The sequence below is a fragment of the Ptychodera flava genome, assembly GCF_041260155.1.
Source record: "Ptychodera flava strain L36383 chromosome 23 unlocalized genomic scaffold, AS_Pfla_20210202 Scaffold_23__1_contigs__length_28996876_pilon, whole genome shotgun sequence".
Taxonomy (NCBI): domain Eukaryota; kingdom Metazoa; phylum Hemichordata; class Enteropneusta; family Ptychoderidae; genus Ptychodera; species Ptychodera flava.
Genome location: NW_027248277.1, coordinates 8,348,355 through 8,492,533, shown reverse-complemented (window position 1 = coordinate 8,492,533; position 144,179 = coordinate 8,348,355). Strand labels below are relative to the sequence as shown.

At 36.5% G+C, this 144,179-nt stretch overlaps 3 protein-coding genes across 4 annotated transcripts; 1 reads left to right on the top strand and 2 right to left on the bottom strand.

Annotated features, from left to right (window-relative positions):
• The first annotated feature begins 41,198 nt into the window (after positions 1–41,198).
• LOC139124165 (RNA-binding protein, mRNA-processing factor 2a-like) lies at positions 41,199–71,483 on the top strand. 2 transcript variants are annotated; one of them, XM_070690311.1, is made up of 10 exons: positions 41,199–41,310; positions 47,467–47,520; positions 49,516–49,578; positions 53,209–53,356; positions 57,270–57,324; positions 58,016–58,088; positions 62,307–62,494; positions 63,562–63,631; positions 65,710–65,817; positions 67,370–71,483. In XM_070690311.1, the coding sequence occupies exons 1-10, from the start codon at positions 41,263–41,265 to the stop codon at positions 67,418–67,420; spliced, it is 858 nt and encodes a 285-aa protein (XP_070546412.1). In that variant the 5' UTR covers positions 41,199–41,262; the 3' UTR covers positions 67,421–71,483. The 2 variants fall into 2 exon arrangements, with proteins under 2 accessions (XP_070546412.1, XP_070546411.1); XM_070690310.1 differs by having other exon boundaries at positions 58,016–58,124.
• An 8,732-nt stretch (positions 71,484–80,215) lies between these two features.
• Positions 80,216–84,165, bottom strand: LOC139124177 (tripartite motif-containing protein 2-like). The gene is made up of 2 exons (XM_070690318.1): positions 81,598–84,165; positions 80,216–81,525 (listed from the first exon to the last, which is right to left on the bottom strand). The coding sequence occupies exon 1, from the start codon at positions 83,945–83,947 to the stop codon at positions 81,818–81,820; it is 2,130 nt and encodes a 709-aa protein (XP_070546419.1). The 5' UTR covers positions 83,948–84,165; the 3' UTR covers positions 80,216–81,525; positions 81,598–81,817.
• Positions 84,166–85,226: 1,061 nt separating this feature from the next.
• Positions 85,227–141,393, bottom strand: LOC139124164 (ceramide synthase 1-like). The gene is made up of 7 exons (XM_070690309.1): positions 141,093–141,393; positions 125,650–125,809; positions 99,706–99,886; positions 98,869–99,030; positions 97,998–98,136; positions 96,905–97,011; positions 85,227–93,675 (listed from the first exon to the last, which is right to left on the bottom strand). Exons 1-7 carry the CDS (start codon positions 141,348–141,350, stop codon positions 93,609–93,611), a joined length of 1,074 nt encoding a protein of 357 aa, XP_070546410.1. The 5' UTR covers positions 141,351–141,393; the 3' UTR covers positions 85,227–93,608.
• Positions 141,394–144,179: the final 2,786 nt, after the last annotated feature.

Here is a 144,179-nt window from a genome sequence, read left to right as displayed (position 1 = left end):
TGAAAAAGATACCTTTACGATTATCATCAGGTTGTTTTCAGTGTCTTATTCTGATCATTTACTTCAAGGAATTGAAACCATTTCAAAGTAAATTTGCTTTTTGAAAACTCAGAATTGTATCAGTTGGCAGAAAATTATCGTAGAGGTGATACATTATGGAAAAATGTTTTTAGTTGTTGTTCAAAATATTGTAATTGTTGGGAATCAATGTGTAAAATTGGAGCCTGCATTTGTTTGGGGATGATAGAGTAATATTTCACACATGACAATGTTGGCTATCAAATTATAGTTTTTGTGTAAAATTTCTGTAAATGTCTACGCTATACAGAGTTTCCCTGCCCTGAAGGAAACTTACTATTTTAGACCACTTTGCTTCTATTATTCTCACATTTGATCATACATTTAGCTCCATTATTTCAGTGCAGTGTCATGTGAACATTTTTACAAAAAGTCTGGTATATACCTGTCTTTGTGACTGACTTGATCGAATCTAATAAAAATAGGAAGTTTGAATCTAAAATGGTTTGTAGTTATGTGTGTTAAGCAAAGAATGTACATTTTTGTACTTTTATGAAGGATTTTGAAATCTTATGCTCACGTTTTGAATGCAAGATCGACATTTAATGCAAAGTTTTGGCAAAAGGAACAATATATATCTAGTGCCTTATTAGTGACACATTAAGTTAAACAGTGGTATATCATTAAGAGAAAAGTTGCTGTTTGCTTGTTCCAGACCTTTGATGCTAAAATTTACATCACCTGACACGCTAGAATTTTATAAATGCATTTTCGTTAGTAACTAAATTATTGCACCCTTCTGTTGAATTTAATTTGACAAATGGTCTTTTCCTCTTTCCTTAAAAGGAAATAGATTGCTACTTTGTCACTCAGAATTCAGGATCCTGCCCAGATGCTTTGAAACAGTGTTGCCATTTGAAAAGCTGCCAGTCTGATTGGCAATTCACACCTGTCATGCATAATTAATATTGATGAGGATGAAAGATATCCGTAAACGTTTTCGCTAACTTGGAAACGTTGTCTAGTCGAATAATTCTATTAGGTTAAATGTTGGCCGAGCTGCCTTGTCTGGATGCTTTATTACCCACAGATGGGTTGTTATGAGGTTTTTTCGGCAAGGAATCTTTTTGTCTTTCCCCATTATATTAAACAGTCTTCCTGCCATTAGCATCGCTATCCTTGAGGAACAGGTATTTTGCCGTAAGGGACATGAATACTGCATTTTATTTCCTCCGAAAGAGTCTTTTTTTTGCCGCAATAGCCTGATTGTGTATTCAAAGTAAATTGTCAAGTTAAAATTGATCTTTTAATGCCATACTTTGTTTTTAAAGAAAATTTAAATAGGCAAGGAGGTGTAATTAAGAATTTCAAAAGGAATGATACTCTGTTAGAGTTAAATTTGGAACAAAGGGATGTTTTGCAGTATTTTGGTCATATTTGTTGCAAATATGTTACTGTTTATATATATATATATATATATATATATATATATATATATATATATATATATATATATATATATATATATATATATGTTACAATAGACAAGATGTCCAGCAGCACTTCATTTACACATTTACACAACATGCTAGTACTCTGCAGCATATCGTAGCCATCGAGTCTCACAGCACCATTTGTCAAAAGAAGTTAACCTGGGGAATCTAATCAAAGAACTAGCAAACTCATGAAAGCCTCAACGCATGTCCTCACTGTTACGACTTTCTTTGGAGATAATGAAATCTCCTTGTTCCATTTGTCGATGATTTGAAGACAGGAAATATCAGAGGTCTGTCGACGGTTGATTACTCAAGCTAAGAAGCAAATGACACAACGATGTAATCCAAAATTAACCGTAGGGCTAGATTTGAAAGAAATAAAGTCCCCTAGTCTTCTCTACCTCATGCTAAGTTTTGGATGACTTCATTTTATAACCGGAGAGAAGTGAGGAATGTTCTCCATCTTGCGTCTTTGAAGTCATTTACATTTCGGTCATGAAGTTTGAAGGGTCAGTTACAACAGACAATTAATGCAGTTTTACTTGAAAAGCAAAATTTTAGGCACTTTCAAATGTATGTACCATTACTGGAATTTGCATTGTTACCCTGATTTCGTTGCAGTTTTGAAAGAGGATTATTGAATTTCCTAGAGCAAATTTTAAGTTTTAGCAAAATTTTAAGATTCCTTCAGTACAAACCACCTTAATCTTATACCTGGATTAGCATTTCTATATGGTAGCCACTTAGCCGAGAGGTTTGCCGTTTGAAATCATCAAAATTACACTCAATTTGCACACAAAATGAAACTGAAAATATTCAGTGAGGAATTCTGCTGCATCTTAAACTTTACAACATTGATTTGATTTTTATAATTTTGACCTTTGACCGTTTGAACCACGCCTTTTCAGCCAATCACAAACATGCATGCAGAAATGTCAGAATGCTTGCGATTTTCCTCGCCCGTAAAGCTGCTACACGCAAACATCAAATATTCATGCTTGCGTGTTTACCATGATAAACGTAAAAAGAATGATGGAACGGTGCCATCAGGGATGCTGTATATGAAAAATTTACATGTGAAAGTGAATGATAAATGCAACATAATAAGATGGAGATTACATCCTGACATAAAAACAAAGCAGGATACACTTTGATGGATATTAATGAAATTCCGATTGTCGGCCTTTATCCTTCTAGTACTCTTATAATCATAAATTAATTATTACAACAATGCTTTATAATTTTCTCTTTCCCGTTCATTGAGATTAATGACAAGTACGGTAAACTTTTTACAATTTCCTCATTCATACAACTACCTGAACAGTATATCAGCCCACTTTTTCCCGCCAAAACCAATACTAGCAATATTTTCAGATTCTCACAACTTTTTTGTCAAATTGAGCTGTTGGACAATTGCAATATACTTTTTTCTTAACCCTTTGAGTGCTGTAATTTTGCCCGCCAAAATTTTAATGCAACATTTTACCTGCAATTCTTATGAATTTTTCTGTAATCTTTTGATAATTTTGGACCAAATGGACATAAAATTTCATAGGCCACAATTTTTCATCCAAATTTTGGCAAAAATCTAAAAAGGAATTGACTGGGATCCATTCTATAAAAGCGACAAAAACTGACTTCGGCACTCAAAGGGGTTAATCAAATATGGTGTACCGGTACATTGTTCCTGTAGTACCTCATAAGAGTTGGTCATTGAAGAGATTACAGAAATTAAGAAAATAAAAGAACATACACAGTATATGACTTGATTCACAGAGATTGTTTTCTTACCAAAATTCAGCTGTACCAACTTTTCTTCAGCTTTTGTGATATACTATAAAATTTTCAAAGGATGAACAAAAATGAAATAGCAAAAGTTTAGTAAAGTTCTCTTGGTTTTTCATGCCGAAAAAGTTTTTTACATCAACTTGAAAAATTTTTACATTCAAATCATTCCCTTTGCAAAAGGAAACCAAAACATTCAATGAATCTTGCAAATTTTGTTTCAAAATTTACGAGTAATACACAAAAGATAATTTGACAGACAAAAGATAATTTGACAGACGTACTTTGGCTGTGTTTTTTTAATCATGCAGTAATGTGCCCTGATGTCCCCTGTGTAGGTACGTCTTATCAGTGTTACTGAAAACTCACATTTCCACTCAGATTGGCCTGTTACTAAGCTTTTACCTAAAACCCACCCTGCTTACTTTTTAAGGCTTTATATCCAAGAAGCTAACAGGAAATGGGAAATGGCCACGCTGTCTACTCCATCAGCTCAGTCACCCTGACAACCGAGAATAAGATGCTGCAAGACTGCATCTCTTGTACATTTGTTGCCATGGCAATATGAGATTCTTCTAATCTTATAGACAGGCACCTGTCACTTCTAATCTGTGCCAAATTGTAAATTAGCCGATTCTTTTATGGTCAAAAAAGTCTTTAAAGTTGCTTGTAATATTTGTTTTTATTGTCCTTCCTGTATTTGTAACAAGTCTGTCAACACCAGCCAAATGCGGTAATGGATAAAAATCTTGATTAAACAGTTCAAACCCTGTCCGTCACTGTTTGTGTTTAACAACAGACAGTCAGCTCAATATCTTCCTGGTTTGAGAGATCGGGTGTCGCCGTGAATTTCCTTTGTATTTGCCATTTAGTACACATATGAATTTCCAGCAGTGATTGCTTACGTTTTTGAGAGCTAGTCCGCTCAAAGAAATTGATTAATCTAAACAGTGTATACCTTTCCTGTCAATGTAACGTAGTCTTACTTTCATGCCAGTCATTAAAAAGTTTTTCTGGACAGTGCTGAGTGACATTTCAAACAAATTGAAAAGAAATGAAAAGGAATTTGGTGATTCTTATACATTCTATAACTTATTTCATTTTATGCAGCTCTACAAGTCAGGTTGTAGTGATTAAGCATAGCGATTTGTACCGTAACCCATTCTGCACCAAATTTTATTACAACTGCACTATTTCTGTGACATGCAGACCATAAAAAGAGTAAAATTGAGGTGGTTGAAGGAATAGTTGGATGAAAAAAGTGAATTAAAGAGTCTGTGGTTTCATGTGAAATAATAAATCTATAGTTTCTTCCTGATGTTTAATTATCATATGTATAACTTCTGTTATAGGCATTCCCATAATAATAAAAAAAATTACAGAATATTTTCTCCCCCGGAGAATTAGCCAATTGTTGTGTAGTCATAAAATTAGCAGGTAATTGCAACTTTTTTGCCAAATTGCTTCCATTATGATGCCCATTGAAAGCTCTGATATTGTATTGTTTGCATAAACATGTGTTTGAAGGGTGCTAAAAATTGCTCATGGACTAATTATTCTTTTGAATTATTGTAGACGAAAATGGAATTTCCTTTGATGTAAATTTTAATGATTGGTGTCAGAGTTTAGGCACTTCACAGGTTCTGGTGAGCCTTAGAAAGTGGTGAAACATTGTAAGTCGAATCAGTGGTCTACAAAAATGAACAACTATTTGGAGGACATTTCTGTGTTGACTTGAACAATTGTGTATATAATGGTTTGACCTTACCTAGGGCGATATAAGTACGGTCACTCCAAAGGTTGAACTTTTAATCAGCATCTGTATTACTGGCATTTTCTGACATCTAGTTAACAAGATATTCCAGAAATGTTGAAATTTTTCTCACAATCATGTCTTTCATTGATGAGACATGGTTATACTTGCAAGACTGTATGTGATCTGAAACCAAACTAAACATGAGCATGTAGTTGTCGAAAAGAATGCAATAGACACAGATTTCTGCTGTACGAATAAATTGTGTCGGTGAAGTTTGTGCATTGTTAAGACGAACCGGCTGCCTACTTGCTAATCAGGCCAAATTCAAGACTTCTTATTGGATTAGAATTCCTTTAGCCAATGGGGCAGTCAAAACATGTGTCAAAACCGACAAGATCTTAGGCAAGCTGTGCCCAAGGCCGTTTGACAAATGAGAAAGGGTGGTCATTATTGCAGTAGTGCTACAGACTTAATCTCTCAAAGAAAGTTCTTAAGGAAATGATTTGAATGGAGCCTTGTTGAATGCATAAGTCCAGGTAGTGCCTTTTTATAGCGCAGGGTTTGTATTGAAGCCGGTTCTAAGTTGAAAGCGCGTGAAAAACACAAGCAGGGATTTTCAAGGATCCGTATACCTAGTACTTTGGAACTTCAACTCTAATGAATCTACCACTGCGTGATTGAAACTCCGCCATGCTATGTCTCTCACCTGGATTTTCGTCTTTGTGATTTATCAAAAGGAGAAAAGTTGTTGTTAGAGAGATATATGAGGAGGGGGGATTTGGTGAGAGGGTCTGTAAGGGGAGCCAGAAAAGTGTTTACATGCTTGTACATTAAGAGAACGCACAATACACTTCAGTAAGATACTGTCAAAATCGTCAGTGTCATGAGAAGATAATTTAGATTCAAGGAGATGGACAGAGAGAAACCAAGCAGAAGACGCTGATTGTATCTCAAGGCGTATCAAAGAGGACAAATGGGCCCGAGACGGGTCGTCTGTGATGCATTTTGAAAACATGTCTGTTTGAAGGAAGGAGACAAGATACTCGGTCTGGTGATGAATGGATTTGATAACCGCTTCACCTTCTAAAGAAAACTAAACAAACCGAAAAAACTTTGTGAAACGATGAATGCAGAGATATTCCGACTGAATAACCGTCCAAGTGAAATTCAGACTACAGAAGATGAACCACACCCGTTATTATTGTTGAAACTTGGAACCAATTAAACTGTAGAATCATGTCACCTTTATATGCTTTTTGTTGAAAAAAGTGCAGTAAAAAGCCAATTTGTTGCAGATATCCTTTTCAGTGTCCACATCTACCATGATAATGCCAGCTATTATTACTCAGTATATTGAGCTTGGTTTATAGCTGCCTATTGTTGTACGCAATCAGTGGTTACCATGGCTACAAAGCCTGATCACACTTTAAAAAACCAGATCACACCCCTAATTCCCAATAGACAGGTCCACACTCCCCTCTGATGACAACAGGTTTGGGCTAAACCATTTTGGTGAAAGGGTCTGATATTGAACCCAGAGCTGAATGATATCAGAGGGGGTTGCCCTGTCTCAGCTTCCACATGAAATATTCAAGATACATGTTGGCATTATTTTGAACTGGAAGTTAATTCACACAGCGCAGGGGTTGACCTTTGACCCCCACTTCACATGTCACCTGCCCCTGTCTAATTCCCAGTCAGCCGTAAGGGACTCCGTTCAGGTTAAACTGTGTTAATTGCAACTTCCTCCAAAGGTGAAAATGTTGGTCTTGTAGGAGTTGTGATTTTGGAGTATTTCCAGCAAAAATTTCTGCTTTCCGGAGCAAACAACCTGCTGGCCTACAAAATGCGATCACGTAACATTAGCATCCTGTTCAGTTACCACGACAATGAGGTGTTGCTATGGGCATGCAACTGTTGTGTGAATAATTGGTTCCTATGGCGATCAGAGTGCAGTGACATAGAAAATGTCTTTCTTATGACTTATCTGATTATTCAGAACGACTTGATGGCAGTGACTGTAAATCGATGAATTTTTCCAAAACTTAAAATGCTTTCATTGATTTTGCATATCATCAGGAATACACTGATGATAACATTGCTGTCTGTACGTAGTCTCCCACAACACTACTTTGGATAAAATTTTCGCCATTTTTGCTTTCAGAAATAAGTACAAAATTTGATCTCCTGCCTACTGTGTGCTGAATTCCAAGGTATTCTTGCCAGCACATTGATGCATTCTGCTCAATTTACCACTTTGTTGTTGTCAACAAAATGAATGTTTGTCCAGACTGAGGTTTAGTATCGACCATACATAACATTGATTGGACACCATACCGGTAGACATATAGAGATGATAGGAATAACATGTGAATTTGGCATGATTTTTGGAGTGCAGAACAAGAAATTATTCACTAACAGAACTAAATTATTGAAAAATGCACTAAAATTTACAAAAGATTTCAGAAATGTGTTAATTCGTTTGACATAGAAGTATGTTGAAGTCAGTGATTTAAGATTATGATAAACATTGTCCACGTCATTCAGCTGCTGAATTCAGCATGTATTTTATAGAATTAAAATGGTCCACTTGAAGAAACTACATGTATAGAGGGGGGCACAAGGCCGTAGGAAAGAGGAATTTCACCCAGGGCAGTGTTGGTGTCATGGCTTGAAATTCCAATTAAATTTTCCCGTTCACGTGCAGAGCTGCTGGCAAGAGCTTCCGTAAAATAAGTCCCACCAGATTCTCCCCTTCTGAATCAATCTGTGTCAACCGGAATTTTCATAGGAAAAGATTCCCAGAGGCCTGATCATGGATTCCTCCGACGAAAGTCCAGAGAAACTTTTGTACGGAGGATTTGTGTCAGATTATGGGAATGTTTTCAAACAGGTGGAAAGTGGTCTAGTAATCTTTTAAGCTCATTTGCGTGGAGTAAAGAATGTAGTATCTGTTATTTAATTGAAGCAATTGATCACCCTGAAGTTTTTCAAACACTTTCTAGAAACTCTAAACATGAACTCTTGAATCATCAGCACTTAAAAACCTTCTTAAAGTTATAAGTATACTCTTTTTCAAATGTGACAGGTTTATCTTTGATGTTTTTCTTTGTGTATTCTTGAACCATAATTGTTCATGGTGTCTAAGGCCAATAAATTTGCTTGGTGAGATGAGCAGGATGTTACTAGAATAACATTATGGACATATATCTTCAATATTTAATTTGCATAAAATTTGCATATTAGCCACCATCTTTCTTACCTTATTAAAAAAAAACCAGTGGCTAATTTGCATATAATTTGCATATTAACCACCATCTTTTTTACTTTAATAAAAAAGATGGCTACCGCCCAGTACCTAAATTTAGTTGCATTGACTATCAGTAACCAATGACAACAGTTTATGAAATTGCCTAAAAAAGTTGCCTGAGGCAGCCAAGTTTTGTACGTTGGATTCAAAACCATATAATGTAGTTGCCAGGCAACAAAATTTTCCAATGTTTTATTACACGTGCGCTATTAATAAGAGAGTATGTAGAGAAGCATGAAAGAGTATTGGTTATGAGAGTTTGCTGAATTCATTAATAACACTAGGATTCGAGGAAAGTTAAGAAAAAGAATATGCCCCTGTGTATGGCATTTAGGTCGATTAGTTTCCGATGATCAAACACTACCGCCTTTGCTTTGAACCGTTCTTCGGCATGTGTGCGCGACTCTGCCGTCTTTCACTACTTTGTAACATATGCCTGTACCGGTACTTGTTATCAGGTCTCTGTATGACAGCAATACTTTACTCCAGAAGTCAACGCAAGGGTTAGAGTTGCATACTCTCAGACAGAAATCATCTCCAGTGGTTGTGTTATTGCTTTTCCCCCAGCAGTTAAAGGCTTCGCTAATGGAACCAAGGTTTCACGCCGAGCAATCCTCATCGTCCAAGTCTATTTGCTTTGCTGCCCTGCCCTTTTATTAGTTCCTGCTCCGGCAATGCTCTCTGTTGGATCCTCTCTCCTTGCAGTCGTAAGATTAATCAAAGATTCACGCTGGTTTGCCTGAATAAAGCGATACTGAGCGAGTGAACTAGGAAATTATGCTGTTTTTGCCCATTAAGACTGTTTAATTAAAAAAATCCTATTCTTCCTTTTTGGTCAAATATGCATGTTGTCGATTATAATTTTTACTATAATCATACTTTCCTATGTATATAAAGACATTAATAGAATTTAGTTATAATTGCTGATTTTACAATGATTTCCAATATTTTTAAACTAGTAGTTTTGAGCCGACAAATTGTATACCTCTAATTGCAAATTCCGGAAAGTATTTTGGAAATTAAATTTACAAAACTTGTATTGTCATCAAACAGTCATGTTTTGACAGAGGAATTTTCATCTTTGGATGGTGCTTTGAGGATTGACAGACTTTCAACCAGGTTTAAAATCTTTCCCAACAATGTTTTTGTCCAAAACTATTGTTGTCCATTGTGATTGTTGACCTGTGCTTGGGGAATTCGGGACAAAAAGATTGAATTGTCTCTTTGATTGGCATGATTTGATGATGTAGACAATCATTGTGTGACAATTCATGATTCTGCCAATCATCTCATTTGTCATTGTAGCCATCACAGTGCCATGAGCAATGTTCAAGGAATTAAAAATTTTTTTAAAATTTTTAAATCATAAAAAATTTTAATGTTTGTTCTGCAGCATGAGACTTTGGACATTATTGCAAGAGTTAGAATGTGCGTCGGGACAGATATTTTGACTCAAATGTTTAAAATACTTTGCTGGTCTATCATAATATGTGCACTCATTGTGAGGTTTTAGTGTACCATGCCTAAAGTTTTCAACCATATTGTCTTTTTGAAAGTTAAAAACTTACATATTTCCCCATAGAGTTAACATGGGAGCTTGCAGTCACTTTAGATTTAAAATGTTTGTAATTTTGTACAGTAATACCAAAATTTCCATAGTGACTCTTAATTTGGTTGTAAAGGCTAGAGCGTCAGTTATAAATTTCAACAAAACTATTAAAATATAAAAGTAGTCAACATTCTCTGTGGAATAAAAAAAACTAGACATTTGGGCACAAAGGCATTGCAGAGTTATAGCCTGTTGAAACTTCTGAAAAACTGACCAAATAAGAAGAAGTTGGGGAGTCCTTAGTGTATTAACTATGGTAGAGGTCCCCTATCTTTTAATAAAATGTTTGAAAAGGGAAAGTCATTATTTGCTGTTTTTCAGGAAAGTTTGACAAGGCGGTGCTGGCATTCAGAGTGAGTGACTGCTATTGTAAATGCATTTTTAGATTTTTTTGTTTGTCAAAGAGGTGTCAAAAGTGAGATTAACCAAAAAAAACTGCTCTATGACTTCAAAAGAGGGGTGCAAATATGGCTTGTTTTCAACATTTTTGACAGAAGAACAGTTTTCCTACATAATTGTATACCAATTTAATCCAACTTGAAATGAAATATGGACATGGAATTTTTACAGCCTATTAACAAGGTTACAGATAAGATTTGTACGGCACAATTTTCCTGTATTTGAAATATTGAATTGAAAAATCACATTTTGAAATTTGAAAGAATTTTTAATAATTTTTTGATATATAAACCCATGTAAAATCATAAAAACAAATTTTATTTACAAATCCTGCCATACAAATCTTACAATAAATAGTGTCAACATATTTTTAACTAATTTGGTAATATTAATACTATGCAATTATTATTAAATTCAAATATGTAAAAAAAATATGAAAAATTAAATTTTAATATTTACTGGTGTCATATTTCAAAATCATGGCTGCAAATATACAATTTTTATATTCTTTGGAGAAGATATTAACTAGGGAGTTATCCTGAAAATTTGAACTAAATATCTTGATTCTAACACTTGAAACTTGACATTAACTCTGAGAAAAGAATTGGTGCAAAAATAGCCTTTCCAACCACCTAATTTGAATCTATAAGTCTCGGAGAGTTTTGAAGTTTTGGCAGTTTTAAAGCTTTTAAATTTTGAGACTTACATTACCTTAAATGTGTATCAAAAATCTTAAAATTTTCCTTGTATTTCATCAAAAAATGACAACTATTTCATTTAGCATCTGAGCGGGTTTAAGGCGACCACCCAGATGGTCGTTGTGGGTGAGTAACTAGGTATTCGGCTCGAGTAGGTAGAAGCAATAAGTGTATATGTTTTCTATCAGACTTCAGTAACCCAGTAGTCTAGTGGTTCTGAGTATATTTAAAGTTGATTAAAACCATAAACAAGAGACTTACTACTAGGCTTACCCACTGTGTGTCCTCAGCGTCATAAATTTTGCAATCTTCACGATACTCAGTATACCGGTACACCACGAATTCTCTTTCGTCCCCTTAATATAGTATCTTAATGCACACACAGTGTACAGTGTAGTCAAAACAAATACAATATTATCCTTCAGCACTCTTAATCATTGCAAAACATTGGGTTTCAAGGGCCTTGTAAAACGTAAATAGACAATTTAAATCTCTGTCAGTCACAACAGTGTTTATGCTAATAACAAAACAAACTGTATCATAGACAATTTTTTTTCTGTTGAAAATTGTAACTATGTTTCAGTGATAGGGAAAAAATATTTACAGCTGTCGTCATTCAATAAACTAGACAGTAAGTTGTACATAACGTCAATCTGTGATTACAAATTCTGATTGTTGCATTACCTTATACATGTATGTCGTATGTCGGTGTGTTTGGCGGTTATGGCTCGGTGCATGCTGCATTTCTCTTGGCGTTGCAGCCAGCATCCCAACACATCCGATGTACATGTAGGGCTAATTACTTAATGGCTAAACAAACTCAATGAGAATAAATAATTTGTCAAACAGCTCCTTACCTCACAAGCATTCAGAACAGGTTGTATTTTTGCTGCACGGAAATCGCGATAAAATTAACGAACCTTGTGTATCAAAAAAAGACATGGCATAAAAGTTGTGAAAGTCACATATCCCGCTGAAAGACATATGACGGACAGCTTCACCTCGGTGCCTAGCAAGCATCGATGCATGGCGGTTTAGGAATGCGCGTGGAGTGGAATATACACATTATTGACCTCGGGGTGAAGTACCGTGTAAACACCCATGTCAAAGGGTTTACATAGCTCTCAAGGACCTCATGTTTACTCGTCGAAATTATCGTATTTACCTTTTACTGATGACTCTATCTGACCTTATAACTTTATTTGCCACTAGGCGACTTCAATTTCAGAGTCAATAGCGTGTTTTGATTTCACCTCATCATAACGGCTGTAGTGTGGTTTAAGGTGGTTGGAAAGGCTAGAGCGTCAGTTATAAATTTCAACAAAACTATTAAAATATAAAAGTAGTCAACATTCTCTGTGGAATAAAAAAACTAGACATTTGGGCACAAAGGCATTGCAGAGTTATAGCCTGTTAAAACTTCTGAAAAACTGACCAAATAAGAAGTTGGGGAGTCCTTAGTGTATTAACTATGGTAGAGGTCCCCTAGCTGTTAGTAAAATGTTTGAAAAGGGAAAGTCATTATTTGCTGTTTTTCAGGAAAGTTTGACAAGGTGGTGCTGGCATTCAGAGTGAGTGACTACTATTGTAAATGCATTTTTAGATTCTTTGAGTGTCAAAGAGGTGTCAAAAGTGAGATTAACAAAAAAAACTGCTCTATGACTTCAAAAGAGGGGTGCAAATATGGCTTGTTTTCAACATTTTTGACAGAATAACAGTTTTCCTACATAATTGTATACCAATTTAATCCAACTTTGAAATGAGATATGGACATGGAATTTTTACAGCCTATTAACAAGGTTACAGATAAGATTTGTACGGCACAATTTTCCTGTATTTGAAGTACTTTTGAAAAATCACATTTTGAAATTTGAAAGAATTTTTAATAATTTTTTGATATATAAACCCATGTAAAATCATAAAAACAAATTTTATTTACAAATCCTGCCGTACAAATCTTACAATAAATAGTGTCAACATATTTATAACTAATTTGGTAATATTAATACTATCCAATTACTATTAAATTCAAATATGTAAAAAAAATATGAAAAATTAAATTTCAATATTTACTGGTGTCATATTTCAAAATCATGGCTGCAAATATACAATTTTTATATTCTTTGGAGATAATATTAACTAAGGGAGTTATCCTGAAAATTTGAACTAAATATCTTGATTCTAACACTTGAAACTTGACATTAACTCTGAGAAAAGAATTGGTGCAAAATGCCTTTCCAACCACCTTAATCTTTCTTAAATTTCCTGCTGTGCCGTTTGAAAATTTTCAGTCAAATCCTCTGTGAAATAAAAATCAGTCTGCCTTTGTATCCTTTTAATAGCGTATTTCTTAATCTGTTCACCCCCAATTTCGCTGTAAACAGGACCATAATCACCATTGATTACAGTGGGTTTGGACCAAACCATGTCGGTGAAAGGGTTAAAGAGGGGCAAGAATTATGAAAAGAGTTTTAATGTTTCTACTGTGAAAGGTAGATTGAAATTATTACCTGAAGATTTGTGTAAAATTAAAATACACACAATTTTGTAGTTTGCTCAGAAACCTCCAAAGGTCAGAATTTGGTGAGCAGTGGAATTATTGTAGTATAAATTACTAGTGCAAGTTGAGTAAACTATTTAAAAACCCAGATAAAACTAATCAATCCTACAGGTTGTCGTACAGCCAGGGTGGATGCACTTTTGCCAGTAACCGCTCACTTTCACCATTCATGGGTTTCCAAACAAACACAATTACGAAAAGGGATTTTCTGAACGACCATAGAAAACCTATCTATTCTAGTCACAATACAGCTTTCTACTCATAGTCTTGCGGTGTAATTCCTTCCTCATCTGACAATATAATTAGCAATTCAAATGAACAGATTTACCGGATTAGTCCGATTAGCGGCCTAACACTAGCACCGCTAAGTGAAGCTTTTACTAACAGAATATTTCTATCTCTAAATCTCACTGGTATGAAGTTAGAGTACAAAATTCACTCACTGCTGTAATGTCGTCTGCCAGCTCAGTTGTACCAGAAATCGCGAACTGTCGTCTGTGAATGTTCGTTTGAGAAATTTTCAAAAGATTTTGATTTCAGGTTTCTTGAATGGTGTAATGCAAAGAAACGTGATGAACAGTTATGAAAAATTGGATGATAACAGACAAAAAATTTGCAAGGAATAAAAAAATTAAAAGGAAAAGCAAAGAAAAGGCATTGCAGTTGCATTTCTCTTAACATTGACACACATGCATGATACATGTATCATTTATTAGTGTTCAGCGGTTAAGATTTTGTCCAAAATTAGCCACGTAAACCTTGTGTTGATTCACAAGTTTACAAAACTATTAAAAGACATATGAGACACATTTTTCAAAAAAATTACAAATATTTCACTTTCTTGTCAAGTTGTGGTATTTGTATCTTTTGTGATATGGGTGTTTTTGTTTTTTTCTCCAAAATCTCCTTGAATGAATGTGTTTATGCCAGTCCAGATTAAGTTACGAAAACATCCCTTTGTTTTGTACTACCAATGTCAGTTTCTGTTGCATAAGCAACTCCCAGACAGCTTTTGAAACATGTGAATTTTTAGGAACCAACAAAACCAGTCAGAGGGAATTTAAATGGAGGTTCCTGATTTGCATAACAATAGGGACTCAGGGTGAATAACCTTTCACTGCATGGCTTGTTGGAAATAACTGTGGAAGGCTTTCAAAAAGCCTTTTTTTCATGAACTGTGCTGCTTTTTGAAAACATTTTAACTGATATGCAATGACACGTAATAGTAGGTTGTCGATCAGACCTACAAAACAAGCTGTGGCTTGCTTCGCTGTGTACTTTATTCGCACATGGGAAGTGACTAGTGCAGGGAGAGGGCAAATCTGTCTTGGGGGTCTGCCACCAGAAATCCGATCTGACTGAGAAATTCTGAATTCAGGAAAATCTGTCATGGAAATTTAACTTAATGTGCCTTTGAAGATATTAGAAACAAGGATCAAATTGATGCCATATGCAACTGAGTTTGTAGCGTCATGCTGCATTTTCAAACCATCATTATAAATTTTGTCCTTTTTTTAACCGTTTTCTGGTCAGAAAACTGTCTTTTCTCAATTTCAATCCAATAAATTACTATTTAGAGTCCAATAAAAATGCTTGTTGTGTCAGAAAATTTCAATTGACAGTGGTTTATATAACGAGGTCACATATATGAAAGTTCAAAGGTCATTGACCCCATCATACAGTTTAATAACGTCATGTTTACAAGAAATTAATCAAGATTTCAACATACTGCATTTTCAAAGCAAACCATGTAAGTGCAGAAAAAGTAATTGCTTAAGCTGTTTATCAGAAATCTCTTGAGTTTTAATCATGTTTTTTTTGAAAGAGCCCATTGAAATTTGGTAGTCTAGCTGCCATGGTTTGCATATAATCCCACCCACAGAGCTTCTTGGTTTGGTTCACTTGTAATTGTTTTCTGTGACAACATAGACTGTTCCACTGGCAGTGTAGGGGTGTGAGGCTTTCTGGTGGCAATGCTGAGACTTAATTTTCTGACATTTTCAATGCCAAGTAAATGTATACTCTCTTCAGTACTTAATATCTGAAAATATTAATCATAACAAAATATGACTTATGTATAACAGAAGCTGTGAGGGATGATGATATGAAAGAAATTACGATAATTTTCTGTGTATGTGTCTACCCATTTATCTAGAAATGGTATTGCCCTCAGTGTTGGAGACAATAGAGTTGAACCAATGTTCACTGGTGTAAGGTATAACATCGCAACGACTGCATTTCATGTCTATTGATTTAACAGAGCTTGGATAACACTTAAATACACTATGGAGGACCCCCCCCCCGCCCCATTTTGACCCTTTCACCACCATGGTTGACCCAAGCCTATTGATATCAATAGTGTGTGTGGATCTGTTTACAGTGATGTAGGGGTGAACAGGTAGTATTCCAGTGCACTTGGCAAGAGAAGTTCACGAAATGTATGGGTTTGGTATAAATGTTTTTTTATGGCCCTGCAGCTTTATATCCAATCAGTGGCCAGTATTCAAGAATGATTGTCAAGCCTTTTGAGAGAGTCAACTTTATTGGTCCATTCCCTTGTTGTTGTGTAAACCTTGTCAAAATAGGACCTTTCAAAACGGAAATGAGACATCCTTGACATGATAATTATTATAATGGCCAGATATTTTATGGGACTTTCATTGGGCAGATATGACATTTTTTGGCCTGGTCAACTAGCGCAATTGATCTACGTCGTGCGAGGTTTCTGGTGTGAGACTAGCACAGATGTTTCATGTTCACACATATGGTGTTAATGTGTGGTGTAATGTTTCAAATACAGAGGTTTAATATTCCATGGGCAATGCAGGGCAAGGGAGACACCATTAGATTTTGGGGAGGGTAAAATGTAAGCAAAGATTTTTAAGATGAAATTGAAAATACAACCACCAAAACAGATTTTTGGCTCTCAACTTTGTGGAATATATTTATATGAATGTAATGTTAAACAAGAGGTAAATTGACCATCTTTGCTAGCAGTAACCTTTGTATTTAAAACAAGGGATACATTCACTTTGACACCCCCAAAGATTTAATGGTTCTAAATTTTTTTTACATGATGAATCATATATAGCTGTGCCAAAAGCTTTATAAAAACCATGATAAAAGTTAAAAAAAAATTCAGGACTTGCTCTTTATATAGTTAAATAGATAAAGTGTTGTTTTTTGTCAAAAGCACAACTTCTTCTATTACAATATTTTATTCAGACTGCAAAAAACAGCCCCTGGGGTTGACTGCTGTTTACCCTTTCACCCTTCCCCACCCCCCCTTTTCCCTGTGCACAGTTGATAATGACATATGATAACAATGGGTTTTGGGCTAAACCATTGTGGTGAAAGGGTTAGAAGCATTGTTTTCTGACAAGTACCACACTTCTCCTCGACGTGGCCATCTGCATAATGGAAGAACTTACAATAACTTTGACAAGACGCCAAAAACAATAAATTGGTGCAGTCCATTCATCTAAACCATTACCTTGTTCACACAGGAAAATTCACTAACATAATCAACCAAAATGTTCCCAGTTTATGACCGTGAATGATAATTTTTATCAGAAGGATAATTAAAAACACATCTGTGTGTTGTCACCAGCTGTTGTGCTCTCTCAAACCAGTTAAATAGCATTGAAATTTTAAAAGGCGATTTTTTGCCATGGCAATGAATGCAATTATCTGCAATTTATTAAGTGAGCTTAGTTCTGACCTGAATTTATGGTAAAAAGACATAATTTACTAGAGCAGCTCAAAAATCTTGATGGGAGTTATTAAATTCGTTGAGGCATCACTTCTCTCTACTGAGTTCAAGAAACACTGGACCGGGCAATGACAGTAAGCAATAACCGTTTGAACATGTAGTTATATAGACACATGTACTGATAGATTTGATATGTCGAAAATCGATTGCTTTAACTGTCTGTTCTTAAATTTGTTTTTCTTTTTGCACTGTATTTAAACAAAAAAATTAGCTGTAATATGATATGTGTCGCTTGTGAGCCGAAATGCTGTAGATAAGCAACCAACAGTTAACGAAAAAAAGCAAAGAATATTCGAATATGTAAATGCTGCCATCTTCACTGTCATATACTTGCCACATTCTTCTTGTCCATCATTCATTCATGGATTCACCCTGTCCTAAGTTTGTTTGTTTGTTATTTGTGAACTCAATTGTGAGTTTTACATCCAGTATAACGGACTCTGTCAGTTACGTGTGTTTGTTTGTTACAACTCAGTTCATGGAGTGCAAAAAGGAGCAGGCTAAGTTATCTTCAGCCTTTAGGCTTGCTATTTGTAAAGTCAAACGAGAGTTGTAACTTGCATAAAATAGATTGATCAAAGGCATATTTATGTTTGTTTGTCTTCAATTTCTTAACTTGAAGTGAAAGTCTTACCTCAAGTGGGAATGATTCTACCAACAAATTAGTTATGTGTTTGTTTTCATCCAACAATGCATATTATGATACATGAATTTCTCGCAATTTTCAAATCAACAACTTGCAATTTATCGCATTGGCATGACTTTCTTTGAATTGTCTTGGCATGTGAGACTGACTCATGGCAGAGGACGTTATTTTAATTAATGACAGGGGAATCTTTTTTCAAGAGCGAAAAAAAATATTATTTGCATCACGATTGGAACCATGGATGCAGAAGAGTGAAGCCATATACCTGTCGGCAAGGCAACCGTTTCATTAGGGAACGTCTGAGTCAATTAAATGCTGCCATAGGCAAACAGAGGATTGCTTAAGACTACCCAAAGTTCTGTAAATAGGCTTTTGCGATGGGTTAAATTAGATCTGTGAGTTGAGGTGCTTCAGTGCTTGATGTCTTCCAGGGGAGGGTTTGGTGGCGCGTTTCAAGCCAGTCAAGCCAAGAGTATCATCAGTATTGCAACAAATTATGGTCGTCTTATGTTTGGATTTTTTTCATCCCTCATAACATTTGTTGGTCTGTTCCTAACATTTTCATATCCTACAGTCACCCATCTCATGGTATTCAAATAGATTGATATATATATTATATATATATATATATATATATATATATATATATATATATATATATATATATATATATATATAAATATATATAAAACACAAATTATTTCAATTACAAAGTAATGCAAAATTAGGAAAATTAAGACTTTAGGACTAAATTGTGTTACAAGGTGCAGGCTTAGCTGTTCATCCTATTTCCCAGTGGACATGTCCATGCTCATTATCAATAACAATGGGTTTGGGCCATACTATTGTGGTGTTTGGGTGAAATTTCACTATGATGAGTACTTACAAAGATGTTTGTAATCACTCAGCTTCCATAATCTTATCACAGAGAGAGATATGAGGTGTGAGAAATGCAAAATAAAACAAAAACCCAACCAAACAAAACAAACAAACAAAAATCAAAACAAAACAACCACCAACAGTCTAGTAACCTTATTTTTCATAATAGATATATTTACAGAAATGTCTCATGTGATAGATATGAGTATCTTTTTACCAGTGGAAGTGAATACAATCAGAATGGCCACACAAAACTATTTTTGTGTTTCTCTAGATGATCACTTTCCTCAGCATTTGAAACTTTCCTATTTGAGAATTTAACTGTGATGATCCAATGGACAAAACAATATCTCATTCAAAAGTGATGTAAGTTTTCCCCATTTTTTCAACAGAAGACCCAAATATTTTAAACTTTGAGGTTTCTATAAAATTGCTCATATTGCTTTCTTGTGTAAGAGGGGTACACGATATTTGCGCATAAAGCCGGACCTTTTTTGTGGTGTCCGGTAAAATTTGCCTGAGGAAGAAATATCAAGATTTACAAATCTTAAAATCCTTCCTCTGCATCGATTACTTTATTCTTGTCTCTGTCTGGTTTCAACTTATATTCTAAGCTTAGTGCGCTTCAAGGCATTACATGCCCTCATTTTTGAATGAGAAGAAAAACCAATGCAAGTCTTTGTTTCTTTTGCTAATTAGAGCAACTTGTAGTTCTATTGCACATTGAAAACTCTTTTTGTTCGATTGAATGTCACTGTGTGTTTTGCCCAATACGGTTTGATTACCCTAAATTGTGCATAGCTTTAGCATTTCATTTGAATTGCATTTGGTGAATTTGGTTGAACTTGTGGTTCTGTTTCTCAATTCTTTCTTTTTTTACCAAATTGTGATGAAAATTTTAAAAATTTACTGCCAACACTTTTAGTCTTGCAAATATGAGAAAGGGGCTGGTCAAAAATCAAAAAAGGTTAATATGTTTACATTCATCATCTATAGTACAGGTAGGATTGTCTTGGGGCCAGATATTCTGACTGTCAAATTTTTACACTTCTAAACTGCTATACCACTTGTAGAGCTCATTTTAAAATTCTCAGAGAAACAACATTTCCTGCATCTAAGTTTTTCATAAATCATAAAAGAATTTAATTTTTTGCCATAGAGTTATTATTAACACAGGGATGGCAGCCATTTTGAATTTCAAATGTCTGTTAATTGAGGTAATTTATTTCTCTGGTTCTAACATTTGCATGGTGAACCGTGAGTTTTATTCATGATTTAGTAAGAGTGTGGTTGAAAGTTTCACTGAGGAAAGTTTGAGCAAAAGTTTAAGTCTTCCACTTTTGAGGCGTATATTAGCCTTATCACTGTGTACTTTCCGTGCAAAGCAAATTGACAATTTAATCGTGTGGTTTTGCGCATACGTGTCACAGACCATGGTTGGTGAAGATGTTATATACATTGACAGGCAGATGACAAATTGCAATATGAGACACTGTTATGTAGGTCATTTACCCCACACTCATCATGACCTGAGTTCAATTAGTCTAGAACATTCTCAAGGTCACTGCCCTTAATGACCTCACAACCTTGAATTCAATTAGTCATGTTTGGAATGTTCTGGAAAGTTGATTAGTTGTGTAAGAGAGATAATTTTAGAACAGTAATTAGCATGTCAATAAAAGTTCTAGATTGTTCTTATATGCCTTTATAAAAGGGACGTGCACAGCTTCCAGTCAGACTTTTGGGATCGTGTCTCTTGTGTGTTACTAAACTCCAGCAGTATCATTCTCAAGACTTTTCAAGACCTTCACTGCCAACGCTGGATTTATACTGTGGACTTTGTGCAGTTTCAAGCCTGCAAGCCAAAGGACTGTTCATTCATCCGACTGACTGTTACAACTCTGAGACTGGAGCTTTGCCGTCCCAGCTGAGATAAGTAGTCTGTACACTTTTAAAGCTTGTACTCTGTCCCTAACTTAGCAATTAGTTTTTTTTCGTAATAAATTTTGTTTAAACGTAAACTGCTGAGTTCACCCTTTTGTTCGTTTTCTCTGCACGTAACAAATTGGGGGCTCGTCCGGGATCGAATATTTTGAGCCGTTTGACAACATTTTGCCTACCTTTTCAAAACTACTGTATACTGTGAACTCAGCGAAATTCAATCATGGCGGAATTCAAGCCAGACGAATTTATGGATGACCTTGATCAGGACACATTTAATTCCCTCAGAAAAGACAACCTCATAGCACTGGCCAATTTCCTTAAAGTAGATGTCAAAAGATCTATGCGCAAGCGAGAAATACAGTTCAAGATTGCAAAACATTTAGTTAATTCTGGCCATTTTGAGGAGTCTGCCTTAAAAGATTATGAGCCTGAGTCTTCCTTAAAACTCAAAAAATTGAATTAGAAATACAGGCAGATTTCGAGCTAAAAAAATTGGCATTAGAAAAAGAAAAAGAATTACAAATGAAAGAAAAGAATTACAAATGGAAAAGGAGAGACAGGCATTAGAAAAAGAAAAAATACAAATGCAGTTAGAAATGGAAGAAAGACAGAAAGAGAGGGAATTGGAAATGAAAGAAAAAGAATTGCAAATGGAAGAAAGACAAAGGGAGAAAGAAAGAGAGGAAAAAGAAAAGGAAAGAGAATTAGCAGAACACCGACTGCAGTTAGAAATAAAACGTTTAGAGCTTGGACAGTCAGGAAAATTCTTCCCTTCAGACAAGTTTGACATCACTAAGCATTTCAGGTTAGTTCCCCCTTTCCAAGAAAAGGATGTTGATAAATATTTTCTCCATTTTGAGAAAATTGCTCAGAGTCTGAATTGGCCTAAGGAGTCCTGGTCTATGCTTTTGCAGAGTGCTTTGGTGGGTAAAGCCAGAGAAATTTACATTCAGTTGTCAGTAGAGCAGGCTTCAGATTATGATTCTGTGAAGGAATTAATTCTCAAGGGCTATGAGTTGGTGCCTGAAGCTTACCGTCAGAAATTTAGGGATTGTGAGAAGGTGAAGGATCAAACTTATGTTGAATTTGCTCGAACAAAAGAACAACTGTTTGATCGTTGGTGTTCTTCTGAAAAGGTCAGTCAGAATTATGACAAATTACGACAGCTTGTTTTGATTGAGGAATTTAAAAGGTGCATCCGGAGTGACATCAAGACGTTTATCAATGAACAAAAGGCAGATACATTGGAGGTTGCTGCACGTTTGGCCGATGATTATTCATTGACCCACAAATCTTCATTTCTCAGCAAACCATCCCAGTCCTTTTCATACAGAAACAATGCAGGTAAATTTAACTCCTCCTTTTCATCCAAGAATTTTTCAAAGGACAGTAGGAAATCAAATGACAACAGTTCACAAAATTCAAGTAACACTTCCACATCATCAGATCCCAAGTCTCAATCTCCTTCTGACAAAACGTTCGGTACACTTTCTTGTAATTATTGTAAGAAAGACGGCCATTTAATGTCAGAGTGTTTCAAGTTGAAAAGAAAACGTGAAGGTCAAAGTGGTCAAAGTGGATCTAAGCCCACCGGCTTTATTTCTTCATCAACTCAATTAGAGTCTAATAATGTGTGCAACACATTTTCTGAGGTTAAACCCCTCTCATCCCCAATTAATGAGGTCAAGGTCAATTCTTCTCAAGATAGCATTATGGGTATTTTCGAGCCATTTATTCATAATGGTTTTATATCACTTTCTAGTGATTTTTCTTCTGCTACCCCTGTCAAAATTTTAAGAGATACCGGGGCTTCCCAGTCTCTTTTGTTGGCAGATACCCTGCCGTTTTCTGAAAAGTCATTTCAGGTTCTAAAGTTCTTATTAAGGGGGTAGATTGTAATGACTACATTCCTGTTCCTCTCCATAATGTCTACTTGTCTTCGGACTTTGTTTCTGGACCTGTGACTTTAGGTATTAGGCCTTTTTTGCCTTTTGAAGGGATTCACCTTCTTCTTGGAAACGACCTTGCTGGGGACAAGGTCATTACTAATCCACTTGTGACTGATAATCCTAGTTTAGATCAGGATCCAGAGCCAATTGAACAAGAGATACCCGATTTATTTCCTTCATGTGCCATTACTCGAGCCATGTCAAAGAAAACTTCTGAGAATCAAAATACTCTCAAAATAATGTCACAGATGTTGACTTAAATGACACCTTTCTCAGTCAGGTGTTTGACACGGATCATTCCGTTATCCCTCGTGGATTTGAAACTTCCAGTAAAACTTCTGCTGACCAAAGTCAGACATTTTCTAGATCAAATCTCATTGCAGAACAACACAAAGACCCAGATATTTTGTCTTTGTTTGACAGGGTAGATGATGAAGGTAAAACTTCAGATAGCTCTGTTTCCTATTATACAAAATCTGGTATTCTCATGCGTAAATGGAGACCTCCAGATGTTTTGGTTGATGACGATTGGGCTATAAAACATCAAATTGTGGTTCCAAAGCCCTATCGTGCTGAAATATTGCGCCTGGCCCATGAAACTCCCTGGGCTGGTCACTTAGGAGTCAGGAAAACTTATCATAAAATTCTCAGTCACTTTTATTGGCCTAATCTCAGGCAGGATGTAGCACATTTCTGTAAAACTTGTCACACATGTCAAATGGTAGGAAAGCCAAATCAGACCATTCCAAAGGCCCCTTTACAGCCAATTCCTGCATTTCAAGAACCATTTAGTAGGATTCTAATAGACTGTGTTGGGCCCCTACCAAAAACAAGATCAGGAAATGAGTACATGTTGACAATTATGTGTACATCAACTCGGTTCCAGAAGCCATACCACTGAGAAATATAAAGACAAAGACTATAGTGAAAGCTTTAGTCAAATTTTTCACTTTATTTGGCCTCCCTAAATGTGTCCAGTCCGATCAAGGCTCCAACTTTATGTCTGGTATTTTTCAACAAGTAATGGATCAGCTAGGCATTAACAGTATAGGTCCTCCGCCTATCATCCAGAAAGTCAGGGTGCTCTTGAGCGATTTCATCAAACTTTGAAAAACATGATTAGGACCTACTGTTTTGACACTGAGAAGCAGTGGGATGAAGGAATTCATTTTTTGCTCTTTGCTGTTAGAGAGTCAATTCAAGAGTCTCTTGGTTTTAGCCCATTTGAGCTTGTATTTGGACATACAGTCCGTGGCCCACTTAAGCTCGTTAAAGAGAAATTCCTATCAGACGATGATGATTGTCTGAATATTTTGCAATATGTGTCAGATTTTCGTACAAAACTCTCTAAAGCATGTGAATTAGCCAGAGAAAATCTTGAGTCATCTCAGCAGTCAATGAAAACCAAATACGATAAAAACACCCCAAAACGGAAGTTTGAACCAGGTCAAAAAGTTCTTGTTCTACTTCCGGTTCCTGGCAAACCACTCCATGCTCGTTACTTTGGGCCATACCTAATTGATAAGAAATTGAGTGATTTAAATTACATCATAATAACACCTGACAGGCGAAAACAAAACAGCTATGTCACATAAATATGCTTAAGCCATATTTTGATAGGGATAATCCTACTATAACTCAGCCTGTCAGTGCAGTCAGTTCAAACCATTATGAAGATAGTGATACTGAAAACTGACTTGAGTGAAAATACTCTAAATTCAAAGCTGGGCTCGGTCAAGCTTCAGAACTCAGAAATCCTGGAGAAGCTGGAGTCTACAAAGTTGGCACACCTCCAGCCAGAACAACAACAACAGGTGAAAGAACTGCTCCATGAATATAAACACCTGTTTCAAGATGTTCCAACGAGGACAAACGTCATCTATCACGACGTTGATGTTGGGGACAGTAAGCCTGTAAAACAACATCCATACAGACTGAATCCAACAAAAGCGAAATATCTCCAGGAAGAAGTCAAATACCTGCTGGACAATGACTTTATTGAACCCAGTAAAAGTAACTGGAGTTCGCCGTGCATACTTGTTCCCAAATCAGATCACAGTTATCGTATGTGCACGGACTTTAGGAAGGTCAACACTTTAACAAAGACAGACACTTTCCCAATCCCGAGGATTGATGACTGCATCGACCGAGTGGGAAAAGCCAAGTATGTGACGAAATTTGACCTACTGAAGGGATTTTGGCAAGTCCCTCTGACGGATCGTGCTCGTGAAATATCCGCCTTTGTTACACCAGACGGATTGTTCCAGTACAAGGTGATGCCATTCGGAATGAAGAACTCTCCGGCAACGTTCCAACGGATGATCAACGACGTCATATCCGGGCTAGACGGGTGTGCAGCTTACGTTGACGACGTCGTCCTGTATAGTGACACCTGGGAGGAACACATCAAGCTCATGCGGAAGTTCTTTGAGAGACTGAGCAAAGCAATGTTGACTGTCAACCTTGCCAAATCTGAGTTTGGTTGGGCTAGGGTAACTTACCTCGGACATACTGTAGGACAGGGTGAGGTAAAACCTGTTGATGCCAAAATCAGTGCCATTTCAAGTTTTCCCATACCAACTGCAAACGACAACTGATGCGCTTTCTCGGTATGGCTGGTTACTACAGAAAATTCTGTCCAAATTTCTCCACAATTACTGAGCCTTTGACTAACTTACTTAAAAAGAAAGTAAAGTTTGTTTGGTCAGAGCAATGCCAACAGGCATTTGATACACTTAAAGCCATACTGCAAAGTGCCCCAGTGTTGTCTGCACCAGATTTCACTTTGCCATTCAAATTAGCTGTAGATGCTAGTGATACGGCTGCTGGTGCTGTTTTATTGCAAGAGGATAGTCATGGTGTAGATCATCCTGTTTGCTATTTTTCACGCAAATTTAACAAATCCAGAGAAACTACTCTACAATTGAAAAAGAGTGTTTATCTTTGATATTAGCTTTACAGCATTTTGAAGTTTATGTTACTTCTTCAAATCAGCCAATAGTGGTTTATATTGATCACAACCCTCTTGTTTTTCTGCAGAAATTTAAAGGCAAAAATCAGAGATTGCTAAGATGGAGTTTAATGTTACAGGAGTTTAATCTTGACATTAGACATATCAAAGGCAGAGACAATTTAATTGCAGACTGTCTCTCTCGTATTTAGAGTTTATTGTTGTTCACTTTCAAGAAATTTTATTGTTGTTCACTTTCAAGAAACTTTACTTTAGAGTAAAACAAAATTTGAGTACTTAAATCCTTTTCAAGATTACATTTGCAAAAGAAAGATTTTTCTTTGAAAAATTTCTTTTTTTTGAAGAGGGGGTGTGTTATGTAGGTCATTTCCCCCACACTCATCATGACCTGAGTTCAATTAGTCTAGAACATTCTCAAGGTCACTGCCCTTGATGACCTCACAACCTTGAATTCAATTAGTCATGTTTGGAATGTTCTGGAAAGTTGATTAGTTGTGTAAGGGAGATAATTTAGAACAGTAATTAGCATGTCAATAAAAGTTCTAGATTGTTCTTATATGCCTTTATAAAAGGGACGTGCACAGCTTCCAGTCAGACTTTTGGGATCGTGTCTCTTGTGTGTTACTAAACTCCAGCAGTAGTCATTCTCAAGACTTTTCAAGACCTTCACTGCCAACGCTGGATTTATACTGTGGACTTTGTGCAGTTTCAAGCCTGCAAGCCAAAGGACTGTTCATTCATCCGACTGACTGTTACAACTCTGAGACTGGAGCTTTGCCGTCCCAGCTGAGATAAGTAGTCTGTACACTTTTAAAGCTTGTACTCTGTCCCTAACTTAGCAATTAGTTTTGTTTTCGTAATAAATTTTGTTTAAACGGAAACTGCTGAGTTCACCCTTTTGTTCGTTTTCTCTGCACGTAACAACACCAAGTGATGTATGCAAATGATCTACATGATGAGGTCCCATTAGGTCATGCAAATACCAGGCAATCTTAACCTGATATGCATGGCTAGCAACTATTTGCTGTGCTACGTTGAAAAGAAATTTCTCAGATGCTGGAATATTTTGCGATGCACTAAGACAGCGTGAAAACGCTTATTGATGAATAAAAAAAGTTACAGTGGTGTTCCTGAAGTATTGAGGTATTGTTGCAATGTTGTCTCAATCCTATATGCCAGAAAAGGGCAATGTGTTATGTACATCACAAAATACTTTGTTGATTAAGAGAATTTAAAACAACTCTACTTTAACCCTTCGAGTGCTAGAGTCGATTTTTGTTGCCTTAATAAAATATAACACCAACAATTTCTTTCAGGTGTAGACAATTTTTTTCTGATTTTTCCAAAAATTTTGGTCAAAAAGTATAGCCCATGAAAATTCATGTCCATAAGTTCAAAATCATGGAAAAAATTACAGAAAAATTCATAAAAGGTGGTAAAATGTTGCCCTGATATTTTTTAGGAAAAAATTACAGTGTTCAAACGGTTAAACATTTCTTGTTCATCATTTGTAACTTCTGGCAGCAAAACCTGTTTGGCGTGCCGATAAAAGTGGGGATGAGTTTCAAGGGAACTAAATTTTGTTTTCTTGCGCAAATCTTCTTTTTCGCGCTAAATTTGTCTTGTTTAACGGTGACTTGTAATTTTTTGCCCCGCTGACATCTGTGTTAATCGCCAGGTTGATTTGGTCACTTTATCACCCTAAGATTAACAATAAACTCAGGAGGGATAAGTTTCCCAGACTCTTAGATTGCGAGTGAAATAGCAGGGTCTGCTTCCGTTGCCATGACAATGATAAAATACGACTCCCCTAATTTCCTGCCGATGGAGCAACATCGTTTGGTTGCCGCGGCAACTGTTAATGGGGATCAGCGTCTCAAATTGGGTTTGGGTTTTCATTTAGAGTCGTTAGTGGGGTTAGGGGGTGTGATTACTTCATCAGGCCAACTTGCTTTCCATGCTGTGCTGTTCACCTTTCCAGAGGACTGGAGTCTTTGCCGTTATTCTGCAGTCATTTGTACACCGTTGGTGTTCAATTTTCTCAAATCTTAGCACTAAGCCTTTATATCGACACAGAGATTGCCCCAGACTGCGTACGGAGAAGTGAATTGTAGGCTGTTACCTGAGAACCTATTCTGTGCATATCTTGACACAATGTGGGTTCAAATTTACTGAATGCCTACATTTGAGCATGTTTTCTATTGTTGGTGCAGCTCTTTAAAAAAGTTCAGTGTTTAAAGGACAAATTCCTCTGAGGTCAGGGTGTAATTTGCTAATTACATCAGCAATTCTAATTCATCAGAGACCTTTGAACTTGTCAAAAGCCATACATAAAAATCTGTTTGTTTCCCGGCAAATTTAAATGAAATTATGCAAATATGTGATTGATATTTTTACATGAGACTCTTCTTCAATTTCCTTGTCATTGAAATGCAAAAACACCAATGATGGAGTTGGCCTTTAAAAAATGTTGTTTAGTACAGTATATATTTTGAAATCAATACATGTGAGTACTTTTGTAATAAAAGAGAAAAATGCTTCTCTGAACATTGCTGTGTTTTCAATGTCACATCTGTAACGTTGGACTTCTTATCACGACGATTATGACTTCTTGAGATTTCCAACAAAGCTTACCGTATATGCTGGAAATCATCTGCCCAACATTACATATGCCACCTACTTTTTGTTTTTGACTTGCGGTTGTAAACCGTTCAAATAGCATTGAAACAGGAATGAAGGATCCTCTTGATTGTCTAAACTATGCCAAGTATCATGAGCTTTGTTTCATCAGAAATTCATTACATTTTCATCGAAAAAAGATATCTTCCTCAAGAAATATGACAACTACAAGTACATCAATCATTGTCTTCATTAGACGATTTAACCGCCATGGCAACTGACTCACTAACCCTTTCAACAGCGTTGCCTCGAATTTTTCCAGCGCTTCAGCTGGTTGCCGTGGCAACGAGTGAAGATGTCACTCCGGGGAGGAAATGTAATGATGTTTCCGACAGAGTGTGAAATCCCCAAATGGTGGCTAGAAGCCATAGCCAGTGCTGTCTCATTAATAGAATACACAACTGTAATACTGCTCAAATATTTTAATACTTTATATCATACACCAAAATGTCAACCCTTTTACTAGAGAAGATTTATTACATTCTGCGGCAATTTTGCGATGGAAGTCTAACATCTTTGTCAATTTTGACTCATTTGAAGATGCTACAGTTTACTGTGTAGATTTTCAATTACCAATAACAGCTGTTTTGTTGTACAATACCATGTTCAGCTCTACAGTAATTCCTCAGGGATGTTATCGAAGTTGTAAAATTACGTAATTTTTTAGGTGTTTCGTTCACGCGTCGCTTTACTTTCTATGATTTACAAATCATGACAGAATCACCAGGTATTGCAGTTCATTTGAAAAAGTACAAATTCAGTTTTCGGCACAACTTGCTGTATGAAGGATGTACACACAACTGGTATGGATATTAGCTTTCTAAAGAGCATACCTCTCCTTCAAAATATATTTTGGTACATTATACTACCCAGTTCTCATAAGACCCTCCTTAAACTATCCTTAGATGAAGCTTATGAAGATGAATAAGCCATCCTGAAATCCATCATCAAGAATCTTTATCATTTATTTATGATTCAAGAGTTTATATCTCCCTCTATAGACATTGTGGCATTGAAAAATGCAAATATCACATCAATCTTGAAATCGTTCCAAGGAAATTCATCAATAATTCACACATTAAAGGGAAGTCGTAATTTCATTGCGGCCATATTTTTGAAGATACAATTGAAATATTCAAATTTGAAAAGAGAGACTGTATTTTTCTGTGATAAACACTATGATTAATGTGTATACCTACAATGTTGATTTTCTTCCTATTTTATGATGAAATTTTAAGGTATCATGGTAATGTGTGGTACTTTTGAGACTATTAGCAACTGTGAGGTTGGTGTGTGTGTAGGTTGTTATGTTATTCTCAAAACATTTTGCACATATTGACTTAAGTTCACTTTGTAAAATACCGTATCAAGAAACAACTTGACATGTGCAGATCGAATGGCAATTTTGATATCTAAAGAAACAGTTAGATTTAAATGACCAGGTCAGTTTGTCTTTCAAGCCCTTCACACACTTGTATGAAGTCATTTAGTTTAATGGTGTGTTAGGACTGGCTTTACCAAGAAATTCAATTTTAAAGACTATTAAAAATGTCAGCATGCGGTATGTTGCAGTATTAGAAAGGGCATCAGGTGTTTTCTGCAGGTTTCTCTGACAAGAGGGAAATTCATGGCCCTCTGCTTGAAAATGTTTAAGGGATTTGGTTCTGTCCGGGGACTATATGTATGATAAATTATGCAAATTGAAGATATGCAAATTAAGATTTTTTCAAGGTATAAGCCTTTGAACGCCAAAGTCGATTTTTGTAACCCTTATAAAATATACCTAAGTCAATTTTTGTCAGATTTTTGCCAAAATTTTGATAAGAAAATGTGGCCAATGAAATGCTGTGTTTGTTTGGTCCAAAATTATGAGCAAAATTACAGAAAAGTTCATAAAAATTGGTAAAATGTTGCACTGAAATTCTTATGGAAAAAGATACGGCGCTCAAAGGGTTAAGGTTATAGCATTGATATATCATATAAAATCACATCCTTCTACAGATAGGAAGCCAATTGTATGACTTTACTCATTTGGCTACAGATAGTGGATTACATCAACTGTATGATGTTACATCAAAGACAGTAATCATGAAGTGGAACCCTACGATAAATACCTGTGTAAATCATAATCTCAAACCGCATTGTAGAAGGGTGGTATGTCATGATATTATTTGAAGGGGGATTTTTTTGAGATAGGGGGATGGAGCAATCATGCATCCTGGAGGAGAACATGGCTATCCGATTTGCACAAAGATGTGTTTGCTTTTGACAAAGTTCAACTGGTGTTATATACATGTATGTAGATAAAAAGTAGTGTCACATTTGCTTCTTGAGCTTTGGTGTAACTTTTTCAAAAACAACCCTTTCAGCGGTCTCTGCTTTCCTATGAAATAGCCAGTCTGCATGCATTAGTTACTCTCTGAAATCACGTTATCATATTACAAAAAAAGTTCACCTGGGGATAGACACTGTGACATTTCAAAAGTCCTCGCTTTTTCGCTTTCCTGATATTTCTTTTCAAAATGCCTGGTGAAAAACCTGATATCTGACGTCAAAACCACACAGAAAAGTTACACGTGCTGCTAGGCAAAAGAGATAAGGAGAAAAATACTTGGAAGATAGCATGCCTTGTAAAAATTACCCGTATGCAAATCAGCCGAAGCACAGGAAATGTGTTGTTCACAAAAGAAGCGAAATCGTTCCCTGGGGCTATTCTGTGCATCTACTTTTTTCCCTTGCAGTTCAGTTTTTGGACAGTGAAATTTTGTCATTTTCCTTAAAGTAGATGGAAAATGTATTAACCCTCAGAACTGTGCAAAAGTGTGTTATTAACTTTCTTATAATCACTGTCATTGTGCAATAAGGATGATTCTTGTTTTGAAAGGTTCAAATCAAGAAAAGGATAGTTAGCTAGGTTCTGCCATCTAGAATTTCTTTCAATGTAAACTGCTCTGAGGAACAAAGTAGTCATCATCAAGACTGTAAAGTCGGCCATATTGAATTTGTCCTTAGCTTGTTAGTGTACAAATGTCAGCCATCTTGAAATTGTCACTTGCTAATTAGTATGCACATAATTAATCAAAATGTACTGGTGACATCGTACTACAGGCTGCAAACCTTTTTCAGTTTGTCCAAGAAAAAATGGTCTTCCAGCCTATACTTTGTAAAACATTAAAATTATTTTAAAACAACAATGAACATTATATTCATTTGCAAACAATTTTTTTTCTTTTTTCTTCTGACCTTATAAAATCTGCAATTTTTTTATTTTACAACAATTTTAATGTCAATTTGGCTGAAATGTCGGAAAGGAACTGGAACTGAAAACATGATTGATGACTGTGACAAGTGAACGGAAACATTCTGTGACCATTGACCATGCAATGTCATTTTGAAGATATTTAAAAGACAGCGGAAGACGTCGCACAGCTTATACGTAATGGTTGGTCTCGTCTAGCTGAGCATTTAATATCCTGTCCGTGCATTATTTATCAAGTTGTTATGGTTATTTTACTATTTCATAGAACAATAACTTCAATCACTTTGTTTTAAAGCTCTTTAATGTGAGGTTTGTGGAGCTCCATCTGTCAGGTTTTCATTAAAGATTTAGACGCAAGTCATCAGTCTTAGTTAACTCATTCCTTGCTGTTTCCCATTCTCACCACACCTTGGAAATTTAGTGAGAATTTCACAAAACCACAATTTTCAAAAAGTCAGTAAAGAGGACATTTATAATTCTTCATGTTTGACAAAAATTGATGCTATAGTTAGTTGTCAAAAAATATTTGAAAATTTGTTTTGTTTAACACACATTTATTGAAATAGCCTTTCTGAAAAATGAATCCAATTTGCATGTTAAACATTTTTCAAAACATTGTTAAACACGCTCAGTTTACCCATCCACAAATCTACATCATCCTGCTCACTTGAATTTGCCTGTACACATTTATACATCATACTGCCTACCACGGTTTTCCTATGTTTCAAATTAATCCACCCCTTTGAAAACAAAGTGAATGCAGCCATGTCATGCGGTGAATGTGTTATAAGAAATGGGGAAACAGCAAGATAGGGGCCAATGCATATGTATTTCATACAGCGGCTCGGGAGGTAACAGCAGCGGTTAGACCCTTGGCATGGTAACAACCGTCGCAGGTCAGGTCCTGGGTCTTTTAAAACTACCCTCTGGTAACTTTGCCTACTTCTGTGCCTTGTATGTGGGCCTGACCATTGTTGAACAAAGGGAACAGCAATATGTTTGTGAATGCGTGATAGACCACAGCACAGTGGTTAAAACCAGTTCATGCTGACAACGTCATTAATCGGAAACTAGAGTATATTAAAAAAGTTCAATGCACTTCCTTCGGGTATTACATTATATTGCCTGTCTATGGTACAAATATTCAAAGTTATGCAAATTACATGTTCACAGGAGGATCAACGGCTTAACAAAGTCGTAGTCTCTTTTTTTCCTCAGTAAATAATAATCCTTGAAATGTGTCCTTCTCACCCCTATTTTGATGTGTTGCAGTCCAACTTTGCTGTTGAAAACTCTTAAGCTTTCACAAAATTTTGGTGGGCGAAGGGTGGAGCAATTCTTTAGGATCATTATTGTGCTGGCGATGAGATCAGTAAATTGTGAACCCAGGTCACATACACCGATGAACCGTTCATTTATACACATACGTGTAGGTGGACGCAGTGACTGTAAGTGTTCCATTTACGACTGTTATACTGTCCTGCCGTCAGCAAAGTTTCAAAGGTGCCCATCAAAGACGTTTTGTTTCTGTTCAACAAAAAACATGAAACTAGCATCCGCTTTACTAAAAGCATCCTTTCTGTTGACATTTTCCGCTTGCTTTATTCTAAATGAGTGTGTTGTGAATCGGTGTTTGAACAAAAAATTACTTTGCCCGGAAGGTCGCCTGATTGTACACAGGGTTATGTCGCTTCTTTGTTCATGGGTTACAGGTCCCATACAATGCTAAGTGTAGTACAGGGTGATCAATGGTTTCAGATATCTGATTTATAGGTCGGGATTATACTGCAAATCCTCTATCAAGGTGTAAATTGCTTCCCCACTTTTCACCAAATGGAATCAACCACACATGGGAAAACAAGTGGACAAAACCAATGCGCTGGAAAAACCCTGGTCAAAGAATGAGATAGGTGCTAGCCTGTTATGAAAGACGCCACAAAAAATACTAATGTGAAAAATTAAATGACTTTCGGTTCAAATCATTCACTTGCATTGTTCAGTGGGTTGGTCCAATCTTTCCATTTTGTTTCAGAAAAGGATCCCGCTTAAGATATTGGTCGCAATATCCTTCACTCAAAGACAAACAAAAGTTTTCAACTCAGTGATAGATTTTCTACACAGTCTCCAACCTGTCCAAAACAACACTTACTACAAAGAATTTTGTAGTGGTATAGAATTTATCCCTGCTAAATAATTATAGAAGGAAAGAATTATTATGAAATATGCTGGCACCATGAACACAACAAGATTGATAAAACTGACAGGTATTGGAATTGTCCAATTATAGCATTATTTATCTTTCCAGCAGTTTCCCAACAAAGACCTTTTGTAAAATTTTGTTTCTCCAAACCATATTTTGCATTAATTTAAACATCTCCTGGTTTGAAATCGATATCCTATTCTTTTAACTGGTGTAGTGCAATCATGGTAGATTAGACCAATCAGGGAGCACCTTTCATTTATTAAAATGCGGATAAAAACCAATGGAAACGCTTCTTTCATAGAGATTCTTTTTCCATGATCATGTTTTGATAATTAAATATTCTACTCAAGAAGTATGGAATTGTCTGAGCCAGTGAAGTGCATTTTCCTTCACTCCACAAAACAGAATTACTGATTCAGGAAAGAAGGTAAAGATGCATGAGTAATAAGACCTTTTCTTCACTACCTAACCTTTTTTTTGAACTATCAGAGTTAAGACTGACCTCAATTAAGCTGCCGGCATCTGTGACCTCAATTAGTAAGCGAACATCTGATGTAAAGACGCAGGTAGCCCACACATGCAATACCTATCCAACCGTTAAATGTACTCCACAATCACAATTTTGTCAAGTTTTCTCTGGATGGACAGGGTGGTCCGCTTCATGAGACATGTGGCGCTTACAGTCGATACTTTGAAAATCATGACCTTTTTCACCCCTGTTTGCATCAATACAATAGTCCAACCTCATCACTTGAAAAAAGTAGGGTTAAACTGTGGATTTACCAGTCATTAGAACATCCTTGGTGAAACCATTTTACTGTGAAAGGGTAAACAGTTGCAATCCAGGGTGAACTCTATGGACAATGTGTGTTGGTGAATGGGTAGATTTGTCCCATATAGCGATGGCATCCTTCAATAGACTTATTTCGAAACATAAGAATTTAAGGTGATTTACTAAAAGATTTAAAGGAACAATATACTATAGCTGTAACTTTTTGATAGTTTTTTGGTATTTTTGTCATGTTTTTCAACTTCAGTTTCTTCTTCTACTCCCCAAAGCATGCTGAGAAACACAGTATTCAGCTTGTCAACTCAGCCTGTACATGTGTAGACTGCATTGTTATTGTTGACAAGTGAATTTTGAACTGGATGAGAATTCAAAAATAAAGAATAACAATGCAATTCATGTGTAGAGGTAGTGTTAACAAGCTAACTCAGGAGTTGAACAAGAATTTGCAATTGACATGCAAAGCAAAAACTGCTAAAAATCATCATTATCTACCGGCCAGTCAAGTTATGAATATCTTTTTTGTTCTGCACCATCTCAAAAAGTTTGAGAAATTTTACAACCAAAACAACTACCAATTATGGGTATAATTTTGATATTTAATACATCCAAATTTAGATTGTTGATGGGCATTTGAACAGATTATTTATCCAATTAAATGAAACTTGTGAAATGTGATCTGAATGTTATTAAAATGGGTATGAGATCTATGAAATATGCTTTTGTAAAATTATGAGCAATACCACCATAATGTAGGGAAAGAGTTTACAATCAAGAGCTTTGAAAGAGTGATGAACTGATCAGACAAGGTCATTTGAAATGATCAGTGTGGTGCTTGATTCAATTCTATGGGTCAACAAACAAACTTTGCTCACATGTGCTGAAAAGTCAAGGGTCCACCTCATATAGGCATAAGAAAAACGGAGGTTTGAGGTACTTAATGACAATTGGCATTTAAGGGATGCCCACGCATGTCACCCTCACATATGTTTTGTTGTATATGTTCAAAGATTTGAACTTACCTTCCCATAGTAAAGCTCCAAATGAAGTATTTGGAAACCATAATAATCAAATTCAATGAAGATGGATGAAAAACTTGCTCTGCAAAGTGAAAAATATTTTTGATGGTACTGTATCCTTTTATGGCCCATAAGGTATACATCTAAAAGACCAAACGGGGAAGGCAATAATCGTTAAAGGGCAAACACTGCCTGTTGCCATGGCAATCCCTATATATCAATGTTTATCGGCGTATTCTTTAACGACAGTAAGAAAACTATCTGCCAACAGTTTGTGTCGATTAATTAAGGAGTGTAGCCTGTCTGACCTGCCATTCACAGTGATCACACATTTTATTGTGTAGTAAAATACACAAACATGGAAAACTTCGCACGGCACAATGAAACTTACTAAGGAGCAACACAGCCAAATCCATAATACTGCGTGTGAGGCGGATTTAAAACGAGCATGAAAAATTTATATTAGTTTGCGTATGGAATAGGTGTATGGTTTCAGCACAGAGGCATATGGTATCAGATTGGTTATATTGTTGAAGTATCAAAGGTGTACCCCCTTTCCAATTACCAGTCAATATGGCCGATCTGATTTGCATAGAGTGACTGACATATCGAAATTCAACAAAGGACATCAATCAGGGATTAGTTTCACTGATAGTAAATGTGATGCAAGCATGCATTGAAACTGTAAATGTCTGTAATTCTTCAAATCTCAGTGAAGCCTGGAATTTTCAAGGACATGACAACATTTGTCTGAATGACCAAACCGCATGTATTACACTCACTAAGAAGAGATCAAAATCACTGAAAGTTTGCGATCATAGAATATCGATATTGTAGGGGAATGTAGAAATGATACTTCAATTACGGTAGAATGCGCCTCGGGACAGATATTCAAATTCTCAAATTGTTATAATTCTTTTCTAATCCAGCAAATATTGGGCTCATTTTGAAGCTTTTGGAGTAAGAAAAATGTTCATTGTCGTTTTTAAAAATTGCAAATTTTATTTTTTCCCCTTAGAGTTAACACAGGGATGGTGGCCATTTTGAATTTAGAATATCAATAAATGTCAGGTAATTTGTTTCTCTAGCAAATGTTGCATGTCGATCGACCCTGAATTTTGTTGTTGATTTGGTAAGAGAATGGTTGAACGTTTCACTGAGGAAAGTTTGAGCAAAAGTTTATAAGTCTCTCACTTTTGAGGCCTGCACCACCTCATAACTATGTTTTGTTTCAAAATTAAACCAATCATCATTTTTGGATGGAATTAGTTTCTGTCATGATGATGCCGTGGAAGAATACATAAAAGAGTGTTTTTGTGTGTTGTTTGGTTTAAAAAGTAGTCCTCTGAATTTTAATGAAGACATACAAATTTGTGTTTAACATGCAACTGGCATGGACTTGTCACATTTGCAAAGTATCTTGGGAGCTTGAATCTCTCAGGTAAAAGTCTGCAGGATATCTTAAAACATTAAGTAAGTCTTAACCAGGTATATCCACAATTCCACAAGATAGTGCTTTTAGTGCCAGGCCTGACCAGCCGACCGTAAACAAAGCTGCAGGTTGCGTGACACACAGCAGGTCGCTGGACGTGTATCGGCATAGTTGGAACACCCTGTTACCGCTGTGCTAGAGTCAAAACAGTCCATTAGCCAAGTCTTGTCAACTGTATAAAGACGCAATGTAAAATAATGGCACACAGAGTTTGTGACCCTTCTGGTGTTGGGGTCAATAAACTGGACATGTATTTAACTACAATATTTCATGATAGTGAAAATGTGTTTTTATCTTCCATTTTGCTGACTCGTTTGCCACATGAGTAAAATATCCAAGCATTTTCATGTTTAAAATTTGCATATTTACATAAATTTGCATATATAATTTTGGCGTCAGGGTAACTGTCTTTTAAATGAAAATGTTGCATTTTGAGAATGTAATGGCCTGGGAAAAGTTTTAACAACATTCTTGCCACATGGATTAAATGAGACATCATAAATTTTTGTCAAGAACCATTATTTAGCAATTCATGAGGGCAATCCAACACTAATTCATCTATAATATCACAAATGGCACGTGTACACACAGCCTTCACAAAAAATCTGAGTCAGCCCTAATGTATTATTCATGAGGTGATCATGTGACAACCATGTGATTGATGGCAAAATAATGCAGGCAGATTATAGTTAATCTCTTCTCCACTGACCAGCAGATGGAATTACGCATCACATTTAATCATTTCCAAGGTAATTTTCCAAGTAATCTGTAAAAGATATATTTTGCGTGACTTCAAAGTATCCACTTACTTTTTCTTTTAACCGCATCCATGGAATATGATTAAAGTTGTATTCTGAGTATTTTCTCCGGGAAAAGTGAACAGATCAGATGAAAAGTGCCAATTTTGCTGCTCGGAAGATTTTATCTGTTGAAACTCACGCAATGAGTCAAGTGTTTGCCAATGGGTTTATGGAAAACATCAAAACAGTCCACTTTCTCCAAACGCAAGTAATATTACACCGATGCATGCCAACTGGCAATGAAAATACATTACAGCTTAGCCAATTTATATCTGCCACATCAATTTTACATATGTTGAAGAAAAAAGTTTTGACAACCAAATATCTGTGTAGTATAAATTGTTTCATTGAGGAACACATAGCTAAAAACACAATGTATATTTTGTTCAAGAAGTCAACCAAGTATGTCAAAAAAGGGAAAGAGAAAAGTAACTTCTGGACTGCAAGGCTGAATTTAATGGTTCTCTCACAGTTGGAACGAATTTACTTTGGACACAGGATGTGAAAGTTGCATAAATGTAATTGAGATTTAACATTTCCTGAAAGGGCTATCATGAAAAATACAGTCTTTCACATTTTGATCTTGTTCCAGATATATTTAAGATTCAAAACAGTTGACTTTTAGGCTCCAAGTTGAAATAACCTTATGTTTTAAGTATTAGTTCCATGTTTGAAGATTAATATTGGTGGAAGTTACCTCATTTATTGCAAGTTGGAGTAATTTCCCAACGCTTGGAAAAAAATGAAACTTAATTTGCCATGACAAATATTGCTGTTTTAGGTTAAAATGTATAAAAAATTAAATTAGTGTGCCAAGAAAATTTAACTGATTGGAAAAATATGAGAAAATTTGCACAGTATTACAAAATGATGACATCATTTCAACATCTGATTTGAAGTCGGGAGATTAAAGCGCCTCTTTGTAGCCATTGTTTTATTAATTTGAGCCCTTTCACCACCGTAAGCACAAAATGGTTCAACCTGTTCACCGAAAAATCAATGGCCTTAAACCAAACTTGGTCTTAAAAAGGAGCGAAGATTTGTGTTTATTGTTCCAAGGAAATGGACTATCATCCAAGAAGCAATCATAAAAAAGAAAGTTTAGCATTTTCTATTCTGTTGAGTAATCTTAAGATCTTTTTGAAACCAGGTGTTCATTTTAGGCATTGTGCAAAATGCTTTTAGGACCGCTCTGGTTTCAGAATCTTGCAAACACCTGCTGAACTCGCAGAGAGGTGTCAGAAAAGCCTTTCTGTTTGTGAAAGGAAAGACGACAGAATATCAAGAAAGTTTCCCAAAATGGGATCAAAACTATGACGGATGACGGGACTTCTTTTGTAAGGGTTAAAAATTGATTAGAATGTACAAAAAAGAGGTCATGCCCTTAATGATGATTTCTTCTGAATTTAAGAGAAAACAGAATTTTTTTCTAAAAATTCTTCAGGATGTTCATAAGTATAAATAAAGGAAATTTATCGGAAATGTTAGTCGGCATCACCCCACATTTGCAGCTGCAAAATTTCTTTTCAACCAGCTCTGTTTTATATCATTTCTTGCTAACTTTCTAAATGTCACATGATTTACTTAATGGGATTTCAGCTCAGTCACGTCTGCAGTCCCAGCTCCAGACACTGATATTAATATCTTCTATTGTTAAAATGTTCTTCCAGTACTGTGGCGGCAACTTCATACAAGTTTTAATACTGACCTTATCGTGTTATTAACTGCATATATCGTCCAAAGTATCTTATTAAATCTCACTCAAGTCTGTTGAAACACTCAGTATTTTGCCTGTACAGCCCCTGTTTTAAAGCCTCATTAACTTTAAATTATGACAGCTGTCTAGTGTTTATTGTTCCATGCTTCAAATCATCTTCAATTTGTGTGCAATTTAGTACGGCATGGTGAAATACTTGGTATTGAGTTTTTCCATGTGTCAATTAATGTCTTGGTCTGTGTGAAAATACCCTGTATTCTGCATGTCAAAACTGCCTGTAATATGTGACCTGTAGTAATTGTTATGGGTGATGAGAGAAATCTGCGTGTACTCAAAATTTCATTCTGACAGAAATTTTATCATACTTTTACATCCATATATATAGGATGGAAATTTATGGCTTGTCAGAAGACGGTCCCTCTATGAGATAGAGGGACCGTGGTCAGAAAAGAGAACTGTAATTTTAGTAAATAGCCATCTTAAGAAGATACCAACGGATTGTCAAGCGTTTCTGTTCCACTTCTGCTTTCAGTCACTCCAGAAACCTAGAAACCACTTGTGAACACATTTTAGTCGACATGTGTCACATTAGGTCTGTGTCACCGCTTTGTAATTGAATCAGCGGATTTAGCTTGCAGTGGCGTTCAACACACAAGAAAACTAAAAATAAAACATGGTTCATATCATTTTATAATAATTGCTGAAGCTTTGTACCGGTGTACCGGTAGTTTTAAAATCTCATTTCTGGAAATTGTAGAGTTGTATATCAGTACAATAAAACCTGTCAAAACTAAATACCGTTGGGACACTAGGACAGGTTTTCCGTTTAGAGAGGGTTCAGTTTTATAGAGCTATATTTAACATCATGTCTATGGGCACTGGTCTGAGATAACTGTTCTGTGTTGACAGTTTTCTGGTTCAGACAGGGTTCAGATAAGACAGGTTTTACTTTATTTATGAAGTATTGAAGATAATAGCAATAATTAAAAATCCAAATGGAAGGGGGTGAAAACTTAGCTTTTAGTTTTCGCTTTGCCATCAAACAAGTTTAGTTGGCGTCGCTCATCATCATGTAATGTTAGTTATGAGTCTTGGCCTTTGGTTCTGTGGATGTGTACTGTCTGTGCAGGTATAGGGCACAATTCATCGTTAGTGTGGAGAGTGTATACAAAATATGAAAGTGATCATATCTTGACAGACGCGATTATTGGGGGAAAGTATAATTGCAGTGTTCTTGTAAACGAAATCCCATACTTTTACATGCATTGAAACAACAGGCATGATCAACCACAAGTACAACATCAGTTTCGGTAAACACAAACAACATCAAAAACACCTGAGTTCGCTATGGCGAGTCAACTCACAGTTCTTGGCTATTATATTCCTACATCATGTGACACTACTCCACCAATGAAAGCGCTTGTTTACTTTGGATTTTCATCTTGAAACTTACAAGTTTTTCTCTTTCTTTTATTCTTTCACAGGTTCGGACACTGTTTGTTAGCGGGCTGCCTATGGACGCAAAGCCAAGGGAGCTCTACCTACTGTTCAGGGCATATAAGGTAAAACAGCACCTTACTTTTTACAATATTCTTCTGTGTTCAGTCTTCAGTCTAATGCATTTACCCAATAACCAATCCACTACTTATGCAAATTGTTTCCAAGGTAGCCAAATTGTATCAATAAAAATTGCTACATTTTACAAGAAAAGTAACAAAATATTGGACTCCAAAAACATCTGTATTATAGTCCTAATCTTTTCAACTTTTGCAACATTGTAAATGGTCTTATATGAATAATAATGAGAGTACCTTTTCAGCCAGCTTAAGTTGCAACAAGTTGGTCTAACTTTAAATTAAAATAGCTATAGTATTTACCCTCAGTTGTACTTACCCTCAGGTGTTTATAGTATTGTTCCTGCTAATTATCCCATCTGTCACCACCTGATTGAAAACTTAGTAGCTAATAGTGGCTGGTATAGGGCAGAAAGTTTGAAAGACAAAGAATACCAAGATCCCACACATTAAAAAAGACAAATTAAAATTTTATCATGATCCTCGGATGTTTTATGTGAGAAAGAAACCTGGCTTAATCATGCGTATGTTCTTTATGCCTATGTTAACATAATCAAATTTATATGATCCAACTTTCTTGGAGAAAACACCTCTTTCACTTCCTGTAAAGCTGTTGGACAACTAAGCCATGTCATTGCATGAAGTAAGGCGAAAATTCTACAAAGAATATGTAGCAATTAAATTTTCATCACAGCTAATGAAGCCTATTTTCTTGAGATAAAACTGATTGAGCAAGTATTATCTGCATTTCAAGTGCCATGGGATTAAAATCTGATCCAAAGTATTTATATGTTGGCACCATCATTCATCGAGCTGTCAGCACATGGAGGTACAAACGAACCTTCCATGCTCAGGGTAAAACTTTAATCTCTCAATAACTGATAATTACCTTGAAGACAAGTGTACATGTTTCTGTATATGGACGAATATATTTGATTTATGAATGCCATTAATTTTAATTGCTTTGTAATTAACGTGCATCTTGTTCTCAAATTTCAACATGGCCCACTTTTTTTGGAGATTTTTATCTCCTCCAGATTTTTGTGTAAAGGATGCCAGTTACTTTTACAAATGTTTTAGTGATACGGTTCTGTTTTTTTATTTTTTATTTATGTATTTATTAAGAATAAGAGGTACATTCTTTTTTTTGAGCATTTTTGCCAAAATTCTCAAAAGCTAGCAATTTTTTTGGTGAAATCAACTAACGGTTGGTGATTTGCTTGAATAGAAGTCACCAGGTGCTGGACAGGATGAAGTAGATATCTTAACAAAGATTATAGGAAATCATCGGAAGCTCTATCCATGAAAATCTCTTTTTCATCATAAGCCTTAATCTTCTGCTCAAAATGCTTGTATGAGTTTCTAGCTTGCATGCATAAAGAAAACTAACCAAAATTTTGTCATGTTTGTCCGGAAATTTTAAGAATGTAACAAAAATCGTGCTGTCTGGTTAATAGGCATTGACATGATAAATGACAAATGCTGTGTTTATTGTTGAAAAGCTGAATTTTCCAAAGAAGTTTTGCCGGAATGACATGGGAAAGGAGTGTGTGATGCCCGGCTCCTTGTCAAAGGATGAGTGCAGGTGCACAGAAGTCACCACAGCATGTGTTAATAAAGATTACAAGAGATCAAACAAAGGATTTTCAGGCAAAATGCCGGAAACATTTGACAATTAGGAAAACAGAGAAAGAAAGCGAAGGACAAGAGACAGGACCAGATAACCGTCAGAATACATCTTGTGATTATCTTCTTTACAGCAATTTTATTCATGTCTGTATGAAATGGCTTAATGTCAAAATTATCATCTCGCTGTCTGCTTTCGCTACTTAAAGCCCCAATAAATTCATGGTCTTTGGATTACAGGCAATTCAATTTCTAGCTTTTCAACACTGTGTGACTATCACCTGCTGGATCATCAGTTTGTCTGTAAAAAGAATCCTGTCCCTAAATTCTGGTTGGTGGCGCTCCAACACGAAATAAAAAAAACAGAATACTGGGGAGTTTCATCATTTAGTTTAAGTGCCTGGTATATCATTCGCGTGATGGCTTTATTTTGATATTATCTGTCTGCAGTACACAATTTTCTGCCTTTTATCACCCTCTCCTTAATCTCTGTGCTCCTCAAGGGTTTTGTTTCACTACTCGGAGATAGAATTTTAACTCAGGTGGCATACAAAGAGATTTAAGCAGTAGCCAACAGCGATCTTCTTCGGCAAAGCTTGTCGCCGTGGCGTTGATTTCTTGTCTGAAACACTCAGCAAGAATGGTTTCAACTCTTGTGAACCACAGTTGTACGATACAGCAGCTTCAGTGTTATAATGTTTAACCCTTTGAGTACTGTAATTTTTGCCCACTAAAATTTGAGTGCAACATGTTACCAATTTTTATGAAGTTTTCTGTAATTTTTGTGACAATTTTGGACCAAACCGACATAAAATTTCATAGACTTCAATTTTTATCAAAATTTTGGCAAAAATCTGAAAAAAATTGACTGGAGTACATTTTATAAAGGCGACAAAAATTTACTTTGGTGCTCAAAGGGTTAATGTTGCAATTTGTGAAGTTTGGAAAAGAAAGATATTAGCAAAGATGTGTATAATACTTTCAAAGAGAAATATATTTTGAAGTTCAACATCAATATTATAAAATGTTGGTTATTAATTTTGAAAACGAACAAAAAAGAGGAGGCACTGGTAACTCTAAAGCAATAATTGTGTGCCAAGAAGTAATAAATGCAATGAAACATTGACTTCATATTTTAAGGCTTCACTCATAATTGATAGATAGATTTCCCAGTTAATTTATCAAAGCAGTCTTGATGCTTCGACAGGTTGATGTCTTTGTTTAGGTGACTATGTACTGATCATGATTTCGAATCAAGTCAAGAATTTACTGAATTCTGTGTGATTGATTTGATAGAAATCTACATGTGCCAAATATTAGTTCTGAAGGATGAAACACATGTATCCTAGGGGGGGCCATAGTAATAAGAAACCTCATGAAATGAGTGACAAGTGTTGTAATATTCAACTTGCAATAGTTGTACAGCATGGATACTTTCAGAGACATCACTGCATACGTTACAACAGCACATGTCAACAAGATGTAGAAACTCATTTTCTCTTGTCAAAAAAGTCATGCCACCAAGTTTTGATTAGATTTTGTGGTTTATATGTTGTGCCAGGGAATTTAAACACAGTGGAAAACATCCCTCAGTTGTACCCTAATTTCTCCTGTCCTTTGTGAGATAAATTCACACTAAAAGAATTGTCAGCAGTAGGTAGTTTGAAAAGTTGTATGTGGAAACTTCTATTGATGAGTAGTTTAATACACTGGTGGGCATTTGTATGATTGGTGTGCAGGTAGGAAAAACTATCTAATGTGTTCTGTATGGCGATCATGCTTGCTAAAGTGTTTGAGATTAAAATGAACGATCGTTGGAGGAAGCATCTGTAAATCCTGGTACAGAGCTGACGACTTAGACGACTGGAGCCGGATGGATTAAAATGTCGCAATTATGGGTAATTTTCTAGTTTACTGAGTACCAGCGACTTTTTTTCATTCAAGTCGGCTTTAATGCTTGTATCGGAGGTCGAGCGTGACGAGAAATGCGTCTTTAAGTTACAAAGTGCTGCGGTAAATTTGTGTTACTGTTGAATAATCGTCCTGCTAAATATTTTCGAAACAAAAATACACATTTTCCTAGCCATAGAATTGCTTCCCTAGAACCTTAACCTTTGTTCTAGTAATTTGGGACTGATCTAGACCAGAATAGGTCAAATACTTACATCTTACAATTACTGAAAATACAACAAAATCACTGTATTTATCTTGTGTTCAAGTTCTTATGACTGAAAAATATTTATAGTGATACTGAAAGACAGTGATATACTCCAGTGATTTGCTCATATTAAAAAATCTTGTGTGATGCAATTTTTTTTACAATTTTCTCATGTGTTATGTTAGCAATAGTCAGCATACCTATATCATTAAACTAATCCACAAATATAACCACACTAGTTAAAGTTTCATCAATTCTAATATTTGTTGTGTTTTCCTGTATTTTTTATTTCTCTGTAAAACACATGTTCTTGTTGTAAAGCTGGAAATTGTATTGAAAAGCTGCCTAGTGTTCAACCCGTCTAAAGAGTCTGTATGACTGTGATGTACAATGTTGTTGTTGATGGATAGATTCTAGGCTTGATTAAAATTCACTCATCAACAATGTCATTGTATCACATATGTTATGGATTATGTGGAAATACTTTTTCTGTCAGTATATTGTATTTCTTTGAGATAAGTGAGGCATTGCTTGTGTTTTATAGAACAAAAAAAAATGAAAATTTTATCATAAGTAAAGAACATTTGTAGAATAAGTAATGATTGCGCCTATCATTGTGCATGTACAGAATGCAAATGATGAAAACATTGTCATAGTTACGGCTTTTTTCAAAGTAGAAAATAGACAAAATAACTATGGATTGCACTTACAATAAAGCAGCTAATGAATGCAATTATCCGAACAAGAATGCGCCTTGTGAAAGCTTGAAGGCAAATATCTCATTCAGAGATCTGATACCTACTATGACATGTGATATTACTGGTATCTGGTACATCTTTACATCGTGATACTTGATTTTTATGTACGGTTATATATATATATCGGTTAAGCGTCGTCATGTAACTTTATCAAACTCCGGCCATTATTTTATGAAGGATCCATTAAAAGCCCATTCAAAGAGTTACTTGTACTCTCTTGTTTGTTGAACGCTTATGAGAATCCTCTAAGAGTTGTTCATTGTGGTTTAAACTTGATTAATTGTTTTAAACAGAGGTTGGATCTATCTTACAGAGAAATAAAGATGTTGATCCCCAACTGTGCTATGGTCGTCTAGCCTTTCGCCACGGTGGTTTGAGCTAATCCCGTTGTTTTCTCCAGTAAAGTTGGACCTCTAGAGAGGGGAATGGGGGAGAAAGAGTTAAGTTGCCAAGAAATAGAAAAACATACATACTTATGAAAAACAGCTGCAATTTAGAAAAATTTTCAACAGCATTGAAGGCTGCAGTCCCATTTCTTGATGAGATACTCAAGTCAGAATCGCAAACATGCATTCTGAGTATGAACACGATATGACTCAGAGCAGCTTAACTCATCATTTCTAAGGATATGGCTCCAGCTTTGTCGCCAGAGTTAATAGCAAAACATCAGAGTCTTATTGTGAAAAGGGTTAGGCATAGAATTCACAAAATCATTCAGAACATGTTCTTTCAGTTATTGTCAGAAATATTTTTCTCCACCTGCCTTAATGTCGGGTTTCCTTCAGCGGTATAGGGCAATACAGATATCATAGTTTTCATTTCCCTGGCTTTCAGAAGATTAGATAAAAAAGATGGCCTTCAGGGCTAGGTATTAGTGATAAAGGACAAACACTGAAAACATCTTGTTAACATTTGAGATAACCCTGAAATCGGAAATAATTTGTGTGTGCAAGTGAAGCCTGGGAACTGAAGCTTCCTGTAGTCAGTTCTGTCAAAAAAGAGTCACATTTTCAAGATTATTGGTGATCTAAATTAGTTTAATATTAATGTGTTAAATATAAATTTCAAAGGTACCATTGTCTTTATAGCAAAGCTGTCCACCCTTGATGGTTTGAAATAAGGGAAAATGTCAAGTGGGTGTTATTGATTGACAAAGTGGCCATCTCATGCTCAAGTTGGTAATATGAGACTTGAAGACAGTATCTGGCAGTGCAATGGCCGCAAAGACCAGTTTACTTAACCCTTTTAGTGCTGTGATTTTCCCAGCAAAAATTTATGTGCAACATTTTACCAATTTTTATGACTTTTCTGTAATTTTTTTATAATTTTGGACCAAATGGTCATGACTTGTCATTGGCCACATTTTTTGATCAAAATTTTTTGGAAAATCTGAAAAAAAATTCTCTGTGATATATTTTATTGAAGGCGACAAAAATTGACTTTGGCACAGAAAGGGTTCATAATATGAAGCTGCTTATTGCTAAGACTTAGAAATATCAACAAAATGACTAGAGTATCAGTTGTTGCAATACATCCATTACTGATTATCTATCTTCTTTGTAAATTCTCATCCATGTCCATCGTCCGTCTTTTGGTTTCCAGGGTTACGAAGGCTCATTACTAAAAGTAACTGGAAAACAGGGCAAGAATACATCGGTGAGTACATATCATCTCTTTCAATATGATTGTTGTCTTCCCCATATATTTATTTTGATTTATTTTGATAATGGATATATCACAAGCTTTAAATGGATGTTGAGTGTTTGATATCTCCGTGATGAAATATTGGTCTGTTTTGCAAAGAAGTAGAACTAGAAGGTACATTGCATCGCTGATAAATCCTCTTCAAGACAATAGCATACGGTACATTAATGCTTTCTCAATCAGATTCTTTGCCTCTTAAAGTTTATCATGTGGAACATCTGTTTCTACTCGCAGTGAAATAACGTGTGTGAATTCAAATGGAAAGTAATTTCTGTAATTTCAGATGATTTTAATTATCATAGTGAATTTTTCCTGGGTAACTTTTATTCGCTTCAAACAAGTCTTCTCAAGATTTTGCAAATATACCAGTAGTATAGAAAGTAAATGGCTATGCTAGCTTAACAATTGCAGTAATTATTGAAAGGCAATCAAAATGGCCATTTCATACAAAAATGCCTGGTATAACATCAAAACTGATAAAAAAGCCTTACACATCTTCAGACAGTGTTTGCCAAATAAATAAAAACTTGGAGGACATCCCACATGATTCATGTTAGCAACTTCATCCCCATAGTTTGGCCCAAACTCATCATCATCAATTGTAACTTTGAACATGTTTACAGAGAATAGGAGTCAACAGCTAGGTTAAAAAGTCATGATTATTGGGCTGTCACTCAGCATAATGGCCAACTGTCAGTGGTACCGTGAACTTCATACATCTGTCTCTCTGCAGCAGCATACGTCACCAAGCTATAGATGTTGCTATATGTCCAGCAACCTGAACCTTGAATGTACACATTCTATCCACGCAAAATTGTTCAAGTCTCCTGATGCATGAATACAGAAAAGACCTGTAAATTTCTAACAGCGCTAGAAATGTCAAAGTTGTTTGAAGATGTGCAGCGCATCATCTTGGCTTTACTCTGATTCAGAGAACTGTATCCTAAGCGCAATTTAACCTCCCAACATCCACATCCATTTGGGAAGGAATTTGAGAATGTTTTTGATGATGTGCGTATATAGGTTTGCTTATTATAATGGATTTTCAAGATCACCCTCCAACTGTTCAAACCGTATGTCTCATCTTTCTATTGTTCACCAGCCGCCGGTTATCAGAGTTTCTGAGATTGAAGTGAAATGTCTTGTCTCGTTTGGCTTTAAGTTTTACAATCAGACAGAAGCTTTAGAATTTTATGGGACCATGGTAATGTTTACTGACAATGTGATAGAGTTGCCTTCATGAGAAACAGGAGACTTTTTTCTTCTTGTAGAAACAGCTAGGCTACATGGCTTCATTGTAAAGAGTATGCTTCTAAGTAGCTATCTCAGTTCAAGGAATCATTATCTGACAATTCAAGACATCAGTGTTATATTTCATGGTTTTTTTTCAATTCAGTCAGTGATTTTTGATCATTATTTACTTACAAGACTTCGCTGTCCTGAACCTGACCCTCAATCCCAATTGATAATAATTGGTTCAGGCTGAACCATTGTAGTGAAAGGGGTAAACGGTTGTGCTCCTGGACAATGTGAAAACTGAGAACTGAATGCTTTATGATGCATCTTTGCTGGCATGTTAAGCCTTTGAGAACTGTAATTTTTACCCCAAAAATATCAAGGCAACATTTTACCAATTTTTATGAATTTTTCTACAATATTTTCTATGATTTTGCACTAAATGGACATAAATTTTCATGGGCTTCACTTTTTGACCAAAATTTTGGGAAAAATAAAAAAAAAATTGTCTACATCTGAAAGAAATTGTTTCCGTTATATTGTATATTTATTATATTTATATTGGATATTGTATTATTGGGATATAAGCCTAAATATTTGCAAGAATGTCAAATAGCTATGCTCAACAGCAATCATTTAGAGCTCAGAAAAATTTGATTATTTCCTGTTTTTGTTTGTATTGATTAAATATTTATCTTCTTAATTCAACAGCCTGTAGGATTTGTAACTTTTGAAACGAGAGCTGGTGCAGAGGCTGCAAAGCAAGCTCTTCAGGTAAGCTTGATGTAGAAGTCTTGTTGTTCCTGTGCAGAAATAAAGCTAGTCATGTCCATCAATGAGGTGCATTGACCTCTCTCAAGGGGACGCAGTGATTTCATCCTACTTGGCAATGACATCTTACGCTCAAGAACCATCAAGACCAGGACTTACACTGCCTCTGATATCATATACTTTGAACATTTCAGCGATTATCAACTCATTAGTTCACATTGTTTGATTTAAATTTGAGCATGCGAATTCTCTCCTTTCTCTCATTTGGAGAGTGTTCGTGAGATTGCTAGAGCCCCGAGGAGCTACGTGTTCACAGCAGTTGTTGCCAGTGCTCTCTTGATAAACGTAATCGTCAAATTTGCTAGTTTTTACCCCATCACCATGGTAATATTGTCCCCACGGCAACAATTTGAAGTAATCAGTGCTATCGTATATACTCTTTTAATGATACCAAGGCTCTGCCCTTTCTGTGGAACAGAGTTTAATTGGTATTCACTGAAACATCGAACAACATCAGGCTTACTTATGGAGGACAGCTGAATAAAAGATTGGATGCTTCAAACAGTTAAAAGCTCACAGAATGTCTTTATAGCCATATCGTTCCTATTTGAACCGAGTACAGGTCAAAAGTCTGAGGTAGATAAAGACCTTACATCTTCCAAATTTTGTAAAGAAAAGCTTAACAACCAAAATGTACTACTTCATATCTCTCATCCATCATGCTTTAATATGTTTGAGGAAGCTACTTAGAATTTTTGCGTGCAATTGTAGCTGCAATTAAAATCCCACCGCTGCCACCAAAGTGTCAATGGCTCTGGTTAGGTACTGGCAGGGGAGAGGCAATTCAAAGTAACACAAAATTTACGGCTTATAAACTGTGACGCAGCGAGTGTCATGTAAAATCCCAGTGGTTAGCCTAGTGAAAAAAATCCAGGGAAAGTGTTCATAATGGTCTTAGCGAAGAGCTGGTCTGTGCTCATTGTTGCTCACTTTTTAGTGATTTGTGCGCTTTATAAAACGTAGAAAAAGAACCAGGAAGCTGTCAATTTGAAAACCCCATCAGTGTCAGACCATGTACAAATTACATTCACTATACCATCTGCATTGCATTCTTATATCAAGCTTTGGCAAGTTTTCTTTTCATTAGAATTTTTTTCATTCATGAAATCAATCCAAGTCAAGATTTGACCCTCTTTGACAGAAGATAATTAATTTTTTTGCCATCTTTTGAAAGTTTAGAATTTGTTTATAAAAGGATCTGAAGCGGGCATTCATAGGAGCCATGTAGACTAAAATTGAAACCACTAATCAGAGATGTTTTGACTTGCACACTTACTCAAAGGGGGAAGTAGACAATTTGGGAAATTATTCCTCTTCCTTAACAGAATATCTCTCAGAAAAGGGAACGTACATCGTGAGCAGTGACATAGTCAGGCAGATAAAATTGGTTTAAGCAAAGAATTAATCCACAGAGTCACTATAAGGGCTCTCTGGAAGTCAACCAGTGTATTAATCATGGTTCAAGTGAATGCTATATGCATTTTATTGTTCAGGGAAGACTGAGGTGTTACATGAAGTGATAACCCATTCATTGGTGAATGGTTTTCATAATCCTGTCATCTACTGGCATTGGTGAACCTTAAAATTACAAGGATATCGGGGTGAACAGGTCAAATGTTCCCATTGGTTATTCCATTAATGCTCAAGATGCTGTAGATTTGTACCCTCGAAAAGGTGTCGTGTTACGGGAAATCCCTTTTTGCCGAGTTGGACGCCCGTTATGCAACATGCATGTACCTGTAATTGGGTACCACTCTGTTATCCACCTTGGCAACAAATAGATTTTTAGGATAGTGGGTCTCTGTGAGGTGATATTTATTGTTATTTTCCATAATATCTGTATTCTCAAATTATTTGTGTTTTACATGTCCCGGTAGGTCTTCAAGTTGCAAATGATCTTATGGCCAAAAAAATTATGAATTCTGTGGAAACTAATATTTCCAAATATCAAAAAAAATGAACAAATCTGTCAAGCAAAGGTGCCACTAACTGAAATACAATCTAGTTGACAGAATTAGAGAGACATTGTGCATGAACAGTGTCGTTTTAAATGAGTAATGGAAAATTGACAGATTTTGTGTCGAGCATAATTAGTGATTACCTTATTAATTTTTAAAGTTGCTTTCTAAATGGTTGCTTGAATAATCATGGAGGCGGCACTCTATTTCTTCCCTGATACACAAACGTCATAAAAAATTCAAAGCAATAGTACAATCACTTTCCCTTGAAGGGCCTTAGAACTATGAAGCTCCTTTTTGCAACAGTTTCAACCCCTTTCTAATTCATGCTGTTGATCCATTTTTCTAATCTTCTCAAAGTTTCATACAGTTCACCCATTTTTCCAGCATATAGGGCCCAACATTGCAGCTTAAAGTGGTCAGTTGTACCAAAATACCGGGCATCAAGGTGCCAGCAAGCTTAGGAAAATTAAATTTAACTTCATATACATATTATACTGTGCAGTATTTATGTTTTCTCTGTGAAAACACAGAGAAGTGAGAAGTATTATGTATTTCCCCTAAAAAAGCAAAGCGCATCGATACAGCATTTTGAAATCTGCCAATCTGACTACCGATGTTTGTTTCATGTATGTGATGTAAATGAAATCTGCAATGCGTTCTTTTCGGCCGGCCTGTTCTTCCCCATCCCCTGTAAACAGGTCCACACTCACTGTTGATAACATATAGAGTTTGGGTCAAACCATGGTGGTGAATGGGTTAAAACCTAACTTTGGTCAGTGATGAACATTGAAAATATTAGTGCATTCAAAAGCAAGGAACAGCATTACAAAGTGGGATATTTCTGGTTTAACTTACTTGTGTCCATCTTTCTTTTACTGTTAATTCCCTGGAAGCTGATCAGAATTCTCCGAGCACACACACTGCGCTTAATGCACATTGTGCTTCAACTCAATGAAATAGGTTCCCAACTTGTACCGTTCTATCTACCGTGTAAATGGAATCTGAAGTCTTTCTTTGCTATACAAAGTCTCATCAAGGCCATCTCTATGAAACTGTGTGTTTCTAAATCACCTCCAAGTGACTATATTATCACCTTTGGATGTCATTATACATTTCAGCTGGTTTCTTCATTTTCAGCTTTTTAGAAACATAACCTTCAAAGAATGTTTCTCTAAAATGATAATACTAATGTTTTTCACCTTAGCAATGTAGATACAACCAGAGTTGCGCTTTTATTTTCAAACCCTGTTATTACAGGAATTTAGACTGCACCCACAAACTTAAAAGACTTACTGATATTATGGCATGGTCTTGCAATATACCATCTGTTCATGTACACAATGTGCAAAAGCTGCAAGACTCACTACATTATACTTTTCTCTCGGTCACCATTGAACCACCAAACTGTACTTTACACACGCAAAACATTAAGTTCAATAAAGGCAAATACAGCACAATGACAATAAGGCATGTTCCAACCTCTTGAGCTGGGCAACTGAAGGTTTTATGTGACTGCCAATGAGTATACCTGGGTTTTATCACCCACACACTCGGCTTAGCATGTGCCTCATGCCTTATTGACTTTTGGTCACTTTATTTTAACACCTTGCAGGGAGTACGTTTCGATCCCGATATTCCGCAGACACTACGGCTAGAATTCGCAAAATCCAACACCAAAGTTAGCAAACCTAAACAGACATCTCCACAGCCGCCCAACGCACAACAAGCACTTGGACCACATCTTACACCAAGAGAACCTTGTAAGTATGACACCGCCTCATCCTCTTCGTCCCCCCCCCCTCCTCCAAACACCTGTACACCGTCACCTCTCACCCACCACATTCACCTTTGACCTCTGGATTGAAAGTTTATTTAACCTTATCTCACATCAGGTAAGTAAACTGCCATTAATCCAAAACAGCAGCATGTTACTAACTTCATAACTTTGAATTTTGGCGTAAATTTTCATAATATTTTTTCTGCATTATATAAATTAACAATCACTCAGACAACTTACATGATTTTCAAACTCCTTTGCAATTTATGCAGTTTTGAATGTGTGACACCTGTTTTGTCTGTGGCCATGTTTCAACAACAGTGACATATTTTTCTTGAATGTAAAATTCACGATCTCGTTCCACTGTTTTCTTAGTGTATTGATATTGAAAATAATCACAATTATTGTCATCATCTTTCTAATTTGAGGATAGAAACTCATATTTTAAACCTTATCACTCCCATTTGGACTTACAGAAATCCATCATTACCACAGGAAACAATAGGTTTGCACCAAAGTTTGTTGGTAATGAGGTAATAAGTTAAAAAACTCCACGACAACGCTTCTGGGCAGGATGTTAGGGTGTGTCTGTATCATTGCAAAGTATGTTTTTGGCTTCATGTCTCACTACCTTGGTATTTGTCAATGTCAGATCACTTTTCCTTTAATGAATCTTCGATGGTATGAGCAGATGATGTGACGTTAATTCTAGACGACAGTTTCTCTAAATTAATTTGTGGTAACATTGTAGCTGAGCGGTTTCAAACCCAGTCGCAAGAGATTCCATTTCCACTTGGCTCCATTCAGCAAGGCTGTATAGCATCATTTCACTGACCTTAGGTAAATAGTGATAATACCAGAGCACATCTATCTATGAATGGTGACATCACCTTTGGGGCAAGCATACAGAAGATGTCTTTAAAAGCACTTAGCATGTCTGACCTCATCGATTTTTCATAAAACTGAGAGCCAACTGCCGAGAAGCTTTATTCATGTTTATTATCAAATAGGCTTTTAATGTTGATTGAGAGAGATGTCTTTTGGGGCAATGATGTTATTTCTACTCATCTAGGAAGAACTCCATCCATACATCATCAAAATTATTCTACTCATTTAAAATATCTCCTGAATCATGTATTCCCAAATTAACAGAGGGTCAAGTATTTGCATAAAGGTCACATCAATAACATCCTAATTATAATTTAGACCTAAAAATTACGTCACAAATTTAGTCCCATGCATGTATGGATCACCATATCCTATCTTGCTTTCAAAATTTTGTTGATTTCTCGGTGTCTGGTAGCTCTAAAATATGTTTTAACTTTTCATGTTTTGTCTATTCCAACTTAGAAAACTGCAGTGTTAAGTTAATTTATCTAAGAAGGGTGTGATCTAACGGTTATTTGTACTATGGTCCTGATGGGGATCGGAGTAATAATTTAGAATTGTTACAATTTACCTGTCTCAACTAAAACAGTCAATAGGGTAATTAATCAAAGAGGGTGTTTTTGAAGGGGTTTAAATTTAGATGCCCAAATGTTACATATCCATTACCAAATATCAACCCCCAAATTTGCAGAACAGACATTTTATGAGACAGTCTTTGAATGACAGAATTGACCCCTTAGCTTCACAAAGAAAACAGACAGAAGAAGAAACCACCTAGAGCAGAAAATAATTTCTAAATGATCCTCCAGAGATAGAAGTAATACTTTTCTCAAGGCATTTTCTTCAACAATGATGGCATTATCAGTGTTAATAGGATTTAGGTTGTGAGCTGTACCTGAGTGTCAAAGCATATTACAAGAAGATGCTTCGACCTGAAGAAAAGTGACAAATTACCCTTGACATGCATCGTGCATGTACATTTTCCCTGAAGGTGTTACCATGGCAACTAATCTCTTAACAGTTAAAGCTTTTCCTTGTTTTGCAGATGATGAAAATACAGACAGAATGTACTTGTTCAGGCAGTGATTTTGAATGTAATAAATCTATATTCGATCAGTAAAGCTCTTTGAGAAACAAAATGAAACTTGTCTAAGCTGTAAAATGTGACAAAAATTGACATGCAATATCAACAAAGTATTAGGGACCGTCTCAGAATATCGCATTAGTTCAAAAAATAACAGTTTTTTTGTTTACAGAGGAGACAGTTTGACCTCAAATTGATGAACTTCATTTCTGTACTCAGTTTGGTACCAACAGATTTGTCTTTTTCGCTGCATGACTCTTTTTTCTTTTCATTTATTGATTACACCATGGAGCTAAATTAAAAAGCTCCATGGTTACGCCAATAACTTGACTATCCTCTATGGCTAGGGGCATTTTCGAATGCTGTAACAAATTGTTACATTTTACTATGTGGACGATACCAACACTTTTTAACTTTCATTTAGGGACTTAGGAAGGGGCTCCGATCTTAAGAAAAATTGCATTTGGTGAAATTATGTGACCATATGCAATAGTCATTAATGTGGCAAGAAAATATATTTCAGAAAGACAAGTCCAAAATTTGATGTTCCACTTCTGTTTGAGGCAAGCACAGATGGATTAAGTAGCCCGTGCATGCATAGGTAGGGTGTCATCAATGACCAAATAAGGTAATTTTGGGTACAGCCAAATAAAGATGGCCCCTACATGGCAGCTACTGTAATAGCAGTTGAACATGCACTAACCAACTGTCAGGAACATTGTAAAGAGTCCGCTATCCTGAGGACAAAAGCTTTAATCAAATATGTTGTCTTGTTCGTTATGTTGGTCAGTGCAAAGATGTTGACAAAAAAAAAACAATTCACTCATTTTCCAGATCATAGAAGTGATCAACTGAATGGTCCAGTTATCAAAAAATAAACAAAAATTTCAACTTTCAAAGATTCAAACCTGAATTTCTCCTCCTTTGATTACCAAATGTGATGTAGTATGTCTCACGCCCAGTTTGATAGTGGTAATCCTGCCCAGATCCTCTCAAGATGTTTTTAATGGCCTCTGTGAATGTTTAAGCCAATTTCTGAGTCAGAAAACAGACATGTTGTATAGAGGAAGGGAACCCATCTGCCCATGTATAGTGATTTCGTTTTCATTCAGTGATCATACAACAGAACATGTCTCAGTCAAAAAAGTTTCAAAAGGAATTTGAGTGCTGGTTTCTGAAGTTGCCATGAAAGTATTGAGGATTTGTCACAAACAGGTTTTCACGTGTCAGGTGGTTTTGATGGAACTAATTTTGCATCAGTGAAGTGACACCATTAACAGCGCACAGCTGAATCCCATCACAGTTGAAAATCAATCTCTCAGAATAATATACCTGGTTAATGCATTCAGGAACCAACAGAGGATTCAAGACTCGCAGTACACACTTTTTCCTAATTATATATGAACCTTCAGTGTGACCTTTCCATCCCATCGTGTGAAGTACACACACATGAAAAATTTACATGTATAAAGCCAGTACACCTATGAATATTTTTGCTTTGATTTCATCAAATATTACCTCTCACTTTGAATTCCCATCAAAACAGACTCACCTTAACACTCTACAATATGGTTTTACCCTATTGTTTTTATCTGTGTGGTTTAATCCATTTCACAAAAATGGGAAGTGATAAGCATTTTACAGTTGAAGACAGCATATCAGATATACAATATTTACAGATTACAATTTTTATTCAGTAAATATTTTATGCAGCAAAATTTTTAATTCATACACTTATGTTAATGATACATTTGAGTAGATGCATTAAAAGTGGAAATTATAGATCATAATTTACGTTAAGTAATATTACAGCATCACTAAGATTGTGAATCTAATACAAAATGATGGTGGTATTCATATACATAATTAAAAAAGTTTTTGGGTATCTAAGAACTTTTCTTTTTGTTTCTCTTTCACTTTACAGACGAACTAGGTGCAGCTTTTTTCCCAGGTGCTCCAGAGGCATGGGTACATCATCCGTAAGTACACGAAAACAGTGTCCATAATTCATTCCTAATTGATGCAGACATTTTTCTTAGAATCTTTTAACCACTTATTATCTCTAATTATTGAAGGGATTAAATCATATTGTACATCATAGCATGTGGCAACTTTGTTGATGTGATGCCTCTATATATTGATCATGAAATACATTGTTTGTAAATGAGAAAGTCGTACAGGCACTGCCCTCATCCCTTTAATTTCACAAATGTTTTATTACTGAAAAGAGAAATGTTCAGATTTGCAAAAGTCATTAGCATCAGAGTTTGAAACCCTACAACCAAAAGTAACCATGTTATGAGTTTTTGTGAAGATTTTTTGTCCATACAAATCTGAACAGATGAATGTAGCCAAACAGTTTTACAGGTAATGCAATGTGCTTTAATTGAATTTTAATGTACAAAGTGAACTATTTTATTCTTGTTAACCAATCAAATCAGATTTGTTCAGCATGTTTGTTTGTTTGTTGGGTTGCTTGTTTGTTTGTGCATTGCTTCTTTCCTAGTAGCATATATATATCTGACATATTTAAATCATCATTAGTTTGTGATTGCCTTTTATCGGTCTCTTCCGAGCAATCAGTCAGTTGCCGCTTGTTTTTAATTTCTATCTTATCTGTTTTAATAACGTGAATTTATTATTTCTTGTCTACTTTTTTCGGTGTTGCAGGTTAGCAGCGTATGCGGATTTGGGTCCTGCATTACACCACCCAGCCTTTACCCACCCAGCGTTGCACACACAGGTACAAGGCGATGTCCCCAAGATAACGTATGTGGTGGTATGTCTGTCATTTGGACCAGATTGTGCACCGACTTTGAAATGCGATAAAATCACACCCAGGGTCCCTTCTTCACTGGTAGAAAGAGAAACAAACAAACAAAGAAAAAACATATCACACAAAAAGTTTACACACTTCTCCAACTGCATGATGTGTATCACCATGGCAACCTGCTTTGACCAATTCATAAATTTGATGTCTCAGTGATAGACAGTGTATCATGTTGCCATGGATACTGATTGCATTTGCCCGCACATTGGCACTTTGGGAGCACTTGCAAATCGGAACATGAAATCAGTTTGATAGGTAGTTTACTGAGGGACCCTGTAACTGGACATTCATGATGCACTCAATTGGGAGCACCTCATCCCATCATTTTTAGAGCAACACACCCCTTTGGGACAAGTGCACAGATGTACCAATCACCATACTCCACTATCACACTTTGGAGCAAACCATTCACTCATAGGGGAGTTAATAGAAGATATTTTTGCGTATAAGGTGGCATTATAGTTAGATTAAGATAAATGCACTTTTAACACCCCTATTTAGTGATTGAGCTGTTCCAACTAGCATTAGAGTGGAAGTTTTGATTGTTATCATAGGAGGTGCTGGGTTTTCAATGCTTGTGAAAGTAGTTTTGAAAAGTTTTTATGAAACAAATGATGTGATTTTTATTTCAAAGAGAAAAGATCATATGAGTAAAATGAAAACCCGCCAGAAGTTCATAAAGTAAATTAAATTAACAGGGAACTTACCATGCATTTGATATTTGAATTTGATCAGTTAGTCCACAAATTCAGAACTGTCACGAGCACAAAAAACCCCAACACCAATATTTACTTCAGGTAACATGCATCAATTTTAACAGCCGTCATACTGATTCACCCATCTCGATTGGCTCACACGAACAACATTCTAATGACAAATGAGCACACAGACAGCCAATCAGGACCAGCGACTTGCAAATTGATGCAGGTTGCCCCTTCATTTCCAGATCCTTACTGTAGACACATATTTTTTCTTTCTTTCTTTCCTCTTTTTCTGCTTACGCCTCAGCCTCCGCCCTCCTCCCATTACTTACCATGCAGTAAATTCCAGTGATCTTACCAGACTGGCGGCCAGCGTCCCGAGATAGTCTTTCTTCAGGTACTGAAGTTAACGATCTGAGGAATCCGTTTCTGTATTTCCACCTGTAATTGTACAGTTTCTGCACTTGAGTTGACACTTGCAGCACTTAATTGGTAAATAAGTCCCCTCCCCCTCCCCTCCCCCCCAACAACAGGTGATAAACATACCCTGAGAGCATTAGGCAGCTCCCGTCTCTACCCTCTGCAAGTTATGGGGGCGCTGAAAAGCTAGAGAACCACCCCCTCAGTTAGTATTGACTGAACCCTGAAAGCGAAGGACCCTACCCCTGCTGTGAAAGGTCACACCCTAACACATCTTACTGCATTTAAGTTTTGAACAAGCCAAGTAGATGATAACACATTGTAAGTGAGGTTACCCACAATTCTCCTTGATTTGTGCACGCAGACATTGTTTGCTAAAGGCTCATTCAATTTTATTAATTTCCAAACAATTTGAAACGTACAGATTAATTTCAAGATTGTTTATGAAGAAGTTGCTCTAAAATTATTGATCATATTTAAAATGCAAGGCTGAATTAAATAAGAAGGCGATGTTTGAAGGTGCTAAAAATTGTACACTTCTCAAGGTAAAGTTATCAGCAACTAAGATGGTCTCATCATAACAACCGTCAGATGTGCAAATTTCAGTTGTCATGAACATTTGAAAAAAATCAATACCCTTTCTTTCACAGATGAAGCTAATTCTGTGAGTTTCTTTGAAAATATTATGTATTGCTGTCAAAAATATCTGTCGACAAAATTACAAAATTGCTATCTCCTCCGTGAAAAAGCTGTTGATCTTCTCATAATTCAAAGTGGGAAATAAGAAATGACCATCAAAGCAATGCTGTCAGAATTTTGAAATATGGACCAAGCCGTTTTGTGTACAGAAAAAATTTGCTTCAGTTCAATGAGTGATCTCAGTGTGTACAGATCATGATGAATTATGAGTAATATCACTTACCATTCAAATACCCATATTCCCACTCTGTTGCAATTCGTTTAGATGGTCGGCTGTTTAAAAATTTAAGGGTGCTAAATATTATGAGGGATAATTTTTAGCAATGTTTTAGAAATTTGGTGAAAATGTAACGCTATTTTGCAGAAGTTACGGCAATTTTTTAAAATTAGAAATTCGATGAGAATCTTAACCATTGTATCTCCATTGAAAAATGATCTCATGCTGACATCATAGTGGCCAGGAAAAGTCACGTCAATCTATCCAAAGTCCAAAAATAGTAGTCTAAGGTATGTATTTACAGACCTGTAAATTCACAAACACAGACAAATTTGAATATAAATACAGGACATCCGTTACAACTGCTGTATTATTAAAACTAGATAGACCAGTAGAACAGTACAAAAAGTCACTATGTGTAAAAAAATCAAAATGACCATTCCACAGATAAGTCATCTTAAGGATCCCTACAATCTTAAGGTACTCTTAACAGAAGGAAACAAAAAGCACTCAATTAAGACAAGATCTTCAGAAACTAATCGTCCTTGTACCAGCTAAGAAATGGCTCATAAATGTCTCAGATGTCTAGTTGTGTCAAGGTATAGTATTCTAATAATGTCACAGCAGACCAATGGTTTGAGTCTCAGAAATCACCAAGGGCTGCTGAACACTGTCTGCAAGGCATTACCTTATAGTGCCCCAAAATGAATCTTGCAGCACCCAGCTGATTGGTCGAGCCCGTTCTCGTGTCCTTGTTCTGGGGTTTATAACACATAGAAAAGTGTCTTGTCAATCCTTATTCAAAACCTTGACAGGTAAATAGTTATGTCACGCGAGTTTTTCCCATTACAGTTAACACTAAAATTTACAGGTATAGAAACCAAACACACCTTACTTTGCAAGAGCCTAATATAAGAAGGTATGAACCCACCATCATGACCAATCTTTTTTGAGTTAAAAGTATAGTCCCTCAAAGCCCATGAAGTTTTCTTAACAAGTAGATCATGTCCAGCATTTTGTCATCCCCCTCCCCCAAAATCCAAGAATAGACAAAAACAAACCCCAGACATATACCGGCATAATATTTCTGTTAAAACAAAAATACTTGCACATGTGAAATCAGAAGAAAGGCATAACTATGTATCATACCACTCCAAGTGGTATACACAGGCTTTGGGCAGTATAGATATTATCAACTTTATCACACAGATAATTCGGTTGTAGAGATTAGACTTCAATGAAAGTTGTGGATTAACTTTTAACTACATACAGAGCAGGAATTCAGAATGGTACTTGATGAAATAAGACTTATTGTTTTCAAAGAGAATCGAGCATTGTTAAAATCAAGTCAATCTTTACAAGACAATTGCTAAGTTCTCTGTTGTCTGTTGGTAAAAGGGTTTGTGTAGGTCATATCTACATATTATACCCTATGCCCTTTCTTCTAGGCTTTGACTCCCAGCAACCTGTGGAATAACAGTATAAGGAGCAAAAAAGTTGAGGCGTGACTGTTCGAGAAACAAACGACCAGATTAGTATGGCCCCCATATATGCAAATTGAGTGACAACTGACTCATACATAGCATGGTATAAGACACAAGGCATGTTTGACTAACCTCGTTAAAGAACTAAATATAATACGAACTAAGCAACTTTGGCAGGTGAAATCTGTAAAAATAATCGCAAATCACTTTCTAGGCACCTAGAGCATCCACAGTCACTGATTTTTAGTTTGCTGAAGAGAAGGACGTCTATCCATGAAAGCACAGGAGGTGTAAAAAAAACCTGTAAAAGCAAATTTACATTCAGCATTGGTGCACTTGTTATTTTCTTCTTGGTTTAACCGTTCTTCATCCTCTGTTAGTTTTTAGGAGCTGCTATTTATCCTGTATTTTCTGTCTTTATGTAAAAAAAAATGGGCTGATGCGATAATATTGTCCACATTTGTGTTCCTTTTTTTCGTTTTTTTAATATTAAGTTGAAGACACGTATCACTATTGCACACATTGGACACGATTCTGGTGATGATGACAACGACATCGCATGCTGTGACTATTTAACCGAAAAGATACGTTCTTTGTTTTGTACCCACAGCCACACCCCGCCCACCCAGCAATTGCACCCGCTCACCCCCATGCACCCTTACCACAGCCGCCTCTACCAACCAGCGTTGCGAATGCAATGGCAGCAGTGACAGGAGGACACGCCCCCTGCTCCACCCTTTTTGTGGCCAACCTGGGAACCCATACGTCAGAGCAGGAGCTCAGAGAACTTTTCGCCGGGTGAGTGCATGGTCTTGGTTGGTTAAAGCCTGTCATGTGGCCAATGATTTCTTTCCAAATATGGTCATATGCTAAAAGCACGGGTGTTCAATGCATGGCTTTGATTGTGTTAGGCCTATCATGTGGGCAATGATTTCTGTCCAAATATGGTAATATGCTAAAAGCACCAAGCGGTGACTTGTACAGAGGCCAATATCCATGATGTCAAGTTATCACCATCCAAATTCTTTATAAAAGGCCGTATTTCTTAAGCTAATACAAATATGCGCCTCATGATATGAAAAGCGAAGCATATACAGTGAGTTGATTTTTGATGGGATAAATTTTATCATGTCAACTGAACATTCAAATCTGGCAGTAAGCCCCAAAATGCATAAATTAAGAGATTTATCAACTAAACCTTAATAAAATGTTGGACAATTATTTTGAATAGTGTTTGAGTATGGGCTTAACATCCTGGTATACCATTTGAAGGAAGTCAATAATTTCTTTTTTAAACATTTAAAAAGTGGATATTCTTGACAAGTGTTTGTCTAATGACAGCACAGTTTTTCTTTATTCTGAAACACAACTTTCATGAAATCATGCATTTCACATGACATGTCATTGAAACATAAGCCAACAGATCCGAATAGTGTGCTTGAAGAAAAACTTTTCTTTGAATTTATGTTTTTTGACAAATTATTTTCATTCAAATTCTTTTTCATATTTTTTAAAAACTATTATTAAAATCATGCTATTTCATAAATTAATTACTAAAATTATATTATACTCATCCAGAAGGTGACTAAGTGGAATGTGGAATTTGTAATCTGTCAACAAAATGACTGCAATCGTGTCATTGTAATTTGGATCAGAGGAAAAGCAATGCTGATCGCACAACAATGACCTAAACAAAATCTAAAAATACTTACAGTCTTTGTGAATGCATGGTGTTATATCTTTCTCCATGAATGCTTCAAAAAATTCCACAAAATTGATGTACAAATTCATGATCTACTCACCAGAAGTTGACTGCAGATTATTGATTCTTGATTAATTCTGACCTTTTTATTTTCTTTGCTAAGGTTGCCAGGATTCAGTAGATTACGATTTCACAATAAGGGTGGAGCCCCTTGCTGCTTTGTAGAATTTCAAGTAAGTACAACTCTCTTTTGAAATTCAAAATTCAAATAAATACACATGTTTGGAAATTTAAAATTCAAATAAATACACCTCTTTGGAAATTCAAAAGTAAAATAAATACACCTCTTTGGAAATTCAAAATTCAAATAAATTTTTGAATTTCAAGTCAGTCATCTTTTGAAATTGAAAATTCAAGTAGGGAAAACTTTTGAAATTTGAAAGTCAAGTACATAAATATAAATTTTTACTATAACCCAAACAGGATTCGAACCCCCACACACTCACGGCAACGTCGCGTAGCTGCTAGGCCTCACACAAAACCAGTGGGCCTCCGCTAATATAATTCTTTCGAAATTCAAGATTCAATTCAGCAAAATTTTCAAATTTTAAGATTAATTTAGTTAATTTTGAGATTTGAAATTCAATTTGGTAAAACCTTAAAAATTCAAAATTCAACAATGTAAAATCTTTATGAATTTGCAATTTAAGTCAACAAACATGTTTATAAATGGAATTTCAAGGAAATAATATCATTTGAAGTTAAATTTTTCAAATTTTAAGGGATACATAATTTTGATGTACGAGTTTTTATAAAGTGAAATTTTGATGTACGAGTTTTTATAAAGTGAATTCAACTAATCTAACACGTTCATTGCTGGAAGTTGCCAAAAATGGAATCAAAATACACATTTTAGAGGGCAGAGTGACTTTTTGACCTTTTTTCAAACCAATTTATATCTTGTTACTATTTGTGCAGTTGTGTGACATATATGACCTTGTGTTGTAAAATAGGTCAACACAAACTCCATAGAGGTTTATCCCTCGTTAATCAACAGCTTCCCACGGGAATTTAAAGTGTAATAGTAATTTATGGAAATATCAGGTCATAATGTTTTCCATAACATAGGAACACTGTACAAATGAATGTTATAGTTTTCATGAACAATAATGAATTACATCAGTCAAATGTGTCCAAATTTATGAAAAAAAAAATTTCCTGAAAAAAATTAGAAGTGGGAGTCACAAATGTATCATTAATCATGCCAAAAATATTCACTGCATTCAACACTATCGTAGCTCTCAGAATCTGTCACGTAATTTGAATTTTGAGTACGCACACAGTATTTGAAGTCTGTTATATCAATTATTGTTATTCCTGTGCATAAAGTATACACAAGAGCTTTAGAACGTGACTTTTGCTATACTGGCAAATGTGTGTATGTCTGAGTGAGGTGGGTACTGTCACTTTACCAAGTGGATTTAAACAGTTCTTCCCAATGTTGTGTACGTTTTTGCCATTAAATTGCAATTCTAACTCTGTGTGAAAAAGACATGAGCCCAACACATATGGATTTGTCTTCAGACGTTCAAATGTAATCATTTGCACATAAGTGTTTAAAAGTGGGACACATGGCTGGCTTGTGAGTAATGTGCCATAAATGCCAAGTGTTGATTGCAAAAGTGATTCTTGGATTTCAGTGCAATTATTAGCAGTGACATGATTTGCCACCAACAAAGCAACTGAGTAAGAAACAAGGAATTCAGTTCAGTGTTTGTGCATCTGAATCAGAACTTTATTGAGAGAGAGAGAGAGAGAGAGAGAGAGAGAGAGAGAGAGGGAGAGAGAGAGAGAGATAGTTAACGTTTACCAGATTATACTGATCAACACATCTTGATGATTTGAAAGTATGTGATTTTTCAACACATCAATACAGCACAAATAGCCGCAGATCAGTTAAAAATGTAGCCAAACTGAAGATTGAAATTGAAGACATTTTATTTGAATAATTAGTAACCTAGGGAGTCAACTTATACATTACTTATTTAGAGCCCCTAGGAAAATCACCTTTAGTTCGCAATCAAAGATATGGGTCCATTAATTATAAGTCATCCCGAAATGTAAAGGCATTTCTGCAAGTCTACCTGTCAATGTATGGTGCATACTGTAAATATGAACATGCAATAAACTCTGTCATCTTTTTTGTTAGGTAGTGGTACAAGAGTGAAATAAAGTGAAATTTTTCATTCATGTATTTGTAAATGATTAATCTTATAATCTAATACCTGTTTGGTTTTCTTTACTTTTTCAGAGCATTGTATTCGCAAACCAGGCACTCAGTCAACTGCAGGGATATGTTATGTTGTCTAGCGATAGGGGAGGGCTAAGAATAGAATTTGCCAGAAATAAAATGGGAGATGTAAGTATCTGTGATCAAGTTGATCTAATGTGGAAGATCAGTTGATGAGAAAATATTGCAAGAATTTAGGATAGCAACTTATCAACGCTCGTATGCCACACAATATCTGGGATCTGGTGTTTGAAGACTACACAAATAGATGTTGTGTTAGCTAGACATGGACCATATAATTTGAACATCCATCCAACATATACAAATTCTGACATAGGGTGTTTGAAGTGAATGAGCATAAACAATGAAACATTCAAATATGGATATTTTTCTCTGATACGTGCACTGGTTTCCACAGTGCAGCCATTACAGACAATTATGTTACTGCAAATTTGCCTCATGATAACTGTTAGAAAGCTAAACATCCTGCCCTAACAAAACACTATGGCTTTCCTTTGTCATGCAAATGTTTTAATAATCCATAGCCTTCCTCTATGGAGAAAATGTTTATTATGCTACAATGTTTCCATGACAGGCATATATAGGAATGTTTGCCTCATTGTTGCCAACTTGGTCATTTTTTTGCTACTTTGTACATGGTTTGCTCAATGCATTCTTGTTCATTGTACACAATATCCATGGATGGATAATTAGTTACATAGTTCAAAATGCATCCATAATATACATGTATCAATGATTATTGTTGCCAAGTGTGTTACAGTGTTTATAGTTTGATGAATATTTGTTACATTGTTGATGTTACTCCATTGTATTCAGTTTCACAAATGCTTTTTGTTGTAATTGTTATTGTAAAGTTTATTAGTATTGCAAACACACACACACACAGTAATATCTGCATGGATACATATTTCAAGTGTGCTACATTTTCAGTATCGAAAGTATAAGTTATTTTAAGGTTGTAATTATGCTTCAAAAGAGAAGACTTAATTTAAAGTTACCTCAAAGAAATGTTCAGCCATTGTCTTTTGAAATCCAAATAATATCAGGAGTCGCAGTGCAAAGTTTGGTACTGGAGAAATGAATTACCTGACATTTACCAATATTTGAAATTCAAAATAGCCACCATCCCTGTTTTACCTCTATGGGGAAAAATAAAATTTTAGAATTTTGAAAAAACTGAGACAGGGAAAGTTGTGCTTACACCAACAGCTTTAAATCGAGCCTGCACTGAGTGGTAGATTACAAAAGAATTGTAAAATGTATTGAGTTTGAATATCTCTCCGAGAAGCACATTCTTCCGTCAGTTCTGATATGCTTTTACACATGGAAATGTGAGGTCTAGCTCGAAGTCTGTGGGCATATGAATATCAAAACAGAAACAGCAGGCTGTCGAGTTATTGGTAGGTTGTTATGTATATTGTGGAGTGAACACACTTGCCTAGCCAACCAGTAACTGCTGCCGAGAAAAGCCAAAGGAGTCTAAATGAAGTCTTAGTAAAATAGTGAAACATGGGTATATGTATATATGTCTGTGTGGTATTTATGGTATGTATGCATGACTTTTTGTGTGTCTGTCTGTCTGTCTGTCTGTCTGTCTGTCCTATATTGTATCAAAAAATTTTGTCAATTTTCTCATGCATTTTCTTTTCTCATCTTGCAGACACAGAGTAGACTGCTTGACAACAACACAGTAACTGCAGTTGGCCACTAGATCAGCACCAATGCACCTCACACAGCCAAAAAATAATTGACTGAAAAAAAAAAATACAAAAACCTTGATTCACAAATTCCATTCAGATCACCGTAGATAACGGTCTGAAATGTTCCTACCTCCATCAGTAAGCCGCAACCTTTGACCCCACCACAGAAAGACATTTATATACGGAGGTCTTGTCATCATGGCAACAAGTGGATCAAGTGACTAGAGCGATGATTAGCACAAAAGTAATTGAACAGATCATCAGTATAAAAATTGAATTTATTGATAGAGATGCTTTTATACCATTATGTCATTTTCTTTTTTCTTGTTTAACATTTCCATCCCTACTTTTCCTTTGTGTACTAGTTTAAATTGTTGCTGTCTTTGGGTGGGCCAGCAACATTACAGGGAAAATAGGGATGGTCATATTGGAATATTGTTGAGTTTTCTTTGTGATCATCGCCTAAATCTTCATAGGTGAAAAGAAGTGTTTATTTATTTTGAAGCCATTGTTATAGCTTGGTTGTGAACAAGGATTATAAGGGTGGCGAGTGCTAGCATTTTGTACTAAATTTACTTTTTGTTTTCCTTTTTTTGTACTTGATGAAGTCAAGGATACAAGTTTTACAAACTGTAAGGATTGGCAAAGAAAGCCAAATCAAATTTATTATTTTTTTTTATTTGAAAGAGAATTGCATATATACAAAAAATTGAGGCTAGTTTGAAATTAATGCTCTGATATTGGTGTTGAAATGGAGTTCAGGTATGGCATAACATGTGTAATTTGCATAACAATTGTCATCTGCTCATGAATAATTGATATGCTCATCCAGCCAGGACCTTTCATTGGTTGATCTCTCACACTCAATATGAGCAAATTTTATAGAGCATACTTGTCCTTGATCATGATAAAGAGAAACCTGCCTCCCCTTGGTTTGAAATGGTAAAGTCTAAATGAACAGTCCATGGAGTACTCAATTTGAGATAAGGGGGAGGCAGAGTTTACTTGCAAGGGACCAAGTTATGAAGCAAAATAGTCCCTCTGGTCACAAAATGAGGACAAACTTACAGAGGCATGACACAAAATAGTAGTTTATGTCAGTAAAATAAACATTGCAGCACCATGACATGAAACAAACTCTAGAGAATATACCATTTCATTATTTACCAAAATGTTAGAAGCTCTCATTCTAACAAATCTCATTGGCTATGTACAGTCAGACAAAATTTGCATATCGTGAGGTGCCCCAGATTTGCAGTGAATCAATTGTCCTGAACTTCTGGGATTTCTCAGTGGTTCAAGATTGATAAATGAAGTCCAAGGGAGACAAAGTTGCTTCTGCTTTGTTTTATTTTCTGTTCCCTTATAAGCTGCTAATAGGATATTTGTAGTTTGACAGAGCCACTGCACTTGTAAGCTGACCACCCCTTTCATCTCCTGATAGTGGTATTATCCCATTGTGGATAAATCCGTAAAAAGGAAAGTAGGAGTGAAAGGATTAGGGTATATGTTTGGAAAACACAATAAATTTGGTCATTTTCTGTAAGTTACTGTAAATGGTAAAAGGCACGTTTCAAAAAGGCTAGAAACTGTCTGCTGTTTTTGTATATTTTAGGGTGTGGAATCCATGGAGGAGACACTTTGCTATGTTTCAAGACTTGACCGATATAACCCACTTTTCAAATTACCGAAATTTTAGAAAGATAAGCTTACAGAGAGCGACTTTGTCCCCTTGAGATGAAAATAATTTACGGACAAGAGAATATGGGGTCACCTTTTCTAGAAATGTGGAATCTCTTTGATGAAACGAGGCAGGCGTAGTCTGCACATTTTCTAAGTTTCTAAAGTGAATGTCTGAGATGTAAATGTTGTAAATTCTATCCAAGTGATGATAGATTAAGGTTGTTTTTAGCGAGCAACATCAAACATGTAGTCTTTTTGTCATATTCTGTAGAGTAAACCCCCCTAATTTGTTAGTGTTGTGATCAAAGTCATTGGAGCATATCATGAGCCCTGTCCATAAAATATGGATGTAGGAATGATAACAAGTTTCGCAAGTATGGGAAAAGTTGTGAAAAGAATAATATCATCACAAATAGTTGAAAGGTCATATTTTTCATGGTCAAATACAATTATGCGTAAAGATTGTTACTTGCTCGCTCTCTTGCTAAGATTGTGACTAGTTACAGACAAAGGATTTGTTATTCAAGTCAAATTTTGCATTTGCGTAACTTTATTACATGTGTTATTACATGTACAACTAAAGTGTATTTTACTTGGTCAGAAAGACTGTCATCATCAGTCTGGGGGCAACTCTCATTGGCATCATAGTGGATATACGCTGATTACTTTGTCATGTACATAGCATGTGATCATCATTTGAATATCATGTGCTTACTTTGTATACTGCATGTGATGGTCATGTGGACATCATACGATGATCATGAGGGCAGCATGTGAAGGAGTTTTGCATATATATGAAATGAATTCTTTTCGATTCAAACTTATGTCTAGAAGTTGTTTTAATTTGCAAATTTATTTGAACCTTAACATCTCCATCTTTGAATAGTACAACAACCGAAAGTAACATTTGTGAAAGTATTTCAAAGAACACCACTTGAAATTGCAGTGCAGAGTAGGGATGACATGAATGCTACCAATTTTGTAATTTTATAATTTTATCTGTGCCTCAACAATATCGTTCAAGAGGGATTTAAGTTTCATTTCTGTACTACTTTTGCAGGTAAACTTTGAGAGAATTTTGATAGAGTTTTTAAAACAAATTCTTGATCATTCCTCTTTCATATAACATCTTAATAAAATAAATCAGTGTTTGAAGTATATTTCATGATTGTTTTGATCCTTCGTCACAAGTCGGCAGAAAGCTAAGTTTGACGGACAGTTACTTTTCTGTCCCTATATTGTGCTTGGTATGACCCATCTCACCATTGAAAACTACAGAGGTTATTGTATTATTCATGCAATGATGGGGGTGTTCTAGGTTCTCAGCAGTAAACATTCATGTATAACACACAGTACACGCTAGAACTGACCTAAAAGCAACAGTTTTTGTGAAGTGTCATCCAAAAAATGACTTTTTCATGCTTGTAAGCAAACTGACAAAATAAATACTTCTTAACTGTCAGGCTCATGTAAATATTGACTATGACAAAGAAGTGTACATTCAGCAAGATCTCAAATATGCTATTTATTTCTAATTGTTATCAAAAATATCAAAAATCTTGCCCAAAATTGATAAAGAAAATCTTTACAGATGAGAAAAATTTTGAATTTTTTTTTGATGGATAAAGATTAAGAGATTTAATACTGAGTATAAGTGTTATTCCTGAAATTTTTTCTCTTAGGTTGTAATAAAATGAACTGATCAAGATATTGACTAAATCTTGATGAGTATTTGGTGAAAAAATTCTCAAATTTTATGAAAAAACAAAAGTTGTAGTGTAGGAAAAACAAAGTTGGTTGATTTTGAATTTATATATCAATGTGTATAGTGACCTTATGTAATATTCAAATTTGCAGTCATACCCCTTAGTGCAGTGTCTTTTTTGTGATTGAGCTATTTTTCATTCTCCCAGGTGGTCTCTTTTTCATGGTTGTAGATTCATTCCTCCAGTGAACTTTTTTCAAAAAAATTTCTGTGGAGACGTGCAATTGTTTTTGTGTGTCCTTCTCTTGAATTTTTTTTGTGAGTGGGAGTTTTTGGGGAGGGGGAGCATGTCAAAGGTCAAAGAGTAGAAAAAATGTAGAATTCTTGTAGAATTTATGTTCCTTTGCTCAAATATTGGAAATTTGATTGTTAAGTCCATGGGAAAACCCCACTCACATAATAAATTCAGCTGTTTTTTCAAAAAAGGAGAATTTATAATTAGATATTACCTCTGACCTTTTGAACTTCGAACCTTGATACAACTTGATTTGATTTGATTTGACCTGACAAGGTGAATTTGTATCATGAGATTGAAACATCAATAATATCATTGGAATAGGTTTTTATCATCTGCATTTTACTGTTCCTTTATATTTTAATAAAATGATGGAACTTTACAAATTGTATGTGTGTGTCTTGTTATTCATCCCACCCTCTGTCAAATCGTGACAGTTCACATGAGGCCATTTGATAACTCAACCCATTTACCTCTGTGGTTTGGCTCAAAGCTGTTGTTATTAATAGTGGTTTTGGACCTAATAACACAGAATTAGGGGTGAACAGAGTAATGTGATGGTACTCTCAAATAATGGACTATAATTAATGTCCTGTTAAGATAGAATTCACCTTAGGGACAGATATTCGGGTTCTCAAACTTTTACAATTCTTTCTGATCTACCACATCTAGAGTTAATTTTAAAGCTTTAGGTGTAAGAAGACTTTCACAGCCTTAGTTTTTCGAAAATCTAAAATTTTATTTTTACAGTTAGCACCGCGATGGCAGCCATTTTGAATTTCGATTATCAGTAAATCTTGGGTAATTTGTATCTCTAATACCAAAATTTTTATTCTCGATTATAAAAGAGAATGGTTAAAAGATTCTGTGAGGAAAGTTTGAGCAAAAATTTAAGTCTTGCACCTTCAAGGTGCATACCACTTTAACAGGTCTTCAATCAGTAATGATAACGATGGGTTTGGGCTAAACCATTGTAGTGAAAGGGGTGATTGGCATATAAAGACTAGATACCAAGTTCCATTTGTTGTCATAAGTCACCGTAGACCTAGTTTTTGAACACTTGAAAATACTTGCCACTCATTGTACTCTGGAAAAAAATTACCATTTTTCGTTGGACAGTGCAGTAAGTGCATGTACATCTTGAGTGTTGCAAAACGGTGCAGAATGTGCGTCGGGGACACAAATTCAAACTCAAATTTTACAATTCTTTTCTGGTCTACTGCTTCTTGTGGCTCATTTTGAAGCTCTTGAACACCAAAAATTTTCACCATCTTAATTTGTAGAAAATCGAAAACTTTATCATCCCCATTGAGTTAACTCGGCGATGGCAGCCATTTTGAATTTGAAATATCAGTAAATGTTAGGTAATTTGTTTCTCTTGTACCAAAAGTTAAAGGTTGACCTTTGATTCTTATTCTTGATTTGATAAGACAAGTGGTTGAAAGTTTCATTGCCAAAATTTTAGCAAAACTTTATCATAAACTTTAGAGGCGCATACTACCTTAATGACTACATGAAAATTGAAGGTGACGTCACTAGTTTTATACAGTACAGGCAACAACAGCTTTAAACCTTAGCCTGTTGACTTTGCATGATAGCGCTCTGTCCAAATATTGAACAAGTGTCATATCACAAGGAGTTTTGAAACATTTACTATTGATTACTGCTCAATTCTTGAGTGTACAAGTGGCACTCGAAATCATCATCCCAAACTTTTGAAAAGATTGCATTTTTTCTTCAAGGGCAGTCTCTTGCAGTTGGAAGATGATGTTTTTCCATTGGTGTCAAAGTACTTCATTCATGGAGTGCAAGTGCACGGATATTCTGACTTAATTAAAATTTCCAAACCAAAGTACTCTGTATGACAGTGAACTAACTCATCTCCACAAAGGATCCATCAATATTAGGAAAAGATCAGACAGGGCACAAAATCAAAGCATCAAACAAGCAATTTTCTGCACTTTGGATTGATATGGAGTCACTCAGTTCATTGACTTTACAAGTACACAGTCCCTCCACCTTTGGTGGAGGGACTGTGGCTTTACAAGTAGACTGGAGTGAATGGGTTTTACCATGGAGGTAGTAGAGAAGGAGTCACAACTGAGATAATTACGTTTATTACTATTGTTCACCATTGGTTTAATCCCTTTATGTCCATTGTTTAAAACCCCTTTCCCGCCATCTGCGTTGCCGACGGTACCTTCGCAACCGAACCGAGTGAAATTAACCTGGGTTTGCTAATGCGACTCAGTTTCTCCACAGTGTCATAACACATGCGCAAAGACTGTATTTGCGTAGCTTGGGTCAAGTGCGTCATGATAGTGTAATGCGCCAGTCAATGTAAACCCCCCCCCCCCCCCCCCCCCACCTCGGGCGATACGGGAAAAATGTGGGGGATTAGACCGTGTGTGCCATGAAACTGTGCCCGAGGGGGTGGGGCAATTGCCTCGTTTTGATCCCCCTATTCCTTTGACGGACAGGCCAGAATATGTTCGTAAATAACTACGCATGCGCACGTATGCAGGGCCTGAAAATTACCCGAGGTCCCGGACCAGTGTTTTTATCCCGAACCAGTACTAATTACCCCTAAAAAGTCCGCAGACCAATACAAAAAAGGAGCCAATTTATTTTGCAAGGGAATGTCCAGTGCTTTTCCCAGATTGTGTTCTAGTGTCTTTTGACGAAAAATTAGAAACTACGTCCCCCCCAAAATACCGAAGTTACTGAAAACATTGGGTAGCAGAGACGCACTAAAGCCAGTTACACTAAAACCAAGAGCCCATTCCATTGAGAGACTACGTCTTATAGGTACAAAATTACAATAATTATCGCGTCGATCAAACATTTAAAATTTAGTCTATTTCTTTCATCACAACATAAACTCTAAAGGAAAATCATTTACTCTATTACAGTTTGCGATTCATGATATGAGCCAGGCGATGTGCGTCCACCAGCCACTGCACTGCAAAATCAAATGACGGGCCACGTACTCATTTTACATGTAAAATTTCATGTGGTAAAAACCAGACCATAGCCTCAGCTAAAAATATCAGCAACCCCAAAATTGTGTGAAAATATTATATCTCTGTCTATTAAAGTAGTATTTTGCAGTAAAATTCTCTGGAAGGAGTCTCATTACAACTTTCCGATCGTCCGTGGCAAGCAAGCTTCTGAATTTAGAAGGTCACCATGCTGAATTCTTTATATAGTCAAGACCCCCTAGCTCGATTGTAGTTGACCTTAACAAGAACCGCCTAGCTTGTCAAACAGCGTTATGGCAATTTGCTATTGCTATCAAAGGAAAAAGAAGTCCCTCTCAGATATTTGGTGTTTTCAACCTATTTTTTACAATTTAAATGGAAAAGAATCAACCGCTGGGCAATTATAAAAATGAAGTGAATTTTATAGCATAGTAAAAAACATGTCAAGTGTGTGTACAAGAACTTGAGAACACTACCAAGTAAATGTTTATGCAGTGTGTCTGTATTAAAAAGATTGGCAGTTTATGCTGTATGTAAATCCCAAGCAAATCTGATAGAAATGCATATATAACATGAGTATGAGAATGAATCATTCTTGTATTGTTATGCAAATTTTTGAGGACCAGTGGATTTTACCTTTGGACCAGTGAAAAAAAAAACAGGTCACTGGTCCTGGGACCAGTGGAAAAAACAGAATTTTCAGGCCCTGGTAATGGATGTTGTTGTTCAGAGCGGTAGCATGGCGAAAGGTGGCTGTCAAGGCCATGGGGCCGGTAAGCAGCTTTTCGACAGGCTATTGATGAACGCGATGCAGCAATATTCAGAGGTGTGTATGACAGTATATTTGTGATTGATGGGCAGATCGTCCATGTAGCCGACACGAACACGAAGTGTCTGTTACCGGCTACCAAAAACTCCGAAAAATAGTAAAGAATGAGCTACAAAATCACTATCAGTTTTAAGTTGCAGGTAGAATAAGTCTGTGCCTTTGTAAAAAATACTATAAAAATAGTAGAAAGTGAAGAACCAGCTGAAAGTTAGTTGAGGAGACCTTAACCGCATATCATTTGCATCTCATTGTCGGCTACATGGACTGTGTGCCGATTGAGGGCTTAAATATCGATAACTAAATAAACGATTTTCATCCGCCGTGTATTCTTATTTTTTGGAAAACTGAACATACCATACGCAAAATTTCCCGCATTTTCCCACGTGAGCGTGACATTTCGGATGTTCACGATGCGTCATCGACATGGTCCAGCACTAAAAAGACCTCCGGGTCAACTCTATTTTTGATAAAGCTTAAAGGGACAAAGTCAGCCATTTTTCATGAATTTTGTTTGATACTACTTATTTTGTTTGACATGTTGAAAGATACTGAATGAATGAGTGACCATACATATATTCGACCCCAGTTTTATACAAATTAAGTAAAACCATCGCGAAAACGAATTAATGGTCATGACCATTAATTCATCATTTCGTGATGGTTTGCATGTATCGTGTCTAAAACCGGGGTCGAATATAGCATGGTCAGCCATTCTTTCGGTATCTTTCGACATGTCAAACAGTATCTCACATCAAACAAAATTCATGAAAAATGGCCGACTTTGTCCCTTTAAATTGCTTGTGTATTTGGAAAACATGTTCGGTCACGACGGGATTCCTTTTTATGTCCGCTAAATGTATTATCAAATTTATTCATGATGACCCATATAGCTAGGGAAACAGTTCTGTTTCATCAGTGTGATCATTCTGATCATCTGTTCTGTTGAGTTTTACACAGTATCTTTCTGCCGTGTTTTATGATGAATAAACACGGATCATTATGAATTTTCATTCCTCTGCTTGTTTTAAATCAGTGCATGACTGATGTAGAATGTGTCATTGTGCTTGTAACATGAGAGCGAGAAGACAAAAAGCTGCACTTGTGAGATTGGACATCATGTATCTTGTTTATCAGCTTTAATTAGTTTATTGAGGCGACATGTCTTGTGTGATACATCTGGTGTTTTGATCTAATTAAATCATTTGTTCTAGCCTGAAATATGTTTATGCCTGACAACATACAAGCAAACTAGACTGAAAAATATTGTAAATTTTTGCTCCAAAATAGGTGACGTGACTGTGACACCTCAACACTTTTATCTGGTCACAGTATAAGTGGCTGAAAAACAAATGCGAAAAGTATGTATTTTCCTGGATCTATTTGTGTTGATTGTGATAGACATTTGTGAACAGCATAAATGTCACAAAACCCTGTTTTAAATGATAAAAATTGTTCTAAAGTTGAACATGAACTTTTTATATTGATGCAGGTTGTTTACGACATGAAATGAAAATTCCAAAGAGTGGTTGTGTGTAGGAATTTACAAATTCCCCACCCCCGTATGTGGGGGATTTACTTGGTTTAGGTGGGGATTTTCCGGATTGTCTTGCCCCAGGGGGTGGGGCATTTGGCAGATTTCACAGGACTAATTTCCAAATCCCCCACTAAACCCCGAGGTGGGGGGGGGGGTGGGGGTTTACATTGACTGGCGCATAAGAACCGACACGCGTTCCGTCCACGAAAAGTGAAGTTACAAGGAATTTAAGTTTTTCATTCTCAAAATCTTGGTAATTTTAACGTCGTTTTTTATATACTTTACATTCGATCGCAGGAACCTTTCCTTGTTAGAATGGAAGTTCTGATCACGAACTTTTCAATCATGTACTGAGTATGGTGCAGCGGACTGCAGCACTGCCGTGAGCGTGGGTTAAACTTGTAGCGTTTCCCGGGTGTTTATGACGCGACGCCAGCGACGCCATAGGCGACGCTGCGACGCTTTGTTTCAATGCATCGTACGTGTTGTTTTTATGTCGCGACCATTCATTAAAGTCATGGACGTAGCAGTTAAAAGCTATGCTTTCTTATTTAACCTTATCATTAATGCCAGTACAACATGATAAAACACGGCAAGAACCAAGAACTGGATTTGGAAAAAGTTGGCGTGTTAACAATGCTGCTCTACGATGTTTGGCATTTTTTGTGATCGCAAGCTATCATCAACTCAGTCTCCGCGCCTTTGCAGATACAAAAGCTCCCTTCCTCAATTATCTGTTCCTCGACCTCTTTAACATCGTGTACATCTCTACTACCTCCATGGTTTTACGCATGCAAAACCTACCTGTGACGTTTCATCCAAAAATTGACCTGCTAGGTGGCTGTATGTCAACAAAGTTCAATTATATGCTTGAATATAAGCTAAGTCTGCAAAGCAAGTTTATTTATTTGAATATAGAGAGACAAAAACGGGAAAATTAAGACGTTTGAGAACTTTTTGCCATTTCCAGCGGATCATTTCTGCTCAGGCATACCCTAAAACGCCCGAGGTCACATGGCCGACTACCCGCCTCTGCGGCTTCCTCCAGAGGGACAACATTTTCTGACGCTAAGTTCTCAAATCACTTAACACATCCAAAGGAGTATGAAACTGTTTTTATCACGTATCTTTCACATGTCAATCTCAAAATGAACAAAAATTTCTGCACGTCGGAAAACTCAAACTCAGCTACTACTTTCCTTGCCCTGCGTACAGGTCTGTGTGTTCCCGGCGTTATACGGCCTCCACCACTGGCCGTATAACGCCGGAAACACACAGACCTGTACGCAGTCCTTTGCGTACTATGGATAACCAAAGTACTCCGCATGACGGTAAACTAACTTATAGCCACAAACGCTGCACGGGTCGATCGATATTGGAAACATTTCAGGCAGGGCACTAACACAAAGCAACAAAATAAACAATTTTCTGCACTTTGGATTGACATGCAGTAACTCAGGTCATTGACTCTACAGGTACGCTGGAGTAAAAGAGTTTTATGAATGCATAACCTGCTTTTTGAGGCTTTTTTACAAAAAAAATTCTACTGCTAGGCGGCTGTGTGTCGAAAAGGGGTCAATTGTATGATTGACTGTAAGCTAAATCTGAAAAGCAAGCTTATTTATTTGAATTTCGAGACCAAAAAACGGGATATTCGGCCATTTTCACAACTTTTTATCCGCTCCGGTGGATATTTTTTTCAAAAACTGTGACGCCCTCACACGACCGACTACTCGCCTCTGCATCCATGAGAGCATGAGAGGGACAACATTTTCCGACGGTAACTAGTCAAATGACTGAACACATCCTTGGAAGCATGAAAATGTTTTGATCACGTATCTTTCGCATGCTAATCTCAAGTTAAACAAGAATTTCTGCATGTTGAAAAACTAGAACTCAGGTACAACTTACCCTGCCGACTATGGATAACCTAAAGTTTTTGACTACATTAAAACTTACCTATCTGTGGAGGCCTTTCATTCAAATGTTGATCTACTAAGCGGTTCTATGTCGGAAAAAGGTCAAATATATGTTGAATATAGGCTTAACATGCCCCGAAAGTTTACTTTCCACAATTTCCTGAGAAGAAAAAGGGAAAATTCGACCATTTGGGGACTGTTTAATCGCTCCGCGGAGCCTTATTTTTCGCCTGAGCTGGGGTACCTAAAACGCCCTCACACGGCCGAGTACTCGCCTCTGCTTTCCTGAGAGTGACAACAGTTTCTGACACTAACTCCTCACATGACTTTCACATCCGTAGGAACATGAGGCGGCGTTTACCACGTGGTCTTTCACATGTTAATCTCAGGTTAAACAAGAATTTCTGCACGTCGGAAAACTAGAACTCAGGTACAACTTACCTAGCAGAGGGTCAATAGCTGTGATGGTGTTTTCAGACGGGATTCCTGCCTTTTACGGGCTGGTTTTGACTTTACGATTGTGGCGAGGTTAAAAATCGTAAAAGTTAAAACCAACCCGTAAAAGGCAGGAATCCCGTCTGAAAACACCACAGCTATGGACCCACAGGTACAACTTACCCTGCTGACTATGGATAATCAAAGTACTCGGCATGACAGTGAAATAACTAATTTCTCACCAACCTTTCAAATCTGCAACTCAAGTTAGTAGTCAAGTTAGGCAAGTTTATTGCTAAGGTAATAGACAATTCAAAATCAGGCACTACTTTCTTTACGGACTGTCTTCGAGGCGAATCCAAGCACTCCCTATGAAAGTCAATTCACTCGTATATACAAAGGATCAACCCATGCGAACTGGAAAAAATATCAAGCGGGGCACAAAATCAATGCAACAAAACAGACAATTTTCCGCACTTTGGATTGACATTGGACCACTCAGATTCATTGACACTACAAGTATACTGGAGTACTAAGTTTTCGGCATGCAATTCTTTGTGATTTTTGGTCCCCATTACTTAGAGGAAGATTAACCTACCCAGTGGTTGTATGTCAAAAAGGTCAAATATATGCTTATATATAGGCTTGACATGCTCCGAAAGTTTACTTTTCTAAATTTCCAGAGAAAAAAAAGAAAATTTGGCCATTTAGTAGACTGAAAGATGCAGTCGCGTGCGGGCGCTCCGGCGCACTGCGACCTAGTAAAGGGTCGTAGGTCGCAGTGCGCCGGAGCGCCCGCACGCGACTGAATCTTTCAGTCTAGCCATTTAGGGACTGTTTAAACGCTCCGGCGGAGCCTTATGTTTCAACTAGGGTACCCGATAGCGCCCTCACACGACCGATTACTCGCCTGTGTTTTTTGAGAGGGACAACAGTTTTCTGTCACTAACTCCTCACCTAACTTTACACATCCGTAGGAGCATGAAGCGGCTTTTATCAGGTGTCTTTCACATGTTAATCTCAAGTTAAACGAATTTCTGCATGTTGGAAAAATTAGAACTCAGGTACAACTTATCCTGCCGACCAGGGATAATTAAGTACACCGCATGTCAGTGAAATAAACAATCTCACGAAGTTTCCACCGACACTGAATAGGATATTGGAAGCTAAAACTGATTTCTCACCAACCTTTCAAATCTGAAGCTCAAGTTAGTCAAGTTAGGCAAGTGTATTCCTCAGGTAATAGAAAACTCAAAATCAGGCACTACTTTCTTTAAGGACTGTCTTTGAGGCTAACCAAAGCACTCCGGATGAAAGTCAACTCACTCATCTATATAAAGGATCCACCCACACTGGAAAAAGTTCAGACAGGGCACAAAATCAATGCAACAAAATGGACAATTTTCTTCACTTTGGATTTACAGTGGGTCACTCAGGGTCATTGACGCTATGAGTACACTGGAGTAAAAGAGTTTTATACATGACCTGCCTGAGGAGACTTTTCATCCAAAAATTAATCTGCTATTTAGCAGTATGTCGAAAAAAAGGTTAATTATATGCTTAAATGTAAGCTAAATCTGTAAAGGAAGTTTATAAATTTGAATCTTGAGAGAAAAACAAGGAAAATTCAACCATTTTGAGAATTTTTTGTCCGCTTCAGTGGACCATTTTATTTTTGGGGTACCCAAAAATGCCCTCATATGGCCGAATTTGCTTGTCTGTCACAAGTTTTGAGTCATTTGGAATTCTGTGAAGCAATTGATCATGTGACAATCATATTTTCATGCAAATAAAAACATTACGGTGAGGGGGTATTTCACCAGACTCTGATCGCACTGAGTTAACATAGTTACTGTTTGCTTTTTTTTGCATTTTGTTTCTGTCACAAAATTTTTACAAGTTATGATGTTGAGGATACATAGTTATCTTTTTTTATTCAGAGTTGCATGATACAAAGAAAACAATTGTGCTGAGATTCAAATAAAGTATGTTCAATGTTGAACTTTGACCTGAATGAATGAATAAACTGAAAGATGTATCAAAGTTTTTTATGTTGAATTAATAGTAATTAACATATTCAATACATTTAAAAAATTTTGCTGTTATCTCATGAAGAGCTTTGGCAAATTTGACGAATTTTACTTGTGAAGTTGATCATAAAAAATATAGACATACTTGCATTATCAGAAAAAAAACAAAGTGTCAACTTACACACAATTGCACACACTACAAATATCGGTACTGAAACACTGGTCCCGGAACATTTCAATTCACATCTGGTTTTTTGTCTTGAATACAGTCATTAACAAAAGTCACATAAAAAATATTAGATTTCTTTCAAAATTCTCAAAGTTTACAAAGAAAGCATTCTACAGACTATGATCACATATTACATTGTAGTTACACCAGCTACCAAACAGAGTGTAAGCTTAGAATGAAAAGTTTTCTTCAAAACAATATCTTTTTTTTAAAGGAAATAACAGCAAAGATGTCTTTCAACGTGTTCAAGTGTTACCCATGATGCAAGAGTAAAGTAAATTGACCTGACAAATTGAACTTTATTCTCAAAATTTTTCATTTATAAAGGAGTTTCATCAAACAATGAAAAGAGCCTAGTTTGATTTTTACATTTCTGATATTGTCTATGACTAAAAAATATTAATCCTATTGCATTAGTGATTTAGGGAATTTCAATTTTTTCAACTTCATGTACATGTCCATAGACAAAACACAGTCTGGTAAAATTTATTGTGATGCAATATTTGGACTTGCCGTGCAATATCTACAGTGTATTTTGATTGCATCACTGTGACTATCAAATTGTGATGAAATATTGAAATAAATCATCCATTTATCACCTTCATTCGACTGATTTAATGTTCCACTTATCCATCTCTGCTTTGACCAATATCAATCAACAAAACACAGACTGGTACAATTTATTGTAATGTTATCACTGTACAAACACTTTGATGCGGTGGTTCCAATCTGCTACAACCACCCTGCAAGGTACATCATCTGTCAGTGCTATACCAGTGGGGCACTCAACCCATCACTATCACTATCAATACGGCAAACAAACTTACCACTACTCTCAAACTTCAGTAGATTACCAGGAAAAGTAGTAACATAGACATATTTATCATTTTCAATCGCTATTCCCCTTGGACATCTCATCTTACCATCCCCACTCTGACAATCAAAGGAATACAAATACTGGTCATGTGCATTGAATACCTGGATACGCTTGTTACCATTGTCTGCTACAAATACAATTCCAGTAGTTGCTATGACTATACCCCAGAGATTCTTGAATTGCCCTTGACCTTTACCTTCTGACCCAAATGACCTCAGGTATTTGCCATGCTGTGTATAAATCAGGACACAATGTCCACCAGTGTCTGTCACATAGACATTGCCATCTACAGGACTAATCCCAATACAACGTGGATCTTTCAACTCATTTTGTCTAAAGCATCTGATGACATGTCCATTCTCATCACTGACAACTACTTGCTTATTCCTGTTATCTACACTATAGTGTGTATTATCACTTGATATAGCTATATCATGTGGTGTGAAAGGCTTCTCAAACTGTTTGAATTTTAAAAGTTTCTTAAATGTTCCCTCTCTGGTGGTTATCTGCAACCTATTATTGCCTGTATCTGCAGTGACAATGTCTCTGTCTTTGTTTATGGCCACACTATAGGGATAGTTGTACTGTCCCTCAGCACTTCCTTCACTGCCAATGGTCTTCACCAATCCTTTGATGACAGGTATGATGACAGGACAGCCTGGTATTGGTTGATCTCCTATTGTCATGGTAACTTGATATTTTCCATCCAATTGTCCAGCCACTGTAACTCTGTGTGTACCATCTCTGTTATCAGCTACATTGATGTCTTCCCATGATGCATCAGGTTTTCTTACCTTGACTTTCACTTGTTGTTTTGGGATGACTTGTTTTCCTGTGGAATCTCTGGTTGTGATCAGTAGGTCTGCAGAGTCACCTTTCAGGAGTTGTTTTGGAATGTTTTCCACTGTACACTTGGAGGTTTCAATGACATATTGAGATTCAAGAATTCCCAGAGTTCCATGCTCAGAGAATTCATCATGTGGTGTGAATATAAAGTCGTCATGTTCAGCTTTCTCTGTAGTTTCCATGGTAATCAGTTGTTGGATACGAGTGTCAACATCGTGCTTTGTGGAGAGAAGTTGAGCAGCATTCCCATGATGCATCAGTGTCTCTATGTAACTGCATGCACTCTTAATGTTACCATGTTTTAATTCCATCTCATCAATATCAACAGCTGCTCTTTTAATTTTCATTTTGTAATTGTTTTTCAGTTCATCTATCAGTCTCTGCTCTTCTCTCTTTATTTTCTTGATGATTTCTTCTGCTTTCATTCTCACCTTCCTTTCTTCTCTGCTGCACTGCTCTGTAAGATCACTGTGTATCTGCTTGGCCAGGGTTTTGTTCTTTTCAGCTTCCTGTTCTTTCACTTTCAGTTTGTCAACCATGGCTTTCAATTTTGTAAGATACTCATCTGCTGCATCTTTCAAGTCTCTGTGTACATGTTCTGGTATGCGGTGTTTGACTATGGTGCAGTTTGAACAGACAGGTACCTGACAGGTTTCACAGTAGAATTCAATTTCATTCTTAGGATGAACACTGCAATATTCCACTGCTTGTAGTGTTACTGGACTGGTTGACTTAGCTGTTTCATATTCTCCAATGGTCATTAGTTGATGTGTCCGTGTGAGTGGTAGTTTTCCATGCGCCTGGAGACAAATGTTACAAAGAAAATTCTTGCACTCCACACACCTGTGAGTTGCTGTATTTTCTTGACAAGCTTCACATTTGATGTCAGTTCCCTGCATAGACTCCAGTCGTTGCTTGAATATCTCGATTAGATTGCTCATAAAGAAGTTGCCTTTTATCGCTGGCACTCCTCCAACAGGAAGCTGATATTGCTGTCGACATTCTGGACAGTTTAGAGATCCAGTCTTTGCAACCAGTGTGACTAAACACTGCTCACAGAATGTATGCAGACATGGTAGAATTTTAGGAGACTTGAACTGCTCCAGACAGATGGTACAACACAGGAAATCTTCACTGATTTCTTCCAAAACTTTACGTTCAGGAGCAGCAGCCATTGTGCATAGGTGTGTCAGTAAACCAACTTGAGAGAAGTGGAGCTGTTAAAAGACAGTGCCCCTTAACTTGATGTTGCAAATGCAGTTTATGGTGTCGTGTGACCTGTGAATGGTTATTTTTTTAATGGGCCTGAACTTATGGAAATCCAATATGAGCACTGTACACTAACATAGGGTGTTCTTGATGACCCACTTCTTGATCACAAGAGCTATACATTGGCTGGCAAGCGTTGATTGGCTGGTCCCCGCCTCAGTGGCAAGCACAAAGAGGCAGAGGCATCTTACTACGTGCTGCTTGTCTGGTCACGTGAGACGCTGTGATCAGCGAATCTATATATAAATTGAATACCCCTGTAGAATTTCATTTGACTAAGGTTAGAGGTCATTTTCACAAGAATAGTGTTGAAGATATGTTTATATTGCCTATGGTTTTTATACGACATCCTTTAATGTTTGTTCAGAACCCAAGCTGACCTTTATACAGTGTTGCCTATCAACTGAACTGACTGACACCAGTGTAGTGTACCTTGACTCGATAAACTTCTGGACTTTGAATATATGTTCATTGTATTCGACAAAAAAGAAGAAGTTTTCATAATTTTTCCACAGCCATGGTTTAGTGAATGTAAATTACAATACAGTTCATCCTGAGTCCATGTAAGGAGGTATTGTGATTAAAACAAAACCTTGTCGAATTACTAATTTACATCAGACCTTTCATTTCTGAAAAAACTTTTAACAACTTATCTGAAAATACAGGTTTTGTTATCCTTGGTAGGGGGGGGGGGGGGACCAGGGCTGGGGAGGTTCACGTAGACCCCCTCTAGCCCACAGCCTAATAGGTTGGTAGTGATGCTTGCAGTGTCACTGAGACAAGGAAGCATATAAAATTTTACAAATGTCTTATCAAAATTACTTTATAGAAAAATATTTGAAAAAGTATATTTATGAAAATATTCATCAACAGTCTATTTACTTTAAGGAGAAAATGACAATATGACTATGTGGGCACGTTTTAAAGCCTCTTTTTAAAGCTGTGCATTAGTTCATTGCATACACGTGAGCAATAAAATGGGTAGAGTTGACTTTTCAGATCCTCAGATTCAGGTCCTCAGATCTTTAGATCCCATCAGATTCAGACTCAGATCCTATTACTTCAGCTCTACTTTGGAAGGACGTTATCTATCACAGTTTTTTCATTTTTTCCCCCTGAAATTAGTTTTTTTCGTGAAATACCACAATAGGAAAAAAAGTTGCTCAAGAAACACAGACTCAGACATAAGTTTACTTGCATTTATTTCATACTCTATAGCAATTTGCGGACATGGAAACTAAAAACAAGGAACACTAAATACCGGTAGCTCATGAAAACAGCAGTATCCATAATTATCATTACTGGGGGCGCTATTGTTTGCAATGGAAACTGACGACCAGTACTCTGGATGCCAATTAGAAATGACATGTCACTTGAAAGTGGTTGCTTTACGGCAAAAAAATTGTGAAAACATTTCCATTATGTGGTTAAAAATAATTTCAAGACCACAATTTTTGTGTCAAAATCACTGCATTTTCTGTTGTTTTAAAATATCAAGTTCAGTTTTTCAGGTTTATTTTCTTGTCCGAAAATGGGTGAAAATGCAAGCTCCTGAGATTTCAGCACAACCTTTGAGCATCTGGTACAATTGCCGTTTCATTATGCAATATGGACATTCCATTATCAGGTTTGATAACAGGGGTGGCCGACACTGACTAAGGGTGAAGCATGTATGTATTTTGTTAACCACCCATGCAAACAATACAAACAATAATTTCTTGTAAAAAATAAGTCACCATTTCCACTTATCACTATAGACAATCATACTTTTTTAAGTTTCTAACTGTAGAAGAAAAATTCTCATGCTTTTAGAAAATGAAAAAAAAAACATGAACATTACCAAGTCTGTGGTTATTATGTGACAGTAGTACAGACTTGGAAATACAGTGACCTAGATATGAACTTTCAACCAGATTATACTTTGGGATATACATTAGGGTCACGACCCAGACTATAATGAGAACAAATTTTGAGGGTCAAGGGTCATAATTTTAAAGGTCATGTCACCCATAAAAAAGCCAGGAATTGCATGATATTTTGTGCAATTGCAATGACCATAACTGTAAGAACTCCTGCCACTGCATTTACAATCACTGCTGAGAAACTTCGTACATTTTATGCTCGGGCACTTGACAGCGCCACCAACGACCAAAGGACATCTTTTTTATGGTTAAATTTTCACTTTGCATATTTTTGCTTGGGCACCTTTGATTTTGGGATTTTTAGCAATACACTGATGCGTGACTTTTTTTCTATCACAATGGAAACCAGCCATGTACAGTTTAAGGGGCCATACATCAACTTCCCTTCACTTATTTTATGTGAAAAAGCATTGGCAGGAGTCATGTTGTGTTTGGTCGACAAAATTACATAACAGTTGTTAAAAAAAACAAAAACAGGAGTTGAAGTCCAATTACTAGTTAACAAATACACAAAATCTACATAGCCTGAACACTAGAAAAACCTTATCCTCCTACACTATCAGATCTATATGTTTTTGTGTAAAAAAATTGCATACATAATTAAGTGATTTGCATAATTATTCATAAAGTAGAAATCCTCTCAACAGAAAATCAGAAAAGGAAATTTGGATACTGCTAGATCACAGCTAAGATTTAGTACACTTAACAAAAGATCTTAGTCCATACAAAAATGGAAAAAGATGATTTAACAAACAAAGTTTCATAATTTTTCAGATCACAAAAGTTACAAATAGACATTTCAGACAAGACAACCAAGGTCCTCAGGATGATTGGATTGGTCATTGACACTGGGTGGTGCTCTCTGTTCCCGCCCAATGGCAAACGGTAGAGGGCGCCATTCATCCGTCATGAAACCTTGACAAACTGTTCACGAAAGATAGCGCATAGAGATAGATACTACATAACAGACAACAGATTTTGTGCTCATCTTGCACTTCAAATATTGTAAAGATATAAAGTTACCATTCCCACTTTTTACGCAATCAACCCTTCTATAAAAAACACTTCTCAAAGTGCTGTTTATTTCCAGTTTTTAATAATTTTAGTTTCGGATCATAATAGAATGCAGTGCCATTTTTATCATTTCGATGTACAGTAGAGGGAATTTGTGAACATCTCCGATGGAATTTGTGAACATCTCCGATGAACTGAGAGGAAGTGTACCGGATGTTAGTTGGAATATCTGACAATTCCCCAGGCAGAGGTGTGGTAATAGAAAGGCTGATTGCTTGAAGGGAAACAGTCGTCAGAACTGTACCTGTGAGAGTTTCTTGTTTACAAACAATGTATTTCGTGCACGATATCTAGAGGCACCTCATCATCATAGCTACAACATTTAAATTATACGATGTAGATTATGACAGACATGTTTTAACTTTCATCAATCACCATCGTACCTTGGATACAGTGTTTAAATTGGTCATATGGGACCCATACGACATTTGAACGCAGTTCCGACGACTGTATCCCTTCTAAAATACTCGCAAATACCAATTTGATCATAGCCAATACATTAATTACATAGTACAAATGTTAGAAGGGTATTGCAAGAGAGGTATGTGTAACATACTCTCTCTTACTTCCCATTCTTATTTTGAAACATATCACCTTTGACAAGAAATTCCACACATTTGTTCTTTGTACTCATAAAGGGACAAAGTCACAGTATTTTTTGACCTTTTTGTGATATCAACAAAACATGGAATACTGCATAAAAACACTTAGTGTACAAAATGATCATTATACATAATTGCAAAAGTGTCAAAAAGTACCCTTTTGCTGAATGCGATTATTTCATTTGTGACCTCCGGACAAAATGGATTTTTTCCTATTCCGACTTGCTTTCCTGTAACAAATAAACATTGCCACAGTAAAGTAAAGGAAATGTGCTATCCATGTCTCTATGAAAGGCATCGCCAATGAAGATTTCATTGAAAAAGATTGTGAGGTCCAAACTTTGTAAGTGTATATCAGAGTTTAGCCAAGAACTTGAATTTTTTGTTACAGACTCTAAAATGTTTCAGTGAATGTTGAACCTTGTCTGGCTGCAAGCAGAGTTTAGGTGTTTATGTTGTGCGCAGTTGACAAGTATTTCAGCATGGTTCAAGAAGTCAGACAACACAAACTACTTTTCGTATCAAACAAAATTAATTAAAAAAGCTCAAAAAACAAGTGACTTTGTCCCTTTTTAAACATATCACTGATACATTTTTTGAAAAGATGGAAACAGAAAAGTTCATACTATCATACAGGGATATCAAAACTTTGCACAAAGCTTCGCGTAAACCTGTCCACCCTATTTCCTAGTTAACAGATCCAAACTCAGCATTGACAACAATGAGTTTGGACCAAACCATGGTGGTGAAGGGGTGACTGAACTTTGTTTCTTAGCATTGAGTTGATCGCAAAATCTACATAGAAATTATCAGTACTGCGGTAGATGGAATCCAAAATTACTTTTGTCAAAACATTTCACAGAGAATTGGTTATAACTACTCCACAGCAAAACTAACACAAACACATTAAGCTCATTTTCATACATAATTGGTTATCAAATAGTATAAAAAAATTAAGACTCGTATTGGAGCTTGTCCTTTTCTTCCATTCTTTGCAGGCTTTCTTTAATTACTAGAACTACAATCTTAATTCAATGTTATTTAAAAATTAACTTAAATTCTACACTTTCATAGATTTTCCCTCTGTAAGTATCATTAAATTGTGACATGTTCTGGAACTGCTTTAAACTTTCCACTGATTTCTCTTTGCACAAGTCCAATGTCCTCAGATGAAACAATAAAGTTGGATGGTACCATTCTGATGATAGGGGTCATGCAAGTCAGAAGCTAAACAAAGATCACCGTAATCCTCAACAACTGCTATTTTAATCTAGTGTTTGAACACAACATGATCAGTAAAACGATATTTTCTGCAAATATTTTGTATGGGTACCTCCAGAACAACACAAGAACATATTCAAATTTAGTCATTAGCTCAACTGAAACCGGCAGACAAAAGAATGTCTTCCTTCGCTACAAATATGTCATTATATAAACTGTTTCATCTCAGGCGTACACACCAAGAAACAATTACAAATTAGACAGAAAGTACAAGCAAAACAAATATTCCTTTGTAACTACGAGCAAATATATGACAAATTTACATACGAAGTACAAACCACTCCTCTTTTTTTTCATAATTTGCATAAAGATTTGTAAGTACCCTTTGTGACTACACAAAGAAGGCACAGAATTTTCTCCTTCGAAATATGTTTTTTTTTACTTTTGGAAAACTGAAAATATCACTTGTGATTTTCTTTACTTTCTCTCATTTCAAACACCACCGATGTTGATTCTAAGTGTATGGTATACTGCAATTGTGGAACATCTGTTTTCAACAATACACAATGCACAGACCAAATGCAACTAGCCTAGTCACTTCATCTTTGCCCTTGGCAACATCCATTGCTCAATTGTGTATTTAACAGCGCCACCAACGACACAAACACAACTTACTTTCTTTTTTTGTTAAATTTCTACTACTGTTCATTTTTTCCTCTGCCCATTCAACACTTGAGGAAAACTGACCTAAATCTGAATAAAAATGACAAAAAAACACTGAAAAGGAGTAATATTTTCTTCAAATTTCTTTTGATAGAATACACAAAATCATGACAGATGAGCCTAAAGGTTGGTAGAAGTGACAGCTACAAATATCTATCAACAATAATCATTTTGTCAAAAAAAAGGAAACATTACATATCAGAAATCAGTGTTCAGGAAAGACACCAGTTTATAAAGTTTTGTTCAAGGAGAAAAATAGAAAAACAAATAGGCGTTTTCTTTTTTGAAGTAATGAAAGACTCGACTTCTGGAAGTCTATATTTGAGGTCCTGCTGATCAAAAAGGCAGCCATATTTGAAAAAGAAAGTTGTCATGGAAATCGACAAATATCACAACAGCGATGAAAGTAGGTCTCTCTGATAAAACAATTCACAATGTAACTTGGCTTTCTTCAAAAATGGATGCTTTTTGAATTGTGACATGATTTGTATACTGTGAAGTTCATTTTGACTGTAGGACTGTTCCACTATTGGTGTTAGAGGGGTATGCAGCACTGTTAACAGTAGATTCTAGAATTTGCACATCATATAATCAACCCTCTGAACCCCGTTGTCCATATAGAAAGGTCCATTCATATCAATAAAAGAATGGGACTTGACCACAGTGCATGGTAGAAGGGTTGGAAAGGATGCAGGGACAAGGTTGGGCTGAACCAGTCTAACACAGTAGTTGTTGCAAAATTGTTTACATAAGCCTAGGGATTGCTAATCCTATGAGAAAGGAAAAATTCACCTTTCTTATTACGAGAACCATTTTACTTAATTATCAAGCAATTATTTTGTCCCAAATTGCTAGTACTTATTTTCCTGAGTTCAATAGCTGTGGAAGAGTAACCTCATTTAGTGTAGGACAGAGGGTTCAGTTTTAAAACATGTGATCATTTGACTAGAGGGCCCTTTTTGATATCAAGACAAACATACCCCCTATGATACTGTTGATTAGTAAAGTAGTTGAGGCGAGTCCACAATTCTTCAGTGTTGCTGTTAGGGCGAGAAAAGGTTGGTGTAGTAATGAGAAAACAGTCCCTCAGTCAGAATAAAATTGTTCTAAAAATGAATATCATATCTTATGAATATGCTAATTTCACATCATTATCATGAATATGCAAATCTTTTTGCAGTATTATCATACAAATATTAAAACAGACTCCCTATGTAAATTTCAATGCCAAGCCTGATAAATATGCAAATTTCAACACCACTGTCATTGGTATGCAAATTTCAATACTGTGCCTCATGAATATGCAAATGTACACCACTCCTTATTTATATATTTCACCTTGTGTTTTGAGAAAGTTATTTGCCATCATGTCTACATCCAATTTACAACTTTTTCCAGGATATCAGATTTGGATGGTGGGTTGAAGATTTTCATTCCCTAGAGAATTTTTCTGACAATTTCCAATGTGAAAAAATAGTGACTAATTGAAAATCTTGCAGTAAATCTTTTTCTTCCGATAAAACAATATGCGATAACAGCAACAAAATTGCTTTGCATTTTGATTTCGGTCATATAAACTTGGATGTTTCAAGCAAATTTTTCTCTTTTTCCCCAGAAGATCCGGCTTACAGAAGCCCAGACATCATCCTAGTTAATGTAAAATTTGCATATTCCATGGCATACCTATTAAATTTGCATAACAATTCAGAAACATTATTATTGGTGCAAATTTCACATCAGCAATTCAAATGGACCAATCACATCATGATGTCATACCTACATTATTACATGAAGCAAAGGACTGCAACAAACAAACGTCGTGTTTTGGAAAAAATCTCTAAACTATCACTCATTGAAAAACATAAGTATTACTCAATTGTGTGACCACTATTACAAATCTCTTATGCGCATATATTTGCTTCACATTACCTTTATGTTCTCAATCATGCCATCTGGAATGATGCTACACAAAACTATAACTACAATTTGAATATATTTCAATTTAGCAATGGATCAAGCCCTATCAATCTTCTTACTATCTGGCTTTCAGGACATATCCAACTAACTAAGAAATTGGCCATCTGGGTTTAAACTTTGTGAAAGACACTAAAAAATATGCTCCCCAAAAGTTGCATGTAATATCTGCACTCAGCGGATAAATTATATTTTGCTACTGTGATGACCTCTGACCTGACAGTTGATTTGCATGTCAGATACTTTTTGCCAATTACAGCCCTCCACAGAGCTAAATACAATATCAGTTTTTGTGTCATGATCGAAAATGAGGACATATTGTAGAGACAGAAAAACACAGGGACATCATTACACTTGGGGACCCTTTGGAAAAAAGCTAACAGATAAGAACTCTCGGATTAAGGCAATAAATTTGTGCTCTCTGTTGCTTTTGTTGAATAATTTGACACATACCTTTAACCTGAACAATGAAATATGCACTGTTTTTCATCAAATTTTAGAAAAAACGTTTCAGAAATGCTCTCAACGTACACATTAACTTAAAGACCCCATCTTGTTTGAATGACAAAGTGACAGCAGAAATGCTGTTTTTTCTCTCCTCCACTGAGGCCACAGTACAGAAGCCTTAATTTTTGGAAGCTGTTCTCATTTGCATTATTAATTATTATTATGGATCAGAATTCTAAAATTCCCAAGCACTTTGTGATTCACAGATGAAGTTTTTTAATCATTGCCAAAGTTTAAGTTTCTTGCTGTAGTGTATTGTGGAAGATTTGTGTTAGCTCAAGAAGATTTCAAAACTAAGATGACACTACTGAATGAGATATTTTCTTTACTTCTCTACAATGTGACCATTGGCTTGCTACTCAAGCTGACCTGTGACCTGCTATGTGTAAAGTACTCTTTCTCTCAAGAAGCATTGTGGGAAAGATTTCGCAAACTTGCACTATATTGAGGTTTCGTCTCTGTATGGTATTAACTCCACTTTACTCTCGAGGTAATATACGCCTTGAAAGTGAAAGAGAAACTTTTGCTCAAACTTTCCTCAATGAACTTTCAACCATACTTTTTCAAAATCAAGAGTGAAAAAATCAGGGGTCACCGTGCAAGTTTTGGTACTGGAGAAACAAGTTACCCAACACTTATCGATATTTAAAATTCAACATGGCTGCCATCCCCGTGTTATATCCACGGGGAGAAACAAATTTTCGAAAAACTAAGAAAGTGAAAATTTGTCTTGCTTCAAGAGCTTTATGAGAACCCACAAGTGTTAGGTCAGAAAATAATTGCAAAATTTTGGGAGTCCGAATATCTGTACCCGAGGCGAATTCTACTGTAAAAGTGGGACTGGAGTAATAACTTTTCTGGGACAAGGGAGTTATTTTAAGCTGTTATATATGCACTGCTGAGTAGAGCTCCTGCAATGGACAATTTCAAACCTACTTTTGTTTGCATTTATCCAACTTGCCATTAAAAAAGAATGAGCAGATACCACAATGCGATGATGTGAGGGGGGTTCCACACTAAGCAATTTTGAATAAATATCAAAATATTACAGAAGTTTTTTGTCTTATCATCTTGAGAAGATTTCTTCAATCTTTGTTGCTTCGTTTACCCAGATAGAATATATTACAATAAGCTTTACATCCTACCATTTATAATTTTTGACTTCATCCATGGTTGGATCCGGCCCTACCATAGAAATATACCAGACTGAGTAAGCAACTGAAATTTTCAGATTTGAATTTCTGTTACATTAAAACTCTAGGAAGCTGCATAATGGACCTTATGAATTTCCATGGAAACAAAATCAAACTCAAACAATACATAGTAACTTCTGATACATTTTGACGAGATTCCCTCTCCATTAATTGAGATTTTTCACATTCTTGTAAATATACGTACATACGGAATAAACTGTAAAAAAAAAAAGTATGAAAAAATGGTAGTACACGTTTTTGCTAATTCCAATACATTCATTATGTGCTAATTACAGAGGTAGACATAATTAAAATGGTCTTGAAGATTCCTTGTTTGACCTTTCTTTGACCTCAGTTGTCCTTCTTGCTGTACACTGCATTATTTTCGACACCGTTGGATAAAGCATCACCACTCCCTCTGCAAGAAAGAAAAATGACATCAAAATGATTGCCAGCACTATAGCTATTCTTCAACCTGTTCGTCCCTAATTCCAAGTAGACAGGTCCAAAATCACCATTTACAACAATGAGTTTGGACTAAACCATGGTGGTGAAAGGGTTGAGGCAAACCTATATTTTAAAATTCTGAAATACTTAACCTGTTCACCCCCATTTTCTAGGGCTGTCAATGTTTTTCAGAATAGAAGGGTACAAGTGAAAGAACAGGAGGGTACAGCCTTGCGTGGAGCGAAGCGGAGCAAGGCGTGCGCGCAAGCGCACGCGGGGGAGGCCAGGAGGGGGGTGTCCCCCCTCCTGAAGCTGAAGCTTTTCTAATTATTCATCTTCAATTGGTGGCCTGTGGTGGCATTTTGAGGGCAATTTACTGTCAAGTTTATTATAACTGAAGTATCAAAGTAACATGAAATTGAATCTTGTGAAATAAATTATGAAAGACAAACAGAAGTATTACAGAGTTTATATGTTTATTGATACACCAGGTTATTATTATTTGCATACAAATTCTGTTGAATTACAACCTGCTTAATAAAGATCATAATCTGAACCATAATCAGAATCACTGGAGTACTCATCTAAGCCCAAGGCTTGTATGGCAGTACCAGCTGACAATACCTCAATATTGTGTGATTCTCAGGCTGATGAAACAGTAGCTTCAGAAACTACATCTGCAAAAACTATTCCTTCAGATGTAGCTTTAGAAACTACACCTGCAGAAACTATTTCTTGAGAAACAACATCTGCAGAAAGTAATTCAATAATTGTAATACGTTCCAATTCAATAACAGCTAATCGTACTAATCGTATTAGAATTAAACAAAATCTTGTCCCCTCTGCAAAACTGATGTGACCATATTAACGTCACGACAAAAAATTCCGATCTGCGTCTGGTTGATACTGCTGTAATTTTATTTTGTCTGTTTCAAGACCTCTCCACAGAGTTACCGGCTATGAATTTCCAATGTGAAAATTTACAAATGTAATGGGGTAAATACGAGACCAGTACCAGAGACAATTTGAGTAGACGCTACGTCATACAAACAATTACATACGAAAGTTTACATCCGCTAATGAAATTGCGTGGCATCGTTGTCCGTCGGCCTCTCAATCGACAAGATTGACAATATGTTGATTATTTACGTAGTAAATCCTTGCGCGTGAAAGTTAACGATCAAATCTTTTCTCCTGATGACTATCTATTCTGATATCCCTCACAGTAGTCAGAGTTTTGTCGAAACCCACGCCGGCCAAGTGGGTAGGCTCACTACATGCATGATATATCCATATTCAAAACATGGTTTACCGCCGTATGCGTACGTGCAAGATACCGCGAAAGTATATAGTCAAGCCTAGCTAAATTTTTGATTGCCCTAACATTAAAAAAATGTTTGCCCTAAACATTAAAAAAATGTTGGTCTTGGTAATGATTTGAAGGATCGGAATACTGATATTTGCTTTTGAGGAAAGATTTCGGATGTCGGAAAATATTTATCAAACTTCAATACTCGGGCCTTCGAAACAACCACAGTACACAGCATGTACTACCATAAGAATACATTTCATAGAACGGCGGCTTGGTGCAAACAAATTCAGTGGTAGTCAAAACTCACTAAAAATTGAGTCAATCCCCTCAAAGTTCTTTTTGTGCTGAGTAAACGATTCTTACTCATTGTAAAGAGTGTTCACGATCTGCAAACGTGAAAACAAATCAAAAATTCCAGTCGCTAAATACACGTAATGCTATGGCACTTTGCTCAGACGCGGCTTGAAATCTACATTGCATGCTCTACCATTGATGGATTGAACCCCCGATCACTGACATTCCTCAGGAAAATAAAATGATTTACAAATATTGACATTACTCTTATCTCCAAAGCTAGTAAGCCTCTCGGGGTCTTTTGGACATCCAACGTGGCTGTCGTTCTTTTCGTAGCCATATCGATCGTGTACGTCCGAAAACCAATCACAACACGCAAAGCATTTTGACAGTACCGATTGAAACCAATCAGAAATCGGCTACCAACGAGCCTTAGGGACTGCGCCTCTGTAGCACAGCGCAGCCAACGGTAGAATTGGGACAGGAAAGAATTCATAACGTGTGTAAAGATCATTATTGCAGGCCTTGAATAGGGAAAACAGGCGGCGGCAAGACCTGTGTCAGACGGCGATTTGCCGCCGGTGACCGGCTATAAATGACAGCCCTGATTTTCCAGTCTACTGGTCCAATCAAGTCATTGAAATCAATGAGAATGCATCAATGTGCTGGGGGGTTTACAGGACTAAAGGGACAGTACATATAACTGTTGACAATGCTTTCTGTATTTGTGTCACATATCAACATCGGTATCCCTGTCACGTCAACTCTCCATAGCATGTTGAAATACCCAATATTCAACTTGTCAACGCAGCCCATATATTTACAGCTTGTACTCCACTTTCAAAGATTCACTTACTTTCAGATTTCTGAAAATTCAAGTTTCTTTGTGAGTTGGTATCATACCTCGCAAGGTCAAAATCTTTCAAACTATTTACAGCACTGTTCCAAGCTCTCCCATTACAATATCCTCCAAGGGTTTATGCAAGAATCCTAAAATTCTCTGAGGGCGCTGTCTCTAAAGGCACCTTATCTCATCACAGGATATGTACATCAATGTGCAATAAACATTTCTCAAAATGTCTAATACAAGTAATAAGTTATATTCATTAGCATTGAGTTGAAATGATGCCACAAAATCTAACAGCTGTTTTGCCACTAAGTACACTTTTCAATAAATTTTTCGATAAATGTCACCCTTGCTCTGAAAATGACTGTGTATTGTTAAATTTAAGGTCATACGCCCTTTCAAATTCCTAGATTTTTAACTTATCCTCAAATTTTCCTAACAAAAATTGATAATCATTTTCTTTCATCAACATGGACAAAAATCAGATATTCTGGCACTAGAAAAACAAACTATCCAAATTTACTGATGTATGAAATTCAAAATGGCTGCCATCCCTATGTCAACTCTGACGTAAACTTAAATTTTCAATTTTCAAGAACAAGATGGCGATAACTTCAGTCATGTAAAAAGTGTCAAAATGAGTTCACACTCAGCAAATTACAAGAAAATTATTGTAAAAATCTGAGACAGAATATCTTTGCCCCAGGCAAATTCTACCTGCAAGTGAATTTCTGTATTCTCACTTACTTTTGTTTCAGTTTTTGTTGGTTCAGGAACTCTTCTGTTTCTTCTCGTATATCAGATAATTCATCAGCTTTCCCAAGTAGAAGTCTGAACAGCATAGTCACTATGAACTGCAGAGATAAGGGGTCATAAAAAATTATTTTTGGGGGTATATGACCTAAATCGATAAAGTTAAAGGGTCATAATAACTCTCAAAATCACTCCCTCAGCGGGTATGATTTTATCTGTGAAGATAAGGGGTCATATATAAGTACAATCATTGTTTAGCTAGGGGCTACATGACCATAATCTGTGAAGATCTGCTCCATTGATTTGCTGAATATCATTGACATTTACATATAATTCACAACAGCCAATCAGAAACACTATGATCTTTAGTTTCAGACTCCCTAGGTTGCTGTCCATAATCACAATCTACCAATCAGCTGTAACATTCCAACCCACAAGACACTTGCACAGTTTCGGCACATTGGGTCAAAAATTACATGAACTAATTTCACCAGAGCAGTTTTTGCATCAGGCATTTATCTGATCAGATCACTGTTACCATGGAAACATCCAGACTCATTTTAAACCTCAAGCCTCCTTAAGCGTTGCTTCATTTATGTGCATTTGACGAAACTTTTCTGGGGGTACGGAAATAGAGTGGGAAGCACTGTTTTCTTGGGACAGGGATGTGTGTTGTGGACGACAGCTTTCAATGGATGCTAAAACTTTTATAAATGTGCAATTTACGTAAAATACCATAAAGTAAAGAGCCAGTAGCTGTAACTGTTGACGATTTTTTTACCATTTCTGTTTTAATATCAACTGCAGTTTCTTGTTCTACTCCCCAAAGTATGTTGAGCTTGTCAACTCAGCCTACACATGTGTAGACTGTGTTGTTATTGTTGACAAGTGAATTCTGGTCCGGACTAGCATTCAAATAAATATATACAATTACAGCACATTTTCAAAAGACAAAAACAGTGAAAAGCCAACCAGCGTTACAGCTACTGGTCTGTTTCAATGATGTTGAAACTGACAAAAAATTGAATAAATCTGAAACTGACACTGGGATATCAAATGCCAAAGATTGGATGATGTTGAAACTTACACTAAACCAGTAGATGTTCATAATCTGTAGGATCCATAGCATTATGTTAAAGGTTGTTACATACGGCATACTGTCAATAGTGTAAGCCCCTGCTGCGTATAACGCCTTGAGTGGGAACCAGTACAACCTCAACAGAATCCTGGAACGAAAACACATTGAAAGGTGATTCTGCATAACCATCCTATGGTGAGCCTGGGAGTATAATTTGTGAAGGACTAGGTTTGTGAATTTTGCAGCGACCTAACGATCCCAAAAATTAACCATCACAAACTGATTTCTTATGACCACAAATGGAATATTGTCAAAGGATTAAGAAATAGCCATGTGAATCATCGAGGGGACACAAGTAAACATCAACATACTGGTATTCATGGAATTGAAATTAATAGCAATGCAATGAACAAAATTTTTATTAGTATTTATTTCAAACTCATTGCCTAAAGCGAAAAGGAAGTTTTTTGAAGCACAACGGAAGCCTGCAGAATCCATACACTCAAATCTGGGTGAAATTCAGTGACTTACAAGGACTATTTGAGTAGACTTTTTGAGGTCTATAATACAAAGTCTCATTTTCATATAAATTTTACATACCATATTTACGATATTGTGACCGATTGCTTTTTGATTTTCAAATAATGATGGCTGGCTCATCACTTTTCAATTTCATCGTATTGCAGTAAGGGAAATTTCAAAGACTTTTTAACATGCTTTAAAAATCAAGAACTTTAGACACATAAACTGACTAAAATCACCACAAATATATTTCGAATATAGATCTGAGATTCCGTTCTCAATTCTGAAAAAAAATTTTCAGGCTTTGGCATGAATTGTGATGTGAAGCTTTTTATAAAAATAAACTACTGTCACTCACCAGGTCAATGTGAAACCTGCAAAACAGACATTTGCCAGGACTTCATTGATTTGGTGTGACTGGCCGTCACGTTTTTTGGTATAAATAAACATTTTCCCGCACTCCAGGCAGACGTCGGTTAAGTCATGACAGAATAGCACCAAAAGGCCAATTTTGTGATATCTGTAAAATAAGAGAATTACTAGTTGACAAATTGGAACGAGTCTTCTGATTGGCTGATTCTTCCTTAATTCTTCTTTAACCAGTTCTACCAGCCAATCAGTATTGCCCTTTTAGAGCCATAGAAACAGGGAGTCACAAAAGACTGCATGCAATTTTATTCATGATGTTATGCTTAGTAAGTTATTTGAAATGTCATAAGAAGAAATACTCAAAAATATAGTAGATGTAAATATATGCAGGGAAAACATTTGTACTTTATTTGAAATTGCTTGTTGGTAAATATCATACGAGAACATTATGGGACTAAGTTTTACTTTGATTTGCAAACTCTAAAAACAACCACCATACACTTTGCATAAATGAATACAATTATTGAGGAAATTGACCGTTGAGGGCGCCCCAGTGCGAGGCAATTTGAAGCTTTGAAACAACACAGCGAATCCAGGGTTGTGAACGAGACAGTGTCACCAAAATTGGTGATGCTTCTCTCGAACTGACCACTGAGGGCACACAAGTGTACGTGGAAGATGAGAAGCTGTAAAGAGAATATGGGTATGAGGAGACACTGTTTTAGGTACAAACAAAATGATTGGCCCACCACTCACGCTTGAACCAATCAATTTGCTTGACTCTGTCAGATTGACCATTCACGTTTTCTGTTTCTTAGACACTAACCTGACCAGATAGGAGATGCCCAGGAGTAAAATGGTCAGGACATGATGGACTAACATCATAAGGAAGTCTTTCCGTTTGTGATCCATGTACAACGTTGCATAAATTGAGTGTATGTAGAAACCCAGCTGATACATATAGATAATGTAGATGTCGTACGGCACCGTCATACCAACATGCCAGTCTGCAAAGATAAAAGAACAATACCGGTCAAATTATTCATAGTGTTTTCATTCCGTTTCTGCTCAGGTAATATCATCATAAAACCAAGACTGTTGTGACACAAACTACTTTAACCTGAATATCATTATTGCAAGATCAGTGAAGATAAACTTTGTGCTGGTTTTTGTAGGTCTCCAAATTATCATTCAAGTCAACTTTATTTAAGATATTACGTGCCTTGAATTTGACAGATTTAAATTTGGATCAAACTTTCTGTAAGGAAAGTATAATCTACTCTCTTTAGAAACTAAGAATAAAATCAGGGTCACATTGCAAAATATACTGTCGTACCAGAGAAACAAATTAGCCAATGAACTGACACTTGAAATTCGAAAAGGCAACAACCTTGTGTTGGATAAATTGTGGAAAAAATTAATTTCCACTACTATAAGCCTGTGAAAAATTAATGTGCTCCACAACCTTCAAAATGTTAATACACTTGTGTTTTTTGTCTGTGTTTGGTTTTTTTTTTTCGCTGGCTGGCTGGTAGGTTTTGCAAAAATCCAAAGACGGCAAACAAAGTATTTTCTTTGAGTGGCCTTAGAATAACTTAACCGGTTTCATAAAGGCTCACACCCAGCTATGTCATCTGACAAATATGTTACACATTTGAAACACAAACTATTCTTTCAACATACTCGCAAAGGCTTCATTCACATACCCTCATGAGGTTTCGTTCACCCTGTCACTGCAATGGTTTGGCCCACACCCATTTTTAACAATGGTGATTGTGCACCAATTTACATAGAATTGGAATTTGGGGGGATGAATAGGTATTCAAAGATTCAAGAACTTAGGCAAAACACATCAATAATCTCATTTGTATGCCATTCAATGGCATCTATTGATCAGTCACACATCTGGATCAAGGTCGTGCGTGGTTGTTTCTTGACCTGAGGGAGGCTACAAAGAGTGAAGGTCAAGGTCAAACATTGCTGAGACAAGCTGCTGCGGGGATGGGCAGGTCAGATTGAGAGATACAGGTTGGAAAATTATCTCATAGTGTTTGAACTGTGAGTTGTCTTTCAGATTAGAAATCTTGTCAAGGCCATGTGTACATAGACAATAAGAGGGATAAACCATGCCATGTTTGCCACAGGGATCACAATCTAATGTTTGCCTATTCTCCAGCACAGACACCTATGGAATACAGAAAGCATGACTGACTGATGATGATGTGAGAATGTGTGAGAGCGCCCTCACAGTCAGATACTGGGAAAGTTCTGCATCGACTACGTTTGCTGGTCCAGACACCGCACCGTGACTTTATGTACATGCCTACTAGGCTATAAAATCAACGCATCACTGACTCTGGCACTCTCACTGTCTCCAGACAGTGGTACTCTACATATATGCATGCATTGATACAGGGCTGACTCACAGAAATTCTAAAATTGTCTCATAAATTTGTAACTACTTTCACAAGCAGTGCTTTAAGGTGGAGACTATGAGAGTTGTTGTAACTTGCCAGAGCAAAAAAGGAAAGGTTTCGTTTTTAATCCTTGCCTGCATCGATCTAGACTCGTTGCGTCAGCATTTTTTCCATGTTTGCGCTACATCGGAATGTGCCTCCTGGACAGATATTTTGTGAAAATCTGGAATCTTATGTTTTCCCATTGAGTTAATACAGGGATAGCAGCCATTTTGATTTCAACTATCAGTAAATATTTAGTAATTTGTTTCTCTAATACCAAAATTTGCACAGTGACCGCCTGATTTTTAATTCTTGATTTTGACAGAAAAAGGTTGAAAGCCTCCTTGAGGAAAGTTTGAGCAAAATTTGAGTCTTTCATTTTCGAGGTGCGAAGTACCCTTATCCCTTTGAGTTCTGTAATTTTTCCAACCAATTTTTACTAATTTTTAAGAATTTTTCTGTAATTTCATTAACAATTTTAGATCAAATAGACATCACATTTTATTGTCCATAATTTTTTAACAAAATAAAATTTTTAGCAAAATTTAGGCAAAGATCTGAAAAAAACTGACTTGGTCATATTTCATATATGCGACAAAAATTGACTTTGGTGCTCAAAGGGTTAAAGACACAAATATGACAACATATACGGTATATGTGCACTATGAAGGGTCTGCAGAGATACATATAGGCATGGTGCTTTGCATGCTGGGTACACTTGCTGTACTTTTGGATTCACCTGTCTATCAAGCTTTAACCCTCTCACCACAGTGGTACGGTCCAAACCTATTGTTATCAATGGTGAGTGTGGATATCATGTTTACAGGTAAACAGAGTGAACAGATCCCTTTCCAACCAGACTTTATTACATCCCCCATTGTTCTCAATTGGGTGGGTGGACCTATGTACAGGAAATGGGGGGTGAGGGAGTGTGGGTAGGGGGGCAGCTTTGAAGGAGTCTTCTTAAGAAAACCAAAACATACTACAGAGATCAAATTTATGAAAAAATTTGAAAAATGCAAATTTCTTCACATATGAAATCACTGTAAGCTATATTTGGTTAGAAAAGTGACATATCATATAGGCATAAATTTAATTTGGTTTCTTTGGATAGCAATTACCATACACACCCAGATACTGATTTAATTTATGATGTTACACGGGTGAATGAATCTTATCAATGTCAGTGGTTTTAGTATTTTCTATATTGGCTATTGTGGTGTCTTGCGATCTATTCAATCTTTTGGGGTTGCCGCACCTTGGTTCAAATCTATTGTTTACGATGTGTAGGTTTTGATCTGTACACAGTGAAATGAGTGTGGCAAATCATATCTACTGTTTATGATAGGCTCAGGTGATAGTTGTGTGTGGAGATACACATGGTGAATTAATGTGGGAGGGTCTTGGCCTTGGAGAATACAACTGCTTGCTTAAGGTACAACATATATTCGGACTCTCAAACTTTTCCAACTTTTTTCTGATCTATCACTTGTGGGGGCTCATTTTGAAGCCTTTTAAATAAGAAAATCTTTCACTGTCTCAGTTTATTGAAAATGGAAAAATTTTTTTGCTCCGTAGAGTTAACACAGGGATGGCGGCCATTTTGAATTTCAAATATCAATCAAGAAATTATCTGTAAATATCTGTAAATCTTGGGTAATTTGTTTCCCTATTACCAAAATTTGCATAGTGACCCCTCTCCCCTCCCCCTCCCGATTTTTATCCACAATTTTGAAAGTGAATGGTTGAAAGATTCCTTGAGGAAAATTTCAGCAAGAGTTTAATTTCTATCACTTTCGAGGTACATACTACCTTAAGCTTGGATACAAACCTATGGTACAATGGAATGTCACAACTCTGTTGATGGATTCGCTGTGAATAGAGTATTTTCCACACACAACTCCACAGCGCCACTGACTAAACTCATCATTGGATTAAAGGTATACTGTCACCTGTTCCAATTTTGCCACAGTTACCATGGAAAGAGAAAATCTGACCAATCACAGATTTTAAGCGGGTGGCCGCTTTTTAAAAACAGCGCCCTCACATGGGCATTTTGAATACCAAGGAACGCCCCTTTGACCATATATGGGCATATTTAGATTACAGGTGACTGTATACCTTTAAAATCAGTCCATTCATTTTTTTATTAGAAGCTCTGTTTTATGAAATGAGCCGTCAGGTTACAACATTAAAATACAGGTATTATGGTAGAAATAAATAAGGCATGGTCACCGTGATCTTTGCATCGCTGTGCAGAATATGTTTGTTCCGATGACCTATGAGCTTTAACCTTTGAACCTGCTGTATCAAGTGGTTTTGTGTGCCATACAGAGTTTAAGCTGGTCGTCATTGATGAGTTTCAAAGATAAGTTTTACATGACATAAATAATTGATGAGTGATGTTAGATGCCTCTGCAATGGTTTGGTTGTTAGTCATCAAGGAAGTCTACGTTTCATATGCATTGTTTCACACATATCGACATTTCATAGGAACTTGGACTTTCATACCTGCAATTCACACAAAGCTTTGTCAAAACCACTCCACATCATCCGAGTCTTAACCGCCCACCATGCGGTGCAGATTTTGATATCATCTTTCACATACAAGCAATTTTTCATAAACGGCAACAGCACTGATGTTACTAAATACAGAATCACTCGCATGTGTGACATTTGTAATCCAGAGAAATTACCCCAACCTTTGATATGTTGTACCTAAAATTTCAGTCAACACATCGAAAGTCTGCATTTCTATTCCTACAATAGCATTTTCCAAAGGTTTAATCAAACTTTTCGAACATGAATTTTCCAGTTTTTTCAAATTCATGACCAACTCGGCCCTATCAATCCCAATAAGCCCTATTCTGTCAACATACACACTTCACGTTAAAATTAACCATGATAATTAAGAAACAATAACTGTATGTACAGATTCCCGTTTTGCTAATCCTACAACTTTAATTAAACCTCTGTGTTCCTAAAAACTCAAAACAACACTTTATTTCCTTTGAAGGAGACTCAAAGCAATAATTGCGTTGAATATTTTTGGTGTAATATGGTGTCTTATACAATGGCCACTCTTTGTCTACAAAGTAAGATTAATAAATATTAAATGTCAACTGTACCTATCTAGATACTTTTCATATCCTGCGTTCTCTACTTTCATCTACCATGTCACAATTGATTTCCCACGAAATGACAATTATCACCATAGCAACTGCACGTCGCCATAGTTACTGTATCTGTGATCTATGCAGAATATGATGAATGTGGGAAACTTCCATACATACTGCCATTTTTTCATTGTAACATATGTGAGATTATTGGCAGAGAAGACCCGGTGTAATTTCATTACTGTATCATGGCCGACATGAACTCATTGTTCCTGGTGATACGATATACAGTATTTCGTTGTTCATTTTCTTTGTCGATGCCAATGTTTACCTGTGTTCACAGTAAATTGTTCACGTTTAAAACAGCCTTTAACGACTTCAATAAACTCACATGCTGACATGGCAAACAGGAAAAGATACTATTAAACTCAATCTGTGTTCAACATATCATAACTGAACAAACGGTTGGCAAACAGCAGAAAAGGTGATTAACCTGTTACCCCCCTGTTTACGAGTAAACAGGTCCACACCCATCATTGATAACAATGGGTTTGGGCCAAACCATGGCCTTGAAAGGGTTCAACACAGTGGCACATCCATCATTGATAACAATGGGTTTGGGCCAAACCATGGCCTTGAAAGGGTTCAACACAGTGGCACAGTATAGACAAACATTTTAAAGAAGAGAGCACCTTAAGGAAAGATATAAGAATGTTTGAATTTTCACAACTTTTCTGGTCCGCTTGTTTGGACTGCCTATTTTGAAGATTGCAGCGAATAGTTCAAGTTCTCAACATTTTATTTTCGTGAAAATCAAAATCTTCACTTCAGAGGGATTGCGGCCATTTTGAATTTCAAATAGCAATGAACTCTTTGTCAAATGTTTTCCCAATACCACAATTTGTGTGTGACGCCCAATTTTTAATCTTAATTTTGACAGAGAATGGTTCAAATTTCCTAGAAGAAAGTCTGACAAAATTCAAGCCACGTACAACATTAACATAGTGGCGCTGTATCAAATAAATATTTGAACACAGTTATCAAACTAGCGACAGAGATACAGACTTGTCCTTAGCCACAGTCATCATGTATGCTGGTGTAATGTTTGTGTTTACAATCCTAAATAGGAAATGGCTGAAGAGAGTCAAAATGCTTGCAAAATTAAAATGTTACAATGTCACAATATTGTAGTTACTTTGTTGTCACTATTGCACATTTGAGTACTGCTTTGTGAACAAAGCATCAATGTATCAATGATGAACTGTTCATTTTAAGTTCAGCTATTTGGATATCTGCATATGACTGATGAATGACCTACCAACTTATCTACATCTCATATATTATACACTCTCCCTGTCTGTCTGTCTGTCTGTCTGTCTGTCTGTCTGTCTGTCTGTCTCTGTCTATATATTTATACCGGTATATATATATATATATATATATATATATATATATTATATATATATATATATATATATATATATATATATATATATATATATATATATATATATATATATATACCATTTTACCATATACAAATAACAAATAAAACAATGGAATATTCAACAATTACTACAGTCTCCACAAGAATGGACAAGGTGTTTAATTTGAAGTGGAATCTCAATCCAAAGGTTGCCTGGCTGATACAGTTATCTTTGGACTACGATTGTTTCTCAAATCCCTTGTGACAGAGGTCAGTGCAGAGTCCAATAACACTAACAAAGATTTTGTTTATCTGATCATTGTCCCTGGGGGTAAGCTCATCTTTGTAAAGATTATTCTGACTGTGTGCACATCAAAGTAAACAACACTAGATTGATAATACAGGTCAAAAGAACAATAACAGGTCAGGCCAGGCAGATTTTTATTTGTGAAATATTTTCTTCAGTAAGACTATTGTCATTCAAATTAACATGATGTGTGGTGGAGAAAATAAAGTAATCAATTTTAGATGAATAATGAAATTATAGAAACAATGTCATTATTAATAGGTTTTATTAAAGGCCAAGTGACTGCACTTTGGACAAGTCCATTCCAGTAATAATTTTTGGTATTCTGATTGTTGTTCTGGAGTGTGATAGAATACTGGGTATTCTGTTCTATCTATACAGTCAGCACTTGATGAATCAGTTTTTGTTGGAATTTATACATGGAACAAACATACAGCCTATAAACTCATGGGCCTTAAGTCAAATTTATATCATAAGCACTTAAAATTGTGCCGATAAAACATTCAGACCTCAAAACTAAGAAAGCAAATAGTAATGTACAGGAAACTTCAGTGTTCCATTAGCCACAAAGTTTTTATTTGATTCCCAGCTTTTTCTGTCTGTACAGCAGTATACAGTGAAACCTGTCCTTACAGACACCTCTCTAATCACGACACCCCTTTAACCTGCTTACCTACAATGCCCTGTTGACAGGTCCAAACTCACCATTGATAACAATTGGTTTGGGCTTAACCATTGTGCTGAATGGGTAAACCAGATGGCAGCCTGCTATTTAACTCAACCTAAGAGGTTTTAAACAGACTGCTAAAAATGGTACAAATGATTTTGTCACGTGTTGGCAGTCAATGTGGAAAAAAACATTCAATTTAACTGTATTTCACAAATATAATAGATAAAAACATGCTCTGCTTCACAGCATTGACAGGTTTCAGGAATGGTAAGACAATAATGGTGATTTTGTTTATAACAATCAGGGTGAGTCGGTTACGCTATCTTAACCCTTCGAGCGCCAAATTCAATTTTTGTTGCCCTTACAAAATATACTGCAGTCAATTTTTGTCAGATTTTTGCCAAAATTTTGATAAAAAACTCTGGCCAATGAAATGTTGTGTTCATTTGGTCCAAAATTATCTAAAAAATTACAAAAAAGTTCATAATAAAATGTTGCACTAAAATTTGGGTGGGAAAATATACAGCACTTGAAGGGTTAATGTTCTGAAACTACCGTATTAGGTCATAGCAATGTGACCGATTGAATCAGCTTTTGTTTGCAAATATAGAAAGGAAACTGTAAACTTGTCTTGGTTTCTGTACATCAAAAGGAAAGATCATAAACAATATGAAAAAGTACATGAATTTACTGTTTTTGTGTCCACTCAAAATTTTTAGAGGTAGGCACAGGTGAGAGGTGAAAAAAACATGTTCTGTCATACAATTTGCAAATTTCTCTAACATCAAGAGACATCAGTGGACTATTTTACCATGATGAGGAGATCAAAAGATGCTGTTATTTACTATTTTCAAAATTAACTTTAATTTTATTCGCTATTTTTAGATTTCTCAAGTGTTTCTTAGCAGACCAAAAAATTGCCACGTAAGTAAATGTTTGCAAGGCGTGTTTATGTGTTTTTGCTGAAAAAACTCCCGAAACTTATCCAAGCTAAGATGGGAATGCAACACAAAGAATTAACACACTATGATCTTACAGTCATTTCATTTTATTGATCAGTTGCAGGCTGTGAAAAAGTGTAATGAACTCTATCTGTACCCTTTGAGTTTTGAAGAGCTGCCCAGACTGGGACAAAACCACAGGGGTCAAAGTTCAACAGTTCATTTGCATATTTGCACTGCCTCTGTTACTACCAGAAACCACATCACTTGAACTTCGACCTCGCACTCAGCAGTATACTCCCCCTATTGACCTATGACCCTGACGAGCTTTGCCATCTTCATCATTCAAGGTCTAGTGATCTCACAGTGTTCATACGACAATGAGTTGAAGTCTGTCTCAGAATAGAATTCTCTAATTGGTGTCTCACATAAACGCACATGGTCTCTCGGGATTGGAAAGCTACGATCATTTTCCGTCTTATAATTGGAGAATATCTGGAGCAAAACGGCGCGCGATGAATAGTTTAAAAGACCATTCTACATAACGAGCATTTTATTCACTGTCAGAAAGGTCAGATACAAAAGGATGTTATTTCACAGGACAAACTATTAGACGCCAGCCTTCATGTGATCAATATTGAGAACATTTCTTTTGATATCAGCAAAAAATACTAGCACAGGTCTTTTGAGGGCAAGTGATCATAACTTTGATGATTTTTTCACTGCTTTTGTTTAGTACTGGTATGTCAACTGTAGTTTCTTGTTCTACCCCATAGCACATTGAGACACACAGAATTCAGCTTGTCAACTCAGCCTGTACATGTGTAAACTGTCTTGTTATTGTTGACAAGTGAATCCGGTCTGGACTAGACCAATAACAATGCATTCTACCATACAAGTAAAGACACTGTGTTGACAGGCTAAATATTAGACAGTTCAACATACTGGTACTTTTGGAATAGAACAAAAACTTGCAATTGACATATAAAACAAAAAGAGTGAAAAAAAATACTTAAAAGTTACAGCCATTGGCCCTTGAATAGACAAACAAGTTTTAATATATTCAAAATCAGCAGTAATTTTGCCTCAAATACAAAAACATCCAAAAATAGCTATACAGCAAAAATGGAAATTATGCAAAACACACTTTGCAAGCCATTGTGTTCCATTCATTTGCTTTGATTTTTTGAGAGCTTGTATAAAGCAGCCCTGGAGCTGTCTCCAATCAAATGTGATACATGTAGTCTACAGAAAATTTTCCTCAACTCTAGACAATTTTAAAGGTATACAGTCACCTGTAATCTAAATATGCCCATATATGGTCAAAGGGCATTCCTTGGTATTCAAAATGCCCATGTGAGGGCGCTGTTTTTAAAAAGCGGCCACCCGCTTAAAATCTGTGATTGGTTAGATTTTCTCTTTCCATGGTAACTGTGGCAAAATTGAAACAGGTGACAGTATACCTTTAAACATCGCATCTACTGGTACTGGTTTAGGCCTGATGCAAAGAAATTTCAAAAACTGCGAAATTCCTAAATTGAGTTAACCTGTTCACCCCCAATTCCCTGTAAACAGATCCACAATCACCAGTTTAATAATGGGTTTGGACCAAACCATAGTGGCTAAAAGGTTGAAGAGTTCAGAAATGTCAGGAGTTGACTCACCCACACACACCCACTCAAATTTTAAGTATATCTTTGAAACCAGAAGACAATAACACTACGCCATATCCACCCACACTCAGCCTGGTGTTTGTTGACTATGGTCCTGCATATTATTCAAAGATAAAATACAGTATCCGCAGTCATAAAAATACGATGGTTGAAAAGTAAGTTCTCCATAGGCTGCAGGAAAGAAAACGGAGGAATTTGAAAATTTTCCTTTTATGCATATTCTGCAAAATACTGTCCCATCTTAATATTGATGTAACTAAACGCCAATTACAAAATACAATATACATGAATCTGCATCTCTTTAACCCTTTATGTGCCCAAGTCAACTTTGCCACATTTATAAAATATCGGTACATGCAACTTGCAAGTCAATTTTTTCAGATTTTTCTCAAAACTTTGATCGAAAGCTGTAGCCATGAAAAGCAATCTCCCTTTGGTAAAATTGTAAAAAAATTTCAGAAAAAAAAAAATTGTACAGTGTTGCACCGAAATTTTTTTGGGACAAAATACAGCACTCAAACTTTTAACTGTAAAGGTGCGCCCTCAGTGCCGATTTTATGCACATCTCTAGCTCAAAAGTGGTCTCTATGCTAAAGAAAAGTTACAAATATTGATAGGAGGGAAATTTCACAACATTTCTAAGCTGAGTAGTAGAGTCTGGCAATTTTGAATGTGACACTAGTGCACTGGTGCTGTACTGGGTCGATTACAGGACACTTGGGGTCAAGGGTCAACACTCAGTACTTGAAATACCCACATTGGTACTAAGGTTACAAACATTACCTGAGATCTGATACAGAAAAACAACAATAACATTTTTGTCAACTCATGTCACATCCTTATACATACAGAAAACTTATTGCCTATTTACTGAATCTTGCTGGTATGATATCAGTTTATTTGCTGCTAGTGTGAGTGAGGACAAAAATCCTGACAACAGATCATCAACGTCACCACAAAAACAACACACAGAACTGCCACATGTTAAAACTAATTATTATACATCTACTATCGAGAACAGTGAAATTTTGAAAGCACCAATAATGCCGTTCAGAACGCCTGTTCCGTAACTTTTACAGTTTCGAGGAACACCAACCCCTGTGGCTGCATCTACACATTCACTGTTGAACAGTTTCGAGGAACCCTTCGGATGCCAGGCATCACCCGACACAAAGCGGAGGGCGACACGCTGCACCTATGTCCTTGTGCATCCTTTGCTGTTTGCAGTATCTTCCTAATAACCCCACAGTATGGGACAATGATGACTTAAATTTTTCAAAATATGTTTGCTGTTGAAAAACATTTCTCCTAGCTAATGTTCAACAGTCTCCACACAGCTCACTCTGTCTCTCCACAACACAAAGGACACCTGCAGATAACGATGTCACAGATTCAGATCACTATCAGGTTTCCGCCAATTGAAACATATTTTAGTTTCCTGGTACCACTAACAGTTCTGATGCTTCCCTAGAATATTCTAAGTGAGCAACTTAATATATTCTGAACATTTTTCAGTTATTTTTCTGACTTTTGTAACAATTTTTCTAAAAAGAAATGCTTTCACACACCAAAATACAGCATCTCATCACATTATTCAGGTGATTATTTTACTTTACAGCAGACATTTATTCCAACAATTTATCTTGATTAAAAAAAAGACATTTTGACAGATGAAAATAAAAACACAGCAAAAGAGTGTTACAGGAAATTCTTCACAAAATCTGATGAACTTTTTTGGAAATGTTAAAATTGAACTAACGGTAGATGTGAAGACTGTTGCAGAATGTTTTGTCATTGATTTCAATGTTTGATTTATCCTGACTGGGGACAAGTTCCGGAGACTATCTAAAATTATGGGTTTTCACAACAGTACAAAGTGCAATATCTGCCTGGGTGAACAAAATGTTATAAACTAATTATAGCGTATGACTTCTCTGTTTGATTTTGTAAGCGTATCAAACACTGACGTCACCCCCTGTACCAGTCTCGGATGGCCAACTCACGATAACTCAAAAGCAAAAATGCACTGTAAACATATTCCGCGTGTACAAAGGTACTCAACGGTCAAAATACGTGTCATCTTCTCAGCTGACAAAACCATTCTGTCAATTTTTAGCAAATGCTGTTAACATTTATTTTAAAATTGTTTGCAATGATATCAGTAGGATGGATCACCTGAGGAACTAGGACACTACCCCTACAGTGTAGTATTTCTTATTGATGCAGTTCTCGGAAGTGATTGAAACAATTATAATTTACGATCCTATGCTCAGAAAAATTTATTCTTCAAACAGCGTTAAAAAAATTTACTTTAATCTGTCCAGTTATTGCATTACACGATGGGTCAGAGTATTTGAACTGAAAAAAATGCTTCCAATCATTTGATCAACCATGGAGCACATTATAAAATATGTTTTATGCCAGATTTGAAACAGAATTTGTAAAGAGTATGAACAATCTGCGAGCATTTAAAACTTGCAGATTAATCAGCCAGGTGTGACTGGCTATAATTTGCAACATTGTCACAGTTTAAATTGCAATTTCATATCTGTTTTTTTTTTTAAACTTGTAACATTATTTAAATTTTTTTTGTACTTGCAACATTGTTACATTTTCTATGGCAAATTGTAATTTCAGTTATTTTATAATTGCAACATTTTTATAGATTCTATAGCAAGTTGCAATGTCAGCTATTTTATAATTGCAATGTTGTTAGTTTTTTATAACAAGTTGCAATTACAGCTATTTCACAATTGCAACATTGTTACAGTTCTATAGCAAGTTGCAATTTTAGTTATTTTTATAATTGCAACATTTTTAGTTTCTGTAGCAGTTTGTAATATCGAAGTTTTTATTTGATAAAAAACAGTAGACTTGCAAAGAACCTTTGAATTTGAAGTGAATAGACAAGTATACATCAAGAATACTGGATAATAAAGTACAATAAATGTACCATGAAAGTGTATGATAAGAACAATAAGCAAATAATAAATGAGATATCAGTTGGCAATAAGTACTATAAATGTACCATTTATGCATACAGTCAGAACAATGAGTATACATTGAATGTCCAACAAGAGGGCAATAATTGTATGATGAATGAGTGATAATTATACAATTTGTATTCCAAATGTGTTTATTATGTATCAACACACCTGTGCAGTATTTTTAAACTTTTGAATTTTTGATACAGAGTAGCAATATCATTGTCCTTGTTCAGTCCCCTCCCCCCCTCTGCAGTGCTTCAAAATAGATCCAAATTTTCTCTCCAAAATATGACATGTGGGGCAGGATGTGCTTACTATTTATGAAACACCTGACATCGCTTCCTGGCCTTTGCCAGAGGTCCATAGATCTTTCTTTCATGGATGTGACTCCGTTGTGTGTACTGGTGATTTACTGTCTGTTCTGTGCTGTTTTGTGTCTGTCTTTGTAGCAATTGACATTGTAATATGGTAACAAATGTTGACTTGTTGTTAGATTACGGATGGGTGTGATTGTGACTTTTTTCACAACGTACACAGGGTATAGAACAGTCTGACCTTGAGGTTCGTCCAAACAAGTTTCACAACTTTCAAATACGTGCCCTCTGACCTGCTCATCCCTGTATACAAATGTAATCGATCCATTTATGAATTAGCAATTAAAGTGATTTAGGCCAAAGTTTGGCAAGGAAAGGGTTTCCCTGACTATCTGTGACAGGGCTAGAGTTTTACGAGATGCCGGTTTTACAAACGCCTGCGAGATGACATCATCCTGTACAAAGTTAACCCAACCTCCCTATCAACAAACTGAAGTTTCGCATCCCAGGATGTTAGAAGTTAAGCCTGGACCTTTGCACGTTTGATGAGATTGAGAGGTGATAAGACTACTACATTGATGAGTAACAGCAGACAATGTCTGACAGGGGAGTGGGCACTAGGGGATCCATAACAAAATCTCAATATATACCTACGACAAAGCGATAGTTTTACAATTATAGAAATCATGAATAAATTGTGTATATTAGAAACAATGAACCAAAACTGTGGTAGTTATCAAATGGTGTTAATCAAGCAAGGGCATCTATTACAGGAAGAGATTAGGGCAGTGAGAAATTGTAGCATGACCTGGAATTGACCAAAGCTTGCCTTCTGTACACTGTACCTAATAGGGTAGAATTTCCACATGTTAAAGTTACCAGTAGAGTACCATCTACATGTAACTCACAACCAGTTTGAGTCAAACTACAGCATTTCTAGAGATTTCTCAGCATCAGCCTTATACTAGTAAATGTAATACGTGAAATGTTCTCGTATCAAAGACAACTACGGTACTTGAGTCCGAGGCACATCAATTATGCGTGGTGGCTGCATTTGTCCTGAGCAACCTTAATTATCAGAGATCTCAATACATGATACAGCTGTTTAGGTTTATTTGTAGATTCACATCAGATGCAATTACTGAGGGCTGATATGATCTTGTGATCAGTATTTTGATAAGCTATCTCATCATCTTGGATTCAATTGTATTTAAGTTACCTGGACTCTACCATTCATTACATAGGGGAGGTCTACCACCCTGGTGAGCCAGTTCCTTGCAATGGTTGCTAACAGTAAACTCTGATCTAAAACCTTATATCCTGGTTCACCCCTTAAACAAATTTGAAGTATTCTGAACGGTAATGGGGGTGGTTTTTGATATTAATTCTACAGTAATGGTGCAATTACTGTCCAAACAGACGTAAAGCTCCAAAAGCTGGTAGTTTTCATTTATTTCATACAAACCATACATCATCCGTTTGCCGACATTATTAAAAAAAATTTGCGCAACAATGACGGTAATATTTTCTGAATAATGGATGACATTTTTCATTTCACTGAACGCCGTATGGCATATCTGAAAATTTCATGATGCATTAGAAATCTAAAGCATGTGGCATGTTTGAAACAATGTCTGAATGGTAATGAACCCTGACATTAAAAGGGAAAGGGTCGTACTGTTTGCCGCTGTGTGTATGGGACTCATACAACAGGTCAGTTGCTATGCACAACATATCCCAGCATCCCTTGTGCATACCCAAAATTTTAAAATGGCTGCTGTACCAAAACTGGCAACCAAGTTTATTTGGCAAACTGTTGCAGTGATTTGAAAACTACAAAACTGGTGAACTATGAACATGCATCAAACGCTAAATTTGTTTCACATTTGCTCGACATTAATCGCCAATGTCTGGGAAGAAAACTGTTTAAACGAGAAAGTCACAGAGCTGTAGACGAGATGACCCCCCCCCCCTTTGAATTACACTGCCTTCATCTTTTCTATCATAATGACATATCTTAGAAGTTGAAATCTTCAGTAAAGCAGAAGACTGTCAAAGAATTTAATTCTGTCACTTGTTTTTTCCCACATACTCAAGCTCAACAACATTATCCAGAACAGTGGAAATCAACAGATTGCTGTATCAAGGTAAAACTAGAAAACAGTAAACAGTACAAATCAACCTACATGTATTTGAATTATCAGTATATGAACAGAAATAAGTTAGAATACCTTAATATACAGATGTGAGCATATCAACTGTCCAATAAATTTTATGCCCACTCTGTTTGAAGCTTTTCTTGCAGGGTTTGAATATATATATATATATATATATATATATATATATATATATATATATATATATATATATATATATATATATATATATAGTTGTCAGAATCATTCAAATCAAGATAACTCACACAATTTCATGAACGACAGGTCATTGAACCCGATTAAATGAAATACTAAGACAAATACATAAACAGTTCAAAAAAGCTGGGACAGGAAATGAAAACTAAACATGTCTACATATCATTACTGTTAATGTATAATATTCATGTATTGTCACAGCTCACAGTTCATTCATGCAAAAATTTTGACTAAATTTTGTAATTTTGACAAAAAGTGACGAGACAATAACGAGGCCCCCAATCTCAGATAGCATTAAATTTTAATGATATTCTAAAATAGATAATATTTTTGTCTAATTCAAATAAAGGTGCACATCATGAGTATATTCAATGATATTAAAGGGAATATTCTAGGTTACTCTCATGACAAAACAAAAGTAAATATACAGACATGTAGTTTGGGAAACCACACTATTTAAAGCGCTCGTAATCCACATTGGAAAATTGTTTTTTAATTATTATTTATGTTTTAATTTCTTTAAGGGATTAAGTTACGGAGGACTTGTAACACAAAGCGTGTAGAATAAAAAAGATAATCACATGTAAATTTTATGCCGAACAAGGTTGTATATGTACATGCTATGATGACTAACTAAAATCGGCTCTTGTCAAAATACTGAACTACCAAATGCTGTTTTTTTCCTGTTTCGCATAATTCATATTAATGCCAACAGAATCGAATAAGCCGAAGTGAATTCCTTTTGTGAGCCTGCCGTTTTATTTGAATTAAAGTACAGTGTCGTATAATCATTATTTATAAAATTGCTTTTGAAAAAATAAATTGTTGAGAAATGTCTTGCTCACTGAACGGTAGCTGAGTGTTGGATGCGAGCATCCATTAACACTGAATGATGTATCGACTGAGGAGTCAACACTAATCACTAAATTTACATCCTCACTGCGTGGACATGACATAAAATGGCAAATGTTGTTAATATTTTTTATGATATATTGACGACGCTTTGCGTTAATGTTGAATGTACCAGATGGTCCCACGTTTAGAATTTAATTCATGATTCTTGGACATACAACGTGTTGGATGCGTGAGGATGGGCCGTTTGAGTGTGTACACGTTTTCGACATCAGTTGATTTATCACTGAAGATGCAATATGTACACACGCACACATCCTGGCTACCATGGAATTACGACACATTTGTGTCCACTCAGATATAAAATTATGCATGTTGGCTACTGCAGTGGTCTGTGGTCAGAAGGCAAAGAGAATTTGATGATGGTACAAGCATTCTGTTAAAACACACATAGGCACATGACTACTGGTATAAATTCAACATTTGTCCTTGTTTTGTTTATACTATCAAATTGAAATCCAGATTTCAGCAATTTGACACAAAAGCTGACTTCAATTCAAAAGGGATTTCATTATAATCAGCTATTTGATGAAATAATCAACAGAAATAATCAGTTTTATTGACAGAGAGTCAATAAAAATTTATCTTTTCATTACACTGGAGTTATTTCTCAGTTTGAGAATATATAAATTTTTCTCACACAGCATTTCAAAAATTACATCAAGAATGTTATTGTTCATGAAGCAAGACTACGTCAAATATTTAAAAATTTCACTTTCAATGGATTAAATTGAAATATTTGAAAAATTCACTTTCTGTAAATTCTACTCAAATACTTGAAAAATGCAGTTTCTTTCGATTTATATTCATACAATTTGTAAATTTGTAACAGAATTAGTCTGAGAAGGATTAAAGTTTTTTAAAATCCTTCTGGCATATCACCGTGTCAGATAAAAACCTTATGAGAAAGAAAAAACTCCCGATGGGAAACATCAAGCTATCATATATGACAAGTATGAAAGAGCAATTTGATAGAATACTGGGTCTGCACAGAGTCGCTTTGAAATTCCATATTATCCTGGGGCTCTGTTTCTCTGTCTTCACCACGCAAGTCACCATAATTACAACATGCAGATTTTAACCCTTTGAGCGCCAAAGTCAATTTTTGTCGCCCTATAAAATATACCTCAGCCAATTTTTGTCAGATTTTTGCCAAAATTTTGATGAAAAACTGTGGCAAATGAAATGCTGTGTTCATTTGGTCTAAAATCATCAGAAAAATTACAGAAAAGTTCATAAAAATTGGTAAAATGTTGCACTGAAATTTTGGTGGGAAAAAATACCGTACAACACTCAAAGGATTAATAAGCGAAACCATCACAGACAGACAAAGTGTGATAGGCAAGGCAGTATCTTCATTTACGATGTATTTTACAACCTGTATACCTGTCGCACGAATATCAGGGTAGATGAACATCAAAAAACAATTAGACAGGCTTCTTGCTATTCTCATAGAAAGATTTGAACATTTCAAAGATAAGTCATACCAGTACTGAGAGAGAATTTTAATCTTTGCCGTCTGCTTGCCCCCATTTATTTTGCTGTCAACGTATTTTATTCTTGACCAGTATTCACCAAATTTTCATTATAACGGCAGGAATAATTTGTGTATTGTTTGACTAAGGACATAGGTTTGGTTGAGGGAAAATTCTTCATTGAGATCTCTGGGCAAGATCAAAAAATCTCACCATTCTAAATTTAAATCCCGTATGTTCTACATGGAGATCTGACCGGTGTAAATGGAAAGTTTGGTGACAACAGGGCAAAAACAAACAAACAAACAAACTCTTTCTTGTTGACGAATCTGACAGTTGCAGTTACCTTTTGTTCCACTGGTCCTATGGCTGACCAGCACACTAACCTCAACTTTTCATTTCACTTTGGTACAACCCAATGGAGTGCCAGGTATATAAACATTGAAATGGGGGTGTACAATGTAGTCGATGAGTCATTCAGCCCAAATTGACAAAGCACCATCTCAACAGCGTTCATTTTAATGACACAAAATTTGCATTTCTCAGATATTGGTAAGAACTTACCCAAGAAAATTGTTCGAAGTTCCTGAATTGACAAACAGAGGTGAGTTATAAAATAATAACAGATGGTCATTTTGTAAAAACCTTCTTGGAACTTGGACCATCAACATTACACATTTAATTTACTATTTCTTTTATGTGTTAAAAACATAAGACCTACAAGACGAAAGCACCACCATACAATCAATATTTGGAATGGCTTTGAAAAATTGATCCCCTGGGAATTACTTTTCAAATGAGACGCGAATTCCAACCATGAAGTCAAATTAAAACTAATGACTCGGAGTTTTGAGACAGAACAAGAACACAAAACAAATTAAGTGTGTGTGTTTGCATACCATTCATTTATTTATTCATTTATAAAAAGAAGTTATTAACAGAGAAGAAGTGGCCATTGAACTCTTTCAGCTGAAGTTATCCATGCAAGCAGGATAAATTTTACGACAACTTTGACAAGATACAGATGCTAAAACAACATGCATTCAAGTAGGTTACTACTGATACAACTCTGCCATTTACCATTCAGTAAATTCTTGATCAGATTCAAACTAACCTTATACAACAACTAGTCACCTAGCAAAGACATTACAGTCAAAACCACTTGGCTTAAAGAGCCCTAGTAATGCTGACTTTCGATGATTTTTTCATTATTTTTATTTTATATATCAATTACAACTTCTTATTCAGCTCCCCAAAGAATGTTGAAACACCCACTATTTAGCTTGTCAACTTATCGTTCAAATGTGTAAAATGCACTTTTATTGTTACTTTTGAATTGAAGTCCAGACCAGAAGTCAGTTTTCAACAATAACAATGCAGTTTACAACCATAGGGGCTGAGTTGACAAGCTGGATACTGTGTATATGCGGGAGAAGAACAAGGAATTATAATTCGCATTCAAAATAAAAATGGTGAAATTATCATAAAATATTAGCATTACTGGGCCTTTAATCCCCACTCTCAAAAAAGTGTTTCAATAACTGAGAAATAAAGTTGCCAGTTTTCTGACATGCCACCCCTCTACATGTACATGCTGTAGAATTCACTTGCACACATACATACTCGCTATCATACATGGCACTCAATCTTTCTATTAAAGCAATAAAGATAAAGGAGGGACGGGGTCTTGGAAGGAGGGGGTTTCCGTCTTTGCAAAACATGTAATCAATGCAACACCATCTGAACTGCTAATGTTGCTGTGAGGTTTTCACCTTGGGGTATTATCACATCTCGTAAATCTCTACTTGCTGTCTGTAAATTAAGAATTACTACTCTGAAAATAACGACAAAATACCAAGTATTCGTCCAATAAGCACACTGTGTATTAGGGTGGAATGTCAATTAAGTGTTATTGTTGACAACTGAATTTGTGTCTAGACTTGACTTCATTTGTCACTAACAACAAGGCATATTACACACAATATACTGCATTGTGTTGGCATATACTCAGTATTTCATGACAACTTGGAGAGAAGAATATATACAAAGAATAACCTTGTGTTATGAAATTATTATACAAAGTTACAGCTTTTCGGCTAATATTTTTGTTTTTCAGAATACTTCATGGAGACAAAGAGTAATTGACAGAACACAAGCCCAGACAACATGACCAATGTTAAAACATTTTAAATATATGTATACCGGGTATTACTGTGCAGGCAGACTATATTCACTGATTCCAGACATATGGTACCATTGCTAATTAGAATATTGGTTCATTGTAACATTTTCTTCTATTAAAATATTTTTTTTTAATTCTGATAACCTGAATGTTTATTTCTTGTGACTGTAATCATTAAGTCTGGTTAAGCGTTACATTTTTAACTTTTACAGAAGACAGAAATCATAGCTGTGGAAACAAAACACCCAAGACTGAAAGATTTTGTGCTGTATTGGTTCCGTCAACTCCAACCCAAACAACAAACGATGGCGTATTATAGACTGTGGTGAACTCAAAGAAATGAAGTACCACCCACACGTGACACCATAGGCTTTGCAATCATGCATAACAAAGTTTTAGCCTAACTTAACTTGCTGTCAAGCCTGGTTACATAATGACAAAGAGTGCTCTCACCCCCTCTGGGAGCCTTGTAAAGCAGTCTTCTTACTCAATATGCCGTCAATAGAAACAACAGTACAATATGATTGGTTCCAACAAGATTTGTTGAAGACAGATGGACAGTCAACACAGTGCCTTCAGTTGTTGTTTGGGTTGGAGTTTGCAGAGACACATACTGAATCTTTCAGTCATAAAATATCCCTGATTTTGCTGGTTTTCACAAATACTGCCTACATTGTACCACCAGGGCAACAATACGACCTGTCAGCAATTTTCCACATAACAATACTGAAATTATTTTTTTTTCCTTTGAGACAAAACAGGGCATAATTAATATCATAAAATTAACAATGCTATAGGGAAACTGGTTACCATGTAGCAAAACTATTTTTATGCGCAAGGGTACATTGTTTCATATAAGTAATGAGTTAATTAAGCAGGCACTCTTGATTTGCATATGGATTATGCAACATTGTATCAAAATATATTGATACATTCATGGAAGCTGTCACAGTTGATGTGCACAATTGTAATACAATGCCAGATGTAGCAACTTACAAGCAACATTGTAATATAATGCCAGATGTAGGCATGTATCAATATACACTTTACAACAACTGCATCAAACCTTCACTGGAAATGCAGTCATATTTGCATAACAAGGAGAACTTCTCAGTTGGAATAGTGGCTTGCTGTGTAGTGCTTGTTTCATACAATGTTTATCAAGTAGCAATTTTATTGATTTTCTCCTACATCAGTAACAATATCTGCTTCATTGACAAAATATGAATTTTTTTTAATAATTTTTCCCATTCATATAATAGTGTTAATGGTTCTTGTTTTGTTCCAATAGAGCTTAAGTTTGACCACATGTGTACATTTTACATGCAAGTATGTAAAATAGTATAAAATATACAATGAATATTTTATATTTTGCTTAAATTCAATGCACCTTTCTTCGGTGTTTTCCTCATTGAGAACAGAAATTCTCTGATTGTAGGTTTGTAAATTCTGATTCTTGTTATCTGTCATGCCTTTGCACTCACTATAGAAGAATCATGTATATTAAATATTTTTGAAGTTATTTTCAATTTTTGCTTTATTGTATAATTTTTCAAAAAAATAATTATGTGGTTAGTAACACTGAAATTTTTCAAGCACAAATGCAACTTGCGTGAATATTTTTTCTTTAATGATGATAATCGATTTTTTTTGTCTAAATTTGGTAAATTTGATAAGAAAAAACACTCAGAAATCACAGGCATAAAGGGAAAAATGTAAAACACCTGAGGAGCCCTAAAATTTAAATACAAGCTACATGTAATACATGTACCATCCTTTGTTATGACAGCAATAATGCGGTTGAAGAATTGAACAGCATCAATGATACCACAGACAAACGGGAACACCCAGTTGCTTGCACAAATTTGATGCTGTGGACCATCATCAGCACTAATTACCTCACAAGAAATTTTCATTTAAGTTCCCCGATGGATGAACACAGCAAAACCCTGACCTAATTACAGTTACTCAGATGTTCTGAAAGCTTCTCATGCTTAATGGTTCACTAGATTTTGAATTAATCTTTTCCTGCATACAGATACATTAAAGTAAAGTACCTCGGCCTTCCTTATGAACACCAGGATATGAGAGCAGAATCTGTCTTCCAAACATATTTTTCCTAAAGATTTGTGTTTTCAAAAATTCATCAATATGATTTCTCTTTAAAATTTCAAAGGCCTAATTTTACTGTTATCATCCTGGAAAGGTACATGAGAAAACTCAGAAATAATGGCAAGTGCAAGGATTGTCATATGTATTCCGGGCATGTATTCTATGAATAATGTATGACATGCATTGAAATGTATGATGATTCTGAGATCTACCAAGTGACCAAACAAGCAATATTTCACTGATAGAAAACTGGAATCGTTGGCCATCAACCTGCAGATTTGCGTACTGTGGGAAAATGTGCATTCAAAAGAATTTCATGGTGATTTTTGATATAAAGTCCTTTTATCTGTCACAAACTGCTTCTAAATGTACTGCGATCATGACAAAGTATATCCTACAAATGGAATAGTCTTATCTTCAATGGATCTAGCTTGTCCTCCTCCCAGCATTTGACCTCATTTGACCCTGCAATTCCCCTACGGTGCCATTCACTACAACCAATACATCAGCATCACTTATACGTTTTCTGAATCTAGGTCAGAGATACCAGATAAGTAAAGCTTAAATGCACACAATTTCAATACAGCATCCTCAACATGAGCGAAATAGCAAACCCGATCATGATTCATATGAGTTGGGAGATCTGTATGACAAGGTCACGAGGCAACATGCGATCACATAACTGAAAACGACGACTTTTTGCAGCGTATAATAAATGATGACTGGGTTGTATAAATTTATCTCGGCTTGTATTCTAACTCTCTTTAAAGGTACTTGTACAAAGGTACAGATGTTTCCCATGCTAGAATTACCGCAGGTATTATACGTTACGTAAATCAAAAATCTTCATACATGTATCACCTGAAATGTATCACTTCCATTTCTAATCCCTCTTAACAGATCAGAGTATTTAGCAAATCATAAATTTTCTAATCGACAATTTTCTACTCATGGCAGGTCAATTCTAATCAATATTCAGGTCCAGGATATACCAGTGGTACAAAACAATTGTCCTGAAGGCAATTGTCGAGTACAAACAAAATATTTTCCGACAAAAACCGGAATAGAAACCATTCTACCATGCACATATGCACGGTTTGCTATTATTGTTTACACAAAACACACTTCATAAACACGTACTTTCTTGACCACTGTAAACTTGCCTAAACTGTGGACTCAAAACAGTAGACTGGAAACGGTGTTTACAAGCAAATAACCAATTCTAACACTTGTGGTCACATATTTGCTGACAAAAGAAAACTGACATCATAATTGATCTTGATGGTGTTTAATGAATACTATAATTACCATCAAGTACTTAAAGGTATACAGTCACCTGTAATCTAAATATGCCCATATATGATCAAAGGGGCATTCCTTGGTATTCAAAATACCCGTGTAAGGGCAATGTTTTTAAAAAGCGGCCACCCGCTTATAATCTGTGATTGGTTAGATTTTCTCTTTCCATGGTAACTGTGGAAAAAATTGGAACAGGTGACAGTATACCTTTAAGCAGGCAGCAATAGGGTGAATCCAGCATTTAAATGGACCACGGTAAAAACACACCCACGTGATAAATGCGAATAGAATGCATGTATTTCAAAACTCGCTTGTCCATAAGGGTTTTTTCATGTGATCTTTTGAGCATACCAAGTCTGTAATACACATCGTGTCCTTTTTTTCTGGAGTAGAACCATTTACTATTCACTACTAATCTGATTAAAATCAGATGTAGAGTACGGCAACGTCTTCTTATGCGTATGCGGTATTCTCTCACTGTCACCTCTCACAACATCTGACCAACTCCCATAGAAGGTCGCGTTCAAATCTCGCGCACTGAAGCAGCTAATCAGATTGCACGTTACGCGATCCATTTAAACATACGATCTAATCATCATTCAAATCTGCAGCGTCATGTACACAACACAATCGACACACTTTCTAATTTCAGTCTAGAAATTTGCTGCTGCTAGGCTGCCTTGTACACATTATACTGGAGTCAATAAGGAATAGTAGAGCTGAGCAGCCAAAGTCATTCACTGGCATGGGCAATGCTCACTGTATGTGTATGTCTCAAAAGTTGCCCTGCGTAAGATGCTGTGTGTTCCTGATGTATCTACGGCCTGAGCTCCCACCACAGCCCTGCTGACTGTGCTGTCAGGCGGAATACATGGCGACTGCCGTTCCAATTTGGATCGCACACGAAAAACTACCTTTTCTTACTACTTTCACTCAATCGCTTACTAACAGATTGCAAAAAAAGGATATAAACCAGAGAGGTCGGCAAGTTGCGAGCTCAGCCAGTGGCAGTGCCCGCGCCAACCAACTCAGCTAATGGAAGAGGTCGGCCACTTAAATATGATCATATGATGATTGTCTTCACAGTCAACAGATCCACGCATGCCAATTTTAGTTTTTTGATGTTATTTTGTTGAACATTCAGAAAACAATGATAAGACGGTCCACTCTGAAAAACACGTCAGCCTCGGCGTATCTGCAGAACGCGAGTAGGACGGGCCCGGGCGTACGATCGAGAGGTACAAACTGCAATGACTTTATCGTTGATCGTAGGATGAATAACGTTTTATATGTTATGGTTTGACGGTTGTAAATCGTAAGTTTACAGGGTTTTTTTAATGGAAAGCAAATAAAGATGTACCACACTGTGCGGCCGATGTCATCTTTTACAAGTTGTAGAGAGCTCGCAACTCGCCGAGTTATCCAACTGACCGGGTCGAGCTCACAGATGGCCGACCTCTCTTCTATTCAAAAATTGCTCTCGTCCCAAACCGTTTGTAATAGATTACCAGCGATTCACGGTCGTTAGGTGCCAGGAACCGGCCATATCTTACAAGAACATGTCTAACGGCGTTACCTAATGAGTTACTCGGCCGAAATAGTTAGAAAAGGTAGTTTTTCATGCGCGGTCCAAATCAGGACCGATAACTCGCCATGTATCCTTTCTGCAGGGCTGTAATGGGAGGCCATGTTACGCCGGGAACACACAGCATCGTACTCAGGGTGGTCTCAAAGTCTGTCCGCATGATTTCGTTTGCACAAGTTATTAATAAAAGGTATGTTTCAACATTAAAATTACAGACAGGCGATTTTAAAATTCGCCGAGCGCCTTTGTTATTGCTTGGCGGATAGCTCGGTTACACACTTTTGATTTTCGGGGCCTGATTTTCGTGCGTCTTCTTCGTGCATATGCATGCTTGCGAGGGATACCTATTGTTCTCTGTAAGGCGCCTTTGGATAGGTCGGCTGTTTTGGCCAGAGCGCGAGATTTGAACGCGACCTTCTATGGGAATTGGTCAGATGTAGTGAGAGGCGACAGCGGAGAGAATACCGCGTACGCATAAGAAGACGTCGCCGTACTCTACATCTGATTTTAATCAGAGTGTATTCACTACTTAACTGGTATCTCAATTAATAATAATTAGGATGGTACTACTACACACAAATCAGTTCAACCTTGTTTAGGGTGGTCACTGGTGTGACATAATATATTAGGTCATAGGTCATATACAGTCAGGGTTCAAAGTGTCAATAAATTTTAACATAGACAAAATGTCGGATCAGGGTTCAAAAGGTTAAAAACCTTCAAAAGTGACATAAAATGTGGACTCAGGGTTCAAAAGGTTAATTAACCATTATAATCATTGATTACAGAGACATAAAATGTGGGGTCAGATTTCAAAAGATTACAAACCTTTGATAGCGACATAAAATGTGGGGTCAAGGTTCAAAAGGTTAATTAACTTTTATGAAGACATGAAGTGTTGGGTCAGGGTTCAAATGTTTAAGAGACACAAAAGATTTACCTGCAAAGATCAGCCTGGGTTCTTGAAAGATGTTGTTACCCTTGAAAAACAGGATGTAACAGCAGTATGTCCACGAACACATGTACCATATTGATTTGAAGGAGCTTTCTGGAGCTTTGGCTTCATCTTCTTCGTCAAGCTTGAGTCTCCGGTAGAATGGCTATCAGGGGGAAACACAAAAACACCAGAAATTACATCACTGCTTTAGCCAGGTAAGATATGTTGGTACATATTTCAAGACAACAACATAAGTTTATCCCTTCACCTAAAGACTTGTGGTACATCCAGTTTTTTTGTCAATGAGCAGAGACTAATCTGCAGGAAAACGGGGTGAAAACAATAAACAAATTTAGATACTATGCTAGCAGCAATTTTGGCTGAAACAGAAGTTGACTCAAAATGAGGGAAAAATTTTCACGGTGACAGAAGTAAAGTTGACCAAAAATGAGGGACAAGATGTGCTCACTCCAATCATAATACCTGACATCACTCCCTCGTGTTATTCAATGTGGTCCACACTTTCCTTTCATATTTATACACTTGAGAATTATTTGATAATTATATGGCACTTATCATATTTGTCTACTCATTGTGTACATCTCAAACATATACTAGTAAATACCGATATACAGTACAATGCGCCATTTTGATGAACTCAGCATCATGACCTCCACATGACCTCAAATCCTCGTATTCTGGGCAGTATACTGTGTAGTATGTATTTTTTACATGCAGCATTTGTCTATCAAAAAAGTGAAAAATTTTGTCTCCATTATGAGACGTGGTTGCACAAAACACAAACCCAAACACAACTAATGGAAATTGTTTAGAAAAGGATGCAAATAATTGGGGTCAACAGAGATGTAAACCATTCAAATACAGACAGAAAGCCTACAGACAGAACTTATCAGTGAATTGCCGGAGAAATTATTACCTAAGAGTAATAAAGCACTAATGTTTACAATGACGTGTCCACAAATAGGCCTTTTACTAGAATCGCTCCGACTCGCTTTAATAATTCGGCGATGTGATCTTTGTGCAGTTACAACAACTTAATTTCAGGACTGTAAGTTCTGCCATTAAAAACCCTTGAACACTTGTGCAAAGCAAATTTTATATTTCCTGCGGCTGAACAGACTGTACCATTGGGATTCAGTGTGAAAAGGTAAAATCTATCTTGACAGCTTTAATACTTGGATGCACACAGAGTTAGATTATGCTTTGTGTCGGAAAACCTGCACTGCCGTTATACCAGTACCTTCTTAACCCTTTGAGTGCCAAAGTCAACTTTTGTTGCCTCCATAAAATATAGTGCAGACAACTTTTTTCAGATCAAGACAATTTCTTTTCAGATTTTTCCCAAAATTTTGATAAAAAATTGTAGTCAATGAAAATTTATGTCCTATTGCTCCAAAATTACAAACACAATTACAGAAAAATTCATGAAAATTTGTAAAATGTTGCACTAAAATTCAGATGGGAAAAATTACAGCTCTCAAAGGCTTAAGACAGAATGCACCCAAAGCAGAACTATTCATCTCTCAAATGTTTACAGTAACTTTTTGTTATACCCCTGGTGAGGACGGTAATATAATAATAATCCGTACCATTTAGGCCACTCCTAATTACTTTAATTCATATTAACTATAAACTCACATTCATGACTGTGCTATGGCATACTCTGCTATGCTTAACTTTATTTAAATATTTACATATACACACATACACAATACAGTCAATTAGAAATGATCTAGGTTCACATTTGACCTATCACAATTCAGATCAATACAATGTAACCAATTTGATCACCTTACAGCCAATCACAAGTCCTCTCAGCTCAGATTGACAGAAAATTAACACACGATCAAATGTTAACATTATTGATTTAGCATATACCTGTACAAACCATTAAGGTCACTGAGTGGGAATTCTACAAACAACTTTGTTGCAGTTACCGACCACATCTTGTTATGACAAACCTACCAGTACATGTATTTTTATCAGCATCCCCCCTCATTTCCTGCCAGATATTAAACCGTGAGCAATTACCTTTTCCTCGCAACCCTAATATCCTGGTTTACCATTTCACATCCTGAAATTAAAAGGTCTCACCTAGATTTCAAAATAGACTGTGAGAACAGATGTTTAGCGATAAAAAATTCTGAATTACAGAGTGGTGTGTATATATAACTTTACACTGATTTAGGCTACATCCCTTTGATCTGAGACATGAACCAGTTCACCGAGCCAATACTCATAAATATTCTGATATGAGGAGAATGACAGCTATGTACTTGCTCATACACTATGCTATAGTGTATTGCATTTTCTTGGTGTACAGCCTTAGCTCTCAATGCTAAAATGACACAAGAACAAATAACCTGGTTCACACAGGCAACGTTGGCCAGGAAAAAATAGGTCCGACATCCAACATAGCACCGGACCAAGGATTAAATTTATATATATATATATATATATATATATATATATATATATATATATATATATATATATATATATATATATATATATATATATATATATATATATACCGTATATATATAGAGAGAGAGAGAGAGAGAGAGAGAGAGAGAGAGCAAACAGCTTTACGTAAAAACACAAAGACTTGCTGAAAAGTGAAATGATTTCTGATCTGTTATTTTTTTTTAACTAGCCAAATATCATTTAGCATTGTCATCACCAGCTATGTGTTTGGTTTTAAGATAGCACTAACTGGTAATTTTAAAAATAAAATCATACAAATGAAAGCTGACTTTGTGCAGGTATACACACCAGATTTGGCAATCTGTGAATCAAGGACATTTGAAGCATTGAATAACAAGATGTTAGAGGAGGAAAAAAGTGGCTGGTACAGATGACACACAATTCTACATGTGACTCACTATGACAAATCACGTCTGAGTCTTGCAGCTTTCTACAACATAGGAACGAGTGAATCCCTTCAATATCCAGTGTGTTTGTTAATTATATTGGGCCTCTTAAATTGTACTGTTACTTGGGTTTCTTAGAAACTACTGAAGTTATGGACTGAAATTAAAAATTGCATTCCTGTGTTCTTCGTCATTCCATGTCACTGTGAAGTCGCCATCTCACCTGCACAGTGCAAAACATTCCACTTTTTCCCTTGGTCCATTTCTACATCCAACTAAAAGAATTTCCAAACCTATCCTCTATTTCCACAGCCATAAAATCAGAAACCTGTATACTGGTATTTCCGTGAGTCATAATGGGATATTTAATAGATGAAATCCCATTTATTTCTTTGACAATTTCAAAGAATTCCACACTGAGTGCGTACAGGGTGTTCTGACAAACTGATCAGTGTGCATTTCAACACAGGAATGACCCCAAAATGTCATTTGTAGTGTGAGGCTGCACCATCTACAATGGATGTGAAAAGGAAGTTGTAGCGTAATATTGTGATTTGCTACAGTAAACTTCAAAGGAATGCAGAAAAACACATTAGAAAGTCCTATATCTCATTTCTGTTGCCCTGCAATTATCATTCCTAATCCTGAGGGAAACAGAACTCTAATGGCTAGGAAACCCTTAATAACCTCGTTTGGCATCCTGCCCATTTGAAGGAATATCATAACATGAATGAACAGAAAGCAAACTGTCAAATACGAATGGATAGTTAAGAATAAGAACTACAAAGAGTGAATAACACAAGTGCACATACAAAACAATTGGTGCAAAATCATTTTAAATATGCCTTTCAAAAGGGAAGAAGTCCTCATTCTTTTTTTCAGAAAACCAACAAGTGAAACAGCAAAATTCAAAGACTCGAGAAATTTTACCATGTATTTATATTGGGCTCTCTCAAGTCATGTAAAGGAATTTCTGAATTGACTCAAACTACTGGCACTCTGATCAGTATCAAGATTTCTTTTGCTTGTAGGCAAGGATGAGATGTGTTTGTAGGTCATTCTTCATAAGTTTTAGAAAAATTTAAAGTTTACACTGATGTGACTGACTTCTAGAACCGGGTACGCAACCCTGACAAAAACGCTACTCAAAGACGGTCACTCTGTCACCTTTTCAGATGCACTAGTGAATTTTGTGTACAGATTTGCCATTCTGAAATAAGTTAATTATTCTGCCCACTAACCAATGTGTAGTGGAATCTAGCTAGGACTAAACCGTTTATTGTCAAAGTATGGCACAACTTTTCAAGGAGATGGCTTAGACGAGTCTACTGAAAAAGGGCCACAGAGAATTTCAAAAAGGTTTCACATGTCTTAGCTTAACACATCAGTTCAAGTGATCCTTGAAATATTTATCAGAGTCATATGATTGAGAAGTGACAGCAATACGAGACTAGCATCAAGAAACGTCTTGTTTTTCAACATATCCATCCATTAACATTCTCCTCAAGGAAACTTCTGGCTGATGTAACAGCGATGTATTTCTTTTGACATTTGACAGAGATGCTGTAGCACACTAAAAGAAACATCTGGGTTAAGTGGAAAAAGTGCTTGCCTTTGGACATTAATTCTTGTCAGCTTGTGTTAGGTTGACAGTTGTATGCATTGCAATCTTAAACCGTGCACTTCTAATAGAATTGACGAGAGAGTGGTTGACCAGACGAACCTTCAGGGTCACTGATGGACAGAACTGACGAAAATGATAATGAGACGGACACAATGTGTGGTACCTATCTGCATACTGGAAAGTACCACATAATATTGAGTGAAAATACATAATGAGTGAACAACTACCCTAACGAACCACACACCTCAGGTAAAATTACAGGGCCAACTGACATACATTGTAGTTGCTCATAAAAACAAGTTTTCATTATAGGTGGGCAGAAAGTTTCTTTTTACCTGGAGCGGGATATTCATATATTCAAATACCACATTCCATGTTTTACAACATAAAAGATACCAGCATTTTTAATGAACCATTGTCTAGTGGGATAATGATATAACAGGCAAATGATCTGACCTCTAACATTATTATCAATCATGTAACATCTTCCTGTGACATCACACCATTGAATACAAAGTTCATTTATTTGAGTGCAATGTTCAGGTGGCACATCTGCACAGGATCAGGACACAGTGTGGGTGTGTTCATACACGTGTCTGGCTGGAAGTAAAACCTGATAATGGCATATCTGGACAGGATATTTTGCCATTGAGAACGTGCATACAACATAGCTACTGTGTGAATGCATGCATACACGTGACTGGTTTGAAAGAAAGCAAGATTGCGGCACATCTGGACACGATTGTGCCACTGTTTGAGTGTGCATGTGTGCACACGTGTCTGGTTTGAAATAAAACCAAGCTTTTAGAAAACAAGCTTTTGGAAATTCAACACAAAGTGTATACATTCACCTGCACATCAATGGTATGGCATTCCTTCTGTGATATGATCAACTTATGCAACAACAAGAGAAGCTATACAATTTCTGCCGTTTATAAATCAAAAAACCAACAATCTAGGAAATGTATTCTGGCTTTAATTAATACAACCCTTGGCAAAAACCGCTGAACATACCTCAGTTGGTGACAGTTTACACTGATAAGCATGTCAACAGCTACCAACTGTTTCCCAAATTTGACACAGAAACTATATGCAAGAAGGAGTGCTTTAATGACTGTTTCTCCAATTCTAACCATTTATTAATTATGTTTTTTATGTCCATACACTAAAAAATAATTTGTCAAACATTAGTGGCAATGATAATTGATCTACTCTATAATTACAGAATCAAAACTTAATTGTTCTCTTCAAAAATCTCTATTGCACTGTACGACCTTAGAAAATGTCACAGATATCAATCTGAGGACGTCACGTCACACTGACTGAATACCCAAGAGATATTTTGATGTGTTTCCTATCTGTCTATGGTACATGAATCGCACCATGCATGGAACCTCCCCAGTGAATATTTACAACCATGCAAGGCAGTCATTGGCCCCGTTTTAAGGACACAATGGCATCTACCAGGTCAAGGGTAAAAACATCATATCCTGTCGTAATCTTGGCGTGTTTATCTTGTAAACACAGTTAGTGTATGTTGGTGTGGTTGTAAAAACTTGCGGGTTGGAAGCAAGTTTAGAGCAGTCACTAAAATATTACATATTTATGATGTCACATAGATACCAATACACTTATCACAATATTTAACTTTTGACAAAACTGAAAAATTCTGGAAGCACACAACATGATACAACAATTCAACATTAGCCTAGGGGGTACATTTCTCTTTATTAACCCTTTTCCTGCCAAGTCGGTGAAAATCCGCTTGAAATTCGGTGTAGCTAGAAGCTGAGCAGCCACGGCCGTTATCCTCCTAAGGCGGTGGAAATCGGGCTCCTTTTTGGTACCCCCTTTCCTGCCTAGTCGACGGAACTACGTGTAGCAAACCCTTGCTCACGCTAGGGGTCGTTCGAGGACAGGTTTTGGGCGAGGAACGGCGTTTGCTCTCGAAATGGGTTCACAGGGAGTCCAAGGACAGGGAAAGGTGCAGAAACCTGTCCGCCAGTCCCCCACACCCGAGGGGGGCTGGTTTTTTTTACCGCTTTTTAGCGGACTTGGCAGGATAGCATGGTGACGTTTTCTGGCGGAGTTGGACGTACTTGGCTGCCTGGCACTATACAGATTGCTGCCGAACTTGACCAACTCGGCAATGCTAATCTAGAAGGCTACCTCTTGCAAACGACTTGGCAGATATGCCGATGGTGCGAGACGAAAGTCACTTATTCAGTTGTGCGTGACTGAAAATGAGAACGTATTTTTGACGGGACGGCTCGACTTGTTCCTCCCATGGAACGGATATGAACGACTCGGAAATACCATTACAAAACTGGTGTCCGACGTACTAAGCTGGGCTTCAGCTCTGCAAGTTCAAGCCAGGCAACGTCCTTCACTGCCTTGGCCGTGCCATTCAATGGACGTAGCTTTGGATTTTTTATTTATTCCACCGTCCGAAGTACTGGCTCTGGTTTGCAGGCAAACGTATCCTCTTGCCGATGCATTGGTAACTACGTACGCTGTTGCGTACAGAGAATTCAAAAGGGCACATGAGGTCAATATGCTACATGTACGGGGATACCGTCTGCATTTAGCAGGGACTGCTTTTGTTATGCAAACCAGCTAGCAGTACAATATGGCTGCCAGCATGTGGACACGTCGATGGCTAGAACAATGGAAGCATATTGCGTTGCACCCGTGCATTGCAAAAGTGAACTGAAGACTTGGGGGTAGCGACTGGTTATCACTGGTTAGCTGCAGCCCAAGCCATGTGGTACAAACCCGTACCTGACTGAGGACCACTCGATTAAGTCAGTAATGAACGGTAACACTCGTAAGCCAACTCCCAACTGAGCTGGCAAAACTACGTAAAGCTGTGCTTCAATGGCTCAGCCATGTCGTTAATACAACGGCAAAAACGTAGTTTTTGTGCTACACTGCCAAGTCGTTGGAGGTACGTATTCAATTGCCCCTACCCTGGGGAAACAGGACAGGTTTGACGGTGCTTCTGCACCCCTAGCACGACCCTCAGGGCCTCTGACTAACAGACGAGTGAGGTGATGTTTGTGCCTAGCGGACGTGCGTAATACTGAAGGAGTTTATTTCCGAAAAAATAAACATGAAACGGCAATAAAATGACGCACTCCCAGGGGCAAACAAAGCCGGTGACCTCAATTTTTTTCTGCAGCAACCCTTGAGCTCCTTCCCCTGTCTACGGGCATGTAGAAATTATCGAAGTCTAACACGTATAAGTACGGCTAAAACTACCCTGAAAATGGGCGATTTCTGCCAAAATGGCTGGCAGGATAACATGCAGGAGAGCCAATCTTTTGCAGGCACATATTATGGGGCGGTTTTCTACTGACTTGGGAGAATAACGGACAAGGGCGCTCGGCAGGAAAAGGGTTAATCACACATGGCACCTTCGAACAAGCAATTTATTATGACCATGTACAGGACTGGCCCCATTCTTCATGTACCATGCTCCAATCTTTAATTAAGCCTGTTCACCCCTGAACTATGTGTGAGCAGTTCCATGATCACCATTGCTAACCATGGACTTAGGCCAAACCATGGTTATAAAGGGGGATAAAATCAAACAATTTATCAATACAGTGGAGACACAGGATAAATACTTCCACAGAAGAATATTCCCATAATAAATTTTCAGTTAGGCTGATAAGCACCTCACAATCGAATATTTCCAAGTTTTGCTCACATCATGGAAGATCTCCACTACTGTACGGTATTTGACAATCAAGAAAACAAATCAAGATGCATGGAATTTTTAGGAATAGTGGAGCAGTATATTACCTAGAATTTATTGTCTTTTGAAATAACAATGGCTGCCATTCTGTGTGTTGTAGCCGTATAATTTGCATGTCAAAAATAATCACACAATCTCTCCATATTTCATTGTGACTGACATGACGCCTGGTTTTATGACCAGGTCATGTAACATGATCATTACATAAGTACCCTGCATCTGTTCCCTTTAATACCGCCATCAAAAATCCCACGAATTTTTGCACACTGTACTACCAAGAAAGACTTCAGCCAGAGACAACATTTCAAGTCATTTCTGCCAGAACTAGTTACATCAACTGCATTTTTGTCAAATTTATTCACCACCTGGCTATAATCTGTAGAGTGGACATTGTAAAATCAAGGGGAAAACATGCTTGATTCAGTATTACAGAGCATATTAGTATAGACAAAAAACATTCAGTGTGTGAAAATATATTATATATATATATATATATATATATATATATATATATATATATATATATATATATATATATATATGTATTTTAATGTGTTATATTATTGCCTGAATACATGGGTTTACAGGCATGTACCAGAGAGCAGGTGACAATTTGCAAGACGCCAGGAGGGCAAATTGTCTCCTGCTGTGAGGGCCATAAACCCATGTATTCAGGCAATAATATTTTTATTACATTGAGTTACATTTGTTGTAAATATTTCCCAAAAACAATGTGCTGTTGTCTCACCATGATACCCCCTCCACCCTAGTTCCTGTAGTCTACATTTGTGGAATCAAAGCACGGTGGACAAGCAATTTGAATCCTAGAGAGGGGATACAAACCATCCCAACAGGCAGCAGTACTTTATAAACAGTCTTCACAGACTGTAAACACCATTTATTGCCCAATAAAGCTGTTTGCTATGCAAACAATGTCTTGCCTACTGTGTGTTCAATCCATGGTATGTAATGACTCTATATTGTATTTGGTTGAGGACCCTTAATGATAACAAAATCATTATGATGCCATAAGTACATAACCCTTGTAGACATATACAGGCAAAGTTTTTACGACGTTTACCAGTAAACTTCAACATTTTTATAGTGGTTATAAAGTTGATAAGGCCAGAGAAAAATTCCAAGTTGACTTCGCCTTGTCTCAGCAGCTAGTTTTTTTCACATCGTTTTGAATTCAAATTTTCAGTATCGGTAGATTTAAATGTTACCATTGGACAGTTCAGAAAAGTAAATTCATCATTGTAATTTTGCTGCTTGTCAGAATTACCACTGCATGAGAACATTCTTGATTTTGTTAATTTGATGCCATTGGCTGTATCTTGTGAGTATACCGTCTTTAGACAAAGATTTGAGAGCAAGTCCCAGAGGCTGACAAAGCGTTCAACCTGCATTGACTTCTCGCTGCTACAAGGTCAAGCAAATGTCACACCGGCACAAGTATACAACATCTATCACTCTGTGCACAGTGAAATTCATCGTTGTGGGTTTGTTCTGCATGTTTTAATCCATTGATTTTATAGTCTTTGTTTGAATTCAATCAAACAAAGTTTATTTTTCATTAGATGTTGTTTTCTTTCCTCTGTGCAAGTTATACATTTTGTTCTCGTCCACAAATAACTTCAGTTTCATATTTCATATTCTGTATGAAATATTTGTTACATAGCTGAAGAAATTCAACTGAGGATTTTATTAACAATTGTTATCCGCACACAATATCAGACGACTTCATTAAATTTTATTCAATTTTCCCGTATAATTTCTTTGCCCAATATAATCAAATTTCTTTCCATTAATCTGACTGCATCGTCATTGAATTTTAATGCACGACACAGAAACCAAGCTGGATTCAGCATGCCACCTTTTTTTTGTTAATTTTATGTCACTTTATCATATTTTTTCTTTTGCTCCATAAAATCATGATTTTTTCCCCTAACTGGAGCATGTTTAATACATGACACAGAAAACAAGGATTGATCTGGGTCTAGTACACCATACACATGAACCAATCAAAGATGTAATTTTCTTCCATACTTTCGTGTGTGTACACACATACTTCTGTTGAAAAGCACAATAATAATATTATTTTTTTTCTTTTTTATCAGTTGTTCATAAATATACATTCATCTCCTGCAATGACATTTCTTAAAATGAAATACTATTCTTTAGTGATGATTATAAAAAGCGTTCAGAATGTAGACTCTTTGTTCACATATTACTTAATATCTTACATCATGGCATTAAGAACACTTGAGCCTGTCTGGTGCATTCGTCGACAAAAATTACGTTTTTTTCAGATATCTGATGAAGTAGTTGCTCACTGTGAAACTCGCATATATCTTTTGTTCTGTTCTTTTCTACTTCAAAACTGAGATGGTCTATTTTTTATGACTGTGAAATTTGATACTATGGAATTTTTGGGGAAGGTCACAAGTTTTACTGCATAGATTTGGGAGATGGGTATTCTAAGTGTGGATTAAGCGGAGATCAAAAACTTTAGTATGGAAAAGGGGAAGAAATCTGAGGTTTGGGGTGGGGGTGGGTAATGAATTCATAACACCCCGTTGTTAAGTTTGCCTTGGCCCTAATAGGAGGTAGTGGTGTATACCTTTCCCCATGGGAAGGCCATATAATGTGTGTGCATGTGGAGATAATAAAAATTGCCGTACAGCCACACTCATTCCAAGGTTCCATTCATGGTGTATGGATCAGATCTACATGTTCTGGTATGTGTGGACAACAAAATGGGTGAAACCAATTTTGGTGATGGGAGGGTAAGTGTTCCTCTTGGGGGTGACTTCCATAGAGTCGAAAGAGAACCATGTTTGCATGTTTGTCACCTATCACAGATTTTTTCAGAAACCAGAGTGCTCAAAACCAAACTATATTTTGACATTGCTGTTTTCAATTCAATGACATTTATACAGAACCGAAGTATATATTGAAAATGAGTATACCATACAACTGCTGTGACAAGACAATGCCGTGAAGTCTTCAAACAAGCTGAAAACTGTCACTTTCAAGGTCATTTTCACTCAAGTTGAAAGCACTAACTTTCTTGGCATGATAGGGCACGTTTTGCCACTTTTCAGCATCTTTTGCAACTTGTCATGTCACTTCTTGAAGGGCAAAAAAGTCTGTTTGCTTGACAGCTACGGAACAAATCTCCCTAAAATTTGGCAAACATCAGTGAAACAAGACATTCCACAACATCTGTGATGTTTTTCATGAATATTCAAGCAATTCTGATGCAAATCTGTTCTTAAATAATGACTTTGATTTTTCTAATTTACTTTGTAGTTCCAACATACCATGTCTCAACATGTTGAACTTTCTGTTGCATAGTCATATTGCTGTACATGTAACTACATCATCGACACACATATCTCCTTGCTGTTTTGAATTTTGTTGAATATTTGCGTTCTGTCCAAAGTGCACTCCAAACATATTAAACGGATGTTAAACACAGCTGTTGTTTTTTTAAATTAAAAAAAATCAACTTTTGACTTTGTTCAGCACAGAATGGATGACCTACAAATAGATGACCTACAAAATCAAACAGACCCCCCAGTTAGTTTGATTGTGAAGTCTTCAAACTTGGAATAATCTCAACAAAAATTTAATCTTTGTAAATTTTTGTCAGAATGATTAGAATTCCTGTACTTTTTTCTGTGAAATTTGTTGTTCATGGACTTCTGGGGATGTGTACCTTTAATATACAGTACTAGGCTACAAAAATTCTTAGAATGATATATCTCATGCATGAGCAATACGCATTTTGTGTCATAAATTATTCAAATATTACATGACATTATGTAAAGTTGCACAATGCATCTCATGTGCCGTCAATCAGTGATAAATGCAAACTAGCCGTATATGTGTCCGCCTTCAAACTTAGATACTAGAGAATTTTATTTATCATACATTTACTTCTTTATGGTTGATGTAGAACATATTCTAAAATTCTAATATTGACTCAAAAGTTCAGAAATATTGCAAGTTTGATGCAGTGGCTGTACAGGAAAATATTTTTCATCAATGTTCTCTGTTAGAAAAAGATGGTGGGAACTGCATCAAATTTTCACAAGTTTTCTAAAAAGGTGCTGCCCTGAGGGTTCAAAAAATTCTGTAGGTCTTTCAGAAGACGTTGTCTACATTTTTTATACATCTTATTCCGATGACAGCAGTCCATCTTTGACTCTGAAATTATCGGCAGACCACGCAAAGTTGAGAAAAAAGACAGCTTCAAGTCGCAATCATCAGAATCTGACATTTCACAATGGTTTCTGATTTAAGAAGACGTGGTTCAGCACATGGTTACCATGGTGACATCAATGTAATCTGTCTGAACGCCAAACAAACACACACAGCAGAACATGTGAACTCATGTTCTACGTTGGAGCTGTGATACCTATCGGATCAAGACACTTCAAGATCAACAAGATTGTCCTGGAGACACTTGTAACGCAAACAAAGTCTTGCTTTATTCCTTGTGAGCACAAAGTAGCTGTTTTTTGTCATTTCATGTGTTTTCTATGTCACTGAATATCTCTTGAATTCCATGTGCTAAACAATACCTTATCATACTACAGTTTGTCGACAGGTTGAATCGTATTCATAATCAGGGAACTTTGGTAACATGATTGAAGACCTCTGTCAAATTAATCAGCGACAAAAACCTTGTTTCCAGATTGCTGACAGCATTTGAGAGCTAAACTGAGCATCAATATAGAGACTGTGCTAACATGAACCATCCTGTCAAGTTCATATGTCAGCATCGGGTCAAGTTGGTTCAAACTAGTAAAGCACAAGCCCCATATGTTGCACTTTAACATGAACAATATTTGAAGGCCTTAAATACCTAGCTACTGTAAATTTGATTTTTTTTCCAGCCAAACCTGCTGTAACATAAATTACAAAGTAGGTGGAAATACCAATAGATATTGCTCAATACCTCTGTTTACTTACATCGCACATAGGGAAGTAATATTGTTTGGTAGGATTACTGTTCAGGTACAATGCGCCTCAAAAATGAAAGACTTTAAAGGGGAAGGTTACCCAGCGATTATGTGTTCAAAATAAGAAATCCATGAAAAACTGGTGCGAAATCTGTCTTTGTTATTAATTTTCACTTACTGATAGCGCGATGGCACCCATTTAAAAAACTTTAATTTTAGGTAGAAGTGACGTAAGAGCCTAGGACTGCACTGACACTTGTGGGGCTTCCTCAGCTGTAGACTACGGGGAAGCCCTATAAGTGTCAATGCAGTCCTAGGCTCTTACGTCACTTCTACCTACAACCTACGGTTTTCAAATGGGTGCCATCGCGCTATTGGTAAGTGAAAGTTAATAACAAAGACAGATTTTGCACCATTTTTTCATAGATTTTTTATTGCTCTTCTCTTTCACAAACAAAAATAAAAATTGAGGTCATAAATTTTGATACTTGAGAAACCTATATGGTCTTCAACGGAAAGAAGTCGTCGGAACTGCCCGTGTGCGACTTTCTTGTTTACAAACAATGTAATTCATGCATGATATCTAGATGCATCACTTCAACATAGCTGCAACATATAAATTTTACGATATTCATTGTTAACAAACATGTTTCAACTTTCATCGATCGCTAACGTACCCTGGATACAGTGTTTACATTGGTCATAGGGGTCCCTGGCAACCTTTGAGCAGAGTTCTGATGACTGTCTCCCTTTAATAATCAAAATGAGCTCAACAATCTCTGTACTGACTGCTCTTGCTAAATGGTTGTTTTCTCACTGTGTCCACAACAACCGTCTACCCATAGTTCCCCTGTCATGGAGGCAGCCATGTTGGCATTGTGTTGCTATGGCAGGGCCTGTGTGACAACACATAGGGATCGTGCTTCCTTGTTGATTTTTAAGTTTATATTTTAAGTTCACGTTTGCAAATTGTGCTCATGACGTTCTCATGTCGACTATCCATGTCCGATGCATAAACATTTGCCATCGATAATGAACAAAAACACCCAGTGCGTTCTTTTGTCCATGTACTGCGCAACTTGAGAGAAATTCTAACCCTTGTATGCTGGAATTACCTTAACTAGAACACGGAGAACACGAAGACCTGTTCGTGCAAGCTTCAATACTCTATTGATTGAAAATGACAATGAAAAATTGGACGATAGTAAACTACCTATCACGTGAGTATTGGAATCTGCAGTAGGAAGGCCACGGCCTTCACGATATTCCTTGCTCCGCGTTGACCAAGGACTGCGGCCGGACTTCGTTTACATACCATGGGTGTTGGTCCGGGTCGGAGTTCCGCCAACACACAAAGGAGGTCAGCTACACCAAACCCAAGAGTTTGTTGACCCGAGTACCGACCGCCTTGAGAAATGTACGATTTGGGGAGACACTGTGCGTTTAATTACGCAACATTTCACGGCGGAATCTCACCATAATTTCTACAAACACCAACAATCGATCGGGTGCCCATTGTTGCGGGATATCGTCAAATATTAAGCGCAAATAACGAGTGGACGGAGAAAAGCCGTATCGGTGAACGAACTTTTCAATTTTTATATGGTGAGACAACGCGATGGCGTCGACAACCATGCGGTCAGTATATTATATCACGCAGACACATCCGCGTTTTCTCGGTGAACGTGCCAATTCTAAACATCAAGGATTACTTTTAGTACCAGATGTACAGTTTTATTGATTGAACAACACAATTAGATTGACATCGATTAGTCCAGGCCATGCGACAGCACAGTCAAATGTACCCACTACGATTCCGAAGACAGAGTGGAGGCGAGCCATCTCGTCTCGGAAACACTGGGAATATTTTTAGCACTAAAAATGAACGACACGCACGAACGGCTGTTCCACACGTGCTCATTCACCCTCTAACATAATTTCCGCTGGGGAAACATTCTCAGCGAGCCAATAATGCAGGGTGGGGCGTGAGGCAAACACAGTTATTCTAACACGCCGGTGCTACCGCAACGCTGATATGAGCTCAAATGAGACTGCTCCATGTTAACCATGCGTTCACTGGTAGACAAAAAAATATGATAATGATGGGGCAAGCACGGGTCAAAATAACATTAATTGAATTGAAATATATAGATTGAGTAGTGATGTGACAGAAATGTGGCGTTTTGCCAGCTTACCTGGTATATACTCCACGTTAATACATAACGGAGAATGGTCCATATGACAGCGAACCCTAGGATGAGCCACACATCTCCCCAAGTCCAGAAGCAGTAGTGTAAACACTGCCCGAAATAGTCAAAATCTGGCGTCAAATTGCTTATTAGTTCCTTCTGTCCTTGATATACCTCCGTCAACATTAGGCTATAACTAGGGGTGAACGAAAGGCCTGTTTCTTGGCCGTTTATGTCGCCTAAGCGGGTCTCCGCGTTCGCCATCTTTCACTACTACTGTTGCAATGAAGCCTTGTATGCCACGAGTGACATGTGATGTCATGCTGGGCTAAACCATTATAATCTATGGGTGGGCCACAACGACATATTGACGCATCGTTTGTGTAAACTGAGCGCAGTTTCCATTACAGCAGCGTTTAAACCGCCTATCATCGTGTTAATAGATGTGATTACACCATTCGCATAGGAAAAGCCTGCGATTCTTGCTGCGGCATTTTTTTACGTAAAAAATGACATGAAGAGCAACAGCAACCTCCTACCAAACGTAGTCTCGGCCGTTTTAGAAGCAGGCACAATATTTGCGATTGCGTTGTTGCGATTTTGACAGGTCCACAGCGATGCGATGCTGGCCGTCGGTAAATAGTAACCCATGCGTTGAGACTTCTTTGGTTAATCGACAATAGATACCTCTCTCTCTCTCTCTCTCTCTCTCTCTCTCTCTCTCTCTCTCTCTCTCTGGCGCTAGGCAAGGTGTGGTGAACCATGGAGGTTTTATATGGGTGAACCATGCCGGCAACGTCTTGCATGCACAATATGTGTGGGCGCATATGACAATGATACTCGCTATACAGATAATAGTACATTGTACAGATTGGGCGCTATGTATCGATTTATAAGCCCAATCTTGTGTTCGGCTACCGGTTTTAGTCACTTTCGAGCTTGTATGGGTATCAATGCCTTTGTCTCCAACGAAAAAATATAATTTTAGGTCGTTAAATGATGTACTTTTAGGGTACTTAATATCGACAACGAGCTAGAGCTCAAGAAGAGTTGTCATTCTTATCAAAATTTATGAATGCTAAGCCTGTTGTTGCCAGAAATACCAATAACCCACAGCCTCATCATCGTCAACTTGCGATGGCGCTAGTGAAAAAGATGTACCTAACTTTAAACCCGGGCTACATCGTGATCGTGTCTGCTATCTAATCGGAGGAGGCTGACCTTCCAAAAAAAGCAAAGATAAAAATAATTCATATGGGGAATACTAATTACTTATCGTTCTCTGTAAGTTTTCAAGAGATTTTTTATAACAATGTTCTATGGGCCAGGGTCCTCAGACATACGAACAGCAAACGTACAAACATCCATCCATACATTCATACATACATGATACAAAGCAAATAATAATTACGGAAGAACAACAAACATACATACAAGCAAATTTACGAACAAAGAAAGTCAATGATTTACAAAATAGACAATAATAAAAAATACAAATCAAAGAGCTGACTGGACAAAAAATAAACGACTCGGAGAAATGAAAACAAATAAACGACAAACTGATCAACTGTTAGACTTTCATTCGGATGTATATATATTCGTCTTGCTCTAGCAAGGCGAATGTACATCAGAAATAAGCTTAATATACGGGACTGCAGGGGGGAAAGATAACGTTTCACGACAAGACAGTGAACAATTTCATTTTTAGTAGGTATGTTTAATCTTGTAGGGAAATTTTCAACAAGCAGAATCGGCAATTTTTATCACAGAGGTTTTGAAGGAGAGAAATACTCTATCAATTTCACCTTGAAATCTTGCGTAATAATACCGTATTTTTCAGATAATTTTCGATATATCTCTTATTGACGGGAGTTTTTGAGGGTGTCAAATACGACCATAACCCAAGTTGTACATTGTCAGCCTTAGCAGATGTACTAGGTAGAGCAGTCCAACGGACACCTTAACAGCTCCCTCACAGTCATATTGCTAAAATCTTTTGTTTGTACGTGCTCGGCAGGGTTTGAAAAGGAAGTTTTCTGACGATTTTTGTGGGTAATTGGCGATGTCGACTTTTTAACATTGCTTTTACTTCTTGTTTGCTCTACGCTTAGCCTCAACCTTCGATCCGTTTGATCCTTCCGATCATGTTTGTTGTGTTTTTTAAGATAGTTTGATGTTGGAACTTTATAAACAATAATATCAAAGTGCCCAGTTTACAAACTTGAAAGACAACTTGCGTGTGTATTATGTCCGATGTTCATGTTGAAAACTATAATCCAGACCAGACTTCACTTGTCAACACTACCGATGTACATTGCAAGCAAGTGCAAGGTCAATACTTTGTACTTTAACAAAGTACATTAGTCCTACATGCTCTGAGGAGAAAAACAGAAATTACACTAGTTGCCGAGGAAAATTAGACTTAACTGCACAAGTTGCAAAAAAGAGTGCATCAGAAACGACACATCAGCAAAAATTACCAAACTACAAGTGTCAATACCGTTTTGTTGATCCTATTATACAAGTCTGATTTCCTGATTATGTTAAAGCCCCAATAGCTGCGAATGTGTAATAAACTGATCTCAAATATCCCGTTTTCTTTGTCCCAGAGTTTTCTGTGAAAAAGACCCATTAAGACTGAAAAAGTGTATGACATTGTCATACGTACTGCAAGTGGCATGTAAATTCAAACGTTTTAACATCATTTTAGATTTCCCGCCATTTTCAAAAACTAATCATGTGACGAAGAAAATAGTTTTGAATAGCTTGTGAGGTTTCTTCCTTCATCAAACTTTGGAAGCTGTGATAACTCAATTCTTTTTGTATGAGTTAGAGGTATACAGTCATCTGTAATCTAAATATGCCCATATATGGTCAAATGGGCGTTCCTTGGTATTAAAAATGCCCCTGTGGGGGCGCTGGTTTAAAAAGTGGCCACCCGCTTAAAATCTGTGATTGGTTAGATTTTCTCTTTCCATGGTAACTGTGGCAAAATTGGAACAGGTGACAGTATACGTTTAAAATGCCTAAAGGGTTATACACTTAAAGTCACATGAAATTCAAGTTGTTTTTCAGCAATTTTCAAAAATTTTT

Bases quoted from the DNA above. Each gene is read 5' to 3' on its own strand.
- LOC139124165 (XM_070690310.1), top strand. From the start codon at position 41,263: ATGGACGCAAAGCCAAGGGAGCTCTACCTACTGTTCAGGGCATATAAG. The intron at 49,579-53,208 runs GTAAGCTTGATG...AACACCTTGCAG, and splicing joins CTGCAAAGCAAGCTCTTCAG to GGAGTACGTTTCGATCCCGA. The intron at 53,357-57,269 runs GTAAGTATGACA...TTCACTTTACAG, and splicing joins TCTTACACCAAGAGAACCTT to ACGAACTAGGTGCAGCTTTT.
- LOC139124177 (XM_070690318.1), bottom strand. From the start codon at position 83,947: ATGGCTGCTGCTCCTGAACGTAAAGTTTTGGAAGAAATCAGTGAAGAT.
- LOC139124164 (XM_070690309.1), bottom strand. From the start codon at position 141,350: ATGGCGAACGCGGAGACCCGCTTAGGCGACATAAACGGCCAAGAAACA. The intron at 97,012-97,997 runs GTAAGTTTCAAC...TTATCTCTGCAG, and splicing joins TGAACATCTACTGGTTTAGT to TTCATAGTGACTATGCTGTT. The intron at 93,676-96,904 runs GTAAGTGAGAAT...TCTTTCTTGCAG, and splicing joins CAACAAAAACTGAAACAAAA to AGGGAGTGGTGATGCTTTAT.